This window comes from Leiobunum rupestre, chromosome 9 (genome assembly GCF_980474605.1).
Source record: "Leiobunum rupestre chromosome 9, qqLeiRupe1.1.hap1, whole genome shotgun sequence".
Taxonomy (NCBI): Eukaryota; Metazoa; Arthropoda; class Arachnida; order Opiliones; family Sclerosomatidae; genus Leiobunum; species Leiobunum rupestre.
In genome coordinates, this window is record NC_143392.1 from 14,360,406 (window position 1) to 14,474,778 (window position 114,373).

Consider the following 114,373-nt stretch of genomic DNA (forward strand, 5'->3'; position numbering starts at 1 on the left):
GCATTTCAGTTTCAGGTATATTGTTGAGATAAAAAGAATACTTTGAGTTTTCTCGCATTTCAGTTTCAGGTATATTGTTGAGATAAAAAGAATAATTTGTGTTTTCTCGCATTTCAGTTTCAGGTATATTGTTGAGATAAAAAGAATACTTTGTGTTTTCTCGCATTTCAGTTTCAGGTATATTGTTGAGATAAAAAGAATAATTTGTGTTTCCTCGCATTTCAGTTTCAGGTATATTGTTGAGATAAAAAGAATACTTTGTGTTTTCTCGCATTTCAGTTTCAGGTATATTGTTGAGATAAAAGAATACTTTGTGTTTTCTCGCATTTCAGTTTCAGGTATATTGTTGAGATAAAAAGAATAATTTGTGTTTTCTCGCATTTCAGTTTCAGGTATATTGTTGAGATAAAAAGAATACTTTGTGTTTTCTCGCATTTCAGTTTCAGGTATATTGTTGAGATAAAAAGAATACTTTGTGTTTTCTCGCATTTCAGTTTCAGGTATATTGTTAAGATAAAAAGAATACTTTGTGTTTTCTCGCATTTCAGTTTCAGGTATATTGTTGAGATAAAAAGAATACTTTGTGTTTTCTCGCATTTCAGTTTCAGGTATATTGTTGAGATAAAAAGAATACTTTGTGTTTTCTCGCATTTCAGTTTCAGGTATATTGTTGAGATAAAAAGAATACTTTGTGTTTTCTCGCATTTCAGTTTCAGGTATATTGTTGAGATAAAAGAATAATTTGTGTTTTCTCGCATTTCAGTTTCAGGTATATTGTTGAGATAAAAAGGAAACTTTGTGTTTTCTCGCATTTCAGTTTCAGGTATATTGTTGAGATAAAAAGAATACTTTGTGTTTTCTCGCATTTCAGTTTCAGGTATATTGTTGAGATAAAAAGAATACTTTGTGTTTTCTCGCATTTCAGTTTCAGGTATATTGTTGTGATAAAAAGAATACTTTGTGTTTTCTCGCATTTCAGTTTCAGGTATATTGTTAAGATAAAAAGAATACTTTGTGTTTTCTCGCATTTCAGTTTCAGGTATATTGTTGAGATAAAAAGAATACTTTGTGTTTTCTCGCATTTCAGTTTCAGGTATATTGTTGAGATAAAAAGAATACTTTGTGTTTTCTCGCATTTCAGTTTCAGGTATATTGTTGAGATAAAAAAAATACTTTGTGTTTTCTCGCATTTCAGTTTCAGGTATATTGTTGAGATAAAAGAATAATTTGTGTTTTATCGCATTTCAGTTTCAGGTATATTGTTGAGATAAAAAGGAAACTTTGTGTTTTCTCGCATTTCAGTTTCAGGTATATTGTTGAGATAAAAAGAATACTTTGTGTTTTCTCGCATTTCAGTTTCAGGTATATTGTTGAGATAAAAAGAATAATTTGTGTTTTCTCGCATTTCAGTTTCAGGTATATTGTTGAGATAAAAAGAATACTTTGTGTTTTCTCGCATTTCAGTTTCAGGTATATTGTTGAGATAAAAAGAATAATTTGTGTTTTCTCGCATTTCAGTTTCAGGTATATTGTTGAGATAAAAAGAATACTTTGTGTTTTCTCGCATTTCAGTTTCAGGTATATTGTTGAGATAAAAAGAATAATTTGTGTTTTCTCGCATTTCAGTTTCAGGTATATTGTTGAGATAAAAAGAATACTTTGTGTTTTCTCGCATTTCAGTTTCAGGTATATTGTTGAGATAAAAAGAATACTTTGTGTTTTCTCGCATTTCAGTTTCAGGTATATTGTTGAGATAAAAAGAATACTTTGTGTTTTCTCGCATTTCAGTTTCAGGTATATTGTTGAGATAAAAAGAATACTTTGTGTTTTCTCGCATTTCAGTTTCAGGTATATTGTTGAGATAAAAACAATAATTTGTGTTTTCTCGCATTTCAGTTTCAGGTATATTGTTGAGATAAAAAGAATACTTTGTGTTTTCTCGCATTTCAGTTTCAGGTATATTGTTGAGATAAAAAGTATACTTTGTGTTTTCTCGCATTTCAGTTTCAGGTATATTGTTGAGATAAAAAGAATACTTTGTGTTTTCTCGCATTTCAGTTTCAGGTATATTGTTGAGATAAAAAGAATAATTTGTGTTTTCTCGCATTTCAGTTTCAGGTTTATTGTTGAGATAAAAAGAATAGTTTGTGTTTTCTCGCATTTCAGTTTCAGGTATATTGTTGAGATAAAAAGAATACTTTGTGTTTTCTCGCATTTAAGTTTCAGGTATTTTGTTGAGATAAAAAGAATACTTTGTGTTTTCTCGCATTTAAGTTTCAGGTATATTGTTGAGATAAAAAGAATAATTTGTGTTTTCTCGCATTTCAGTTTCAGGTATATTGTTGAGATAAAAAGAATACTTTGTGTTTTCTCGCATTTCAGTTTCAGGTATATTGTTGAGATAAAAAGAATAAATTGTGTTTTCTCGCTTTTCAGTTTCAGGTATATTGTAGAGATAAAAAGAATACTTTGTGTTTTCTCGCATTTCAGTTTCAGGTATATTGTTGAGATAAAAAGAATAATTTGTGTTTTCTCGCATTTCAGTTTCAGGTATATTGTTGAGATAAAAAGAATACTTTGTGTTTTCTCGCATTTCAGTTTCAGGTATATTGTTGAGATAAAAAGAATACTTTGTGTTTTCTCGCATTTCAGTTTCAGGTATATTGTTGAGATAAAAAGAATACTTTGTGTTTTCTCGCATTTCAGTTTCAGGTATATTGTTGAGATAAAAAGAATACTTTGTGTTTTCTCGCATTTCAGTTTCAGGTATATTGTTGAGATAAAAAGAATACTTTGTGTTTTCTCGCATTTCAGTTTCAGGTATATTTTTGAGATAAAAAGAATAATTTGTGTTTTCTCGCATTTCAGTTTCAGGTATATTGTTGAGATAAAAAGAATACTTTGTGTTTTCTCGCATTTCAGTTTCAGGTATATTGTTGAGATAAAAAGAATACTTTGTGTTTTCTCGCATTTCAGTTTCAGGTATATTGTTGAGATAAAAAGAATAATTTGTGTTTTCTCGCATTTCAGTTTCAGGTATATTGTTGAGATAAAAAGAATACTTTGTGTTTTCTCGCATTTCAGTTTCAGGTATATTGTTGAGATAAAAATAATACTTTGTGTTTTCTCGCATTTCAGTTTCAGGTATATTGTTGAGATAAAAAGAATACTTTGTGTTTTCTCGCATTTCAGTTTCAGGTATATTGTTGAGATAAAAAGAATAATTTGTGTTTCCTCGCATTTCAGTTTCAGGTATATTGTTGAGATAAAAAGAATACTTTGTGTTTTCTCGCATTTCAGTTTCAGGTATATTGTTGAGATAAAAAGAATACTTTGTGTTTTCTCGCATTTCAGTTTCAGGTATATTGTTGAGATAAAAAGAATACTTTGTGTTTTCTCGCATTTCAGTTTCAGGTATATTGTTGAGATAAAAAGAATACTTTGTGTTTTCTCGCATTTCAGTTTCAGGTATATTGTTGAGATAAAAAGAATACTTTGTGTTTTCTCGCATTTCAGTTTCAGGTATATTGTTGAGATAAAAAGAATAATTTGTGTTTTCTCACATTTCAGTTTCAGGTATATTGTTGAGATAAAAAGAATACTTTGTGTTTTCTCGCATTTCAGTTTCAGGTATATTGTTGAGATAAAAAGAATAATTTGTGTTTTCTCGCATTTCAGTTTCAGGTATATTGTTGAGATAAAAAGAATACTTTGTGTTTTCTCGCATTTCAGTTTCAGGTATATTGTTGAGATAAAAAGAATACTTTGTGTTTTCTCGCAATTCAGTTTCAGGTATATTGTTGAGATAAAAAGAATACTTTGTGTTTTCTCGCATTTCAGTTTCAGGTATATTGTTGAGATAAAAAGAATACTTTGTGTTTTCTCGCATTTCAGTTTCAGGTATATTGTTGAGATAAAAAGAATAATTTGTGTTTTCTCGCATTTCAGTTTCAGGTATATTGTTGAGATAAAAAGAATACTTTGTGTTTTCTCGCATTTCAGTTTAAGGTATATTGTTGAGATAAAAAGGATACTTTGTGTTTTCTCGCATTTCAGTTTCAGGTATATTTTTGAGATAAAAAGAATAATTTGTGTTTTCTCGCATTTCAGTTTCAGGTATATTGTTGAGATAAAAAGAATACTTTGAGTTTTCTCGCATTTCAGTTTCAGGTATATTGTTGAGATAAAAAGAATAATTTGTGTTTTCTCGCATTTCAGTTTCAGGTATATTGTTGAGATAAAAAGAATACTTTGTGTTTTCTCGCATTTCAGTTTCAGGTATATTGTTGAGATAAAAAGAATAATTTGTGTTTCCTCGCATTTCAGTTTCAGGTATATTGTTGAGATAAAAAGAATACTTTGTGTTTTCTCGCATTTCAGTTTCAGGTATATTGTTGAGATAAAAAGAATACTTTGTGTTTTCTCGCATTTCAGTTTCAGGTATATTGTTGAGATAAAAAGAATACTTTGTGTTTTCTCGCATTTCAGTTTCAGGTATATTGTTGAGATAAAAAGAATACTTTGTGTTTTCTCGCATTTCAAATTCAGGTATATTGTTGAGATAAAAAGAATAATTTGTGTTTTCTCGCATTTCAGTTTCAGGTATATTGTTGAGATAAAAAGAATACTTTGTGTTTTCTCGCATTTCAGTTTCAGGTATATTGTTGAGATAAAAAGAATAATTTGTGTTTTCTCGCATTTCAGTTTCAGGTATATTGTTGAGATAAAAAGAATACTTTGTGTTTTCTCGCATTTCAGTTTCAGGTATATTGTTGAGATAAAAAGAATAATTTGTGTTTTCTCGCTTTTCAGTTTCAGGTATATTGTTGAGATAAAAAGAATACTTTGTGTTTTCTCGCATTTCAGTTTCAGGTATATTGTTGAGATAAAAAGAATACTTTGTGTTTTCTCGCATTTCAGTTTCAGGTATATTGTTGAGATAAAAAGAATACTTTGTGGTTTCTCGCATTTCAGTTTCAGGTATATTGTTGAGATAAAAAGAATACTTTGTGTTTTCTCGCATTTCAGTTTCAGGTATATTTTTGAGATAAAAAGAATAATTTGTGTTTTCTCGCATTTCAGTTTCAGGTATATTGTTGAGATAAAAAGAATACTTTGTGTTTTCTCGCATTTCAGTTTCAGGTATATTGTTGAGATAAAAAGAATACTTTGTGTTTTCTCGCATTTCAGTTTCAGGTATATTGTTGAGTTAAAAAGAATAATTTGTGTTTTCTCGCATTTCAGTTTCAGGTATATTGTTGAGATAAAAAGAATACTTTGTGTTTTCTCGCATTTCAGTTTCAGGTATATTGTTGAGATAAAAATAATACTTTGTGTTTTCTCGCATTTCAGTTTCAGGTATATTGTTGAGATAAAAAGAATACTTTGTGTTTTCTCGCATTTCAGTTTCAGGTATATTGTTGAGATAAAAAGAATAATTTGTGTTTCCTCGCATTTCAGTTTCAGGTATATTGTTGAGATAAAAAGAATACTTTGTGTTTTCTCGCATTTCAGTTTCAGGTATATTGTTGAGATAAAAAGAATACTTTGTGTTTTCTCGCATTTCAGTTTCAGGTATATTGTTGAGATAAAAAGAATACTTTGTGTTTTCTCGCATTTCAGTTTCAGGTATATTTTTGAGATAAAAAGAATAATTTGTGTTTTCTCGCATTTCAGTTTCAGGTATATTGTTGAGATAAAAAGAATACTTTGTGTTTTCTCGCATTTCAGTTTCAGGTATATTGTTGAGATAAAAAGAATACTTTGTGTTTTCTCGCATTTCAGTTTCAGGTATATTGTTGAGATAAAAAGAATAATTTGTGTTTTCTCGCATTTCAGTTTCAGGTATATTGTTGAGATAAAAAGAATACTTTGTGTTTTCTCGCATTTCAGTTTCAGGTATATTGTTGAGATAAAAATAATACTTTGTGTTTTCTCGCATTTCAGTTTCAGGTATATTGTTGAGATAAAAAGAATACTTTGTGTTTTCTCGCATTTCAGTTTCAGGTATATTGTTGAGATAAAAAGAATAATTTGTGTTTCCTCGCATTTCAGTTTCAGGTATATTGTTGAGATAAAAAGAATACTTTGTGTTTTCTCGCATTTCAGTTTCAGGTATATTGTTGAGATAAAAAGAATACTTTGTGTTTTAATATTTTGTAAATAAACTATTTTGTTTTAAATAAATTGTTTGCCTACCCTTATGAAAACTTTCTATGTTTTTCTATAGAACATTATAAAGTGCTTTAAGGGGTTGTAAAGTTTTCTAAGTCTAGTGAAAAATTCTAGAGAATTTCTATAGAATTTTTTAAAGACACTTCTTACTACACGTTTAGTAAAATATTTCTATAGATAACTTGAGAAAAATCTTAAGAAAATATTTTTAGGGCGTTAATTTTTTCTTTTGGTAGAAAAAAATAAGGTATTTCATAATTCACCTGAATTACGATTTTGTGTTATTTTTAATCTATTTCTAAATTTAGTTAGTCTATTATCTTTGAAATTTTTAATACATGTGTATGCCTAATTATGACCTTAAGTCTAGTTATACTGTTCGCCAATCGATACGTTTTTCGGTCATATTTGCTGCACACAATTGCGAATATTTGATAGAAATTGTCTAAAAATGCGAATTGATTGCATTGTTTTACAAGTTAGGTAAACAAAAAACGGTGAAAGATTTCTGAACGTTGCGCAGCTTTTCTAGTTAATTTCCTTCTAGAACACAATTTATGTCGCAAAGAAAGAGTTTATTTTCGAGTTTGACTTCCAAACACTTATTTACACGTTAATTTAAATTAAATATGACGTCCTCGGTCGTTTCTTCAAATTCCAGAATAAATGTACACTAATATTTCTAAAGATATTCTTTCGAAAAATGTAAGGGTATTTCTGGAGAAAATCTTTATAAAATTCTATAGGAAAACCCAATATTTTTCTTAAGAAAAAAGGGCCAATATTCCGAAATATTCTTTAGGATAATCTAAAGGAATTCTTTAAAAATGTACATTTAAATTTCCTTTAGAAAACCCCAGAAAATTTCATAAGGGATACTCCCTGCTTCGCCGTTGCGTTCGAACTCAGTGTTGCACCTTTTCAAATGAATAAATAGAAGCTATTTCCGTAAATCAGGGACAGTTATCATCAGCGACTGGACACAAACGCTTTCAACCTTAAATCTCCCGAACCACTATAGCCGGGGCCTTATGTCCATGCCTACCTTAATTAAGGAGATTCTTTTGATAAATTATTTAGACTCTTTTAAGAAATTATAAATTATTTAGATTCTTCTAAGAATTATAAATTATTTAGATTCTTCTAAGAAATTATAAATTATTTAGATTAGATTCTTATAAATTATAAATTATATAGATTAGATTCTTATAATAAATTATAAATTATTTAGATTCTTATAATAAATTATAAATTATTTAGATTCTTATAATAAATTATAAATTATTTCGATTCTTCTAAGAAATTATAATTTATTTAGATTCTTCAAAAAAATTATAAATTATTTAGATTCTTCTAAGATATTACAAATTATTTAGATTCTTCTAATAAATTATAAACTATTTAGATTCTTCTAAGAAACTATTTAGATTCTTCTAAGAAATTATTTAGATTCTTTTAAAAATTATATAGATTCTTCTAAGAAATTATTTAGATTCTTCTAAGAAATTATTTAGATTCTTCTAAGAAACTATTTAGATTCTTCTAAGAAATTATTTAGATTCTTCTAAGAAATGATTTAGATTCTTCTAAGAAAAGATTTAGATTATTTTAAGAAATTATTTAGATTCTTCTAAGAAATTATTTAGATTCTTCTAAGAAACTATTTAGATTCTTCTAAGAAATTATTTAGATTCTTCTAAGAAATTATTTAGATTCTTCTAAGAAATTATTTAGATTCTTCTAAGAAATTATTTAGATTCTTCTAAGAAATTATTTAGATTCTTCTAAGAAATTATTTAGATTCTTCTAAGAAATTATTTAGATTCGTCTAAGAAATTATTTAGATTCTTCTAAGAAATTATTTAGATTCTTCTAAGAAATTATGTAGATTCTTCTAAGAAATTATTTAGATTCTTTTAAGAAATTATTTAGATTCTTCTAAGAAATTATTTAGATTATTTTAAGAAATTATTTAGATTCTTCTAAGATATTATTTAGATTCTTCTAAGAAATTATTTAGATTCTTCTAAGAAATTATTTAGATTTTTCTAAGAAATTATTTAGATTATTCTAAGAAATTATTTAGATTCTTCTAAGAAATTATTAAGATTCTTCTAAGAAATTATTTAGATTCTTATAAGAAATTATTTAGATTCTTCTAAGAAATTATTTAGATTCTTATAAGAAATTATTTAGATTCTTATAAGAAATTATTTAGATTCTTCTAAGAAATTATTTAGATTCTTTTAAGAAATTATAAATTATTTAGATTCTTTTAAGAAATTATTTAGATTCTTCTAAGAAATGATTTAGATTCTTCTAAGAAATTATTTAGATTTTTCTAAGAAATTATTTAGATTCTTCTAAGAAATTATTTAGATTCATCTAAGAAATTATTTAGATTCTTCTAAGAAATTATTTAGATTCTTCTAAGAAATTATTTAGATTCTTCTAAGAAATTATTTAGATTCTTTTAAGAAATGATTTAGATTCTTTTAAGAAATTATTTAAATTCTTCTAAGAAATTATAAATTATTTAGATTCTTCTAAGAAATTATTTAGATTCTTCTAAGAAATTATTTAAATTCTTCTAAGAAATTATAAATTATTTAGATTCTTCTAAGAAATTATAAATTATTTAGATTCTTCTAAGAAATTATAAATTATTTAGATTCTTCTAAGAAATTATAAATTATTTAGATTCTTCTAAGAAATTATAAATTATTTAGATTCTTCTAAGAAACTATTTAGATTATTCTAAGAAATTATTAAGATTCTTCTAAGAAATTATTTAGATTCTTCTAAGAAATTATTTAGATTCTTCTAAGAAATTATTTAGATTTTCTAAGAAATTATTTAGATTCTTCTAAGAAATGATTTAGATTCTTCTAAGAAATGATTTAGATTCTTTTAAGAAATTATTTAGATTCTTATAAGAAATTATTTAGATTCTTATAAGAAATTATTTAGATTCTTCTAAGAAATTATTTAGATTCTTTTAAGAAATTATAAATTATTTAGATTCTTTTAAGAAATTATTTAGATTCTTCTAAGAAATGATTTAGATTCTTCTAAGAAATTATTTAGATTTTTCTAAGAAATTATTTAGATTCTTCTAAGAAATTATTTAGATTCATCTAAGAAATTATTTAGATTCTTCTAAGAAATTATTTAGATTCTTCTAAGAAATTATTTAGATTCTTCTAAGAAATTATTTAGATTCTTTTAAGAAATGATTTAGATTCTTTTAAGAAATTATTTAAATTCTTCTAAGAAATTATAAATTATTTAGATTCTTCTAAGAAATTATTTAGATTCTTCTAAGAAATTATTTAAATTCTTCTAAGAAATTATAAATTATTTAGATTCTTCTAAGAAATTATAAATTATTTAGATTCTTCTAAGAAATTATAAATTATTTAGATTCTTCTAAGAAATTATAAATTATTTAGATTCTTCTAAGAAATTATAAATTATTTAGATTCTTCTAAGAAACTATTTAGATTATTCTAAGAAATTATTAAGATTCTTCTAAGAAATTATTTAGATTCTTCTAAGAAATTATAAATTATTTAGATTCTTCTAAGAAATTATAAATTATTTAGATTCTTCTAAGAAACTATTTAGATTATTCTAAGAAATTATTAAGATTCTTCTAAGAAATTATTTAGATTCTTCTAAGAAATTATTTAGATTCTTCTAAGAAATTATTTAGATTTTCTAAGAAATTATTTAGATTCTTCTAAGAAATGATTTAGATTCTTCTAAGAAATGATTTAGATTCTTTTAAGAAATTATTTAGATTCTTCTAAGAAATTATTTAGCTTCTTCTAAGAAATTATTTAGATTCTTCTAAGAAATTATTTAGATTCTTCTAAGAAATGATTTAGATTCTTCTAAGAAATGATTTAGATTCTTCTAAGAAATTATTTAGATTCTTCTAAGAAATTATTTAGATTCTTCTAAGAAATTATTTAGATTTTTCTAAGAAATTATTTAAATTATTCTAAGAAATTATTTAGATTCTACTAAGAAATTATTTAGATTCTTCTAAGAAATTATTTAGATTCTTCTAAGAAATTATTTAGATTCTTTTAAGAAATTATAAATTATTTAGATTCTTCTAAGAATTATAAATTATTTAGATTCTTCTAAGAAATTATAAATTATTTAGATTCTTCTAAGAAATTATAAATTATTTAGATTCTTCTACGAAATTATAAATTATTTAGATTCTTCTAAGAAATTATAAATTATTTAGATTAGATTCTTATAATAAATTATAAATTATTTAGATTCTTCTAAGAAATTATAATTTATTTAGATTCTTCAAAGAAATTATAAATTATTTAGATTCTTCTAAGAAATTATAAATTATTTAGATTCTTCTAAGAAATTATAAATTATTTAGATTCTTCTAATAAATTATAAATTATTTAGATTTTTCTAAGAAACTATTTAGATTCTTCTAAGAAATTATTTAGATTCTTCTAAGAAATTATTTAGATTCTTCTAAGAAATTATTTAGATTCTTCTAAGAAATTATTTAGATTCTTCTAAGAAATTATTTAGATTCTTCTAAGAAATTATTTAGATTCTTCTAAGAAATTATTTAGATTCTTCTAAGAAATTATTTAGATTCTTCTAAGAAATTATTTAGATTCTTCTAAGAAATTATTTAGATTCTTCTAAGAAATTATTTAGATTCTTCTAAGAAATTATTTAGATTCTTCTAAGAAATTATTTAGATTCTTCTAAGAAATTATTTAGATTCTTCTAAGAAATTATTTAGATTCTTCTAAGAAATTATAAATTATTTAGATTCTTCTAAGAATTATAAATTATTTAGATTCTTCTAAGAAATTATAAATTATTTAGATTCTTCTAAGAAATTATAAATTATTTAGATTCTTCTACGAAATTATAAATTATTTAGATTCTTCTAAGAAATTATAAATTATTTAGATTAGATTCTTATAATAAATTATAAATTATTTAGATTCTTCTAAGAAATTATAATTTATTTAGATTCTTCAAAGAAATTATAAATTATTTAGATTCTTCTAAGAAATCATAAATTATTTAGATTCTTCTAAGAAATTATAAATTATTTAGATTCTTCTAATAAATTATAAATTATTTAGATTTTTCTAAGAAACTATTTAGATTCTTCTAAGAAATTATTTAGATTTTTCTAAGAAACTATTTAGATTCTTCTAAGAAATTATTTAGATTCTTCTAAGAAATTATTTAGATTCTTCTAAGAAATTATTTAGATTCTTCTAAGAAATTATTTAGATTCTTCTAAGAAATTATTTAGATTCTTCTAAGAAATTATTTAGATTCTTCTAAGAAATTATTTAGATTATTTTAAGAAATTATTTAGATTCTTCTAAGAAATTATTTAGATTCTTCTAAGAAACTATTTAGATTCTTCTTAGAAATTATTTAGATTCTTCTAAGAAATTATTTAGATTCTTCTAAGAAATTATTTAGATTCTTCTAAGAAATTATTTAGATTCTTCTAAGAAATTATTTAGATTCTTCTAAGAAATTATTTAGATTCTTCTAAGAAATTATTTAGATTCTTCTAAGAAATTATTTAGATTCTTCTAAGAAATTATTTAGATTCTTCTAAGAAATTATTTAGATTCTTCTAAGAAATTATTTAGATTCTTCTAAGAAATTATTTAGATTCTTCTAAGAAATTATAAATTATTTAGATTCTTCTAAGAATTATAAATTATTTAGATTCTTCTAAGAAATTATAAATTATTTAGATTCTTCTAAGAAATTATAAATTATTTAGATTCTTCTACGAAATTATAAATTATTTAGATTCTTCTAAGAAATTATAAATTATTTAGATTAGATTCTTATAATATATTATAAATTATTTAGATTCTTCTAAGAAATTATAATTTATTTAGATTCTTCAAAGAAATTATAAATTATTTAGATTCTTCTAAGAAATTATAAATTATTTAGATTCTTCTAATAAATTATAAATTATTTAGATTTTTCTAAGAAACTATTTAGATTCTTCTAAGAAATTATTTAGATTCTTCTAAGAAATTATTTAGATTCTTCTAAGAAATTATTTTGATTCTTCTAAGAAATTATTTAGATTCTTCTAAGAAATTATTTAGATTTTTCTAAGAAATTATTTAGATTCTTCTAAGAAATTATTTAGATTCTTCTAAGAAATTATTTAGATTCTTCTAAGAAATTATTTAGATTCTTCTAAGAAATTATTTAGATTCTTCTAAGAAATTATTTAGATTCTTCTAAGAAATTATTTAGATTCTTCTAAGAAATTATTTAGATTCTTCTAAGAAATTATTTAGATTCTTCTAAGAAATTATTTAGATTCTTCTAAGAAATTATTTAGATTCTTCTAAGAAATTATTTAGATTCTTCTAAGAAATTATAAATTATTTAGATTCTTCTAAGAATTATAAATTATTTAAATTCTTCTAAGAAATTATAAATTATTTAGATTCTTCTAAGAAATTATTTAGATTCTTCTAAGAAATTATAAATTATTTAGATTCTTCTAAGAATTATAAATTATTTAGATTCTTCTAAGAAATTATAAATTATTTAGATTCTTCTAAGAAATTATAAATTATTTAGATTCTTCTACGAAATTATAAATTATTTAGATTCTTCTAAGAAATTATAAATTATTTAGATTAGATTCTTATAATAAATTATAAATTATTTAGATTCTTTTAAGAAATTATAATTTATTTAGATTCTTCAAAGAAATTATAAATTATTTAGATTCTTCTAAGAAATTATAAATTATTTAGATTCTTCTAAGAAATTATAAATTATTTAGATTCTTCTACGAAATTATAAATTATTTAGATTCTTCTAAGAAATTATAAATTATTTAGATTAGATTCTTATAATAAATTTTAAATTATTTAGATTCTTCTAAGAAATTATAATTTATTTAGATTCTTCAAAGAAATTATAAATTATTTAGATTCTTCTAAGAAATTATAAATTATTTAGATTCTTCTAAGAAATTATAAATTATTTAGATTCTTCTAATAAATTATAAATTATTTAGATTTTTCTAAGAAACTATTTAGATTCTTCTAAGAAATTATTTAGATTCTTCTAAGAAATTATTTAGATTCTTCTAAGAAATTATTTAGATTCTTCTAAGAAATTATTTAGATTCTTCTAAGAAATTATTTAGATTCTTCTAAGAAATTATTTAGATTCTTCTAAGAAATTATTTAGATTCTTCTAAGAAATTATTTAGATTCTTCTAAGAAATTATTTAGATTCTTCTAAGAAATTATTTAGATTCTTCTAAGAAATTATTTAGATTCTTCTAAGAAATTATTTAGATTCTTCTAAGAAATTATTTAGATTCTTCTAAGAAATTATTTAGATTCTTCTAAGAAATTATTTAGATTCTTCTAAGAAATTATAAATTATTTAGATTCTTCTAAGAATTATAAATTATTTAGATTCTTCTAAGAAATTATAAATTATTTAGATTCTTCTAAGAAATTATAAATTATTTAGATTCTTCTACGAAATTATAAATTATTTAGATTCTTCTAAGAAATTATAAATTATTTAGATTAGATTCTTATAATAAATTATAAATTATTTAGATTCTTCTAAGAAATTATAATTTATTTAGATTCTTCAAAGAAATTATAAATTATTTAGATTCTTCTAAGAAATCATAAATTATTTAGATTCTTCTAAGAAATTATAAATTATTTAGATTCTTCTAATAAATTATAAATTATTTAGATTTTTCTAAGAAACTATTTAGATTCTTCTAAGAAATTATTTAGATTTTTCTAAGAAACTATTTAGATTCTTCTAAGAAATTATTTAGATTCTTCTAAGAAATTATTTAGATTCTTCTAAGAAATTATTTAGATTCTTCTAAGAAATTATTTAGATTCTTCTAAGAAATTATTTAGATTCTTCTAAGAAATTATTTAGATTCTTCTAAGAAATTATTTAGATTATTTTAAGAAATTATTTAGATTCTTCTAAGAAATTATTTAGATTCTTCTAAGAAACTATTTAGATTCTTCTTAGAAATTATTTAGATTCTTCTAAGAAATTATTTAGATTCTTCTAAGAAATTATTTAGATTCTTCTAAGAAATTATTTAGATTCTTCTAAGAAATTATTTAGATTCTTCTAAGAAATTATTTAGATTCTTCTAAGAAATTATTTAGATTCTTCTAAGAAATTATTTAGATTCTTCTAAGAAATTATTTAGATTCTTCTAAGAAATTATTTAGATTCTTCTAAGAAATTATTTAGATTCTTCTAAGAAATTATTTAGATTCTTCTAAGAAATTATAAATTATTTAGATTCTTCTAAGAATTATAAATTATTTAGATTCTTCTAAGAAATTATAAATTATTTAGATTCTTCTAAGAAATTATAAATTATTTAGATTCTTCTACGAAATTATAAATTATTTAGATTCTTCTAAGAAATTATAAATTATTTAGATTAGATTCTTATAATATATTATAAATTATTTAGATTCTTCTAAGAAATTATAATTTATTTAGATTCTTCAAAGAAATTATAAATTATTTAGATTCTTCTAAGAAATTATAAATTATTTAGATTCTTCTAATAAATTATAAATTATTTAGATTTTTCTAAGAAACTATTTAGATTCTTCTAAGAAATTATTTAGATTCTTCTAAGAAATTATTTAGATTCTTCTAAGAAATTATTTTGATTCTTCTAAGAAATTATTTAGATTCTTCTAAGAAATTATTTAGATTTTTCTAAGAAATTATTTAGATTCTTCTAAGAAATTATTTAGATTCTTCTAAGAAATTATTTAGATTCTTCTAAGAAATTATTTAGATTCTTCTAAGAAATTATTTAGATTCTTCTAAGAAATTATTTAGATTCTTCTAAGAAATTATTTAGATTCTTCTAAGAAATTATTTAGATTCTTCTAAGAAATTATTTAGATTCTTCTAAGAAATTATTTAGATTCTTCTAAGAAATTATTTTGATTCTTCTAAGAAATTATTTAGATTCTTCTAAGAAATTATAAATTATTTAGATTCTTCTAAGAATTATAAATTATTTAGATTCTTCTAAGAAATTATAAATTATTTAGATTCTTCTAAGAAATTATTTAGATTCTTCTAAGAAATTATAAATTATTTAGATTCTTCTAAGAATTATAAATTATTTAGATTCTTCTAAGAAATTATAAATTATTTAGATTCTTCTAAGAAATTATAAATTATTTAGATTCTTCTACGAAATTATAAATTATTTAGATTCTTCTAAGAAATTATAAATTATTTAGATTAGATTCTTATAATAAATTATAAATTATTTAGATTCTTTTAAGAAATTATAATTTATTTAGATTCTTCAAAGAAATTATAAATTATTTAGATTCTTCTAAGAAATTATAAATTATTTAGATTCTTCTAAGAAATTATAAATTATTTAGATTCTTCTAATAAATTATAAATTATTTAGATTTTTCTAAGAAACTATTTAGATTCTTCTAAGAAATTATTTAGATTCTTCTAAGAAATTATTTAGATTCTTCTAAGAAATTATTTAGATTCTTCTAAGAAATTATTTAGATTCTTCTAAGAAATTATTTAGATTCTTCTAAGAAATTATTTAGATTCTTCTAAGAAATTATTTAGATTATTTTAAGAAATTATTTAGATTCTTCTAAGAAATTATTTAGATTCTTCTAAGAAACTATTTAGATTCTTCTTAGAAATTATTTAGATTCTTCTAAGAAATTATTTAGATTCTTCTAAGAAATTATTTAGATTCTTCTAAGAAATTATTTAGATTCTTCTAAGAAATTATTTAGATTCTTCTAAGAAATTATTTAGATTCTTCTAAGAAATTATTTAGATTCTTCTAAGAAATTATTTAGATTCTTCTAAGAAATTATTTAGATTCTTTTAAGAAATTATTTAGATTCTTCTAAGAAATTATTTAGATTCTTCTAAGAAATTATTTAGATTCTTCTAAGAAATGATTTAGATTCTTTTAAGAAATTATTTAGATTCTTCTAAGAAATTATTTAGATTCTTCTAAGAAATTATTTAGATTCTTGTAAGAAATTCTAGCTTTGTAAAATTAAGTATAAATGCAAAATAATTTATGAACAGTTATTGTATGTATATAATACATTATTATAAACATTTTCCATTACTTATAATTTTACATAATGATAATTGTAAATTACCGCTTTCGATAGAAACTCCTTAAAGTTATTTATAGAAAAATATTCTGTTTCTGGCATAGAATTTTTAATAGAATTCTCTATTGGCTATAGAACCACTTTGATCCTCTATAGAACTCTATAGGATTTTATATAGAGTATCTTTAGAAATTTTTTGTAAGGGATAGTGGAAATGAATTTACTTCCCAATAATGAGCTGAACAATACTCGCGTAAAAGGTAGACGCACCGAAATGCTAGTCCATTTGTCCATTAGTAAATGATGATCTCGGATTTCACAACCCTCAAAATGGCTATCTTGAAAATATACAACTAGAAAATAACTAGTATAAACACGGTAATCTCGACCTTATGATTGGTCATCTCGACCTTCAAAAAGGCGATCTTTAAAATCAGTCATGTGCCAGTCTGTAGTAGTATCCTACCTTATTTCAATTAGCCTTGATTTGATTATAGTGAACGCGCTAAAAAAAACTTAAAATTTCAATTTTTGAACACGCTTATCATCACCAACCAACGTATAAGATTAATTTTTGGGTTGCTTTTCGGTCATTTCAACAGTGGCGGGGTCAGGGGATAGGCCCAGTTCCTTGAAATTTTAAAAGGTAAACTAAATCTGATCAAGGGGTCCCAAAAATTTAAAATAAACGTAACATTATTTAAGTATTACAGGGAGCGTAGAAGCTAAAATTATGGGTATAAATCACAAAATTTTGCTAGCTTCATGAAATGCACACATCCACAAGTGAAAAGGACGTTACAAGTAAAATGTACGTTACAAGTAAAAAGGACGTTACAAGAAAAAAGGGATGTTACAAGTAAAAGGGACGTTACAAGTAAAAGGGACGTTACAAGTAAAAAGGACGTTACAAGTAAAAGGGACGTTACAAGTAAAAGGGACGTTACAAGTAAAAGGGACGTTACAAGTAAAAAGGACGTTACAAGTAGAAAGGACGTTACAAGTAAAAAGGACATTACTAGTAAAAAGGACGTTACAAGTAAAAAGGACGTTACAAGTAAAAGGGACGTTACAAGTAAAAAGGACGTTACAAGTAAAAAGGACATTACTAGTAAAAAGGACCTTACAAGTAAAAAGGACGTTACAAGTAAAAATGACATTACTAGTAAAAAGGAACTTACAAGTAAAAAGGACGTTACAAGTAAAAATGACATTACAAGTAAAAAGGACGTTACAAGTAAAAAGGACATTACAAGTAAAAAGGACATTACTAGTAAAAAGGAACTTACAAGTAAAAAGGACGTTACAAGTAAAAGGAACGTTACAAGTAAAAGGGACGTTACAAGTAAAAGGGACGTTACAAGTAAAAAGGACGTTACAAGTAGAAAGGACGTTACAAGTAAAAAGGACCTTACAAGTAAAAAGGACGTTACAAGTAAAAGGGACGTTACAAGTAAAAAGGACGTTACAAGTAAAAAGGACATTACTAGTAAAAAGGACCTTACAAGTAAAAAGGACGTTACAAGTAAAAAGGACGTTACAAGTAAAAGGGACGTTACAAGTAAAAAGGACGTTACAAGTAAAAAGGACATTACTACTAAAAAGGACCTTACAAGTAAAAAGGACGTTACAAGTAAAAAGGACGTTACAAGTAAAAATTACATTACTAGTAAAAAGGAACTTACAAGTAAAAAGGACGTTACAAGTAAAAATGACATTACAAGTAAAAAGGACGTTACAAGTAAAAAGGACATTACAAGTAAAAAGGACATTACTAGTAAAAAGAAACTTAGAAGTAAAAAGGACGTTACAAGTAAAAGGGACGTTACAAGTAAAAGGGACGTTACAAGTAGAAAGGACGTTACAAGTAAAAAGGACCTTACAAGTAAAAAGGACGTTACAAGTAAAAGGGACGTTACAAGTAAAAAGGACGTTACAAGTAAAAAGGACATTACTAGTAAAAAGGACGTTACAAGTAAAAGGGACGTTACAAGTAAAAAGGACGTTACAAGTAAAAAGGACATTACTAGTAAAAAGGACCTTACAAGTAAAAAGGACGTTACAAGTAAAAGGACGTTACAAGTAAAAATGACATTACAAGTAAAAAGGACGTTACAAGTAAAAAGGACATTACAAGTAAAAAGGACATTACTAGTAAAAAGGAACTTACAAGTAAAAAGGACGTTACAAGTAAAAAGGACATTACAAGTAAAAGGGACGTTTGAAGTAAAAAGGACGTTACAAGTAAAAGGGACGTTACATGTAAAAGGGACGTTACAAGTTAAAAGGGCGTTACAAGTAAAAGGGACGTTACAAGTAAAAAGGACATTACAAGTAAAAGGGACGTTTGAAGTAAAAAGGACGTTACAAGTAAAAGGGACGTTACAAGTAAAAGGGACGTTACAAGTAAAAAGGACATTACTAGTAAAAAGGACCTTACAAGTAAAAAGGACGTTACAAGTAAAAGGGACGTTACAAGTAAAAAGGACGTTACAAGTAAAAAGGACATTACAAGTAAAAGGGACGTTTGAAGTAAAAAGGACCTTACAAGTAAAAAGGAATTTACAAGTAAAAAGGACGTTACAAGTAAAAATGACATTACAAGTAAAAATGACATTACAAGTAAAAAGGACGTTACAAGTAAAAAGGACATTACTAGTAAAAAGGAACTTACAAGTAAAAAGGACGTTACAAGTAAAAAGGACGTTACAAGTAAAAGGGATGTTACAAGTAAAAAGGACATTACAAGTAAAAGGGACGTTTGAAGTAAAAGGGACGTTACAAGTAAAAGGGACGTTACAAGTAAAAGGGACGTTACAAGTAAAAGGGACGTTACAAGTAAAAGGGACGTTACAAGTAAAAAGGACGTTACAAGTAGAAAGGACGTTACAAGTAAAAAGTACATTACTAGTAAAAAGGACCTTACAAGTAAAAAGGACGTTACAAGTAAAAGGGACGTTACAAGTAAAAGGGACGTTACAAGTAAAAAGGACGTTACAAGTAAAAAGGACATAACTAGTAAAAAGGACATAACTAGTAAAAAGGACCTTACAAGTAAAAAGAACGTTACACGTAAAAAGGACGTTACAAGTAAAAATGACATTACAAGTAAAAAGGACGTTACAAGTAAAAAGGACATTACAAGTAAAAAGGACATTACTAGTAAAAAGGAACTTACAAGTAAAAAGGACGTTACAAGTAAAAAGCACGTTACAAGTAAAAGGGACGTTACAAGTAAAAGGGACGTTACAAGTAAAAGGGACGTTACAAGTTAAAAGGGCGTTACAAGTAAAAGGGAAGTTGCAAGTAAAAGGGAAGTTGCAAGTATAAAGTGATGTTTCATGATTTCCCGGAAACAGGTTACATTATAAACTTTATTATAAACTTAGCAAAGGATCCAAAACCGGTCCACTGAACCGATCCACCGGAATGATCGTCCCATATATTCGAATAGCTTTTACTTCTGATATAACCTTTGTTAGCCTTCAATATGGAATGTCCTTGAATCGGGAAAACGTGCTCTTTCTGGAATTGTTCTCGATTCTCTCTTCAGAAGGCGGACAAGATTGCAGCCTCTTCAATCCAGCTGGAATAGCTGCGAGGCGATTCTTTTCTCTCTCGTCTCCTCCCTAGATGAAATTTGGATCCCGTTAGACGACACCCTCGCCGTTTCACCGTTCTCAATTTTGCCAGAGATCTAGAAGTCTTTCCCCAACCTTCTTTCTCGGAGAGCTTGCTTGCAGATTACTGGCGCAGATAAGCCAATTACAGCGTCGACACGCTGTTTCTCAGTAGCACTCGACCCTCTTCGTCGCATCCATCGATAAGCATCGTTTTTGAATTTTAATTAGAGACTATTAAGTAGACTCTCTGTGGCCCTCGATTAAGTCTCGTTTGTTACATATTCAACCATAGCTAATAGCGTGTGTGTAACGGATATTTTACGCAAATGAGCTACTCTCAAATTGATTTACAGCTTTCTTCACTCTCCACCTCTTGAAAAGGTACCGTTGCCTTTTCAATCCTCGCTCCAGATCTATCCACTTATCTAAAAGTACCCTTGCTCCAGAGCCTTATATCTTCATTTATAATCGGAAAATTTATTAATATTAATATTAATGTCATATTTATTAATATTATATTAAAATTTAAACCATCGTACTATCGATACAGTTATCAAGAAGTGGAAAGTCCACCACCCTCCTACGCATTGTAACCCGGCCACCTGAATTAACGGCTTTAAAAGTCGCATGATGACTTAACCCTAAGGTGGTGCCTTGGGTTTTAGCCTAGCTGATTATTATTATTATTATTATTATTATTATTATTATCACGGCTCAGAATTTACCACCTATATTTAAAATTTATAGATAAATAAATTTATTTATACTTATTTATCAATAAAAATTTCCCGTGGTTTTAGAAACTATTGGTATGATATATTTCACTCTGCACTATTTCTTTCTAAATGTCTTGTGAAAAGTCAAAGAGAGCTTGCGAAGGTATGGTTCAAGCGAATAACCTTAGCATTATAGAGATATCAATATTTAAGAGATTATATTATATACTTTTGGCTAGAGATCGGCGTTTGAATAAGAAATTATCCAATTATTATCCAATTATTTATTTTTATTCATAGCCGCAAATTATCAAAAAATATACGAAAAAAACTGATTATTTTTACATGTTAAATCGTTGTTTATTCGTATAAAATGTTCATAAAAAACAGTTAACCAAACTTTTTATGGTTAATCGAAATTTGGCCGGTTAATTTATTCGTTCCGCCGACCTCTACTTTTGGCTTGAGATATTATACTCTTCATTACATAGATTTTAAAATGTAGAAACCACTTATATTTGTACACACTCGGAATGTCTGAGGTTGGAAGAAGCGTAACGTGTATTTTAAAATTCAGTGGCTAATCACCGCCATGAAAAAATTTTAACTATATACGTTCACCTGGAAAATGAACATACCAGAAAATTGATTTAATAAACACCACTGAAGTTCTAGGGTTATTTAAAATGTCCTTCACGATACTGCATGAACTAGTTACCCGTGTACTCAGGTTTTGAACGATTACAAAAGAAGTAAATGAAGAATGAATCGATGCCGAGCGACAATTAACCTAAGCCACGCCCATTTCTGCCATCCGAGATACACACAGTACTAATAACAAAAATTAGCTAGCCTAATACCTAAGGCATCACCAAAGGCCTAAGTCAGCTAGCGATCTTTAATGTCATTAATCTAGATGGCTTAAACTGCGTAGGAGGGTGTTGATGCCACGACAGCCAACAGCTAAATAAATACATTCACTATTACAGTTAATCACTATAGAATGGGGCGAAAACTCGCAAACCTCAGGAGGATTCGTTCACTCACAATGTCAGTGCCACAAGGTGCGATTTAAAATTGACGGAGTGGCTAGCACTTTCAACTCGCAGCCAGAGGAGCCGGGGTCGATCCCAGCTTGTGGCACTGGGTAAAAACTCGGAACGACTCCTTCCACGTTGAGTTCGCAAGTTCTCTCCCCACTGGTTTAAGGCGTTTTCCCACGAGCTCTTCGGTTTCCCCTTTCCATAAAAACTTGTTGAGGTGGTATGAAGGGCTTGCCACCACCCTCCTACGCATTGTAACCCGGCCACCTTAATTAATTGTTTCAAACGTTGCAGGATGACTTACAAGGAGACATCCCGAAGTATAACCCACCGATTTTGTTCAAACTCGGGGGATTGGTAGACCTTCGTGGAACTTGAAAAATCCTAAAGGGAATTTATTCAATGGGCAACCGTTTTGCCATGGCAACGGAAAATGGTTTTGACAACAACAAATGGAAATTTTCCCATTGAAAATAACTTGGGATTCTGACCGATTCCTAGTGAAAAATTTTAACAAATTTCAAAATTTCGAAAATGCCAAAAATTTAAAAAATTTATAAAAATTAATAACAAAAACATCAAAATTGATCAACTTTTGATCAATTTGAGGTCAAAATGTTATTTTCAATGGGAAAATTTAATATTTTGTGTTGTCAAAAACATTTTTCGTTGCCATGGCAAAATGGTTGCCCATTGAATAAATTCCCTTTAGAATTTTTCATGATACACGAAGGTCTACCAATCCCCCGAGTTTGAACAAAATCGGTGGGTTACACTTCGGGATGTCTCCTTGTTAGGCCTAAGGTGGTGCCTTGGGTATTAGCCTAGCTGATTTTATTATAAGCAAAGTGATTGAAAGTGAGGTGACACTATAGCCTGGCACGAGTAAATTGTCCTTTGCAAAATGCAACAATGAATTCGTTCCATTATCCAGCTGACGTATTATGGCTTAGATCCTGGCCAAGCAACGGGCCAATTTCTGCAAATGGAAACAAAGCCCCTTTTACTCGACGCGACGATATTGCATTAAGGAGGTCTATCCTTGTCAAAACGTCTTTTGGACGACACATTAGCCACGTCTGACTCATTTCCCCCGTCAATGGCCGCCGCCCGCTGAATATATATTTCTGACTACGTTTAATACTTAACTCTGTCCCTGTATATTGATCGTTCGTGGCATGGTCGCTCCCCAGAGTCACCCGTTCTAACGGCTTAAAGGAGATGTCAGTAGGCAACGGCGGTGGGACGAGCTTTGCCCACTCGATCGGCACTCGCGTATCTTCGATGTACAGGTGCCAGAGTGACCATACTTTTATTTGTATCAGTCCGTATTAATGTTGACACAACTTTGGTGGTACCTTCTCTCGGTTACCTGACAACTACCCGTTCTTACTCCGGACCTAAACTTCACCCTGAATACCGCATTCGACTGAACTACGCGATCCGATACGATCTGTTTGCCGAAATACACGTATCCGTACTGGTCCGGGTCGAAATTGGCGGAAATGTGATCCCGCCAAATACCACCGATTGTATAAGCGTCAACTACGACTCGGACCATCGCGCTATTGGAAAAATGTTGTCTGGATATAGCTATGGAAACAGGAAATTTGCCTATATTTATCTAAATGATATCGGTATCGATTGGCTCGAGAAACGCGGGTGGTTTCCAACTCGAAGAGAGTTTTCGAGGTGGTACCCGTGGGTGGTATTTTAGGTTGGCTCCTTTTCAAATTGAAGGATGACACTTTCATCCGAGTGTTGATCCAGGGATTTCAAGAAATTTCCAAAATCAAATTGAAAATGGATACGTATAAGACCCCTATTATTTTCGTTCTTTTAAAGTGGTGTTCGATAAAACCCCTATTTATTTGTTTATATTCCTCGGGATTTTAGGAAAATATTGTGAAATGCAAATAATCATTATTTCTTATTTCATGGAAATATTTTAATACATTATTTTTAATATTTTTTTTACATAATTTCGGTATATTTGTTTTCGAAAAGTCTTTATTTTTTTAATTAATGTTTGGAAGCACAAAAGTTTTATTCATATTTTTCTTTTTTTGCCAAGTTAATTTTTATTTCATTCATTCAATAACAATTCTTGACTCGTTAAACTTATTTTTTTATAGAAATGGTTTAATTTGTGCACTCTACAATTTCAATCCTGCAGGCGTATTATTATCGATTATGGTAATTATTGTGGAATTTTTATATAATTCTTATAATTTTTTTATAAAAAAAATTATACTTTTGGCGCTGTTTCTACTTATTTGGAATTTTTGGAGGTTTTATTTAAGTACTTGATTTGACAGAGCGACCTAATGGAGAAAAATTAATTGTAATTAAATTCGTCTCCATTTTATAAATTTTTGATTATATCGTTAAATTTAATTGAAGATATTTTTCAAGTTTATGGAAAGAATTTATTAAATTTTCTTTCCGTTAGATGGCGCTGTAACGTGATAATGGCTCCATCTGGTTTTAGCCATGGCTTCTTACAATTTAAGGAAGGTAATATGGAACTAGTTTGATTATATTTTTGTATTTAATAAAACTGGGTGGGGCTTGATCTATTTGGCACTTTAAATTAACCGTGTGCGACTATGAATATACCTAAAGGACAAAACTGATGTTAATTGGTTGTTTTTGTTTATACAAAGATGATATTTGTTTAGGTCAAATTAGCAGTTAAAGCCGCTATGTCTACTTTTCTCATTTGTTTAAACTTTCGTTCTCAAAACTAAGTCGCGTTTTGTAGCCTTGCCAAGTCCGTAGAATTTTGTGTTTGTAAAGTAAAATATTTGAGGCATCGGTTAGCTTCGCGCGTCCTTTATCGGTAAACATGTATAAGTCACGGTGTTATTAGACCAGGTATCGCTGGTCACGCGACGCGGGCAGTTTCTTTTGGTCAGTGGCAACCGCAACTGGACGCCACCATGTCGTCGTACTGTTTCAAAATGACATTTCCTTGTTCGTCAAAGTACAGTAAACTGATGGAATACAGTTTGTTGGGGACGCAACACGGCGTGCCCACGTCCGGAGTCAGTTTCAACTCGTGGACTATGCTCTGTACCGTGGCGTGGTTGGTGGGCCATTGGTTCTGACCCAACGGGAAAGCGCACTCGCCTTTGCAGTAGAAAGCGTTGTAACCTTTGGGCGATATGATCCACGACGACCAGCCGATCTTCTCAAAGTCGACGTACAATTCGTGTCTCGTGCAACCCACCCCTTGTGGTTGCTGTTGAGTCTGGTTGCTCTTGCTGGGGATGTCTTTGGTTAGCTTGCTCAAGTAGTCCGATCTCCTGGTACGCGGTAAGTCGACGGTGTGGCCGCCTTTGTGGTCATCCTCGTCTCTGGAAGGCGGCGCTTCGATGGACTCCGCCGTCGCGAAACCAGCGTCCACGATGGCGATGGTCCCTGGAGAAGGTGGCGCGTCCACCGACAGCCCCACTGGCGTGGAAGAGCTCTTCTCTTTGGAGAGTTCCATTTGTTGATGTTGCTGTCCGTAGAACGATAAGTCGGGGTAGCCGTAGTCCCGGAAATCTGCTTGAATATCAAACCAAATCAAATTTTATTAGTATTACATATAGGGATTTGAGATTTGAACATCGGGGATAGGGGGCCAAGTCTTCGAGTGGCTTATAGCTCTCATTGTAAAAGGTTTTAACAATTAATTTTCCAAACGTAAAAAATCTTTCATCCCAGCATGTATCCCCTTTTATCCTGGCTTCTCTCAAAAAATAGCCAAAAATCTTAAATCAGTAGGACTCGATCCTATTTATCTGCCACCACCCAAATTGGCAGCTTTATTATGTAATAACAAAGAACCAACTGCCCTCCTCGACAAGGCCATAATTTATAAAATCTCCTGTGAATGGGGTGATTATTACATTGGGCAATGCCGTCGCCCATTTCATCAAAGGCTTAAAGAACACCAAAATATAAACAGCCGTACAATAATTATCCCCTTAGCGAACACCTTCGTGTTTTTGGCCATAATGCTAGGTGGGACTCAATAGACATACTAGCTCAACCAAAATTACATAAAACTCATTTTAATGCACATACGCGAATCTATCGAAATTTAAAAAAAATAATCTGCGCAATGTTTAAACCGTGACGATGGTCCCTTTAACTTATCCACGTTTTCTCCACTTTTTAAATGTTTTTATGGTCCTCACCCTCTCCCACACAACAAACCAATTCTTATTCTCGCAGAATCCCCCATTCCGCGTGCGAAGGAAGGAGCCCGTTGCTCATATAACCCTTCGACGGTCGACTCGCCTTCGGGAAAAAACGCTCGCGGCTATAGAACAGTAGCCACTATATGTATAAAGTGCATAAATGTTTTTTCGTCCCAAAGTTTTATCATTATACTGTCAGACTTGTAAAAATCCCGTACAGTTCCTCCGAAACGTCGGTTTTTTTAAATAAATAAATTGTGAATTTTAAAACCGTTTTAAGTGTCTTTTCATTTAATTAATTTTAAAATTGGTTTTTTATATATTTTTTAATAGTTTAAAAAACAAAAAAAAAACAAACAAAAAACACAGAATAACTACGATATGGCGGTTTTTAAATATAAATAATATAATAAGAGGTTAAGTTCTAAGCATATTCTAGCACCCACTTTTTAGAGATTTTTTTATTGACTGATTATAATTTTTGGATCAATATTTCAATTTGTTGGAAATTGAAGTAATTTATTGTATATCCATAAGTAACATAATAACAATTAGTATGTCAATTAGAGAAAATTATAAACTAACTGACTTTCAAAGCTATTGCGCTTACGACGTTAGTTCTTAGAACAGAGCCCCCTAGTGTCTAAATATACCCAAAGCGAAATATACTATTATCAAGCACGATAACATTCTACTCACAAGGAGAGTACCCGAGGTGTTTATTGCCGATTTTGTTCAATGTCGGCCGTAATGTAGACCTATATGAGATATGAAATTTCCCAAAAGGAGACGTTGCACTACCCATTCGATTTACCATGGCAAACCGAAAATGTTTTCGACCACTTTAAACAAAAATACGATTTTTTTCCTTATTTTACCCAAAGATGTTCCAATTTATGCAAACTTGATGAAATTTACCTGTATGTGGTCCAAATTACCCATTTCGTGATTTTAATTTTTTTTAAACATTTTCGTACGTCCCTATGAAACCAAGAAAATCCCATGCTTTTTTAAATGGAGATTTTTTTGTTTTAAGTGGTCAAAAACATTTTCGGTCGCCATGGCAAATCGAATGGGTAGTGCAACGCCTCCTTTTGGGAAATTTCATATCTCATATAGGTCTACATTACGTCCGACTTTGAACAAAATCGGAAATAAACACCTCGGGTACTCTCCTTGTCAGTGTACAATCTAGGATATTAAAAAGAAACTATTTTACGTGTATTACTATAAGCCTAATCATGTAAAATCCGTAGGGATATTTACTTAATATTAAAACATATTTTCTCCATGTAAATGGTTCCACTTTGAAAATTGTGTGAATTGAAATTTTAAGTGTAACCCAATGCAAAACATCATGATGAAAACCTTTCAAATTGGAACCATTTCTTTAAATCCATCGGTTTTCGAGATAAACTTTGAATCACTTTGAACCATGGGTTAAACATTCTAAAGACTCCTACAAGATGAGTATGTCTCGGAAATTTTGATACTCTAGCATGAGTACTTTTCGAGTGATTAGTTCTTCAACCTGGTCTCTGGTAGCTCATTTTCATCACGACCTAGTGGTTTTTGTCTAAAATCCTTGGACTTTTTATTGGTCAAATAATACGTTTATTCCCATTCGACCGAAATCCCATTCGACCGAAAGAATTTTAAAATGTAGCCCAATTGGCGGGGTGATTTGGTATTTTATTTATAAGGTATGTACTATCGAAGATCCATGTTTAGGTTAGGTTAGGTTAGGTTAGGTTAGGTTAGAGTTGGTTAAGTATAAATACCCTCCTTTATTAGCTATCCGCTCCATTGCAAACGACTTCAGTAACTAAATTGAAAACATAGCAAAAGCCAATTTATATAGCAGCGTTCGGTCGAATGGGACACATAAAAGCGTTCGGTCGAATGGGACACATAAAAACCGCACGTTTCGGCGGAATTCGGTCGAATGGGACACCTCAAAAACCGCCTTCGGTCGAATGGGATTTCGGTCGAATGGGACTAAAGCAAATAATATTCCCTAGACGTAATTTCCATAATGAAAATCATGCTCGTTTTTGTTGTTGACAAAATAAAGGGATAAAAATTTCAATTGAAAATTGAAATAATATAGGACATTGCATTCCACTCTCTCCGTCTAGGTATCGAGATAATCAACCCCATTTCACCCCCCCCCCCCAGCACGTGCCGTTTGTTAGAAAGCTTCTTCTTCTTTTGGGGGGCGGGGGGGGGGGCTGGAAAGAGTCGTTAGCATAACGTTCCTTCTGTTTACATGCAAAATATTCTATTGACATTCTCGGGAATAAATTGCCTGAAATTCGTATTTCTTTTCTTTTCATTCTGTCTGCTGCCTCCTATGCAGTGTCTCGCTCGGAAATCCATATTTTATTTTCACTCAAGGCTTACTTAAAATTAACTGAATATTTCTCGCTTTTCGTTCCAAGATTGGCAACGATTTCCACTCGATAATTGATACATTGGTCAATTTTACGTATAAACGCTAATTATCTGCTCGGTGAATCATTTAAATTTTAAATTATAGCTCTAACTTGGGTTATTATAGATAATATAATAAGTTGTAAAGAGGTTAAATAAGGATATGAAAACGTTTAATGTTATTTAATTTAATGTTGGATAAATAAATAACTGGATTCGTTTCTAGACGGTCTTAGAGCTTAGTTTAGAGCAGCCCTACTTGTAGCGCCACTCTGTTCGATATTGGAAAGATGTCCACTCAAATTTTAAACACGCGCGCAATATACACGATCGAAGTTCCTACTTATAAATAATATGATAATTTGGAGAATGCTGAACGTAATTTAATAATAGGCGTTTAAATGAATGCCGCCAGCAGTGCGTGCGAGTCACGGAATAAAATGGTCAAGTGTTTATGTTAGTTTTATTTCTAAGTCTAAAGTTGATAGCACGAGCGCTCTTTTTCTTTCAAGAGGCGCGTGTGAAATTGAACGAGCCATTCTACATGTATATTGAAATATTAAAGAGCTAGTTGCAAATTAACTTTTGGGTTTCAAACCTAAGTACTTTTTTATTTTTCTTATTAATCGAATGTTGGGCTTTCCCAAAATGTAACTCATTTTACATAAAATTACCGTTAAGTTAATTTAAATATATAATTAAATTTATACCCGGCGTCCCGGTGCCTCGCTGAAGCCATTTCTGAAAACGATAATTCTATGTATGATGGTTGTTTACGTCGAGGGGTCGGACATTTACGAAAATCCCGTACACTTTGTCTAAAATCGCATAATATTTTTACTCTCTCCATGGTAAATTAACATTGAAATCCCTTGAAAGGAGTTGTAGAGGGAGTATAATCTAGCGTTGTCGTCTGCTTATATAGAAAATTATTCTGCTTAAATTTCGTTCGACGAAAACCTGACGGGTTTTTGATGACTTAGGCCTGAGTATTAGCGTAGCTTATTATTATTGTTTATTATTATTAAATATGTTTTAATAATAGTTTTTTTAAATGTAGTAACTTTATCCAAACGCATTTAATTGCTACAATGTAGGAACTTTAGCAAATGTTATTTAAAATATTGGATTTTACTAGTTACAATGCACGAACCTTTCACGTTATTGCAATTTATTTGGTAAAATCTTGGGTAAAATGTTGGAACTTGATCCAAAATTATTGGATACTTAAAATACCCGTTCATTTTACAAATAATATACTAAATTTAAAAGGAGTCGAATGGTTAACATTGGAACCAATTTCATCCCCAAAAATTTAAATTTTGTCTTTTTTACGGTTTGCTTGTGATTTGGTTTAATTATTTTTATTGCCTCCCGAGCTAAGAAGTGCATGCGGTAATGCTGTTGTTTTTCTCGTTCCAAACGGTGCTATTCATAGCGATTTCGTTGCCAAGTATTTCGTTATTATTGCTTTCATCAAAGTCCAGATTTATTTATTTTCAGTACTCCTATCATTCAAGGTATTTTAAAAATTTAATTGTTATTTTAAACGGTTTTGGATACCAGTACATTTTGTTTAGGTTTGTCTTATTTGGGTATATAACAAGGCCTTTGATAATGAGACCCAAACGAAAGTGCATAGCTCCAGAATGTGAAAGTACCAGCCACGATACTAGTATCATATTTCACACTTTGCCTTCGAACGTATAAATTAGAGCTAAGTGATTGTCAAACATGGGCGGACCAACTTGCAAGGTTTTTGAGCGTTCATCCACTGTGTTCGCTTCATATCAATATTAACTGCTACGAACGTAGTTTTGGAACTTTGCTGGGAATTGATCCCAAAACCATTCCATCTTCAAATCGCTTAAAGAAGAATGCCATTCCTACTTTATTTGAGGCTAACGTAAGGAAGAGGAATCGTAGTTCAATTGTAACAGGGTTGGCAAAAAACCGGTTTTTTCTAGAAACATTCTCTGGTATGGTGTTTTGTGGGTTAAAACCGGGTTTTTTGGATTAATCCGGTTTTTTCCAAAAATTATAATATATGCGTTTTTTAACTTATTTCTAGCCCTTTTAAGCACGTAAAACTAGTGAATCGTCGTCTGCTTATAGTTCGTATCTGTAGACCGCCTGAGACAGACTTGGAATTAGCGGGAGTCTTGGGGCCAATGGCTCTTAATAAAAATAAGTGGGCTCTTAAAATAAATCATTCGAACGGGGGTTGCGGGCCACCGGGGCTCTCAATTTAATTAAAAAATATTTATTAAACATTTTACGGAAATTTCTGGAACATGATTTGTACCCTATACGAGAGCGGGATCTAGCGTTACAAATGACTATGTGTGATATTATAATATACTTGCTTGTTTTAAAGTTAATAAATGTTATGTAAGTAACGTAACCAATTTTTATTTTCCAATTTTCCGTACCTAATTTTAAATTTCTTCCCCTAATCCCCCCCCCCCCCCCCCGCTTGGGCCAGTGGCTCTCAATAAAAATAAACTTAAGGGGGGTCGGGAGCCCGCAGGGCCCCCGTAAAAAATATCACTATTTCCAAGTCTGGCCTGAGAGAACGTTTCGGGAATTTTCGCGCTCGTCTTACACTTGTTAGTTGAAACATATTTTGGGTTGAAATTATTAGTATGCCAGTGACATCATAATGCCTATTTTACGGAAATGATAAAGCAATTGCGCCCAGGGTATAACCCACCGAATAGAAAAGATTTGTTCGGGAAATTGTTGGATGAAGTGGCCGAAATTTTGGTAAAATCCGGATTTTTTTAAATGGTTTAAACTGGTTTTAACAGGGTGGAATAAACTGGACTGGTATCCACTTTGCCAACCCTGAATTGTAAGTGCATGGAAATTAGAAGTTAACCAACGTTGGTTAGCAGTATTATATTTATAGGATCAGGCCAACAATTTGGAAGAGCCATCTCCAAAAATTGCGGCTGTTTCAAAAGCCAGTAACGAAAAGCGTGGAGATTGAAACTCTGAGCGAAAAGAGAACTGTGAATGTTAAACAGCTCGTACTTTAAAATATAACGCTAGGCTAGGCTAGACTAATACCCAAGGCACCACCCTAGGCCTAAGTCATTGAGTAACTTTTAAAGCCTTTAATTCAGGTGGCCGGGTTACAATGCGTATAACGCTTTTATAATTATGTCTTAGATCTGTGTATTACTATTTCTAGGCAAATCACTGAACATGTTTTATTTAAAGGGGAACGGTCAGGCTTTAACCAATTAGAAAGCCCTATAGCCCATTAAAAACTAAAATTTATGTCGAAAACCGCATAAAAAAATATTGAGTGGTTAATTTTTAATAAAATAAAGAAATTTCGGGAAATCGAAAAGCGTGCGTCCGTGGCGACACCTGGTGAGAAGTCGGTGAGGCAGAAAAACAACGTAAAAGCGCGCGCTGCTGAAGACGCAAAAAATATGTTTTTCACGCGCGGCGCGTTCCAGTTATAAGAGACCTAAGCCTAAATTGCGCGATTTTAAAAGTTAGGATAGTTCGCAAACACCTGGCGTTATTTTTCGTTTCAACTTTTTGGGCCAAAAGCTATTTTTTCAAGACAAAAAAGGGTACGTGTTAGTATATTGAACGTCTTGTTAATCTTTTGATACGAAATAAGGCCATATTTGGAAAAGCTTAGCCGCTCCCCTTTAAGGGTCTATTATCAATATAATTTACCCGCAATTTAGGCCCAAACACGTTGCGGTATGTTAACCCGCAAAATAATTTTTTGAAATTAACTCTTCATGTCTTGTTCGACTTGTTCCTTAATATTTAAGCGTAAAAGTATCGCACATTTTTTTAATTCTGGGAGCTCGTGCGGGTGGCGGGGTGGTTAGCACTTTCGCCTCGCAGCAAGAGGAGCCGGGTTCGATCCCAGCTTGTGGCACTGGGTGAAAACTCGGAACAACTCCTTCTGCGTTGAGTTTGCAAGTTCTCTCCCCACTGGTTTAAGGGGTTTCCCCCGAGTGCTTCGGTTTCCCCTTCCATAAAAACTTGTCTAGGTTAACGGTAATAGTTAGTGTAGGGAGTTGTTGGCTCGAGCTCGTGGCATGCAGGGCTTGCCACCACCCTCCTACGCATTGTAACCCGGCCACCTGAATTAAGGGCTTCAAAAGTCACATGATGACTTAGGCCTAAGGTGGAGCCTTGGGTATTAGCCTAGCTGATTATTATTATTATTATTAATCGCTCGGGCCCGTTTACGCTAAAATATCAAAACGCGTGTGGAACGTTTAAACTAGGAGCAACAAACACAGCACCCCACACAAGGAGGACGCAACCCGTCCAAAGTCGTGCATTTCCTTGTGTACAGTTTTCATTGGTTAGACGCCGTCGGAAGGGGAAAATTCGGAAATTGTCTTCCCCCCCGCCCCTAAAACGTTCAGCGTAAAGGCTCGTCCAATGAAATTTGTACACAACTCTACGTTAGCGTGTTTAAAGGCTAGCTGCGTTCTCCTTGCGTTGGTTGCTCCTAGGTTTAAACAAGTTGAATAAGACATAAATAAATAATTTATGCTCGATTACAAAATACGTCTAAAGCTTGGTTTCCACTAGCGCGCGTCATAATGCCACAACGTTGGTGCGTCCCAAAGTTCGGTGACGCGCCGTTACGCGCGCTAGTGGAAACCAAGGCTTAGGATTTCTGTTTCGGTGGAAAAGCTTTGCGATTCTCACGGTAGAAGCGGTGGTGAGTGATCCCATTTGATAATGTGGTTTTGGTTCATGATTCTGGTCCAGTAGATTTATAAAAAGTAGTTTCATTTTCAGCCTTAAAAAACGTACTAATTAAATTCAAAATATTTAGCATTTTTTTCTATTTGAATGCGATTTAATTCAAATGTTTCTGTACATGATTCCGATTTAATCGAATATTAATACGTGGCGAACTTTTCTTTGGTGTAATTTAATTTCCGTTTGAGCAAATTTTTTTCGGGTCAACTGATTTTCCGAATATTACGAAAGAAACGAAAAATAATGGTCTTAATGGAAAAATCCATTTAATATTATTCAATTCCTTTTGGCGAAATACATGTCTCGAAAAATAGCGATTTTTTTATTTCAGACGCAATCTCTTTTATTTAAAATTCATATATCGATAAAAATTTGCATATTTAAGATAAACGGTACGTCATTTTCCCCTTTGTTACGCGCCCGTTATTTGTAAGTCAGGAAAGAAGGGCAGAAATTTAATATATAACATTGTTTGGTCGCTTCCTCCGTAGTATATATCGATTGAGTTTGATGGATAGCTCCTCGTATACACACACATACGTTTAAAAAAATATATCCGTAGTACGTTCATTCGTAAGCCAGTGTAGCGAGAGAATCAATTTATTAGCTTTCCACTGGCCGTAACATATAGCTCTCTTCAGTTTTGTATAACGAACTTCTTTCATGTCGAACTAGTAGTTTTTTCCTCAGCAGTTTCCCGAATCAATATATCGAGTTCATCATCTACTACTATACCGTACAGCTCCGCTGAATATTCTCGCTATTAAAAATGAGGGGGTATTTTCGCTTCTTTCTTTTACTAGTAGAGGGCACTCGCCGAGGGCGAGTTATTATTGTTCCAAAAGGGGGACCTTCTACAGCCCATTTCCTCCCACATTTAATCGCGGACACGTTCCACTTCGGTCTTCCAAAGAGAGAGAGAGAGAGAGCTGATTAATTCGGAAGCTCCCGAACGCGGCGAGATGAGAAGGACGCTGAGGATGAGATGATGATCATCCCTCGTCCGCCTCGTCATTTCTGCCTCCCGGATTTATGAGTGTTGGTAGGAGGGACATCAAAAAGGATGGGATCCGTTACGAAGAGTGACCCCCACTCTTTGACGTGAATGGACTATACGGTTACTATGGACGTTTTCTCCGCGCTTTAGTCGTTGTACAGGATCCGTTTCCACATGTTTGCGAAGGACGTTTATACGTTGAATTCGGTGTAGGACACGCGATATAAAAAATTTTTTACGGGTGTTTTTCAGCAGATATCGTCGGAATAAAAAGGGCTGTCTTACTTTAAGGACTGCTATATTTTAAATTTAAGACTTTTAATATTTAAAATTAATATCTTTTGAAAGTTGGCCTACTAATCACTTTATAAGGACTATCTAATTTTGGTTATAAAATAATTTCTTAAGAACGTTAAATACCTTTCTATAAAACTTTAGGAAAATTATTATATTTTGTAAGTTGGCATAGTAATCCCTTTATAAGGACTATTTAATTTTGGGTAGAAAACAATTTCTTAAGAAGTGTTTCTAAAGACCGTTAAATACCTTTTTTTATAAAACTTTAAGAAAATTATTATATTTTGTAAGTTGGCATAGTAATCACTTTATAAGGACTATTTAATTTTAGTTAGAAAACAATTTCTAAAAAACTGTTTTTTTAAGATATTTTAGAGCTCTGTAAGGTTTTTATTGGGCACTAAAAGTCTTTAAGGTACTCTATACATATTTCTTAAGAAAAACCTTGATAAAAAATCATTATAAATAGTTATACTAAATAATAAAAGTTTTCTTAAGTAAAAACCTATTTTAAAGGTATTCTTTAATCTTTATAAACTTTAGATATATTTTTTTATTACAGCTAAGTAACAACTATATATAATTTGTTATTGATTTTTTTATCAAACAGAACACAAGCGTTACTACGTTTAAGAGTGTATTAAATAATATTTTAGATTTTACCATAATTAACTCAATGTCATAAGAAGAAAATATTTTACTATATCCTTTCTTCACAGTGACGTCAAAAAGTTACGAAAAAGCGACACCTACGGTCAATTTTATTATTGAGAGCAATTTAAAGCAAAATTTAATATTAAAACTAACGCTTACTTTGCCATAATAATGACGAGTTAATGAATGTTTTTAACATGGTAAAATATTTAGATTTAATTAATTTGAGATTAAATAATTAAATTTGAGATTTAAATGCGGTTTACGTAGTTTTTCCACATGGACGTAAACATTCTGCATACATAGGATTTTGTAATTCACAGTTTTGCCAACAAATAGGGGGAAATCACCAAATCTTTTATACTTCCGGATTATGGAATTGCTAATAATAATAATAATAATAATCAGTTAAACTAATACCAAAAGTAACATAAGACCCAAAAGTGTGTCAGAACGGTATAGTAGTTAATGAGAGTTTGTCGCAAAGTAAAAAAGGGAAACGAAGGGGGTCGGAAAATACGTCATCAAAAAGGACCCGTGGACACTCGCTAAAACTTCGTAAACCCAAATCTAAATCTTCGGTCCGTTTTAATTTCTTTTCGAGCAGTGTCATTAACGACTGGAATTCGCTTCCTAGTGAGATCGTCACCGAAAAAAGTTATTCTTTATTCCGTTCAAAATTAATGGCCTTTTTGGGGTTCGAGAATTGACTGGGTGTTTTTTTTTGTTTTCTTTTATCTGTATTTTTTATTGTTTATGTTTTATAATTTTTCGCATTGTTTTGATATCTATGTATTCATATTTTATTATTAACCACCATATTTTACTTTTGTAATCTGTTTTTCTGCGTTCAAGTCAGCTTCATGGCTTTGCAGATATTGTTTTTTCATATAAATAAATAAATAAATAAATAAAAAAATAATAATAAAAAGCTTTTAATGGATATTCCAATTCAGATCAATAAAGCTCTGGTTTACAATGAAGTCCGTCACAATTAAATTAAATTAAATTACAAAAAAAGAATAAAACTAAAAACAAATGTTGCTAGTACTATTCCAACTAGTAGGTTATGTAGTCTATAGTGTTACTAGGTCTCACTAGAAATTTTAATAGGCGCGAAGGTACATCTGACACACTTTTGGGTCTTATGTTACTTTTGCTAATACTCATAGAACCACGCAACCCTTCATGTCACCTGAGCCAACAGCTACGGCTACTGATTTGTTTGTGGTGAAGAAACGTAGTAAGATTAAATGCATGGCTATGGCTACAATTCAATTTCATACTTATGAGAATTATTTTAGCTATGCTTATAGCACAATAACAGCAAGCAAATGAAAGTTATAAAATAATTAACATAAGGTTTCAAAGCTCTCTAAACTTCGTATTCGGGGCTGTACAAACTTTTACTGTACTGATTACAGATGTAGCATTACCAAAGTCTACAATCAGTTTCATATGCCCGTTTTCTAATATACCAAGTGGCTAGCCCCTCGGTATTTTCAAAAACGTAAATAGATGCTTGGTTTAACTTAACACAGGGATATACCACAGAATCAAAAACGAGGAAACTATTGCTATGAAACCTCTATTGGTGAAATCGGGTGGTCCCAAACGGAAATGACTAAAGCGCATGCGCGATAAATCAAGGGGAGATGTGGGGGAGAGGTAAACGTAGGCATGGCGATTCTCCATCAGAGCAATTGAAACTAAAAATGTTTAGCGATCATACATTTGAGTTGCTAGGTATTACACCATCAGAACCAAGCAATATAAGCAACCGAGTCAATGGTAAGAACTTAATTACTGAAATTTGTAGTCCGAGAGTATATTAATTAAGATTTTTCAAAATTATTTAGGTGAAAAGAATGTGGTGTCACTAAGCCTTGGCTCAAAATGTGAAGATGAGCTACTAGTTTGACACACATCTCGTGCATGCGCATTGGGGATTTCCCGTTTTCCTCTCATAGAGGGTTTACAACCATTTTTCTGCTACTTAATGGAGTTTTTAGCTGGAGCGGTATATCACTGTCAGGGTTGGCCGGCCCTCAAGGTGTCGGAGTGTGCAATAACTGGTGGCTTTACCGGTGGCGCACTGGGAGCTCCGTCCAAATGGTCCTATCTCCACCTCCGACTTCGGCCAGGTGTGGGCTGGATACTGGGCTTCGGCCCAGACTAACGGAGTGGGTCCAGGCAAACTGGCCGCCTCGGCGGATTGGGTAGCCTGCTGTGGGGCGGCGGGCCTCCATATGCGGGCACGGTGACCCTGTTTCCCGGCCTTTTGGAGTCCACCGGGATCTCCGGTGCCAGCTGTGCCGGGTTACTTGGGCCGCTGTGTGCTCGTCGTTCCCCTTTAGGAGCTCTTTCCGAAGGGTTTGGCTCCCTACCTTCCTAGGTAGGGTGTCGGCCGGCGTTGCCAGAGCATCCGCTCTCATTCCCACTGCTGTGTGCGAAGTGGCGAGCTGGTCGACCCATTGCTGCGCGTTCTGCTGGGTTGAGTGGCTTGCGTCGAAGGTGCGACCATCAGTAGTAGGGTTCTACTACCCATGCTGCTTTTGTCACCTGTCCGGGCTTGTGGACGCCGGCGTAGGGCATTCTGATGATAGACCTCCGGTGGTGTGGTTTGAATCTTACCGGTACACCGGGCTATAAATCTGACACATGTCAGGGTTGGCACAATTTTGCCAAGGGTGGAAAAAACCGCCGTTTTTTCTAGGAACTAGATTTTTCCGCGGATTTTTCCACCTATTGTTTTCCTGTTAAAACCGTGTGGAAAATCGTACTTCCATGGTTTTTTCCACCTCTAGTGACAAAATTCAATAAAAAATAAATAATAAAAGCAGTATATTCTTCTATTCTATTCACTTTTCTTCTGGCCTTTTTTCATCTCTCCTATTTGCAATGACCAAATTAGTCTCTTAATAGATATAGCAATGATTAATTTAGCATGAAAAGAGTTTTTTCCATTTTTCCGGTTTCAGGGTGACCAGACTTCCTATATTTCCCTATATTTTTAATGCCTTCCTATAATTTCCTTTATTCTAACCTATTTTCCTATAATTTCACGGTCTTTTGAAACTAAATAACTTTTTTGTACGTGTCATCATCTAGTGTAAATACTGCCATTTTCGAACAAAATCTTGAAATATACGAGCTTTGTAAATCCGCTAAGTGATCCAATAATGCAAGAAAGCAGTGTACAAAACATTATCAATATTCTAGGTGATTCGAGTCGAAGTATACCGATATGCAACAATTACCTTATTATTTTTCCCATATTTTTCTTAGCCTATTTAGTTTCCTATATTTTCCTAAAATTCGCCTTTTTAGTTTCCTATATTTTTCTATAATTCGCCCCTAAAATTCCTATTTTTCCTATCAAATTTTCAAAGCTTTTCCCTGGTCACCCTGCGGTTTTCACCAGTTTTTCCAACATGTCAAACCCGGCAAAAACCTGTTTTTGCCGGGTTTTTGCCAACCCTGTGTGATGTTTAATTAATCCAAGATAGATGGTTGAATTTCCCCCGGTACAAGTTGGGGGGAAGAAAAAACGTTACCGGAGTGCACTTCAATAGTCGTCTCAATAAACGCCGCTCTCCTTTCGCTTTGCCCATGACGTAGTCAATAATCTGAAATATTTTCGGTTGGGTGGTAACAGGGTTGCCAATTCAACCGGTAACCAACCAACTAAGCCAACTTCAATCCGCCTTGTAAAACAGATTTTGCGTTTCACTTTCACCAATCTTTCACAAAAGAGACAAGCCTTTACACACGTGTTAGTCCTGTCGAAGTAAACTTTTATATAACTTTTACCGCCTAAAATGTGGTCTTATTTTCGGCACCACTTCAAAACCAAGAGACAAGGACTAAATAAAACCTAGCTTTTCATTCTACGCTCTCCTTGGGGACTCGCTGATCTGCTTTTATTGAGACGCCTATTGGGTCGGATGATGTAAGATTTAGGGAACCAATGAGAAAGAGCTCCCTGTTAGAGCGTGAGGAGTATTGGGAGCAACTATAAAATTCGTCTCAACATATAGTCAGTAGAAATATATGCCTAAAATCTCTGGATAAAACCAACTTCAAACTAGAACAAATTGAGCTAGAAAAATACGTTTTTTTTCCTTTCTTATCAAATGTTCTTTACCGAGTTTCTTTGAAGTCGAAACTTAAGCATCGGCGACTTTAAAACCCGGCGTATTTGGCGAAAGATCGAACCGCCGCACGTACCTCACTTTTGGAAAGTTTAGAGTTGGAAGGCAAATCTTAAAAATCGATTTTTCATCGCCTAGTTACCGGGGAGCTAAATAAGACCGGGGGGGGAGTTACGCTAGCAATACGACCCCCCCTTACCTTCAATTTCGAACGTTTCTGTATACAAAAGGCGTATTCAGTAAGGTATTAGAAGGCTAGACTATTGTAAACAAGGCTTTTCAAAGGAAGAGGAGAGAAATTTACTCTTGGTAGCTCGCTCTCTTTCATTTATATAAATTAGGACGTTTACACTCTTCCTCGTTCCTATTCCTCCTACTCTCCGCTTAAGTTGACGCCGGCCGGCCTATCTGACGGGCGAACCGTGTTCGATTCCGATTGCTTAACTCGCAAACCGGACTGATTTAGGCCCCGACTTATTGGCCTGTGAAAGAGGGAGTGGAAGGGAGGGGAAACGATGCATATTCAATAGGATGCAAAACCCGAGGTGAATGCAGCCGAGAATTCGGGGTTTACCTTTTACGGGTTTCCTCATTTAAATATTATCGAAATTTAGAAGGCCGCGTTCGATCTATTCTAGTTTGGCGATACACCGAGGTATCGCGACTATCAACTAACTTCCATTGTTACGTAATTAATTATTACTCCCGAGAAGGACTTGTCGTTGGATCTTTTATGACTGGTTTTTTTAAATTTACGACCGCCTTTAGATTTCATTACAACGGCTTCTACACTTCTAAAATCATTCATTCTGAGAATATTTGGTATTCTGAATTCAAACGTACAATACGACTCTATTAAGTAATGATTTCATCCTGAGTCATTAAGATATGATTTCCCTGGTGGCGAAATGTAAACTTTAACTAAAATGTTGTACGGAAAATTGCAGTGTACATTAAATGTATATCTCTCATACCAGGGCCGTATTTAGAACATCTGTTGGTCCTTGAGCGCCCTGTAATTTTTAAGCTGCAAGGACCTGTACGAACGTGAAATTGTAGTAACCAACTTTCAAGAATCTGTATGAACACGCAAAGGAGTTTGTTGAAACGTGCAGGGTTCTGCAGGAATTGTCAGGGGTCTATACGAACGTGCCAAATTAAATCTCTATAAACACTGAAATGTTAAGCTGTAGGAACACGCAGGCGTCTGCAGGGACGTGTAAAGGTCTGTAGGAACACACAGGCGTCTGCAGGGACGTGCAAGGATCTGTAGAAACGCGCCAGCGTCTGCAGGGACGTGTAAGGATCTGTAGGAACACGCAGGCGTCTGCCGGGACGTGTAAGGATCTGTAGGAACACGCAGGCGTCTGCCGGGACGTGTAAGGATCTGTAGGAACACGCAGGCGTCTGCAGGGACGTGCAAAGGTCTGTAGGAACACACAGGCGTCTGCAGGGACGTGCAAGGATCTGTAGAAACGCACCAGCGTCTGCAGGGACGTGCAAGGGTCTATAGGAACACGCAAGCGTCTGCAGGGACGTGTAAAGGTCTGTAGGAAAACATCAAAGCGTTTGTTGGAACGTGCAGGGTTCTGTAGGAATTGTCAGGGGTCTGTACGAACGTGCATTTTCTAGATCTGTACAAAAATGGATAATTACATATGTAGGAAAGTGCAAGGGTCAATACGAACGTGACCGCCTTTACAAGAACCCATTTTGTTTTAAATTAACTCTCTGAAAACTGCTTCTAAGAAAAACTTACGGCTCATATATTACTAAAATATAGGTCATCCGATAAAATGCTTATATACTCTTTAGAATAACTTCATCAAAGCAACTCTTTAGAATTATTTCCTGTACAAAAATGGATAATTACATATGTAGGAAAGTGCAAGGGTCAATACGAACGTGACCGCCTTTACAAGAACCCATTTTGTTTTAAATTAACTCTCTGAAAACTGCTTCTAAGAAAAACTTACGGCTCATATATTACTAAAATATAGGTCATCCGATAAAATGCTTATATACTCTTTAGAATAACTTCATCAAAGCAACTCTTTAGAATTATTTCCTGTAAAGACGTTATTGAAGGTGAAATAACTTTAAAATACTTTAGAGCTCTTTAGATTTTAGACTGTTCCCTATTATTAAATTTTAACGAGATTTTTAAATCAAATTCACTATAGATTATATAAACCACGCATTTAATGCACTGAGACCCTGAACACCCCAAGGTCATGGTAGCGTCTCCAAATGTTACCCCATTGGCCCCTAGACACTGTCCAATATTGGCCTATCCAGTCGTTATGATTTTAACGACAGTTATATCTTTATAATAAATATACTTTCCGTTTCGTTAATTACGAAACATAGATGGCTCCGCGATGCAATGGGAATCCTTCCAAGCCGTCTATTTGACGCGGGGCCCCTTAATGGCGGCATTATCTTGGCAAGTACTCGGTTAGGTCACCGTTGATGACGTGTAATCAGTTTAAGATCTGCCCGGAACGGCTTCGGAGAGTCGCGCATTACACTAACGACCGTGTTAAAATTTCTCGATCAATAATAGACCAGAGCAGAGTGTCCTTAATTAAGGGGTTTGTTGCGCTCACTTTAGGAAGATATTTTAGCAGCAACTTTTAATCGCCCCCCCCCCCTTTGGGCACGCGGCCTTTTAATCTTCATCTCTCTGGGAAGGAGATAATTTGCGTTCCCCCGCCCCTACTAATTTGTTTTAGTTTCGACCAATTAGCGTGGCATTTTAAACGTTCCTCGAGCAGCGCGTATTTAGATGTTTAGCAAATTAATGAGGCGCGTTTAAATTAACCAGCCCTTTCTCAGGAAGGGGGGGGATATTCTGTGAGGGGGAAAGAGTAACTTGCCGATTTTGTTGATTGTCGAAGATTGCTTCGGGCGTCCATCGTCCGAGAAGACGACCAAGATGGGCTGCTTGTTGACGTGGTGTTGATGTCTCTTGGCGAACCTCAGGACCCCGTCTTCTACTGGCAGGCCCATCAGATTCTTCACCGATACCAACAGACCTATAATTAATAAGATAATTATTTAACTATATTATTTTATTTAGGTTTAAGTAATTCAAACCCAGTATGAACCAAGAGTCTAAAAACGTGGTTAAACAAAAACTAATCAAAGTAGGTTTGCCAATTTATGAGATCTAAACGTATTTGTAAGCTGATTCCTTGGCTTTTTTGCTCGACCACAGGGTTCATACAAACATGGAAATCAGTGAAAACCTGGAAATATCAGTGAAATTTATTTAAAGCAAAAAAGTCAGGGAAAATGAAATTTTCCTGAAAAATCAGGGAAATAATTATGATAACTCCAAATTATGCCCAATTTGTTTTAGTATTACTGAAATTATTACTTAATATTGAATTCATACGTTCAATCTTAACTATATTATATTAGAAAGTGTAACAGTAATGCTTTTAACATTTTAGAGACCCCTATTGTTTTAAAAAGTACACCTGGAAAATATTCAAAACTACTCTGGAAAACTTGGAAATATCAGGGAAAATGGTTTTTGAAATATTGTATGAACCTTGGACCAGCTTGCACGAATTTTTTATTTTTTTTTAAAGCCCACTGAGCTGCAGTAGCAAACAAGTTGGCAAGCTTGCCAAAATATACCTCTCCTCGGAAGAATTGTCCCTAGTGGTATTAATTTGTCGAGATGATCCTTAAAGATATATCTCCGCAATTCAGAGTTATTTACTAAAAACGTAATCCCGGTTCCATCCCACCCGGTATAAAATTTTAATTATAATTAAAATAAATGAGACGAAACAACCGATTTTAATTTATTCAAAATATTATAAATTAAGTAGTTACAACAGTGAGTTAGACGTACTAAAACAATGCACAATTGAATTTAACCCTTTTTACAGTACAAGTTTATCAGTTGAATATAATACGAAGCAAATTTTAATGAAAGAAATATCTACAGATGGTATTTGTATTTTTCTCGCTTACGAAATACTTGCCGCATCTTTAACGCTCATTTTATTTCAACACTCGTAGACTTCTAGTTGACGTTGTGACACATACCGCATGAAAAAGACCAATGTCGTCCAATTTCCAATATCATATAATGACTCGCACACCCAGGAAATCATTGACTGCGTTAGAAATCGTAGATATCCAAATATCCACACCAAATATATTTACAAGAAGCAAAAACCTTACCATCAACAAAGCACAGAGAGCCACTTGACTAACCGCCAGCTCTTAAAGCAATAAACGTTGAATTATCGCCTTTGCATTAACACAACTATATATAGGTTGTTAAGAATACCCGTAAATAAATAACAAAAAACTAACAAAGTGGACCACACACAGGGTCTACCCTTTAATTCTCTTATCTCGGCTGACTGCGCTAAAACAAGATTTGACCTTTAAAATTGCATACGTAAAAAATTTAGACTTTAAAAACCATTAATATACTCTTCCGCTAAGCTGAGTTTATAATTTTCAAAGAAGCGTAACTTCTATCGGTGGATCTGTGGTAGAACATTCGCCTGTCATGCAGAAGGGCTCGGGTTCGAAACATGGGCGGCGCTTTCGTTTTTAATCAACAGAGAATACGCTACATTAGAATTACTTCGATGCAATAATTTAAATGGAACACGAAATTTCGTTCTATTTAATAACAACCCAAAATTTAATACTCTGTTAATTTGTAATAAACGTTTCCGATAAAGCTGAAGGTAGAACGTCCGCCTGTCAAGCAGGAGGACTTGGGTTCAAATCCCGCCCGATGAGATCGCAAATTGGTACTAAGACGATTACCGTAAACAATTGGTGGAAGGAATTTATATGAAAATCCATTTCCAAAGATAAAATAGACCTCGTACCATAGATTCAAAATAAATGCCTCGCTCAATAATCTTTACCATAGTTACCATGATAACCATCTAAACATCCATGTTTAAATTGTTTTTAGTTATATTTTTTCCATGGATCAAAATAAAAATGTTATTGTTTATTTTTAAGGTTTTAATTAATTTTATATTATATGCATAATTTAATTCCATCATAAAAGACAATAAATGCTTTGATAAAATGAAATTATATTGAGTCCTTGTTTTAAAATGTTAAATTTTCAAACTATTTCTTATTAAATAATATTTTATAATATTTTATTTAATATTATATTATATTAAATTTATTTGTGGAATTACTTGCAGCTCAACAAGTGTTATTCTTTAATTATGTAATACCAGGAATAACCGCGTACGCCCGACTTATTATCTTGACTAAAAAACCAACGTATACATTTCGACAATTTCTAATAAATTTTAATCGAAAGATACTGTGTCATTTTTTTACCGTCAAACAAGTCCGTCGTGCAACGGCAATATCAAACGTCACGTTTAACTTTTTTGGGCAATATCTGAATTAGAAATTATTTTGAAAAACGTCCAAAATTAAGATACGGAAACTTAAAGGGTTACACTGACGATTTTAAAAATCTGGGTTAAAATCCAGTAATTCCTACTCTACCATTTATAATTTTCTCGTAGCTCAAGCGGAATCTAATTAATTTAAACGATGGTGCGGTGTGGCCCTTTAAGAAAACTATCGAAAGGAAGATATAAATCCATTAAAGATACAATTACGTAAGCTCGAATGCAAAACGTTTCCGAAAGATCCCGTAGGTGGCGCGGCTAAACGAATTAGTATCGCGATGGAACGTGCCGATAAAAGAAGTGATACGAACGGCGGTGATAATATTTTTATTAGCGAGATGTCAAACTAGAAAATTGCTCTTCGCCCGGAGTAATTAAAGAGTGAAGTTATGTGGGGGGAGCAACCCCACCCCAGCGCCTCTCTTTCGATTACTTCTGACGCGCGCGTCCCCTAGCGGAATTTGTCCGCGCAAATCGACCTTTTTTCCCCGCCCACTTCGTGGCGGTCCCGTATTATCGTAGATTCGTGGGTACCCCGAATTAATCCAATAACCTGATAGACTTCGACTGGCCGGTGCGGTTAACGCCTCTCCTGCCCCCTGGCGGTGGATTTAGGCAGTCAGAAGAGCGTCGAATAAATTGTTCATTTCTATCCGTGTCCCCTGATGAATGTTGACATTGTAAGGCGATATTGAATTACCCAACCAGTCAAGCGTCTCTCACTGTCTGTTCTCCTTTCTTCTCACCGACCGTTTTTTCTCCCCATTGACAATCGCGGAGCCATTTTATTCCCGATCTCCGTTCGTCTCTTCGGGATTTCGTGCTCCATTCAAGCCTACCCGTCCCCCGCCATTCCGGAACGCGTATACCTTCTATCGGTCTCGAAGTCTTTGTAGCCGATGATGGCGTCGGTGGTGAAAGTGTGGAGTGGCGATAGGTGGCCGCTTTCACGTCGTTTGACGGACAGCAGCGGCGCCCAGTTCGGACCGAGTCCGAGTTATCTCTTAAGTGTTTTTTGTTCGCTAATGGTCTGTTTAAACAGACATTGGCGGCGTATTCGCAAAAATGATGGAAGGGTTTGTTTCACAGTACGAATAGCTAAAAAGCTCAATGTCTTTTCACTGGATTATATCAGAAATATATAATTTATTTTTATCTATTGGAAAAGCATAAATCAACGTGCTTACAACTTAGAAGTCGGATTTTCGATATCGAAGTTTTTGGCAGGCCGGATTGGGCTTTTTTCATAAAACTGAAAAGTTTGGGTCGGGCATTTTTCATAAAACTGAAAAGGTCGGGTCGGGCTTTTTACATAAAACTGAAAAGGTCGGGTCGGGCTTTTTTCCTAAAACAGAAAAGGTTGGATCGGGCTTTTTACATAAAACTGAAAAGGTCGGGTCGGGCTTTTTACATAAAACTGAAAAGGTCGGGTTAGATTTTTTACATAAAACTGGAAAGGTTGGGTCGGGCTTTTTTCATAAAACTGAAAAGTTTGGGTCCGGCTTTTGATATATTAGTGATCGGGCCTTCAAGTTTCTATTTTATTTGCAACAGCAAATCTCTACATACAGAAAACGAATCATTATCACTTGTTAATCACTTTTCCCACGTTCACTAATTTTTGACCGTTTCTCAAAGAGCTCCAAGCGCCATCTACTGAAAAAAAATGAATCTGGGAAGCTGCTCTAGCATTTAGTACAAGGTAATACCATATGTAATATAATTCCTCATAAGTATGCCACTGTACCTTTATTCCATTAAAAAATCTTCACTAACGGTTTGTTTCACCACGAACCAGTAAAAAGGTTAGATTTAAACCTTTTGATTCATCCTAGTAATTTTGGGAGTCACACTATTGGCTACTTACATATGTATTTAAGCCAATGGAAAACCTCTAAATTGAGAAGGAATTTTTGGTGTCGGAATTTTAGTCAGTCCAATGTAGGTTTATTGAAATTTATAAACTCGCTCGGTTTATGCGGATGAAGTTAAATAATGAGTAGTTTAGAAAAATTAAAGGTTGGGGAAATGACCAATACGGTTCAGTGATCGCTTTCCGATAGTGGAACAAGTCGTCGAAGTGGGATATTCCACCAGCGTTATTAAAACCCATACAAAGCCTAGAAGAGTTAGCCCTAGGCTCCAAAGAATCTGCAAAGACTCCAACCTTGTAGATGCCCCGGAAAAGCTCAACCTGAATTTCAACTATTTTTTTTAATAAACCTGCTTCTTTTATTTGACAATGCAAATTTATTTTAGTACCTGAGTTTTCGAGAATTTCATTAATTTACAAATTACTTGCATTAACAGCACTATATATATTTTAGTGCATTTTAGATCATTTTAGCTCCTAAGCCTTGGTTCTTCAAACCGGTTTGTTTACTAACATAATGGCCGTCGGTTTATCAGACGTAGAGCTAATGGTGCGACGGCATAATCAGCATTTGAGATTCGATGACGTCAAATATTACGTAGGGTACGGATGACGCAATATCTGTGAAACAAACCGTTAGTGAAGAAATAGAGCTAGTGGCATACTTATAAGTAATTATGTTACATATGGTAATACTATAAACATAAAAAGTGCAAGTTTTTCGGGTCGGGCCGGGTTTCAATTTTATCGGGCTTCTTCGGGTCGGGTTTTCGAAATGAATAATTTTGGCGGGCCGGGTCGGGTCGGGTTTGGGAAATAAATAATTTTGGCGGACAGGGTCTGGTCTGGTCGGATCGGGTCGGGTTTCAATTTTGTATATTTTAATTGGGTCGGGTCGGGTTTGGGAAATAAATAATTTTGGCGGACAGGGTCGGGTCGGGTCGGGTCGGGTTTCAATTTTATATTTTTTAATTGGGTCGGGTCGGGTTTGGGAAATAAATAATTTTGGCGGACAGGGTCTGGTCGGGTCGGTTCGGGTCGGGTTTCAATTTTGTATTTTTTAATTGGGTCGGGTCAGGTTTGGGAAATAAATAATTTTGGCGGACAGGGTCTGGTCGGGTCGGTTCGGGTCGGGTTTCAATTTTGTATTTTTTAATTGGGTCGGGTCGGGTTTGGGAAATAAATAATTTGGCGGACAGGGTCTGGTCGGGTCGGGTCGGGTCGGGTTTCAATTTTGTTTTTTTTAATTGGGTCGGGTCGGGTTTGGGAAATAAATAATTTTGGCGGACAGGGTCTGGTCGGGTCGGGTCGGGTTTCAATTTTGTATATTTTAATTGGGTCGGGTGGGGTTTGGGAAATAAATAATTTTATCGAACATGGTCTGGTCTGGTCGGGTCGGGTCGGGTGGGGTTTGGGAAATAAATAATTTTGGCTGGTCGGGTCGGGTTTCAATTTTGTATTTTTTAATTGGGTCGGGTCGGGTCGGGTCGGGTCGGGTCGAGCTTTAATAATTATAATTATTGGAAGTCAATAGGTCTTTTTGGAAAGCAGCGGGAATTGAAAATAATATAAGTAGGGGATATAATATTATATTATATTATATTATATTATATTAATATTAATATTAATATTATTATTATATACCACTGGCATGAATGTATTCATTTCTATATTTATATTTATATTTTATAATAAAAACACAACGAAATGCTCTGGTATTAAATTAAAAGTTTATTGATTACAACACGACCCAAGTTTCGGTAACCTTCTTGGTACCGTTGTCATTTCTACCATAAACCACATCATTATCCTAGCTACAATCTGCGGCTAGGATTAACCCAATCAGATATGCAAATACCCGTTCCACTACAGAATCAGATGATAATAAAAAATAATGTTGTTACTATTTTGACTTATTTTTGTTCAATCGAAAAGATTATTTTAGAAATTTACGAAATTATATTAAAATAGACAAGTTTCGAGGCATTGTCCATCAAAATAATTTTTGATCGGCTTCGCGTGACTAACGTCATAATAACTAAGCCCCTCCCATTCCGCGACTGAATGAGGACAACATAAATCAGTAGATATATATATATATATATATATATATATATATATATCCATTTTCCGAAAGTGCAAGTCCTATTCGTTTTATAAGAAGTTAATTGAAATTTACCAAAGTTGGATTTTTCGTCCTTGAACCAGTCGAGCGCGGCGGGTTTGACGTAGAAGACCTCCCAGCCAATGGAATGGGCGCTGATTCGCCTGATATCCAATAGGCGGTTCCCTTCCTCGCTCATGCTATCCGGAGACATTATTTGGTATATCCGTACCTGAAAAGTAATAAAAAGAGTCGAAATGGGAAAATAGCCGAGGAATATCGGAAAGAATAGAAATAAACGTGATCCAAAGAACATAGTTTTTCGGGACATATTTTTCGCGATTTGGTAGCATTTGTCCGAATCAAGGGCAATTTGTCCGAATACTCATTTGTCTGACCTGTAAAAATATGGCTCAGATGGCCGAATTACGGTATCATTTGTCCGAAAATTATTTTGTATAATTTCTGGGCAATTTAACCGTTCTATCCGTTTGTCAAATGTCCGAAATGTCATTTGTCCCAACGTTATACATTGGCTTTAGTCAAATTCCAAAGAATCACATTTAACCGAATCCGTAAAAAATAGAGTCCCAAACGTGCGGTTTTTTTTAACTTCAATCTAACCTAAATTCCAATGAAAACAGACACCTTACCTAACCTAACCTAACCTAACCTAACGGAATCAAAGCCAACTCTGAATTAACACCAAATCCAGCCAATTGTTGGTTAAAATAAAACAATTTCGTGATGCAATTATAAACGAAACACTATTATTGCGATGGAAATTCGAACAAATGCTACTACTCGTTCAGACAAATGACACTCAAGGTCATTAAATTCGTACAAATGGAACCATTTCGGTTTTAGAGTTCGGACAAATGAGTATTCGGACAAACGCGACACTATTCGGACGAATGAAATTCGGCCAAATGCTACTACCCCATTTTTGGCTTAAGAGATTTACGAGTGTTCGGTCTAGTTTTGAAGATTCATACCTCTAATAGATGCGTTCTTGGGTCTGGATATCTGTCGACGATTCTGGGTCGAGGCTTCAGTTTGTATAAGTGGAATTCTGCCTCTAGAATCCGCTCTTTGGATGGTACGTCAGACGTTATGTTAAAGTAGAAACGCAACGGGTGGGACGTATCTGTTTCAGACAAAACATAAACAAAAATTGTTAAAGTATTTATCATATAAACCTTCGAAAGAAAAGATTATAACGAAAATTCACAATGGAAAATTACCTAAAGTAAATAACATTTTCAATACTTTGTGGATGTACTTCCATCATAATAAAAAGAAACGTATTCCATTAGCTTTTAAATTAGGTTTACTTTTATAGATCCATTCAACATAGAGGTCAAACAAAACTTTAGTAGTCTAAATAATGTATGTTGTACTGTTTCATTTCTATGCGGGTTGGAGAGAAGACGTGTTTTATATCTCCGCTATTGTGTATACAGGGTGTTTCAAATTCGTTCAATCGATGCTGCATTTCCGAATCACTCCTACTGCTCGTAGCAATTGTTTCGCGTAAGAGAAATCGCTGTCACCGGTTGGAGAAATACATTCGCGTGTTTCAACTCGCCCCCACCGTTTGTAGAAATTGTTTCTCGTGTTACAACTTGCCACCAACACTTGGAGCAATTTATGGTGTTCCAACTCGCCCTCCACCACTGGGAGCAATAGTGTTTGGTGCTCCAACTCGTCCCCCACCACTTGAAGCAATAGTTTCTCGTGTTCCATCTCACCAACACCGCTTGGAGCAATATTTTCTTGTGTTACAACTCACCACCACCACTTGGAGCAATAGTTTCGTGTTTCAACTTTCCCCACCACTTGGAGCAATAGTTTCGTGTTTCAACTTGCCCCCACCGTTTGTTGTAATAGTTTCCCATGTTACCACTCTCCACCACCGCTTGGAGCAATAGTTTATGCCGTTCCAACTCGCGCCCCACCACTTGGAGCAATAGTGTATAGTGTTCCAACTCTCCACCACCACTTAAATTGGAGCAATAGTTAATGCTGTTCCAACTCACCCCCACCACTTGGAGCAATAGTTTCGCGTGATCCTTTTCAGGGCGATAATAATTTCCCGAATTTTGGAAACATGTTCGATTTCACTTTCAATCGGGGCGAAATCAATAACGTCCGAAACGTATTTACTGCGAATCTCGAGCTTTCCTTCAACGCTTTACAAATAACCAATAAACGCTTCGATAAACCGAATTCAGCAATTCACTAGTAGCTATTAATACTCAGAGTCTGAACACGCAAGCTTCTAATTTATATGGTCCTTGCAGCTCGGGCTTAATGTTTTCTAAAGCAAACACACGACATCTGCTAGCTTCAACGCAAAAAAAATGGTTTAGGCCTAACAATTTTTTTTGCGTCGCAGTGGTTTTGCCCTTTTCTAAAATGAAACCAGGCTTAAGTAAAAAATTGCGTTTATAAACTGAATGTCGAACCTATTTAACTTGGTTTGACCGAAAACAATTTTGGTTATGAGGGAGGGGGAGACTAAAGAGAAATGGTTTTATTAACGTTTTTTATTTTGAAATTTAGTGGTGGAGAAATACAGGGTGTTTGAAAAGGTTATGCAAAAATTTGAAGGAGTTGTAGGGGGTGAGTTGAGAAGTATGCCTGTTTTTTCTCATCTTCTTACGATGAGTTATAAGAGCGCCAGAGAGCTTCAAAGTTTGTAAACTAAAACAGTATTTAAAGTCCCTGCTGCTTGGTTTTGAGCTTGTTGCAGCCTGGGCTAGTAGGCTACACTTTCAAGCTCTCTGGCGCTCTTTTAACTCATCGTAGGAAAAAAAACAGGCATTCTTCTCAACTCACCCCCTACAATTCCTTGAAAGTTTTGCATATCCTTTTGAAACACCCTTCATATTTTTCAAAGTTGAAATCCCTCCCTAAAAGATGTAGAAATTAAAATTCATTTACGTATTTAATAATAATTTAATAATAATAATTTTATTCATTAACCCTAATCTTGTTCGTACAAATATAAGGCTAATTCATTGTATGACTTTTAAGCCACAACACAATTCATACTTATCAACTTTACATTTACGTCAACATGTTCACAATTTATATAGTGCTTGTGGAAATATTGGAAACTTTTCAAATGTAAACAGAATGTCGTGTTTTTGCCAAGCCTTAATATGTCAAAAAAGCTACCTGCTTAAAAGGGATCGCTTGTTGCTGCCGTAAAGGTGAAACATTTCCATTATTTTAACAAAGCACTATGTGAACAGTGACTTGCAGGTCCTGGCTCTCGGAAGTATTACTTTTTGGCGATTTCCTGGGAGGAAGATTTATTGAAGCGTCTATTCAAAAACGTCGGAATACGTAAGCTTTAGGAAACCAATGAGATTCTGTTTCGATTTTTTTAGGGGGGAAGAAGCTTACTTTTCGAGCTTGAAGAGCAACGCTAGAAATCGTTTCAACAGACTCATTCTCCCTAAACAATACTAAGCACAAATATACTTGATTTTAACACACTGAAACTACTCTTAGAGAGCGAGAGCAACTCATTAATTAGTTTTTGCTTCAATTCGAAAATTATCGTTCAATCGAAACGAAGCCTACTTACCATATTTTAGGCTATTTTCTCGACTATTTAAACAGCGTACTATTTAATACAAGGTGTTTCAAAAGGTTATGCAAAAATTGAAGGAGTTGTAGGGGGTGAGTTGGAAGTATTCCTGTTTTTTGCCCATATTCCTACGATGAGTTAAAAAAGTCCCAGAAAGCTTCAAAGTGGGACTCTGGAAGGAGGCTGCAACAAGAGCAAAACCTAGCAGCAAGGACTTTAAATACTGTTTAAGTTACCTTTTTACGCTGGTTTCCTCGATTTGTTTACCAATCACACCTAGGAGCCACAAACACAAGGAGAACGCAGCTAGCCTTTAAACACGCTAAGGCAGTGTTGTGTACAAATTTCATTGGACGAGTCTTTACGCTGAACGTTTTACGGAAAGGGGGAAGACAATTTCCGTTTTTTCCCCTTCCGACGGCAGCAGGCGCTAAAGCGTCTAACCAATGAAAATTGTACACAAGAAAATCCACGACTTTTGACAGGTTGCGTTCTCTTTGTGTGGAATGCTGTTTGTTGCTCCTAGATCACACGAACCCAAACCTTAATGTTCGCATTTCCCCGCTGCTTGGTTTGGTGCTTGTTTCAGCCTACTTCCAGGGGCTAGTAGGCCACACTTTGAAGCTCTCTGGCGCTCTTTTCACTCATCGTAGGAAAATGGGGGAAAAAGGCATACTTCTCAACTCAACCCCAACAACTCCTTAACATTTTTGCATAACCTTTTGAAACACCCTGAATATCTGTATAATACGATGCTTAAATTATTGTACGTTCTAAAAATTATCAACATGTTCTCCCTAAATAAACAAATATTTGTCGAAGGTACTTAACAAGTTAGTTATCAATAACCACGTTAATATTCCCTGGTAACTCGGTAGTTATCGTTCCAATTTTAGTATTTGTAATCTAAATTCTACAAACTGCAAAAAACGACTATAAATATGGAAGTGGTTTATAATTACTACGTGTGATGGTTGGAAATAAAATTTTGAAACCAATAAAGAGTTTTTTTTCTAGGTTTGAAACACACGCCCCGATCGCGTGAACTATATCACCCTGTATATTTAGTTATAGTTTTTCCCCCTGTAAAGCCGTATCAGTTCCGTATACATAAATTTACGGAACGACCCAGCCTGGTCGTATCTGGGTCCAACTTTTAAAATAATTTCAGTGCGTGGAACAGGAGTTGGAAACCGCTATTCAGTTTAACTCTTGCTTTGGAAATTTGTTCTCGGAAAAGGCGAGCTATTAGCCACGCGGGCGACCATGTTTCAAGCTTCTCGCGTCTATATCTGAGTACCCTGTATTTTCCGTCTCATTAAATCTTACACGCTCTTTTTAAGATGAATATATTCCTTAATTATTTTCCAGTAGTCTTTACCCTCGTCCGTATAATTTTTAGCGCTACCAACTAAGCAAGGTGAACTTTTAATCTGGAGGGCTGCAGTCTCTAGGTTTGGGAAGCCCCATCTCTTTTTAAATGGGAATATTTTTACAAACTAAAAGTTCACGCTTGTTCCCCGTCATTTCCGAGCACGCGGAGTTCAACTTATATCCCCGCTTTCCCTTTAAATTGGGCTTTCCGCGATGCAGTGACCCATTTGCTTGAAAGCGTGTAGAAAGCTAAGGGAGGCTTCCTGCTCTAGTGTCAGTCGGACGCGTAGTTCGGCGATAGGAGACCTCCAAAACGCTATCTCTTCATAAATGAGGCTGTTAAATGTCCCTGTCCCTGGGGGACCTGGAAAATTAGTGTCCGTAAATGACAAGGACACGCGATGTCTCATTTTGCCTTCTCTGTGCTTCCATATAATTGCGGAGACGAACTCCTGGATAATAATAGACTTGTAATCGACGACTACAGTCTCCGTTGGCGCTGTTGAGTCTTTGGAACATTTCGGGTTTTTTTTAAATTGCACAACCTTTCAAAAAAGGCGTTGATTCGTCTCCGTTGTTACCTAAGTTTTAATGGAGTTAATTAAGTCATCATAGAGTTAACTTAGCTCACGTTAAATAAGCCCTAATGGAATTAACTACGCCACCATGGAGTTAGCTTACTTCATTTGTAATAAAATAAGTTATCATAGAGTTAGCATAGCTCAGGTTCAATTAAATAAGTCATCATGAAGTTAGCTTAGTTCAATTGTAGTGAAATAAGTTATAAAAATAATAATCAGCTAGGCTAATACCCAAGGCACCACCTTAGGCCCAAGTCATCTAGCGACTCTTAAAGTTTTTAGTTCAATACAATGCGTAGGAGGGTGGTAGCAAGCCCTTCATGCCACGCGAGCCAACAGCTCCCTACACTACAACTATAACCGTTAACCTCTAAATAAGTTATCATGAAGTTAGCTTAGTTCAATTGTAGCTAAATAAGTTATCATGAAGTTAGCTTAGTTCATTTGTAATTAAATAAGTCATCATGGAGGTAGCGTACGTAGCTCACCTGGAGTTATATAAGTTATTATGGAGTTAACTAAGTCCCTGGACTTAATCAAGTCTTCAAAGAATTAACTTAGTTAATGAGGAGCTAAATACGTTCGCATGGAACTAAGAACCCAAAGAAACAGTGAATCTAAAATGGCACATGTACCTTATACTAAAGCGAACTAATCTATATAAGACCGAAAACCGTTCCCGTAGAGTTAACCGACTTTGTTTAAACTCGGGGTTCTAGTAGACCTTCATGTAACTTCAAATTCCCCTTAGGAAAAATTTCAATGGGCTTCCGTTTTGCCATGGCAACCGAAATAATTTTTGACAACTCAGTTTGTAATTTTCTTTACGGGATTTAACATGGGAAAATCACTGATTTAAGGATAGAGGTCGGTAATGGTTAATCATTATCCATGATTAAATTGATTTTTTTTGGGAAAAAATTAAAAAAAAAACAAATTTACCGGTTAATATTTCGGAAAATTATTAAAAAATATGTATTATTCGTAAAATTTGAGCTTTTTATCGAAAAAAACGTCCTGTAAATAATTTTTAAGATTTCCAAATTATGGATTATTGGTCGAATTCGGGTCGTTTTGGGTAAATGCAAGTAATTTTAGGTAAATGCTACTCACATTTTGTAAAAACGAAAATGTTAAGGAAAATTTCGATAATTGTGATACATGCTAAATAAGGTAAGGTAAACATGCCGGGGGCAATGTATTTGGATATTTAGGTGAAATGAAATTGGGTAAATGTATGGAAATTTAAGGAAATGCAATTAAATTGGGGTAAATGTATAGAAATTTAAGGAAATGCAATTAAATTGGGGTAAATGTATAGAAATTTAAGGAAATGCAATTAAACTGGGGTAAATGTATAGAAGTTTAAGGAAATGCAATTAAATTGGGGTAAATGTATAGAAATTTAAGGAAATGCAATTAAATTGGGGTAAATTTATAGAAGTTTAAGGAAATGCAATTAAATTGGGGTAAATGTATAGAAATTTAAGGAAATGCAATTAAATTGGGGTAAATGTATAGAAATTTAAGGAAATGCAATTAAATTGGGGTAAATGTATAGAAATTTAAGGAAATGCAATTAAATTGGGGTAAATGTATAGAAATTTAAGGAAATGCAATTAAATTGGGGTAAATTTATAGAAATTTAAGGAAATGCAATTAAATTGGGGTAAATTTATAGAAATTTAAGGAAATGCAATTAAATTGGGGTAAATGTACAGAAATTTAAGGAAATGCAATTAAATTGGGGTAAATGTATAGAAATTTAAGGAAATGCAATTAAATTGGGGTAAATGTATAGAAATTTAAGGAAATGCAATTAAATTGGGGTAAATGTATAGAAATTTAAGGAAATGCAATTAAATTGGGGTAAATGTATAGAAATTTAAGGAAATGCAATTAAACTGGGGTAAATGTATAGAAGTTTAAGGAAATGCAATTAAATTGGGGTAAATGTATAGAAATTTAAGGAAATGCAATTAAATTGGGGTAAATTTATAGAAGTTTAAGGAAATGCAATTAAATTGGGGTAAATGTATAGAAATTTAAGGAAATGCAATTAAATTGGGGTAAATGTATAGAAATTTAAGGAAATGCAATTAAATTGGGGTAAATGTATAGAAATTTAAGGAAATGCAATTAAATTGGGGTAAATGTATAGAAATTTAAGGAAATGCAATTAAATTGGGGTAAATTTATAGAAATTTAAGGAAATGCAATTAAATTGGGGTAAATTTATAGAAATTTAAGGAAATGCAATTAAATTGGGGTAAATGTACAGAAATTTAAGGAAATGCAATTAAATTGGGGTAAATGTATAGAAATTTAAGGAAATGCAATTAAATTGGGGTAAATGTATAGAAATTTAAGGAAATGCAATTAAATTGGGGTAAATGTATAGAAATTTAAGGAAATGCAATTAAATTGGGGTAAATGTATAGAAATTTAAGGAAATGCAATTAAATTGGGGTAACTGTATAGAAGTTTAAGGAAATGCAATTAAATTGGGGTAAATGTATAGAAATTTAAGGAAATGCAATTAAATTGGGGTCAATGTATAGAAATTTAAGGAAATGCAATTAAATTGGGGTAAATGTATAGAAATTTAAGGAAATGCAATTAAATTGGGGTAAATGTATAGAAATTTAAGGAAATGCAATTAAATTGGGGTAAATGTATAGAAGTTTAAGGAAATGCAATTAAATTGGGGTAAATGTATAGAAATTTAAGGAAATGCAATTAAATTGGGGTAAATGTATAGAAATTTAAGGAAATGCAATTAAATTGGGGTAAATGTATAGAAATTTAAGGAAATGCAATTAAATTGGGGTAAATGTATAGAAATTTAAGGAAATGCAATTAAATTGGGGTAAATGTATAGAAATTTAAGGAAATGAAATTAAATTGGGGTAAATGTATAGAAATTTAAGGAAATGCAATTAAATTGGGGTAAATGTATAGAAATTTAAGGAAATGCAATTAAATTGGGGTAAATGTATAGAAATTTAAGGAAATGCAATTAAATTGGGGTAAATGTATAGAAATTTAAGGAAATGCAATTAAATTGGGGTAACTGTATAGAAGTTTAAGGAAATGCAATTAAATTGGGGTAAATGTATAGAAATTTAAGGAAATGCAATTAAATTGGGGTCAATGTATAGAAATTTAAGGAAATGCAATTAAATTGGGGTAAATGTATAGAAATTTAAGGAAATGCAATTAAATTGGGGTAAATGTATAGAAATTTAAGGAAATGCAATTAAATTGGGGTAAATGTATAGAAGTTTAAGGAAATGCAATTAAATTGGGGTAAATGTATAGAAATTTAAGGAAATGCAATTAAATTGGGGTAAATGTATAGAAATTTAAGGAAATGCAATTAAATTGGGGTAAATGTATAGAAATTTAAGGAAATGCAATTAAATTGGGGTAAATGTATAGAAATTTAAGGAAATGCAATTAAATTGGGGTAAATGTATAGAAATTTAAGGAAATGAAATTAAATTGGGGTAAATGTATAGAAATTTAAGGAAATGAAATTAAATTGGGGTAAATGTATAGAAAATTAAGGAAATGCAATTAAATTGGGGTAAATGTATAGAAATTTAAGGAAATGCAATTAAATTGGGGTAAATGTATAGAAATTTAAGGAAATGCAATTAAATTGGGGTAAATGTATAGAAATTTAAGGAAATGCAATTAAATTGGGGTAAATGTATAGAAATTTAAGGAAATGCAATTAAAGTGGGGTAAATGTATAGAAGTTTAAGGAAATGCAATTAAATTGGGGTAAATGTATAGAAATTTAAGGAAATACAATTAAATTGGGGTAAATGTATAGAAATTTAAGGAAATGCAATTAAATTGGGGTAAATGTATAGAAATTTATGGAAATGCAATGAAATTAAAAAAAATGCAAATAAGTTAAGAGGTTAACGGTAATAGTCTACAATATTGTTTCATAAGTTTGTCACTTTGGGGAATATTTTACTGAGAGCTAGTAACTAAGTGACGTCATCACAAGAAGATAATCTCCCTCTAGCGAGGCGCTGTTAAAGGCGACGTGTGCAAGCGGACGCAAAACGACGATGAAGCCCGTAATGCTGTCTGTCTTCTGAATAGCTCTCAGTAAAACTTTTGCATGTGAAGAATAGGAAGTGTCAGACTTATATGTAACAATATTATACACTTATGGTGCAGGGAACTGTTGGCTCGCGTGGCATGAAGGGCTTTCCACCATCCTCCTACGCATTGTAACTTGGCCACCTGTTTAAAGGCATTAGAAGTCGCTAGATCACTTGGGCCTAAGGTGGTGCCTTGGGTATTAGCCTAGCTGATTATTATTATTATTATTATTATCGCTATTATTATTATTATTATTTATCGAATATTTACATACTAACTTTATAAAAAGTCATAGATATAACTATATTACTTTACTAGGAGAATTGCAAATTGATCAATTATCTGTAACCCGGGAAAAATCCGAACTAATCTTTTTATATAAATTGTTAAAAAATCAGATTCCTAGCGAGGACTTACTTTCCAAAATAAACTTAGTTGTCCCTAACTATTATACAAGGCACCCCGAATTGTTCAAAATTTCTAAAAGTCTTTTAAACCCCATTAACCGGATTTTAAAAACTGCAAACAAATATACTGAAGTAGTCGATTTATTTAGCTGTAAATTATCTGAACTTCAAACTTTACCGGCTCTTAATACGTAGGAGCCCTGAAAACTGTTCTCAATTAAAACTATATTATGCTTTTCACCTTTCGGTCATTTTTAAACACTTTGCACATATAATTTTTATGCAATGTGTGTCAACTAGCTGACGCTGTAATAGTGTTGTTTTGATACACAATAAACCAGTTTCCATTTCCATTTCCATTAAATACCATTAAATTTGGGTAAATTAAAAAAAAATTACGTAAATGCGAATAAATTGGAATAATTCGATTTTATTTGGTTAATTCTAATATATTGGGTTAATTCGAATAAATTTGGGTTAATTCGAATAAATTACGTTAAAGGGAATATAGCCTGCAAAGCAATCTTTATGGAAGACCCCTTCAATTTTTCAAATTTCCTTGTACAGTGGTGCCAAACAACGAATAAATTTGGTAAAATAGTAAAATTTTGGTAAATTTATATAAAATTCGCTAAATATAAAGAAATTCGCTAAATATAGGGAAACTTGGGTAAATATAGGGAAATTTGGGTAAATATAAAGAAACTTGGGTAATTTCGAATAAATATGAGGAAAATGTACGTCGTTTTGTGTAAATGCGAGTAAATTTGGGTGAGTGCGAAGAAAACCAGCAATAATTTATCATTGGTTTCGAAATGAGGGTCAAAAATTGGCCATGAACTAGTGAGCGTATTTAAGGGTCTTTAAAAGTTAAAACCCCTGAACCGAGTAATTTGGTCAGCGTACGTTTCTAACCCATTACCCCAACCCCCAGAAACCATTAAAAACCCTTCCCTAAGTAAAATCCTGGATACACCCTTTATCTGGGTTTTCTAAAAATACCATTTTAATGGAACTCCGATTATATAGATCTGGCGACTCCAGTTGTGAGGTTCTTTCACGAGTTGCAATCTCACAAAATTAAGGAAAATCAGCCATCTTGGAAAATGGAGGTAGAAATTAACTTAAACGTCAATAAACCACGATGTTATCCAGATATATTTCCGTGTTATAGCTTAAACTATATAGCTTTTTGGTTTTTGAATAAATAATTTGTGAATTAGAAATTACAAGCTAAAACAAACATACATTCAATTCACTTCATTCACCAAAATGAATTCAGAATAACCTAGATTTATTTGGTTCAATGAATTTGAAATCATATGACGCAACCATTGAAACTATTTTAAGAAGCGTTAATGTGATCAGCAAAAATTTTTCTGCCTTAAATATTTTTTTATTTAAGTTAATTACGCAAAGAACTCTGCCCTCCTACTCTATTTAACCCGACCACCCGTGCGATGGTTTAAGCCTAATTGATTATTTAAATCCTTAACAAATTCCAATTTACTTTCATTTACTCACGAATTTCTGTACTAAAAATACTAGAAATTACCAACCTTATCTTTGAAATACCAAAATGCCCGTGTCTTTGCCAATTTATTCGCATTTACACAAATTTATTCGCACTTACCCAAGTTTATTCGCATTTACCCAAGTTTATTCGCATTTACCCAAATTTATTCGCATTTACCCAAATTAATTCGAATTTACCCAAGTTTATTCGCATTTACCCAATTTTATTCGCATTTACCCAAGTTTATTCGCATTTACCCATCCCATTTACCCAAATTCATTCGCATTTACACAAATTTAATATGTTAAGATGGTATTTTTAGAAAACCTAGATAAAGGGCGTATCCAGGATTTTACTTCAGGAAGAGTTTTCAATGGTTTCTGGGGGTTGGGGTAATGGGGTTGAAACGCACTTTGACCAAATTACTCGGTTCAGAGGTTTTAACTTTTAAAGACCCTTAAATACGCACACTACTTCATAACCAATTTTCTGGCCTCATTTTCAAACCTATGATCAAGTATTCCTGGTTTGCTTCGCACTCACGCAAATCTATTCGTATTTACCGAAATTTCAATTCTTTTACCCAAAATTACTCGCATTTACACAAATTTACCTAGATTTTCCCATATTTATTCGCAATAATCCAAGTTTCCCTATATTTAGCCAAATTTCCCCTTATTTACCCAAGTTTTCCTATATTTAGCCAAATTTAAATACATTTCCTATTTTTCGCACCAACCCAATTTATTCGAGTTAACCCAATTCAATATATTCGAACTAACCCAATTTATTCGCATTTAAACAATTTTGTTCACATTTACCCAAATTTAATTTCATTTCCTAAAATTTCCCTGAATTTATTCAATTTTACCTACCCTTACAAATTTCCCTATACTTTCCCAAACGTATTCGCACTAACCCAATTTATTTACATTAACTCAGTGTTTTTCGCATTTACCCAAATCTATTCGCATTTACCCAAATTTAATTGCATTTCCTTAAATTTCCCTACATTTACCCAATTTTTTGCGTCTACCCAATTTTAATTATGATTTCATAGAATCAACTAAAATTTCATCCGTTTAAAAATTAAAACATTTCAAAATTTCAAAAACGTTAAAAAAAATTTAAATTGATTTTAAAAATTAAATTTAATCAAGTTTAAACGCAATTTGGTCAATTGGGGGACCCTTAAAATCCTTCAAATTCCCATGTTATTTTCAATGGAAATAATTCCAAATCATGTTGTCAAAAACGATTTCGGTTGCCATGGCAAAACGAAAGCCCGTCGCAACTTTTCCCTTACAGGTTTTTCAAGTTACATGGAGGTGTACATTATACCCGACTTTGAACAAAATCGGTGGCTATCACCTCGGGTCGTCTCCTTATTAGTTCATTTAGAGTTAAATACGTTAACATGGAGTGAACTAACAAGGAGTGTACCCAAGGTGTTTATTGCCGATTTAGTTCAAAGTCGGCCGTAATGTAGACCTATATGAGATATGAAATTTCCCAAAAGGAGACGTTGCACTACCTATTCGATTTGCCATGGCAACCGAAAATGTTTTTGACCACTTACAACCAAAATAAGATTTTTTTTCCTTATTTTACCCAAAATTTGTTACAAATTTACCCTAAAAATGTTTCAATTTTCCCAAACTTGATGAAATTTACCTAAATGTGGTCCAAATTACACATTTCGTGATTTTCAAAATTTTTCAAAATTTTCGTAGCTAGGACCCTGTGATAGCGAAAAAATCCCATGCTTTTTTAGTTTAAAGTGGTCAAAAACATTTTCGATTGCCATGGCAAATCGAATGGGTAGTGAGTGCAACGTCTCATTTTGGGAAATTTCATATTTCATATAGGTCTACATTACGGCCGACTTTGAACAAAATCGGCAATAAACACCTCGGGTACTCTCCTTGTAAGTTCCCATTGAACCATCATGTCTAAAAAAGGCTTTCCAATAAAGTGAACTAATCTCTTAAAGGCGGAAATCCTTTCCCATAGAGTTAGATTATCTTAAAAACGGAAATCCCTTGGAAGTATCCATCGCGTGATAGCATAGCTCACGTTTGGCTCACTTAAAGTGGCTTATCTCCAGAAATGGGTCACCGGGAGGCGGGGGAAAGATTTTGATTGCTTTCAGGCTTTCACGACGCTCTCAACTATTTATTTTTGTTTTCCACTACCTTAGACGGAATGGTCGGCCCCTGTAGATCTTTTGGCCTTGAAGGTGGTACGCCTTGAACGTGGGCGGACGTTTACCTAGTCTCGCGTAGCAGGTGTCTCTAACGATTGATTCTAAAATGTTTTCTAATATCCAGATAGAAGAAAGATTTAAAACAAATTATGTCCTATTTTTATGAAACAGCCGAAATGTTACGTTTATCGTCTGCTACCAATTAATTTTGACTTAATGCGAAAATTTATCAGAATGTGGAAGATTTTTAACTCCGACTAAGCTGAAGATGGCGCTGCAAAACATTAGTAGTTTTCCCGCTTCTATTTAATAACGGCGCGCTCTAGTGGAAACCTAGCATAACACCGAGCGTGCGTCGCGCGCCGTTATTAAATAGAAGCGGGAAAGTCTTCCTAGTGCTGTGTAGCGCCATCTTCAGCATAATCGGTAAAAGAAACATTCTTATTAAATTTATTTCCAAAAAACTTTTAATTTAACTCCGACTAAGCTGAAGATGGCGCTGCAAAACATTAGTAGTTTTCCCGCTTCTATTTAATAACGGCGCGCGACGCATGCTTGGTGGCAGTCACCGTGGCACGTTTCAATTAACACCTTATGCATCGCGACGCGCTCTAGTGGAAACAAAGCATAACACCGAGGGTGCGTCGCGCGCCGTTATTAAATAGAAGCGGGAAAGTCTTCCTAGTGCTGTGTAGCGCCATCTTCAGCATAATCGGTATAAATAACATTCTTATTAAATTTATTTCCAAAGAAACTTTTAATTTTGGTATTCTGAATCGCGACTCTAAAATACATAAATAAATAGCTCTTGAAATGGTCGAGGATTGTTGGAAAAAGCTAGTTTATTTTCCGCGAAAAAGCACTATGCAAAACCACGTATTTCCTCTAAAGTAGCCTTCATCTACGATGCAAATGATATTACATTCTCGAGGGCATCTCGGCAATTCCTAATGAACTATTACTAAAATTCCCGCCAAGCGTGTTAAATTGCAAAAGAGGTTTCTGGTGATGTCGACTGCGCGCGTTGTCTTTTGGCATTCAACGGTGACCGCGTCGCCACCGACAGAATTTTTGACATCTGTTGTAATTAATGAAATTTAATCAAAGCTCCTGCCTGCAGTCGGAGATGTAGGCGTAATAAGTGCAATTCAGTCTTAAGCGAGCCGATCCCGCGAATCTCATGCTGGTGGCAAAGTGTATTTCGGAGCCGCGGGCATCTTCCATAACCCTTTTAGATTGAAGAATGTTTCGCAAAAATGCCAAGTATTTCGTCTCCGTATATTATATACGCAATGTGTTAATGGGAAAATTGGCCACCCAGTATGGTCTCGTTGAAACGTGTCTTTTATTCGACGGAACTTTTTGCATTTTGCTCGATTGTATCGACTGCGGGAAAACGGTTTTTTACATTTATCGCGATAATGGGCGGGGTGCAGATTGATATCTTATTATCTTATTTTCGGTTAGGGAATAAATGGAAAAGGTAATTTTAATTTCGGGAGTGGTTGGGAATGGATTTTGCCTCTACTTGGAATCGGGAATGGAAATTTCGGGAGTGGTTGGGAATGAATTTTTCCTCTACTTTGAATCGGGAGTGATAATTTTGGGAGTGGTTGGGAATGGATTTTGCCTCTACTTGGAATCTGGAATGGAAATTTCGGGAGTGGTTGGGAATGGATTTTGCCTCTACTTTGAAGCGGGAATGGAAATTTCGGGGTGGTTGGGAATGGATTTTGCCTTTACTTTGAATCGGGAATGGAAATTTTGGGAGTGGTTGGGAATGTATTTGGCCTCTACTTTGAATCGGGAATTGAACAAGTTCTGGAATAGTCGGGAATTAATTTGTCCTCTACTTTGAATCGGTAATGGTCGGAAATTAAAAAGTCGCTTGATGACTTAGACCTAAGGGGGTGCCTTGGGTATTAGCCTAGCTGATTATTGTTGTTATTGTTGTTATTACAAAATGCATGTCAAATGGAATGGGAATGGTTGGAAACCAAATATTTAAACCTAAATGAGGTGGGTATGGATTTTTTCATACCGGTTCCTCAATTTTTACGTGGGATTCGCTTATTTGCATATTTTTATTAAATCCACAATTCAATTTACATTTTCTCTCATTCCACAGAAAAACTCCAGGCACGCGTTTTTACTGAATAATTTACGTTACAACAGTCGCTATACAACATTTTTCGGAGCAATATAAACCCTCGTACGATAAAAAAAAACGCAACTGTTCTTTCCCATAGAAGACTATATAAATGTACTATTTTATTGCATTTTTGAAGATTATCGACTAGCAATCACGTCCTATGTGCCTATTCTAATCTCGTGGGCCAACAAATCGATTGACGGGCCACCGTTTAAGATAACTGCCAAAATAGAACTATAAAACGTAATGACTCTCGGTAAATACTTCTTCCTAAAAGAACTCTTTTTCGTCTTCGAACAATGTCCTTTTTTCGTGTCCATTCGAAATGAGATGGTAATGTAAAACTACTTTCAAGAAAAACCTTTTCTTTTTCGCCGAAGGATTCCGACGAAAATCGCTTGTCCGTTTCCACCTCGCTTCTCAATTGTTCTAGCAAATTGTTTCTCCAGTCATTTTTATTTTCGGCAAAATAAATTGTCTCGAGGGTCGAGCGGTTGCCTCTGTTTCAACCGAGAGCCAGTTCTGTCGCATATTTTATACGCGCGTCAATTTGCGAATAGCGAGGGGGGTCGTATCGGCGCTCGGGGCCAGGAAAGGTAAAAGTGTGGTCTAGCTTGATTTGCCTTGCAGATGAGGACGGCCGCGTAACATCACTTTATAAATGGCGTCTCTGTCTCGTAATATCCGACGCGTTTACTGACAGTTATATTCCCAGCATTCTTCTGGCTTGGCGCGCCGCGTATTTTGGGTAGATTCGTGACTGAATACGGCCTATTATTGAGGTTGGGAGGCTCGTTCGCATTAGGCCAAGTAGGCGCAGGGTCTATAGGGCCTTGCTTTGACTAATTACGCGTCAGCTTACCCTAAAACGTACAAACGCTTATCCGTCTGCTGGAGACAAAAATGCGTCACTCTCTCTCTACTGATTTTGCAACTATCGTATTTAGATTTTTTTGGAGTCTGTTATTTTTAAATTGAATTGATAATTTAGAGATATCTATAAAGGCTGAAAGGCTGACGTTATTTTTCAACTTGCCTGCTCTTTGTGTGCGTCTAATTTAAGAGACATAAAATAATGGGTTTTCTCTAAAGTACGACCTCTTTTAGAATTTTCAAATTTGGTAGCAGTTGTTCAGCCTCGCTTGGGGAACCATCATTAATTTGAAGAGGGCCTTCCTTGGTCCCTTAAAATCGATTTGTGGGCCCTCAAGTATTAATAAAAGTAGGCTAAAGCTTGAGTAGCCTACACCTACGGTTGCGATACCTGTGCCTATTTTAGTAACGTCACTGGATTAATTAGTCCAAGGGCCTACGTACTTAGGGACCCTACGAATCGTACAAAACCACATTTTCTACTTTAAACGGCGATGGAACACTCAAAAGCAATTTAATAAATAAACTATTAAGTTTATAAATAAATGAATAATTATGCAAATTACTAATTCAGGAAGCAAGCAATTTACTTATTTGGTATGTTAGGAAGTTTAGTAATATACTAATGTCAATATGAAATCCTTAAGTAAGTAATTTATTAATATTTTTTAAATGAAATATTTTAGAAAAATTAGTTATTTACTAATTTTACAAATTATGTAAATTTGGCTAATTAGTAAACTAGTAAAAACGTAAACCTGAATTAAAGGCATAATAAAATCACTAGATAACTTTGGGTATTAGCCTAGCTGATTATTATTATTATTACCTAAGAAATTCTTAAAATTGTTGTTTTTGAAAACTAACCGTTTTTTTCTCGCAATTTTTGTGTCTACCAAAATATATTTTCAATTTGTAATAGACCCATTTTTGGTCAAAATTGTTAACTATATTATTAGGTCTACTGGAGTATCATTCAACGGTATTTCGTCAGTGTTTTGGCGCCAATTTTGCCCGTGGCAAATTGGTAGTAAAAGAAATAGCGTCTCTCACCCAAACATTATTTTTTTCACTTTTTTCGAAGACACTTCGGGAGACCTTTAATAATACACTCGTGCCGGCAATTAGAACGACCGAGACGAGATCTACCTACAGCCATCGCGGTCATTACCAGAATATCACCTCTTCCCCCTTTACCGGCCCCCCTTCTTGATTATATATAACGATATTATGTACGATTGTAAAAAAAAAATTGAAGCATGAAATATTATTCAAATAAAGGTGGTAATAATAAGGATTACTTAATATCATATACTTTGAAAATAAATTCCTCAATAAGGGTCTACAGGCGTTGTTTTAAAAGCTTTCGAATTCTCCGGAAATTCCACAAAGCACTTTACAGGGGCTTTCTACATAAGAGGCTTTAGGAGTAGGTAATTTATTATAGCAAAAGTAATATAATACTCGTAAGTATGACACATCCATCCTACCAAAAAAAATTTTAGTAACAGTTTGTTTCAACAATGACCATTTAAATCATAACGTAGCTAACCTTCTGTGAGTAGTGCTATAATCTCTAACCCAGACTTATTAAGAATTAAAAACGTTTTTAAGAGTAAAAATAACGCATAATAATTAATTATTGAATCAGAACATAAAACTGATTCCTAGTAGCGGTAATTTTTCAAAGTATAAAAGTAGGTAGGGACTAGTTTGAATTATTGAATCAGAAAATAAAACTCACTCCTAGTAGCGGTAATTTTGCAAAGTATAAAAGTAGGTAGGGACTAGTTTGAATTATTGAATCAGAAAATAAAACTGACTCCTAGTAGCGGTAGTTTTGCTAAGAATGAAAGTAGGTAGTGACTAGTTTGAATTATTGAATCAGACCATAAAACTGACTCCTAGTAGTGGTAATTTTGCAATAAAAATTAAGTAGGTAGTGACTAGATTGAATTATTGAATCAGACCATAAAACTGACTCCTAGTAGCGGTAGTTTTGCAAAGAATAAAAGTAGGTAGTGACATAAAACTCACTCCTAGTAGCGGTAATTTTGCAAAGTATAAAAGTAGGTAGGGACTAGTTTGAATTATTGAATCAGAAAATAAAACTGACTCCTAGTAGCGGTAGTTTTGCTAAGAATGAAAGTAGGTAGTGACTAGTTTGAATTATTGAATCAGACCATAAAACTGACTCCTAGTAGTGGTAATTTTGCAATAAAAATTAAGTAGGTAGTGACTAGATTGAATTATTGAATCAGACCATAAAACTGACTCCTAGTAGCGGTAGTTTTGCAAAGAATAAAAGTAGGTAGTGACATAAAACTGACTCCTAGTAGCGGTATTTTTAAAAATAAAATGGAAGTAGGTAGTGACTAGTTTGTAAATTTGCGACTACACAATGTTTTAGGACAGACTGTCATTAACCAATGCCGTTTCGCGTCATACTTATCCGTTACTTACGAACGTAGATAGAATCTTGACAGCGGCCAAAGCAATAGAGAGACAGTAGGAGGTTTAACAAAAGGAGCAATTTGCGCGAAAGGGTGATTTAACGAAGTGTATTAGGCTTGAATATTTTAAAAGAAGGCCATTGTGAAATATCTCGGCGGACGGGGTGAAAGTGGCTGTTATGATTACAGCGGCATAATAGTGGGATTTGGGGGGCCCAATTGCCCAATGAAGCCACTTAAGCCGCGGCTATTAAAGGGAGGAGAGGGGCTACCTTAATGGGGCTGGCCTCCCTAAACGCCACTATCCAGGCTGCAGCGCCCAAATAAAGTCCCCGATCGCCATTAAATTTGCAGGCCCGATCACGCCCTTCACCCACTCCTCCCGCCATCTAGTGAGCGAGTGGCTCGGATCAAAACCAATTAAGGAGAGCGGTTGAATCTCTACGCTTTATAGAGAACGGAAAGACACTGCTATCCGGTTTACCTCCGATTTGCTGCGGAATTTCAAAGATTATTATCGGAGGCTGACATTCGAGGGGTTAGATAGACTGTACTGCGATTACGCGTACTCAACACTGTTAAAGGTACAGACTTTAAAGAGTACGAGTACTTACAAGGAGACGACCCGAGGTGTAACGCACCGATTTGGTTCAAACTCGGGAGTTTGGTAGACCTTCATGTAACTTGAAACACCCTAAAGGGAAATGTCTCCATAGGCAACCGTTTTGCCATGGCAACCAAAAATGGTTTTGACAATACAAAATGGAAATTTTCCTATTGAATATAACATGGGAATCTGACCAAATATAAGGGTACCCATGTAAAGATTTTAATCAACTTCGAACTTTTTCATTATTTTCTTATTTATATTTTCTATTTTTAGCATTTTCAAAAATTAAAAAATTTTTACAGGGGGTACCCTTAATATTGGTCAGATTCCCATGTTATTTTCTATGGGAAAATGTCCATTTTGTGTTGTAAAAAACATTTTTGGTTGCCATGGCAAAACGGTTGCCTATGGAGACATTTCCCTTTAGGATGTTTCAAGTTACATTAAGGTCTACCAAACCCCCGAGTTTGAACAAAATCGGTGTGTTACACCTCGGGTCGTCTCCTTGTTAGTGTTCGGCATTCGATTAATTTTTATCCATGAATAAAATAAGCTAGGCGATATTTAAATAATATTTATTTAAATAACCAATAGTTGAATAAAAATTGTAAAATGTTCAAATAATCGAAAGTGAATCAGGCTATTATTTAAATAAAACAAACAATTATTTAAATAAATGGCACTTTTATTGAAATAAATGCTTGGTTGCTTAAAAACATAATTAAATAAGTTAAAATGATATTCTTTTTACCAACGTTTTTTAAATAAATCGCAAAATTTGTGGATAATGAATAAACAATTCCGAACACTACGAGTACTCTCATTAGTACAGTCAAAGGTAAGGGCTTGTACACCGATTACGCGAATAAAATAATGATAATAATAATCAGCTAGGCTAATACTAAAGGCACCAACTTAGGCCTAAGTCATCGAGCGACTTTTAAAGCCTTTAATTAGCCATTAGTTCAGGTGGCCGGGTTACAATGCGTAGGAGGGTGGTGGCAAGCCCTGCAAGCCACGCGAGCGAACAGCTCCCTACACTAACTATTACCGTTAACCTCAACTGACTAGCCCCTCGCTGACATGTCCCTTATTGGTCGAACCTAGACTATACTAGCTAGAAGCAACAAACACAGCACCCCACACAAGGAGAACGCAACCCGTCAAAAGTCGTGCATTTTCTCGCGTACAGTTTTCATTGGTTAGACGATTTAGCATCTGCTGCCGTTGGAAGGGGAAAATTCGGAAATTGTCTTCCCCCTTTTCGTAAAACGTTCAGCGTAAAGGCTCGTCCAATTAAATTTGTACACAACACTGCGTTGGCCTGTTTAAAGGCTAGCTGCGTTCTCCTTGTGTTTGTTGCTTCTAGACACTAGAAACTTTTATAAATATTTTATTCTGGCGCGATCACTAAAGTAAGATTTCTCCAAAATAAAGTGGAAATATAAGAAATACTAGAAGCCTTTAATATCTCTTACGAGAGACGAGAGAAGCATCCAAATGAAACGTGTACCTCCACAGGCTCGAAGTAGTACTTTTCCTAACCATGTAAAATAACCATTTTCCCGATGTAATAGTTTTAGATAGAGGTCGGGGATGGTTAACTTTTATTCAATAGATAAAGCTCTAAAAATTATTCGTAAAAAGATTTGATCAAGTAATTTATATTTCTGTATTATCTAGGGTTGTTAATTTTTCCGGAAAAAAAAATGCGGAAAATTTTCCGAATTGCGGAAAATTTTCCGCAAATCGGAAAAAAAAATTAAACATAAATTACTTTTCAAGGGTTTTTAATGTTTTAAACTTTTTATCGATTTAAAATGACTAATATCAGTAAACATACTACAAAACATTAATAGTGTTACATTGTTAACCAGTTTAAACTAGTCTATAGGTTTAGTTTTACTTTTAGATTAGAAAAAATGAGGTGAAAATGCCGCTTTATTTAAATTTGCAAACAATATATTAGACGAATCATGGAATGAAAACGTTTTTAATATTTTTCGGAAAAATACGGAAAATTTTCCGGAAAAAAAGGCCTCGGTAATTTTCCGAGCGGGAAATTTTCCGCGGAAACTTTTTCGACTTACAACACTACACTATTATCCGATTAATTTTTGGAAAATTTTGTAAAATTAATCGGAAAAACGACGTTTTTTCGATAAAAAGCTCAATTTTTACGAATAATACACGTTTTTTAATCATTTTCCGAAATATTAACCGGTAAATTTCTTGGTTTACATTTTTTTTCCGGAAAAGAATCAATTTAATCATGGATAATGATTAACCGTCCCCGACCTCTAGTTTTAGAAACTCACTGCATGATCATTTTTTTGTAAATTTAATAATAAGCTTAGATTGTTTGACCTTCGCCAAAAAATTAGATTGGTTCGTTCTTTAAGAGCAGAGCGGCTCGTAGCGCCACTGTGGCCGATATTGGAAAAATTTACATATAAATATTTAAAAGGCCGGAAATTTACGCGAACGACTTTTGTCATTTGGGCGGAAAGTTTGGTGATTCTCCCGGTAGGAGCGCTGGCTAGGGTGTTTCATTTTGTGAGGCAAAAAAATAAGATGTAAAATATTTGCAGGCTTTGCTTATGCCCCTAGTCTTAGTGATGTAAAAGATATATATGCCAAATTTCAAGAAGATTGGATAATATTTAGAGGTTGCACACTTTGATCAGTTTTATAAAAGTAGACAAAAAATACGATTTTTCAATGTTAATTACTTTTATAGGGAAAACTAGAAATCACAAACTTAAAAAAATATTAAAACTAGACACTAAGATTAATAGATAGTATGATAGGCAAAACATGTGTTATATTAATCAAAGTTAATATGAACCAGTGGCGTAGCGTTCATTTATTCCACCCGGGGCCAACCCTAAATTCGCCGGCCGCTTTCTTTGCAACTACATGTCGGCAAAAATCGGTAAACATTCTGTGATACTCTGTTGATCCGTTAATTGCCCAAACGATTTAAGTCGTTTAAAAATTAAAATTTTATTCTGCGTGGTTTTTTGCAACGCGAACTCTTTAATGTAATGGTCAATAGTAATTTGTACCTCTTGTTCTAAGCTGGCCGGGGCCTTGACCCCTATTGCCCTATTTCCACCCCACGCTACGCCACTGCGAACCACCGATGGAATAAAATTTGGTATAACAAGACGTCAAATTATAAAAAGTCCATCAAAAAAGAGGACAAGAAAGCTAAACCCTAACAAATTTGGAAACATTAAAAAACTATGAGACATACTCGGGCCGATAGGTCTGCAAGCAAAAATCAAAAGCGCGATCACATAGGCCTTCAAGTGAAAAACTATAAAAAAAATACTTAAAAAGCCAGAAAATTCAACAGTAGACCGGCTTCGCCCTAGTTGGGGCTCATCAGTGCTGTGTATCTGGTGAGTGACTTACGAACCGATCTTGAAGTTAGGCCTAACATTAAACAAATTTCAAAACACGCACCGAAGCAACAGATAGTCGAAAGGGGGGGTGTAGATGAGAATATATGATAGTAAAAGTGAATACTAACCACCGATGGACTGATATTTATTTAATATTAGGCTTAGCTTCAAGATCGGGATGTAAGTCGCTCTCAAGATACCTATACAGTACTGATGATGAGCCCCAACTAGTGATAAAAGTGATCAATGTGTGCAACCCCTAAATATTATCCAATCTTCTTGAAATTTGGCGTATATATCTTTTACATCACTGAGACTTGGGGCGTAAGCAAAGTCATGGGTCGGGTCCAGTAATTTAGTTGTCTAAGGTTTGACTAAGATCAAAGTGTGATATCTTTTCATATCAACAAAATTGATGTATGAAATTAGCTGTAAGTTTTGTCGTTTGGATATTATCTTTTCGCATCATATGTTAAAACACGTCTACCATTAAAATTGGATGGATCTTTGCGATGCGTACCGAAAATCGGGGATTCCAAAATTAAAGGCTGATCATACCTGGGATGAGTAACGAACATGAAGCCATTTGCATGTTTAATTAGTTCAATAGAAACTATGTAATCAAAACGCTATGCTGTAACACTTTAATCAACGGTAGTCCCAGACGCTGATACATTTTAAACGGCGGCTGTGATCCGGTAAACTTTTTTCTTCGTAAGCGGCGTGAATAGAGGTCGGGGATGGTTAACTTTTATTCAATAGATAAAGCTCTCAAAATTATTCGTAAAACGTTTTGATCAAGTAATTTGTATTTCTGTATTATCCGATTAATTTTTTGGTAAATTTGTAAAATTAATCGAAAAAACGACGTTTTTTTCGATAAAAAGCTCAACTTTTACGAATAATACATATTTTTTAATAATTTTCCGAAATATTAACCGGTAAATTTGTTTGTTTTTTTCATTTTTTCCCAAAAAAAATCAATTTAATCATGGATAATGATTAACCGTTACCGACCTCTAGGCGTTAAACCAAAACTTTAAATTTAATTTTCAATTCCGTTTACAAAAGATACATTTTACGAAAACAACGCCTATCATACTTGAAAATATTAATAGTGGTCGTAATTTCTAGTGAAATTAAATCGAAAATATTCGCATTTTTAGTAGAACAACTTTTGGTTTTTCATGAAGTATATCGGCGGCGCGCCGTACAAAATATAACGGCGGCGGGTTAAGGGCTGGTTTTATCTAGGGCAAAACATTTCCATTATCTTACGCGATAGTGGAAACTAAGCCTTAAGACTGGTTTTCACTAATAGGGTGTATTCTCGTGACATCATCATCGCTGTAGTGGAAGGCTAGTGTCATCCCCCTTTCCCCCATAAATATCTACCTTAGAGCAATGGCTGCCATCTTCTCGTGAATACCACCTATACCAAAACGGTGTATCAGCATCGACGCAAAAAATTCCCGTTAGGCCTAATGTTTGATTTCCACATTTTTCTTTACGCGCTAATTATAAACCTTTCTGCTTCCGAAAGTTAAGTTAAACATACTAATGGAAACCAAGTGGCTATAGTTTCCACTGGCTCGTGATACATCAGTTCGCTTATCTTTGGAACGTACACACATTTTTACGAGTGTAAAGGAAAACACATAAGGACGCATCGAGGGGCTAACTACTTCCTTAAATGATGTATGTTATTTCAAATTAAAACGGTCTAACTTAACCATATACTTAAATTATGTACACCGATTACAGCTAGTACAGCCTTTGGTAGTGCCTAGGAGTAGTAAGTCTGTAATCGATTATGTAATAACTTTAGTCGAGTCAAAGCTACGTTCTTGTAAACCGATTACGGATAGTGGTCTGCCCCAGCAAGTTTTTCTGGTGGTGCGAAATCTCGTTGCGAGGTCAGGCGTTTCGGTCTTTCGGTCAAAAGTTATTGTTCCCGTCGTCGCGATCCCGTTTTGGCGCCCCCACCTATGACGGCACCCGGTGCGATCGCACCGTTCGCACCGCCCTAGGGCCGGCCCCTCGTGACGAATGCGTGTGGAAAATAAGCCTAATAAAACTTTGCAGGCATTTTGACTCTAATGAAAACCAAGCGTGGATGAAAAATGAAAAGTTAGTAAGCGCTAACGTGAATTTTGAACTATTTCTAGCTCACGCCAAATTTTTACACGCTAAAATCTTCCATGAAAACCAGTTCTTAGGCCTAACGGAAGTTCCGTAATGAAAACTAGCCGATAAGTCGACTTTTTCGGCAAAGCTTTAATCAACGATGAACAAACGCTCAGTGGCGTAGCTGATGGTCCGCAGGGCCCGTGGTGCGGGGGGGGGGGGCTAGAGTTTCGGGGGGCCCCGCTAACCAAAAAAAAATGAGTTCTCAGCTACGCCACTGCAAACGCTATACTATTTCAAATTAAAATAGGCTTAATAGACTCGTGACATGGTTTACAATATTTAAGCTTTTAGAGGTATATTTTATGTTTTATCAAGGACGTATATTATTGGTGATTAAGACGAGCATATTCATTAGCGTTGGTCGAAGAGGGAATTTTAATAAGCTTTTAGTGTGTTTCGTTGTTTGGAGGCGGTTCACTTTGATGATGGTCGACCTTAAACGACGTATGGAAACACTTAGATTAGCCAGTTTTTTTTGCCTGTTTTGAATAAATCTATATTGTCGCGGTGAAACCCGAAGCGATCGCAACAACTTTACCGTTTACGGTCCAGAACTAGCACTGTCGTTTGGGGAGGGGGTAGCAAGAAATGACGGTGGTTTGGGGGGCCCACATTAAATCATTATTCTATAGCCAACAAGTAGCAAATCGAACTACTGGATCAAAATGACCAATCACATATAGGGCTATAGGTCCGTAACGAGGCTTTATGAGGGCTTGGGCCCGTAACTAGTCTAAATGATGACTAGGACCCCTTGCTAAGTCAAATTGTGGTTAGGCCGTTTGCGAGGATAGATACTGGTCAAGACCCGTACATAAGTGTTATGGTGTCTAGGGCCCATTTTGAGGATATATTATGTCTAGGGCCCATAACTAGACCATATGATAGCTAGGGCCCGTAAAGAGGCTAGATGATGGCTACTCTAGTTACAGGCCCTAGTCATCATCTAGCCTAGTTACGAGCCCTAGTCATCATACACTCTTAAAAACGTTGGGTTTAATGATTTTGGTTATTTCATTTTTAACTACTTTTTGAGTCAAAAATAACCCAAATGTAGTTGAAAATCTTGAAACGCAAAATTTGGGTTAAACTAAATTAGGTTGTTTTTAATATAATACAATAGCAACACCCAAAATTGGGTCATACTATCAAATTTAAAGACTATATGATGAATAGGGCCCGTAACTAGACAATATGATGAGCCCGTTGATTAGCCAGATATTTGGCTATGACCGTTTGCGAGGTTAATTAATAAGGCATACACATGTATTAAAAATTTCAAAGATAATAGACTAACTAAATTTAGAAATAGATTAAAAATAACACAAAATCGTAATTCAGGTGAATTATGAAATACCTTATTTTTTTCTACCAAAAGAAAAAATTAACGCCCTAAAAATATTTTCTAAAGATTTTTCTCAAGTTATCTATAGAAATATTTTAATAAACGTGTAGTAAGAAGTGTCTTTAAAAAATTCTATAGAAATTCTCTAGAATTTTTCACTAGACTTAGAAAACTTTACAACCCCTTAAAGCACTTTATAATGTTCTATAGAAAAACATAGAAAGTTTTCATAAGGGTATAGGGCCCGTACCGCTAACTATATGATGTCTAAAGGGAGGACAGATTATTTCTAGGGTCGTAACGAGGCTAAGTGATGTTAGGACCTGTTACTAGGGTCTTATGGAGGGTAGATGATCTCTCGTGTGCGTAAAGAGTAACGTGCTTGAACACAACTCCGTCGTTTAAACCTAGGAGCAACAAACACAAGGTGAACGCAGCTAGCCTTTGAACACGCTTACGAAGGGTTGTGTACGAATTTCATTGGACGAGCCTTTACGCTGACTAGAGGTCGGTAACGGTTAATCATTATCCATGATTAAATTGATTTTTTTTGGGAAAAAATGAAAAAAAAAACAAATTTACCGGTTAATATTTCGGAAAATTATTAAAAAATATGTATTATTCGTAAAATTTGAGCTTTTTATCGAAAAAAACGTCGTTTTTTCGATTAATTTTACAAATTTACCAAAAAATTAATCGGATAATACAGAAATACAAATTACTTGATCAAAACGTTTTACGAATAGTTTTGAGAGCTTTATCTATTGAATAAAAGTTAACCATCCCCGACCTCTAACGCTGACCGTTTTATGGGCGGTGGGGAAGACAATTTCCGAATTTTCCCCTTCCGACGGCAGCAGGCACTCAAGCCGCTAACCAATGAAAATTGTACGCAAGAAAATGCACGACTTTTGACGGGTTGCGTTCTCCTTGTGTGGGGGGCTGTGTTTGTTGCTCCTAGGTTTAACGGACAATTTGCGACAAACCAGAAAAATAAAAGCGTTTTTATTCTGGGAAATTTTAATTTCAGGGAATCCTTATTTGTTCAAGGCAGCCACTAATCCAGATATCTATCAATTTTCCAGGAAATGGTTAATGCAATTTAAAACAGGCTTGGGTTTTAAAATTTTAAAAGCTTTCTCTAGTACGTTTTAGAATAAATCCATAATGACTTTATACATATCGATTGACTGGAATTGGACGAAGATATGTCTAGAAAAATGTATAGTTTCAAATGCTGTGTATTATTTTCATTCCACGCCGGGCCGTTCATAGGGGGAGGGCAAAATCCCAGGGCCCGGCGAAAAAGGGCCCGGTAATTTCAGTTAGAAGGGCCCACAATGACATAATTTGCCCCGGGGCCCGAAATATCTCGGCACGGCCCTGATTAAACGGCTTAAAACTACTTTTACCCTTAAAACAGAGTGTTTCCTACCGTAGCAGCAATGTTTTTTTTTTCGTATCGATTAGTCGTATCTATTCCCTCGAGACAAAATCATTTTATAGTAAATATTTTGAGCAACGTTATATAGTAGAAAGCATTGAAATTTTTACGTTTCTGTATAGTTTAAAATTCGATTTGATAATATCGAGAATGATACAATTCTTAGCCTCTCTTTTAATTCACCTGATGTTCTTCCAATACCCTCCTCCCTTTGAAGTGCTATCTAATCGGCTACGTATATCATTGGTTCCTTCAAAATGACGTGTTCCAACGCTATTGAATCACACGCCCCTAGTCCGTGGTACCCGCTAAGTATAAATAAATACTATCTTGATAATAATAACAACGAAATGTCAGTCAATAAAATACTACTTTTCAAAAATGTTTTGAATTTTGCAATCGAAGCCGGGGAAAAAACGCCATTAGAATATTAACTTTGAAGTTGAAAACGTTGCTTCATATAGCGTTGACATCGTCGCTAAGAAATATAACGCACTTTCAATTGAAAATATTGACCGCTTTAAAAAAAAACGATCAGTTGTCCGGCGAGAATTTACTCCAAGCGTATACTCAGGGTACAACGATCAAATCCAAATCGATTTATCTATCAGTTACCTACCTGTACTGTAATTCGAGTTTGAGCCTGCCGTGATATTTATTAACACGCGTACTCGTACTAAATATAGAGTTATAACAGAAGTATATAACATCTACCTTACGAGTGCCGTATCCAACTTGACAATAAAATATACTATTTCGAAAGTTCAAATACCAGGCCTCGGTTCAAATTTTGTGGCTGATGAAGGTCAAGGCGATGGGCCCCTATAGTACCGCGCCCTTAAAAAGCGTGTGTGTGTGGGGGGGATTTTTGGGTAGGGCCCCGATGATTTGGCCCCACCTCTGCATGGCCCTGTTGCCTACTGCACTACTGGAGCAAAAAACAGTTATTAAAGCTCTAAATATTTAACTTTTATTACTCCGACTAAAACCTCACAGGCCCTGGGCCCCGTTAATAACGTAATTCTGGGCCCCAAGAAAGCCGATTTTATTGAAGAAGGAAACTTGATTTAATAGTATAACTTTTAACCAATAAAAATAACTTATTTAAAAGTCATAATTTTAGAAATTAAACTATATCTTTAATTTCGGAAACTTATATACTATTATAAAATTTGAAAAAACGCGAATAGAGCTATGCATACTAATCTCGTAAAAGAGATTTTATAATCTTCTGGTATCATTGCGTCTATTAAATTTTTATATGTAGAGTTGGGGGGATACATCCTGATGGGGGATTATATCTTTGGCACCTAAATATCTATCACCCGTTGCATGATAGAGTGTTTTAGGGTGGGCCTGGGGTGGTAGTCGTTTGACCGCGTGCAATGATAATCATAAGGTTCTTTGAGAATGGCCCGGGAAAAACTGTATAGAGAATACGTATTTTAATATCACGTGGGTAATTAAATACTATTTGTGGAAAATGTCATTCAAATTTGTATTTAAATTCGCAGACTTTCTTAAATTAAATAACTACCAGCTTCTTTCGTGTACTATCACGATAAATATATTCTAGTATTTATGTATCTGAAAGATTTTATCGGCGCTGACACGCGGATCATTAATAAAGCTCCCACTTTATTAGTTCTGAAGTTTTTGAAGTTATAAATCCATGTAGTTTTCCAATATCCGATATTTCAAGTGTATTTTTTGAGAAGCGTGTTACTCGGACTTTTGTAGTCAGTTTTTCTCCTCCGGAATGTATAAATTTGTAATGCGCGATTGATTTATTACGCTGGGGTTTTTATCTGCCCGATAACATTCTTAGCGTATAAATAATACAATCTCTTTCGACGCGCCGGTAAGGTTTCATAAAGTTTCTTTCGGTCGTGGAACCTTAAAAGATTCTAGTAGAAATTGGGAGCTATCTTTGACACGTAAGTGAATATTCTACAAAAATATTTTTTTCAAAATAATACTTTAACTAATTTACACGAAGTTTTTTAAATTATCATATAACTAACGATTTTGGAAATCTTGCTTTTAAGAAAATTGGCATTATAACTGGATTTCTATCTGTTTTAATTGAAAATTATTGGTGCCATATTGGAAGCATCGTTTATGTCTTTCGTTTAGGTGCAAAGAAGAGTGCTTAAGAGATATTTTTGAACATTAAAATTGACGTTATGACTGGATATCTTACCGTTTTAATTTAAAATTATTGGTGCCATATTGGAAGCATCGTTAATGTTTTTCGTTTGGGTGCAAAGAAGAATGCTTAAGAGATATTTTTGAACATTAAAAATAAAGTTATAACTGGATATCTTACTCTTATAATTTAAAATTATTGGTGCCATATTGGAAGCAGCGTTTATGTCTTTCGTTTTTGTGCAAAGAAGAATGCTTAAGAGACACTTTTTGAACATTAAAATTGACGATATAACTGGATATCTTACTGTTATAATTTAAAATTATTGGTGCCATATTGGAAGCATCGTTAATGTTTTTCGCTTGGGTGCAAAGAAGAATGCTTAAGAGATATTTTTGAACATTAAAATTGACGTTATAACTGGATATCTTACTATTATAATTTAAAAATATTGGTGCCATATTGGAAGCAGTGTTAATGTCTTTCGTTTGGGTGCAAAGAAGAGTGCTTAAGAGACACTTTTTAACATTAAAATTGACGTTATATCTGGATACCTTTCTGTTATAATTTAAAATTATTGGTGCCATATTGGAAGCAGCGTTAATGTCTTTTGTTTTGGTGCTTACGATATATTTTTGAACATTAAAATTAACGTTATTACTGGATATCTTTCTGTGATAATCTAATTTTATTGGTGTCTTTGAATGCAGTGTTGACAGGGCCGTGTAGATACATTTTGAGCCCCGGGCCAAATTATCTCGTCGCGGGCCCTTTGAACTGAAATTTCCAAGGGAGGGGTGCTGGTAAAGGGCAAGGTGATGGGTCCGTTTAATACGTAAAAAGCGTGTTTGTGAGTATTTTGCCAGTCGGATCTCGGTGATTTTGGCATACCATCCCACCTCCCCTCCCTTTGCACGATGTCTTTAGTTTGCTTCAGAATTCAAACAGTTGAACATTGCTTAAGAAACAAATATATACTAAAATCACAACTTTTCAGGTTGCTAACTTGGTGGAAATCCGAATCGTTCTTAGTCAGCAATAGGGAATATTTAACTAACCTTCAAGGGTATTTCCGGTAATGAAAGAGTGTCTTACCTTTATCGGGGAAGCTCCTAACTATGTTGGCGTAATAAGGATTGACGGTGTGGGTGATCCCGCCGCTGTCGGCGATGGCGTTGTACAAATCTAACATGTACTGCGGTGGCGTATAGTGTCTCTCCCGATGGCCCGGGTGGTTCAAACCGAACACTTTGAGCAATCTCCCCATGGCTTCTTGGCTCATTTCGGCGTCTTGGTTGGAGGGCGAGTGGTCATCTCTGCGGACACCTTCGTAGCGCGTCCTCGCGGCGGGTCCGTAGACGGTGGTGGCGAATGCCGCGCTGGCGACCACCGCGACCAGCAAGAGCAGGCCGTTCCCGCTCATGAGCGCGGCCGGCGTAAGCGGGACTCCGCTGCGGAGCGTGTACGGACGTTCCTGGTCGCTCCCAAGAGTCAGGAGCGTCTTCCCGCGCCGACGACTGACAGCGACTAAATGGTCTCGGCACGCAGTCAGCCGGCGATGATACCCCGGGCCCCCCTCTGTCCCGCGCGCTTCGGATGATATCAGCGATCGATCCGACCGAGATGAGACTGAGAGAAAAGAGTGCCGACTCCGCTTATACCCTCCGACCTCCTCAATCTCTCTCCACGCGAGAATGTAGACGAGAACTCGCCACCGTTCCTGACCAGATGAATCGCGCTCGCTCTGTTCTGGCGTCGGCAATCCGCTTAACACCTGCTACCACCACTCGCATCGTCTCCCTCGGCCACTCTCCTCGCCGCCTCTCTCGCTTCTGCCGCTGGGTGGAGCCACTGATTAGACGCTTCGTTCACGCGGCCGGACCCGTTTCAATTCGATCATCAGCATTCCTAGTCTTACCTTCTAAGTTACCGGTGGAGCGCGTTTCTTTACCATTATTTAGACGTTTTCCTCTTCGGCTCGTTTCGTATATTGTAGTACCGGCTACGAAAACCAAAAGCGTTGTTATAAACATAGGAGGTGATAGGATACCGACATTTTATTTATTGCTCGCTGCAATTTTAAGCGGTAACCTAATATGTTGGTAGAAAATATAGGACGATTTTGTAATCAAGCGACAGTAGAAGACTATTCCTACTCGCGAGGTGGGCTAAGTAGGCTACAAATTTGAAAAATGCTACAGCCTATTTATCAATTTTAAACTTTTCGTTTTTTCAACATTTTATTTCAATTTTGAAAAAAATTGCTGGATAAGAAATATTTTATAATATTTTGTTAAAATAACCAATTTTTTGTAAATTATAATTGATATTTTCTCCGAGTTTTTGGAAATTTTAAGAATATTTTTAGGCTACAAATTTGAAAAACGCTATAGCCTACTTGTCAACTTTAAACTTTTAATTTTTTCAACATTTTATTTCAATTTTGAAAAAATTTCTGTATAAGGAATATTTTGTTAAAATGAACAATATTTTGTAAATGAATATTGATATTTTCTCCGAGTTTTTAAAATTTTAAGAATATTTTTAAATATCCATTCGCAGTTGACCCTTATACCTCACATGAAATGTTGTCTGTTTAAGTCCTTTTTCATTTCCTAATAATTTAAGACCAAAAGTAAATGAGCCACAGTTTTGCCAACACTGGAAAAAGTTGTTGGAAACAGCTCCACCCTTGTTCCCATGGCTACGCCCTTAACCACAATTATTACAATTAATTCATGTTTACACCAAAACTTCACCAATTTACACTAAATTTCTAGTGTCTTTTCTACGTCTTGTTTCGAAATTTAAAAACATTATGTGTAAAATTAACACAGTTAAAGCCGTACACATAGTTGAGACCAAAATATTTCAAATCACTTTGAAAAAGTGTAAGAAGTATCAGGCCCGTAGCCAGAAAAAAATTCGTTAAGGGCCAGTAGCTCTTTGTGAGGGGGCACATTATTTTCGTTTACCTAATTTCGAAAATTAACAAGTGGCGCCGTGAAATGTTTTGGTGTTCAACATAAAAAAAACCTTGCTTTCTCGAGCAGACCATTCTACAACTTGTATTTTATTAAGAAAAAGTTAGCTATAAATAACGATCTAAATCTGAGACAAAGACAAGTAGTCCAAAAGGAAAATTTCAACGAAAAGAAGTTTAAAAAACTAATAAAGATGAAGGGGCAGATAATATTATTGGAGGTGGAATGGATTAAATTGAGGGGGCAGGTGGGGAAAATAAAAATTTCATTTGAGGGGGCAACATTTATTTTTGAGGGGGCATCGCCCCCGAATGCCCCCCGTGGCTACGGGCCTGAGAAGTATATTCAACTAGTAAATAATTAATTAATAATAAACTTAATTTTACTTCAAAATCGAAATATAATGAAATATTTATGTTTTTTCTCGGCGAAAGACGGAGCATACCAGAAAACCACATCGAGCCGAAACTAATTTATCGCCGTTCGATGAATTGGAATCTTCTATTATCGCGGTTTGAATGAGAACAGATGTTGGCTTTGTTCTCGTCGTAGGCCCGCGTTTTCAAAGGGATTCCCTGCCAAGAAGAAGCGAGAGGGGAGCCAGGGGGAGGAGAACAGGTGCCGCCCCACCCACGGCCACCTCTCTTGTCCGCAAATTGCGATCGAATATTAATTTTACGGGCAATTAATTAAAACGTGAAGATGGTATTGATTTCTCTGCCCCCTTCCCACTGTCTGCTCTGTCTGCTCTGTCTCTCACTGTACCCTAATGGTATTTGCTTTCCTCAGGCCTTCCAACTCTCAACTCTGTCTTTTTGTACTTGCTAAATTTACCCCCCCCCCCCCCTTTGACTAAATAATCGAGGATAGCAGATCCCGGGGCCCTATCAGACCCGAAAAGAGTTGTTTTAATTACGTTGCAGGATGATAGATAAAATATATATGGTATGCGGGTCCATTAAGTAAAAAATATTACTAATAATAAATAATATATAATAATACGTTTAAAATTTAAAAAGGCAGTTTTTGGAAATGTTCACCTAAGACTAATTAAAATAAATTAATGATATGATATAGTCTATATTGTAATATATAGTATAATAATTAAAAACTTTAAAAAAGAACGCTTTAAAAAATTCGCCGTAATAAAACAATGTAGAATTACTCAACATTAAATTATTATTTGGAATTTGATTATATAATATTTAATATATAATAAATAATTCTAATATATAATAAATAATTCTAATATTTAATAAATAATCATAATATATAATAAATAATTCTAATATATAACAAATAATCATAATATATAATAAATAATTCTAATATATAATAAATAATTCTAATATATATTAAATAATTCTAATATATAATAAATAATTCTAATATATAATAAATAATTCTAATATATAATAAATAATGTTAATATATTATATTATAAATAATTATAATATATAAATAATTTTAATATATTATATTATAAATAATTAGAATATATAATAAATAACTATAATATGTAATAAATAATTATAAATATATAATAAATAACTATAATATGTAATAAATAATTATAATATATAATAAATATCCATAATATGTAATAAATAATTATAATATGTAACATATAATATGTAATAAATAATAAATAATTATAATATGTAACATATAATATGTAATAAATAATTAATATATAAAATATAATGTGTAATAAATGATTATAACATATAACATATAATATGTAATAAATAATTACAATATATAACATATATGTAATAAATAATTACAATATATAACATATAATATGAAATAAATAATTATAATATATAACATATAACATATAATATGTAATAAATAATTATAATATATAACATATAACATATAATATATCATAAAATAGAAAAATGAAATTAAATCTTTTCAAAAATAAAAAATATAGCGTTACCAAAACAATATGGAATTACAGAGCCAGTACATAAAATTTATTACTTCAAATTTGATGTCTATTTCATATTTTTGAAAATATCTATCTCAGCCCATAAGTGACACAATAGGAATAAAAATGACAATGAAAATATTGGGCTGAACACCAGTTGCATCCCATCTTCGGATGTCCCAGGTAACGTCTTTTGATAGACTGTTCAGACGATGCTTATAAAAGAAAGTTTCCGCCAAAATAAATCTGAAAAATAAACTAGATTAAACTATAAGCATCATCTGAAAAGGGTATCAGAAATAACCTTTGTTTTTCATTTCGACAAAAGCTTAGCGAATAATTAAACTGCGTTCAAAACTAAGAAATAACACTTACTTTGTTTGAATAATGTTAAATGAATTAATAATAAATGAAAATTAATTAATAACATAAAATTAATTTTTATAATTTCCAATTTGAATTCTAATCACTTTTCTAGATCGTATTTGAAGACAATATAAAATTATTGCTTAACAGTGACGAGTACGTTGTCTGATTTAAAATGAATTTGACTTAAATCATTGATTTAAATTAAGTATTTTTTAAAAATCATTGATTTAAATCGCGATTGAAATCAAGTATTTTTTTAAAAACCATTGATTTAAATCGCGATTGAAATCAAGTGTTTTTTTAAAAATCATTGATTTAAATCGCGATTGAAATCAAGTGTTTTTTTAAAAATCATTGATTTAAATCGCGATTGAAATCAAGTATTTTTTTAAAAACCATTGATTTAAATCATTTATTATACTTCAATGTGCTTATGGAAATGTTTGAACGTAAACTCTCTAGCAATGACAATTGAAATCATACTTCATTAAATTTATTTTTAATTAATAATTAAATTTAATGAGTAGAATAATTTAAATACAAATGTGATCAAATTTGAAATCATTTCGCGGAAGATACCGCCAGAGCCAGACCATTTGAAACCGTAGGCGTGCGTGTTTTATTTTCGCGGCGAAGAAATTCTTCACCCTCGAAAGAAAAAGAATACATCCCTTTTGAAAACTGGCTACAATATTTCTTACTATTATTATTCATATGATTTTTTCCGCGTTAACACCCTTGGTAATAATAAGATGGTATAGAGACAGCTTTCTGGAGGGAGCACATTCTCCGCGGACTGGTTTGTTAGACGGAGATTCGTTAGAACAACAAGTATTTTGCGCCGGTAAAAACCCGAGTCTCTCTTCGCTTTTTTAGAGCGGTTATTTTTTTGCAGGTTTTCGGTGGCTCTCGCTGGGACTAACGCGGATGCGGCCCACACAGGCTTAAGGTCACCGCAGTCTGGAATGTCAAAAAATACAGAATGACGGCAACTGTCCAACACATGCGCCGCGGGAAGCTGGCCCGGCGAGGAGGGTTCCGACTGAGCCCCTCCGACCCTCGCCTTTACAACTTGGTCTCGACACCCAAAATAGACCAATTTCACTTTACCAAGTTTCTGCGGTTGGCTCATTCATAGAAAGTTCGTCATTCTCACATAATATATACAGTCATATTCTTATTTTTATTTTAAGTTTATATTAAATATTCAAATGATGTGTATTTATTTTGGTGGTAACGTAAGTTAATTAATATAAGTAAGTGCGACACTAAACGATTTCTGTTAATAATGGTCAAAATTATTATAAAGTTAGTGTGATGGCGATAATTTCGTTAAGGTCATAATTTCGAAATAACTACCCGCAGAAATGGTATGCTGGTAAGAGTAAATTTTATGTTCCTATTAAATAAATTATCATTACTTTGACAAAGTAAACATTATTTATACTATTCAGTGATTTCAGTCTCACGTGGCACGACGTCATCCATGCATTTTCGCATAGAGAAAAAACCCGCACAAAATGGCGGCCATAGCCAAAGCTACGAAGTTAAATTACTCTATTGAAAACTTGTGTTCAAATTTTCCATAAGCCTTGGTTGATCTGAGTTCCAGTTACATGGCACTTTCAAAATATATTAACAAAGCTCTAAGGGGTTAGCACTTTCGCCTCGCAGCAAGTGGAGCCGGGTTCGATCCCAGCCTGTGGCACTGGGTGTTAACTCGTTGAGTTTGCAAGGTCTCTCCCCACTGGTTAATGGGGTTTTCCCTCGAGTTTTTTGATTTCCCCTTCTTTAAAACGCTTGTTGTGGTTAACGGTAATTAAGTGTAAAGAGCTGTTGGCTCGCGTGGCATAAAAGGTTTGTCAACACCCTCCTTACGCGTTGTAGTCCAGCCAACGTAATTAAAGCAGCGTTCAGACTATGTGAAAATATGACGTTAGCATCGGTCGTGTCGTTTCGGTTATGTTGGTCGCGTCGGTTCGTTCATTTCACTGTTCAGAAAGGAACCAACCTTGCACGGAGATTAACATAAAAAGTGATTGTTCATCCAATCAGAGCTCAGTAATAACGGCGGAAAAATTGAAATAATTTTTTATCCACCTCTGATTGGTTATAGTATTTCGATGGTTCTAAAGGTCGCCACTACCTAGAGTCAGCGCTGATGAGGCATAAGACTATATGCCTGCTATGAACTTTTTGAGCGGAACGAAATGAAAAAATGTAAACGACACGCGCGAAAATTTAAAGTCTCTGTTGAGAAGTCTGAACGGTGTAAAGGCCCAAACACACATAGGGTTCGCAAGGGATTTCGCCTGCGAATTTTCGCGCACGCGCCCATGCGCCATGACTTCCATTCTATTTAAGTCATGCGACGCGACGCGATTTGACAGCGAAATTTCGCGCGCGAAGGCTATGTGTGCATCCGCCTTAAGAAATCGAAAGAACCGACACGATCGACGCAAACGTAATATTTTCACATAGTCTGAACGCAGCTTACAGGCAATAAAAGTCGCTAGATGACTTGGGCCTAGGATGGTGCTAAGAGTGCATTATAAATCATTTATTAATAAGCCTAGTTTATTAATAAATGATTTATAATGCCATTGGTGAAACAGACTATCATTAAAAAATTAGTATTAGAATAACAGTGTCATACTTTTATCCAATTACGTTACTTTTTAAATAAGGCGTTGTTCTAAACACAAGCGCGCTTATTATCATAGGATGAGAAGCTTTGATGGATTTAATCTAAAATGAAGGTTGCTTTTGCCCTTGGCCCAACGAAAGCGAAGTACTCTGATCTCGAGTTGAGAGCACTTGAAAATAAACCAGTGTCGTCGAATTTGTTGGTCGGAGTTGAGGGTATGTAAAGAGAGAGAGAGATATGTCGTCCATGTCAGTGAAGCGTGGTCAGATCCGCGGGACTGTGTAAATCGAGATCACTCGATCGTCCTCCGAATAGCGCGGAGCAGGGACTCTGAAGAGGGCCCGACCGACTCTCGGCGGCGGCGGTTTCTTTACAAAAAGGAGGAACGATTTATAAGCGACGTTGGGGACACTTTAGACACTCGGCCTATACCTCAGGCCACCATCGACGCTAGAGTGTCTGGAAAGCCCGGGCCCTTCGCCAATTCCTACTTTACCCCCACCCACGGCTCGAAAGGGAGTAACGAAGTCGGGGTGTAGTCGGAAGGATGCCCTTATTGAAAGGAGGGTCGGCCACGAAGTCGAGATGAAATCGGGGGGACTCTCGGTCGAGGACACTCCGCGTGAGGGTGGCTGACTCGTGATCTATGGCCGTGAAGAAGCCAGTGGGGCGAGACACTGCAGCTAGACACGGCCGAGATATATTTATATACGCACATATGAAAGGAGAAATCGAGGGAACCGGTCTTCGGAAATACTTATACCAGAAGTTTATCATAAGAAAGAAGTAGACGCCAGTTTTTCTTACATTTTTCTCAAAATTATCTTATCTCTTTCGTAGACCCGAGTAGAACCTAGCGCCGCCGATCCAACGCCGCTGTCGCCGATATTTTCTCTGCCGCCGAACCTCCTCCTTCAAGTCATTTAATTTTCAGCGTGCCGCCGACGCCGCCAATATATTTTGATCCCGCCCCCGTATTTTTTGAGCTTTTCTAATTAACTTTATTTTTTTTCCTTAAAAAAAACATTTTGGAAATGGTTTTTACAAATTTTCAAAAGGGGGATAAACTTTTGGCCTTTCGCGCCACCGCCGCCGATAATTTTTAAAAAATTGGCGTGCCACGCCGCCGCCGAAGGATTTTCGTGAAATCGGCGCTATGCTCTAGACCCGAGGCACTGTGCCTAATGGGCCTTAAGGTTTAAATGAAACACGTAATTTCACAGGTAAGATGATTCAGTTTGCGATAAAAGCTACTTTCCAAATAAACTGCAAATGTGTACAACTTATCATAGCTCACAATTTACCGCTAGTAATAATTGTACCACTTGTAAAATGTACAAATTACAATGCATATTTTCCAACGTTAAATAGTTTAAAAAAATAGTATATGATGTATTTCACCCAGCAATATTTTTATTCCAAATAATATTTTGAAATGTCAAAGAGAGCCCGTGAAGATACATGTTTCAAGAAAATATCGTAATCAGGATAGGAAGATGCGTACTTCTCTACTATCTACTTCTGCTTTTACCAATTGGCGGCGTTCTTTACGTATATTATGGGTGGTGGGGGGGGGATTAGAACACGGGGATTCTCGACGACGACGATTTCGTCTTGTAAACAAGTAAGTCTGATATTTATGGGTGACAACTTTTAGATAGAACGGCGATCTACGAGAATGGTAGGCAAGCCCGTCAGGAATTCGACGCTTCTAAGGAAAACATAAATTCATTCAGAATCTAAAAGGAGGCGCGGTTTGTTTGGTGCTTTTTATTTGATTTGTAGGTCTCTTAAACTTTGACAAAAACCGGCGGTTTAAAGTTTTAGACATTGACTAATATTTGGTCGTTAAGGAATAAGAATAAATCAATAAAATCATTGAAGCCTATCAATAAAGCATTTATTTATACAGGGTGTTTCGAAAGGTTATGCAAAAAATTTAAGGAGTTGTAGGGGTGAGCAGGGCCGTGCAGAGGGGGGGCAGGGGGGCCAAATCCATAGGGCCCGGCGGAAAAGGGCCCACGAGGGACCGATAGGGGGCCCCGGCGACGTAGGGGCCCACATAAAAACCTCAAGGGGGGGGGTGCAATACAGACGCATTGAGAAAAAATTACAGAGACTTACGAAAATATTTTAGGGCTCGAGGGGGAGGGGGGTTGCAAATCAAAGGGCCAGCGACGATCAATTTTGGCCCGGGCCTCAGCAAAGCTCTGCACGGCCCTGGGGGTGAGTTAAGAAGTATTCCGGTTTTTCCCCATTTTCCAACGATGAGATAAAAGAGCGCCGGAAAGCTACAAAGTGTGGCCTACTAACCCCTGGAAGTAGGCTGCAACAAACGCAAAACTAAGCAGCAGGGAACCGCGAACATTTAGGTTTGGGTTTGTGTGATACGTACAAAAGGACTTTGTAAACAAATCGAGGTAGCCAGCGTAAAAAAAAGTAAATTTAAGTAGTATTTAAAGTCTCTAGTGCTCGGCAGTCGATTAAATTTTATCCATGAATAAAATAAGCTCAGCTATATTTAAATAATATTTATTTAAATAACCAATAGTTGAATAAAAATTGTAAAATGTTTAAATAATCGAAAGTGAATAAGCCTATTATTAAATAAAACAAACAATTATTTAAATAAATACCACTTTTATTCAAATAAATGCTTGGTTGCGTAAAAAAACATAATTAAATAAGTTAAAATGATTTTCTTTTTACCAACTTTTTTTTAAATAAATCGGAAAATTTGTGGATAATGAATAAACAATTCCGAGCACTAAAAGTCTCTGCGGCTTGGTTTTATTTTAATGATGGACGTAACAAGAAATGTTGTTCAGCTGATGCGAAAATATACTACACTTTGATCTTAGCCGAGCGATGTCAACAAACGAGGAAAAAGATAATTATTTAATTTTCAATAATTTTTTATCTATTTTGTCGAAACTAAAATACTTTAGAAGTACTGTTCTACACATAATTGCTATAAAAAGTGTGTTACATAATGGCATAAAAACTTACACAGCAAAGAAAGGCAGATAAATTATTAAATTTAAACCAATGAAGCGAAGAAAAATCAGAAAACAGTAGTCCTATTTACCGTGGCCCAAATTAGTTTAGTAGGTCAAACCCTGTAAATTAACTTCACCCTGAACACCGGTGCGCTGCAGTTCGAATACTTCTAAAGGCGCTTCGTAGCCAAAGCCCTATAGATTTAGATAGTTTGGTTGGACAGCTTCGACCCAATTTTTCATAGAAAACAATCGTGGAAAATAGGTGATACTTGTATAGAAAAAAAAACCGTGGAAAATAGATGGTACTTGTATCTGGCACAATCCGGTACTTGGATACTTTGTAGCGTTTATATTTGTGAAACGAACAGTTTATTTCGCACCTGTTAATTATTTGGTGAGTTCTTTGAAGCCATTTTCTTGGCGTACATTTTTTATTTAGTGGACGAAGAAAGTTTCCGCTGACCTATGGAATAAACTTCTCGTGGGTTATAAAAGAAGCCTTGTGGGAAAAGAGCGCACTGTCCGACACCTGCTCGCTTCTCGGCCAGACCTTCGGAAAAGAGGAAACACTCCTTTTGATATACCCCCCCATTCTCTTTCGCGGCAAGTCGATTTGCACCAAAAGCAAATAACTGGATGGAAACTCTCTCACCCTGCGAAGCCGTGAAACTCGAAATCTTTCTTAGCCAATAGAAAAAGAAACGACCTACACTTACCCGTTGTATTTTTTCTTTTTCTTTTCAACCCAGCGCCATCTATGAACGCGCTAGAATTATACTCTGATAAAAGAATATTTCATAAATGTAGTTTTGCTTAAACCATTGCTAAAAGAAAGATACTGGTTCTCTGTTAATAGAGAGGGCATCGTTGCTTCGTCGCTGTCTGTGCTAAAAATAAATTAGGAATTAAGTCAATATTAAAAACCAATTATGAATGTTAATATTAAAAATAAATTAGGAATTAAGTCAATATTATAAACCAATTATGAATGTTAATATTAAAAATAAATTAGGAATTAAGTCAATATTAAAAACCAATTATGAATGTTAATATTAAAAATAAATTAGGAATTAAGTCAATATTAAAAACCAATTATGAATGTTAATATTAAAAATAAATTAGGAATTAAGTCAATATTATAAACCAATTATGAATGTTAATATTAAAAATAAATTAGGAATTAAGTCAATATTAAAAACCAATTATGAATGTTAATATTAAAAATAAATTAGGAATTAAGTCAATATTAAAAACCAATTATGAATGTTAATATTAAAAATAAATTAGGAATTAAGTCAATATTAAAAACCAATTATGAATGTTAATATTAAAAATAAATTAGGAATTAAGTCAATATTAAAAACCAATTATGAATGTTAATATTAAAAATAAATTAGGAATTAAGTCAATATTAAAAACCAATTATGAATGTTAATATTAAAAATAAATTAGGAATTAAGTCAATATTAAAAACCAATTATGAATGTTAATATTAAAAATAAATTAGGAATTAAGTCAATATTAAAAACCAATTATGAATGTTAATATTAAAAATAAATTAGGAATTAAGTCAATATTAAAAACCAATTATGAATGTTAATATTAAAAATAAATTAGGAATTAAGTCAATATTAAAAACCAATTATGAATGTTAATATTAAAAATAAATTAGGAATTAAGTCAATATTAAAAACCAATTATTAATGTTAATATTAAAAATAAATTAGGAATTAAGTCAATATTAAAAACCAATTATTAATGTTAATATTAAAAATAAATTATGAATGAAGTGAATATTAAAAATAAATTATGAATGAAGTGAATATTAAAAATAAATTATGAATGAAGTGAATATTAAAAATAAATTAAGAGTGAAGTGAATATTGAAAATAAATTATGAATGAAGTGAATATTAAAAATAAATTAAGAGTGAAGTTATTATTAATTTAAAATTTAGAAATAAATTAAAATTAACTATAAATTCAGAAATAAAATAATATTAAATTAAAATTTGGAACTAAATTAAAATTCAGAAATAAAATAATATTAAATTAAAATTTAGAAATAAATTAACATTAAAATTAATTAAAAATCAAGTTAATATTAAAATAAAAAAATAAGATAAAGTAAAATAAACAATGAAGTTAATATTAAATTAAATTAAATTAAAATAAAATAAAATAAAATAAAATAAGTAATGAAGTTAATATTAAATTAAACTTAAGAATGAAGTTAATATTATATTAAACTCAAGAATTAAGTTAATAGTAAATTAAATTTAAGAATGAAGTTGATATTAAATTAAATTTAGGAATCAAATTACTTCTAAAGTAAACCGAACAATTTAATAAATTCTTGATTAAAATTAAGAATCAAACTAATATTAAATTAAAATTAAAAATCAAACTAATATTAAATTAAAATTGAGAATCAAACTAATATTAAATTAAAAATAAGAATCAAACTAATATTAAATTAAAAATAAGAATCAGTATAATATTAAATTAAAAATAAGAATCAATCTAATATTAAATCAAAATTAATAATCAAACTAATATTAAATTAAAAATAAGAATCAAACTAATATTAAATTAAAAATAAGAATCAGTATAATATTAAATTAAAAATAAGAATCAATCTAATATTAAATTAAAATTAAGAATCAAACTAATATTAAATTAAAATTAAGAATCAAACTTATATTAAATTAAAAATAAGAATCAAATTAATATTATATTAAAAATAAGAATCAAAATAATATTAAATTAAAAATAAGAATCAAACTAATATTAAATTAAGAATGAAACTAGTTTCAAATTAAGAATGAAACTAGTTTTAATATTAAGAATGAAACTAGTTTTAATATTAAAAATGAAACTAATTTTCAAATTAAGAATGAAACTAGTTTTAATATTAAGAATGAAACTAATTTTAAAATGAAGAATGAAACTAATTTTAAAATTAAGAATGAAATGAATTTTAAAATTAAGAATGAAACTAATTTTAAAATGAAGAATGAAACTAATTTTAAAATTAAGAATGAAATGAATTTTAAAATTAAGAATGAAATGAATTTTGAAATGAAGAATGAAACTAGTTTTAATATTACGAATGAAACTAATTTTAAAATGAAGAATGAAACTAATTTTAAAATTAAGAATGAAACTAATTTTAAAATTAAGAATGAAATGAATTTTAAAATTAAGAATGAAATGAATTTTGAAATGAAGAATGAAACTAGTTTTAATATTAAGAATGAAACGAATTTTAAAATTAAGAATTAAACTAATTTTAAAATTAAGAATTAAACTAATTTTAAAATTAAGAATTAAACTAATTTTAAAATTAAGAATGAAATGAATTTTAAAATTAAGAATGAAACTAATATTAAAACAATATTAAATAATATTCAAATATTATTACTACGCTTTGGCCGCGTTCGGTTTCCCGAATGTAGATGGCAACTGAAGCGTTGAACTACATTTCGCCTTTTGGCAGCTTGTTTCGTCAAACGTTTTTTCGCGCACTCGGAGGCGGTCGGGCCAATAATAGACTAGTTCAGTCCGCCCAAGAAAACGAGTACAATAAACGTGCGAAGAAAACAGTCTGCGAACGATAATACTACATTCTACAATCCTCCACGTGGTCCCTACGCGTTTCCTAGCGAAGGCTGAACCTATTCTCAGTAACTATTGATTTAGTTTTTCATCATCGGCGGGTATGTATTTTTTATCCCTTTTTGTGGAAGAATTGATCTTGCAAAAAATTGTGTCGCTGGATTTCAGATTAATTTGCCTTTTTTTATTTCATAGATTTCTTGAGGTTGATTTTTCGATTAGGATTGATATTTCTTATGCGCTCTATTTTCGCTATGGGAACCAGAAAGCAGAGACGTAACCAGAAAGGCACAGGGGGCACGTGACTCCCCCCGAAAAGTACCATTAATCCTGCCTAAAAATCAGTATGCATTTTAAGATAAAGCAGACCTTCAAATATTTATCTCTAATATTTACATATAATAAAAAATAACTACTAAAAACAGGACAATCTTGACCTTGAAAACGGAGATCATGACCTTATAAATCGGAGGTTTGAGCTCCCCTGCTATGGATGAACCCACACAAACGAGCTAAGTCATGTAAATTGCATACAGCTTTTGCAATTTTTGTGAAGCCAAAGTTTAATTAAAATATATACATTATATGGCGCTACCTATCGCGTAAAGACGGAACTAAATTGCCTCGGGGAAACGTGCGGCATCCAATGAAAATTTAGATAAATTTGAAAACGTTTTACTAAATAATTAAAAGAATGTATTTATTTATACTAGAGCTCGGGGAAACGGATAAATTAACCGTCAAAATTTTGATTAATCATGAACAATTCGGTTAACTGTTTATTTATGGATATTATTCACGACTGTTATACGATTTATTATGCAACAAATAAGTTTTCATTCGGACAAATTTCAGATATGGATATAAAAGGAATGAACCGAAAATTTCTTATCCAAACGCCGAGCTCTAACTTATACTTAGGGATAATTACAACATGTATGAGTATCATTTGTTTTATTACGCAGAAATTAATAAAATTCTCCTGTAAATGTCTCTTCTCTGTTACCTAGGTGCCACAAACCCAAGGAGAGCGCAGCTAGCATTTAAACACGCTAACGCAGTGTTGTGTACAAATTTCATTGGACGAGCCTTTACGCTGAACGTTTTACGGAAAGGGGGAAGACAATATCTGAATTTTCCCCCTCCGACGGCAGCAGGCGGTAAAGCGTATAACGAATGAAAACTGTTCACAAGAAAATGCACGACTTTTGACGGGTTGCGTTCTCCTTGTATGGGGTGCTGTGTTTGTTGCTCCTAGCTGCTACAAACTGGGAATTTAAAAAGGGGGAAGATAAAGGGTTGTTCGTTACGTGTTCCTTGCTGCCAGCGCCCTCTAATTGAATTTAAGTCAAAAATGTTCAGCTTAATTTTCCGTAATTTTCATTGACTCGATAAATACATCTGCCTTCCTCATTTTGTTAGGCCCGAATCGGATTGAATTTTATACTTTAAAGTTGATTAAAATTTATTTACGAGTTATTTTACGTGTATTGGGTTAAATATAGAGATGAATATTTTCAATGTGAGAGGCGGTTTGTTGCGTGAAGAGCTGTCGGAATAGAACTCATCGTCATAGGAATTTTACTGAAAGCAAAGTAAGCTTTCACAAGTTTCCAAGCGATAATGGGTTAAGAATGGAATGGATAAAATTAAAACTTTATCAAACCAAGTTTTAATTAATAATTATTATTACATACTTTTTCGTGGTCGTTGAAGACTCCATTATTTACAACTTGACAAGACCGGAAAACCGTCTGCTATAAACTACAGATTTGTAAGAGTTCGATGCACCATTACGGATTTTTTTTCAATTTAGGCCAATCGCGCCTTAAAAAGGTGGCCGTCTTTTAAACCTCCATGTTTAAACCAAGGAATACTTCTGCACATTATTCCATACTAGAGTGACTAGTGTTGTTTATTTTCCGGAAAAATAAAATACGGAAACATTTTCAGAAACGTTTCCGCAAATCGGAAAAATTAAAAATTGAAACATAAATTACATTTTAAGGGTGTTTAATGTTTTTAACTTCTTATCGATATAAAATGTCTAATATCAGTAAAAATACTATATAAAACATTAATAGCGTTACATTATTAATCAGTTTAAACTGGTCTACAGGCTTAGTTTTACTTTCAGATTCGAAGAAATAAGGTAAAAAGCCGCTATTTTTAAATTTGCAAACAATATATTAGACTAATCGTGGAATGAAAACGTTTTTTATTTTTTTCGGAAAAATACGGAAACCTTTCCGGAAAAGGGGCCTCGGTCAAATTTTCCGACTTACACCACTAGAAAAATCCTATAACCTTGGGCAGGAACAGGGGCGGACCGTTAACTTTGGGGGCCCTAGACTAACACTGTTTGGGGCTTACCCAATTTGGGGTTAGTTGTAGAAACTCATTCGCCATTTTGTCCAAAATATATTTTTACCCCTTTTTAATTTTTTTATTTAAATTGTATGTTTTTTATTTCTTACCGCGAAGGGGCTCTTTGATTGAACGGGGCCCTGGGCTACAGCCCATAAAGACCATGCCTAAATCCGCCCCTGGGCAGGAATCGAAGCTACAACCTTTAGTAGTGGCTGAGATACCGGGGAAAGGAGCTTACTTTTCGAGCTAAAAATTAACATAGTGTCAACATATTCATTATCGCTAACAGTCAAAATTTTGGCCACACAAATTTCTGCTGCGCTGATTTTTTGCTGGCACCTTAATTTAGTCATAATATGCAGGGTTTTCAAAAGGTGGTGGAAATATTTTAAGGAGTTGTAGGGGGTGAATTGAGAAATATGCCTGTTTTTTTTTTCCACTTTCCTACGATGAGTTAAAAGAGCGCCAGTGAGCTTCAAAAAGTGGCCTACTAGCCCCTGGAAATTAACAGGCTGCAACAAGCGCCAAACCAAGCAACAGGGACTTTAAATACTGTTTAAGTTTAGTTTTTTTACGCTGGTTACCTCGATTTGTTTACAAAGTCCTTTTGCACCTATCACACAAACCCAAACCTTAATGTTTGCTTTTCCCTGCTGCTTGGTTTTGTGCTTGTTTCAGCCTACTTCCAGGGGCTAGTAGGCGCTCTTTTGACTCATCGTATGAAAATGGGGAAAAAACAGTCATACTTATCTCACCCTTAACTCCTTGAAGTTTTTGCAAAACCTTTTGAAACACCCTGTATTTAATGTCGAAAGTCTCCCTCATTTAGGAAATAGAAGCACAAATATGAGATTGGGCTAATATCTCCGTTTGAATTGTATTTACGACTATAAACCTTAATACGAAATTTAGGGCCCGACTATTTTCTACAAAAACGGTTCTATGAAATATTTCGGTACAAGCCATCTTTTTGGCGTAATCGCAGTTTAAACGTTGTACCCGAAACGCGTTTTACAATTTGGCCACCGCTCTCCTTTGCATTCGCGTGAATATACGTCGCGTTTTTATCCAAGTAGCCGCTTTTAAATTGTAAAACTCGGCTAGATATTGTTGTTTCTGTAAGAAAACGCTTGAAAAGGAAGCTACTGTGACGGTTAAGCGTTGATTGAATAGAGGTCGGGGATGGTTAACTTTTATTCAATAGATAAAGCTCTCAAAATTATTCGTAAAACGTTTTGATCAAGTAATTTGTATTTCTGTATTAGCCGATTAATTTTTTGGTAAATTTGTAAAATTAATCGAAAAAACGACGTTTTTTTCGATAAAAAGCTCAAATTTTACGAATAATACATATTTTTTAATAATTTTCCGAAATATTAACCGGTAAATTTGTTTTTTTTTCATTTTTTCCCAAAAAAAATCAATTTAATCATGGATAATGATTAACCGTTACCGACCTCTATGATTGAATATTGATATAAGCTAGCAGTAGTGGAGCTAAGGTTTTTTTCTCAGGTGGGCTAATTATTTTGTGGCCTTACAACTTAAGTGAACCCTTATAACGTATACATCTCTCAAAGTTTGAAAATTGAACTCAAAGTATAAATTGCACTCTTCTCTTTTTTACCAAACTCGCCAAGAAAACAACAAAGAATTGTATCTCAACCTATTAGATAAATCTCCTTTTATAGAGAGCAAGGCTAAATTTGTTAATCGATTTTAAGGCAGTTTTATTGTTGCGGCTCTCGTCGCGTTTACTGGAGCCCCTACTGACCTTGTATCCCACCTGGAGGGGACACGTGTATGCCCGGGGTATTTCCCTAAATTCCCTTAAGCCCCTTTCTTTTCTTTCTAATGTCCATTCAACTTTCTCTCAATTTCGGCCCCCCTCCTCTATCTGTTTATGGTCTACTATCTTCTTGAGTAAACGAATTGATTTTGAAAAACGTTTATTGGCAATAAAATAAATTTTAGAGATAAAGAAAATTATTAAATTTAAATATGATACTCTCATTTTAATATAATATTTGCATCGTTTGCTTATATTTTGATCAGATTATTTAATAAAAAACGTTCTTATGACTTTTTAATTTGTCTGTAGCCGTTACGCCACCTAGACTCGTTTCGTTCGCGAATAGTATTTTTCACAACAATAGGTAAAAACACTAAACTTAAAGGGGAACGGCCAAGCTTTTCCAAATATGGCCTTATTTCCGTATCAATAGATTAACAAGACGTTCAATATACTAACACGTACCTTTTTTTGTCTTGAAAAAATAGCTTTTGGCCAAAAAAATTTAAACGAAAAATAACGCCAATTATTTGGGTTTGAATTTTCGCCGCCATCTTAGGGGCTGCCGCCAGCGCCCCTAACCCCGTATGAGCGATTTGCGAACTAGCGTAACTTTTGAAATCGCTCAATTTAGGCTTAGGTCTCTTATAACTGGAAAGCGCCGCGTGTGCAAATTAAAAAATAAAAACTAAAACCTTTCGCATCTACAGCAGCGCGAGCTTTTTTTTATCAATTTTAATCGAGCCGGGAGTGTCTGTCCGAATTCTCACCAGGTGTCGCGGCGGACGCGCGCTTTTCGATTTCCCGAAATTTCTTTATTTCATTAAAAATTAATCACTCAATATTTTTTGATGCGTTTTCGCCGTAAGTTTTAGTTTTTAATGGGCTATAGGGCTATCTAACTGGTTAAAGCTTGACCGTTCTCCTTTAATAATGTTTAGTACGAACGCCTCGCGAATTTAAATCAGTGGCGTAATACAAGTTGGTTAATTTGTTGATAAACTCGATTAGGGGTGTCCACGTTTTCCTCTGAGGACTGAATTCCCGTCTTTAACCTTAGATCGTCCCATTACTGTGGAAAAAAGAGAAAATAACTGGGGAAAAGTTTAGTTAGAAGTTCATTTATTAGGCAGTAGGACCAATTGCGCGGATCAAAGGGAAAAAGGGGCCGGTATTTTTTTTTTGTTCTCCTTGTTCGGAGTTCGGCGTCTTGCCTACTTACGGGGGTAAGGAGAGGAGGAGATGCGATGTAAGCGTGGAGAAAATGCCGAATCAGCCGCCTTGTTAGCTCCGAACTAACTGCGAATAACCGGAGTGTCTTTCCCTGTATAAGCCAAGATGCCAAAAAGAAGAGTAGGAGACTCGCCTCCCTCCGCCGTCTAAAATCGATCCCATCCGGATCCAGAAGGAACCCCGCCACAGCGGAGAGTTGTTCAACAAGCCCCAAGATGCGTCCTCCTTTTATCGCGCTGAGGTGATTTAACAGGTGATGTGGGGTACACCCGCCCCTCCTTCTCCTCATCCGCGTCCTCAGTCTGCGATAAAGAAAAACCGATGGAACACACTGATTCGCAACAAGAATCAACAAGTCGACCGTGAGTCCTAATACTAGTTTCTCTCTCCGGGTTACGTTTTTTCGTCGGTATTAGGTTTTTGGGTGGTCGGTGTTACCATAAGTAACATAATACCTTTAAGTATGTCACTTACCATTGTTTTAATACTAGTTTGATTAACGAACCCGTTTTTCGATATTGAAACTCTCGCCCTGGTCTTACTTGAACCTGCGAAACGAATTGGGTGGTATTTTGGGTATTAGCGGAGGGACAGATCAATAAGCTTTAGATTAAATTATTAAAAATTTAATCGTTATTAAATCATTTTAATCACGATTTAACCAATTTAATCGCGATTAAATCATTTTAATCGCGATTTAATAAATTTAATCACCATTTAATAATTTTAATCACGATTTAATAAATTTAATCACGATTTAATCAGTTTAATCACGATTCAATCAGTTTAATCACGATTCAATCAGTTTAATCACGATTCAATCAGTTTAATCACGATTTAATCAATCTAATCACGATTTAATCAATTTAATCTGGTAACCACCCTGTAAAGGCTTTGCCTCCGTGGTTGCCTGCATTGGTTTTTCTTTGCGAAATAAATATTATTATTATTTAATCAATTTAATCGAGATTTAATCATTATAATAATTTTAATCGAGATTTAATCATTATAATAATTTTAATCGAGATTTAATCATTATAATAATTTTAATCGAGATTTAATCATTATAATAATTTTAATCGAGATTTAATCATTATAATAATTTTAATCGATATTTAATGCTTTCAATCACGATATAATAATTTCAATCGTGATTAATCATTTGAGGGTTACCTAATAGTGATCTGCCCTTCGGTATTATCCTAGCTGTTAATTATTATTATTTTCGTGCTTGGTAGTAGTATATTTAGACACTAGGGGGATCTGTGATGAGAACTAAACTTTGATTGCGCAATAACTCCGAAAATCAGTTTAGTGATATTTTTTAATAAACTGGATTTAAAACAATTTAAATTGGATTTCAAAGTCTGTTAAATTTGCTTACTTAAACATTGATCTAACCAGTTTCGATGCTAAGTAGCTACAGTTGTTTTTAATAAATTTACAAATTTAAGTAACTTTGTATGATCAACTTAAAGCTAGTGGCGGTTTCAAAGAAAACCCCTTGAATGCTCCTCCGTATTACACCCAAAGGAGCCGGTAAAGTATCGCCCCCTATCGTAGATACATCGCGAAATATTTTAAAATTATCGGCGATGATTTCCCAGTTTACTTGGAAAATAAATTATTCGTAACATTTAAAAAATACTACTACAATCTCTGTTGATACACTTTTCATAATTTACTTATTTTTGTAGAATAAAATTTTTTTTATTATAATTTACGATTAAAATTTGCGTTAAGCCTCGGTCATAGGATGACGAACGTGTCAAATTTGAAAGACCAGGACCCGAATATGGCAGTTATTAAGTCCCCGTTCGTAAGCTTTGGAAATGTCAACTAATCGAACTTAATACACTAGGTTGAAAGATCTGCCGAAAACGACATCGATTGTACTATCCGGAGCAGACACTTTAAAAAAGCATATTGGACTTAAAAATAGGCATTACCTTAAGCCATTGTTTGTTTAATGTAAATAATGTTTAAGACCTTTTTGGGTTTTCGAACGTTTCCCCACTGTGTCCGTGTGAATTTCTGGTTTTAACAGACAGGTTAAGTAACCTCTCGACTCCATTCCTACGAGTTTATTATTTACCAATAATTAATGTTAATTGTTAATTATCCGATAACATTCCCGATCATGGAGCCTAGCGCGTGACAGCCACAAACGTGGTGCCATCTCTAGATCTTTTACCGCTGAATTGTGGTTCGGCAACACTTCTAGAGATGGCAGTAGCGTTATTACTAAAATTGTATCTGCTATGATAAGAATTTACGGTAAATAAATAAATTAGGATCAACCTAGGGTGGGATAGGTTTATTAGCGGATTGTACGGTCGGCTACACGTCTGATGAATTCATAAGTTTCGCGTCTGTGCCTCGATAGCGGTATAACTTAGTCGAGGCCCAAGCTAACCTAATTATGATACCCAACTCGGCGAGAATTACCGTGACAAAACCCAATCACTGTCTCCCATTTCTTGTCGTATAACCCCGAGATACCCTTGATTTCGGTTCTTTCGCTTCCTCGAGCGGCTCACTATCATTTCCTAAAAGAAGTTTTATCTTGACGTAACTTTTCTTTAGCGTTCCCGCTTTGAAATTAAATTTTGTGAAAGGTTGAAAAAAGCGAAAACTTTCCATTATTTTAGGGACATTTTCCTTTGTTTGGCATAAATGAGAAAAGCCCGTCAAAAGGCCCTATCTGATTTTTACATCACGGATTCATTTTCCCTGCCTTTTTATTATCTTTGCTATCTCTCCCTCTTCGATAGACCAAAGAAAGGAAGTCACCCGTGGACTGTCTGTCGCGGTTCAAAAGATGGGTTCTACCTGAAGTACATAATATACTCCTATAGAAGTATCCCTCTAGGACAAGGGTAGGACAAGGGTAGGACAAGGGTAGGACAAGGGGTGCCCAAGCGGGTGATTTCAACCTTCAAAATATTGCTCTAAATAATATACAAAATTTTATAGTAAAAAATAACTGGTATAAACATGGCGATATCGACCTTGAGAATAGTCATCTTGACCTTCATAATACTGATGTAAAAAATACAAAATTTTGTAATAATAAATACCTGGTATAAACATGGCGATCTCGACCTTGAGAATTTTCATCTTGACCTTCAAAAAGGCCTTCTTTAGAATCAGAAAACTGGTCACCTTTGTTCTAGGATGTACAAAAATTGAACATGACCCGATTTTACTAGCCAAACCGCGGATGCATACGTCACGTCATGGTGGCTCACAGTTTTAGTCTTTTATTACTCCGCTTGACCTATAAAGGTTTCCGTTCAGGAATCCATACCTCCACTTGGAATGCTTATCCTGCCGTATCGCGTATGGTAAGATCACTCTGACGGCCTTGGCCCCACCTAAGAGATAAAAAATCCATTCTGCGCGCTCTCCCCTCTCACGTTGTTGTTCATTAAGTTAACATAGTGACGTCAAAAAAAACCGTCAGCCACATCGAGACGAAAAAGGCCCCGATAAGCATTCGAAGTAGAGGTATGAATTCCGGCTCCGCTAGACGTAATAAGATGAAATAATAAACAGCCTTAAGTTTACAAACCAGGTAACTCGACTTATGCAAATTTGCATTTTATGCCTATAACGTTAATTGATATGGAATTTCAACCTTCGTTCAGGGCTGCCACAGTGGTTTTTCACAATCAAATTCCCTGACTTTTCCAGGTTTTCCCTGACTTATTTGGTGTCATTTTTTAATTTTTTAACCTATAATTTAGTAACCAAAATGAAATTCCCTGACATTTCCCTGATTTTTAGACTATTATTTAAAATTCCCTGACTTTTCCCTGACATTTAGATCCATATTCAAATTTCCTAACTTTTCCAGTAATTCCCTAGATTTTCAGGTACTGTGGCAACCCTGTAGTTTATACGAGACGATCCGCGGGCATCGAAATTGCCCTGGCAAGAGAGGGGGGAAGGGAAAACGTTACCGTCGTAAGCTTCAAGGCTGGTTTTCACTAGGGCAAAAACGCCACGACGGTGAACGTCGACGCGAAAATTTCCCGTTAGGCCTAGTGCAATATTTTTGCGTCGACTGTCACCGATGTGGCGTTTTTGATCTAGTGTAAACCAGCCTTCAATCTCGTCAGTTTTAGGGAAACAATGAGATATGGGACTGATTTGATTGGTTTTAGTCTCACAAGGAGACTACTCGAGGTGGTTATCACCGATTTTGTTGAAACTCAGGGGTTAGGTAGACCTTAAGGTAGTATGAAAATCGCCAAAGGGAAAAGTTGCAATGGGCTTTAGTTTTCCCATGGCAACCGAAAATGTTTTTGATCTCTCAAAACAAAAAATCCCCATTTAAAAAAGCGTGGGATTTTCTCAGTTTCACAGGGTACTTACTTACTTAAAAAATTTGAAAAAATTTTATTTTCAAAACATACCCAAAAAGATTAATTTGACCTATTTTGGGTAAAATTGATCAATGATTTTGGCTAAAGTTGATAAATTTTGGTTAAATTTTTACAAAATTTGGGTAACCTAGAAAATCCCATGCTTTTTTAAATGGAGAGGTCAAAAACATTTTGGGTTGCCATAGGAAAACTAAAGCCCATTGCAACTTTTCCCTTTGCGAATTTTCATACTAAAATAAGGTCTACCTAACCCCCTTGTCAGTATAGTCATACTCCCTAAGTATGAATAAATTCATTCTGGTTTATACTAAAAACCTTAAAAATAGCTAATACTCCTGCGTTCTCAATTTTTACCACTTTCAAAAAGGCACTCTGTCTGTACTTCTATTTTTTTAATATTTAAATAACTGTTTTCTCAAATTGAACTTTTTAAGATATCTGGTTTTGGAACTAAGATAACGATTTATTTATAAACCATTTTTTTATTGCGAAATAGCTTTAGCAATTCACCATATACTAGAGAGGTTAAGCAGAACGCTCTAGAAATTTGAACGACAACGTCGAGAGTCACGTGATCATCAGGAATATAAGAATTTTTCTGTTCGAGAGATAGTTATGGTAGGTGGTTTCTTTTCAAGCAACGTCATTTTTAGCAATCGTAAATGCTGGTTTAAATTGAAATAGTCCTAAGACTTGTATAAATTAGGCGAAATCGGAGACACATTCAAAATAAAGCGAGGTACACGAAAATAAATGTTTGTTTTTAGACAATGCTCACAGCCATACTTAAGGCGCGTTTCATTTTTAGTTAAAAACGTTTTTATTTTCGTCTTGATTTCTAAAATGTGTTAAAATTATTTTGTAAACTGTATGTGTTTTCTTTAGCAGTCAAAGTGAAATCACGCTTAACTGATTTAAAGAATTTAATTTCACGAACTTCTCTACTACATTTCACCCGAGTGAAGGATTACCCAATAGATTCGCCTGGAAGCCTCAAGCAAATAGTTCAGGAAGATGGATACTTCTCACTAGGGGTATCTTATATACTTCTGGCTCTACGCAATGACTCTCTTTTTGCGGATGCGTGCGGATCTAAAGAGATAGAGAGCGAAGCTATTAGGGAAAGTTTCACTCGGGGGCATTTGACTTTTTCCATTATAAAGTGGCTCTCCACTGTTAACTTAGAGCTGGGATAGCCAGCCACGGGCCCGCGGGCCAATGGCGACTCGCCGCGTAGTTTTATTTGGCCAGAGTTTCCAAAAAATAATTGAAATAAACCGCCATTTGCCCATTTTGTGTCACAATGTGTACAGATAGGGGCCAACATAAGTCCATAATTGTGTTACATAAGTCCATAATTATGTTACATAAGTCCATAATTGTGTTACATAAGTCCATAATTGTGTTACATAAGTCCATAATTGTGTTACATAAGTCCATAATTATGTTACATAAGTCTATAATTATGTTACATAAGTCTATAATTATGTTACATAAGTCTATAATTATGTTACATAAGTCTATAATTATGTTACATAAGTCTATAATTATGTTACATAAGTCTATAATTATGTTACATAAGTCTATAATTATGTTACATAAGTCTATAATTATGTTACATAAGTCTATAATTATGTTACATAAGTCTATAATTGTGTTACATAAGTCTATAATTGTGTTACATAAGTCCATAATTGTGTTACATAAGTCCATAATTGTGTTACATAAGTCTATAATTATGTTACATAAGTCTATAATTATGTTACATAAGTCTATAATTATGTTACATAAGTCTATAATTATGTTACATAAGTCTATAATTATGTTACATAAGTCTATAATTATGTTACATAAGTCTATAATTATGTTACATAAGTCTATAATTATGTTACATAAGTCTCTAATTATGTTACATAAGTCTATAATTATGTTACATAAGTCTATAATTATGTTACATAAGTCTATAATTATGTTACATAAGTCTATAATTATGTTACATAGGTCTCAATTATGGGACATAAGTCTATAATTATGTTACATAAGTATAATTATGTTGCATACGTCTATAATTATGTTACATAAGTATAATTATGTTACATACGTCTATAATTATGTTACATACGTCTATAATTATGTTACATAAGTGTGTCAGTTAGTCGGAATAATTACTGATAGAGTGACGTGGAATTGACGTCATACACAAATGATTTGCGCCTCTAGCGATAAAAATATGCAAATAAGAACTTTTCACACGGTAATCCTAAGCCTCGGCATAGCTCGTTGTACGAAATCACCCCGATGCAAAGAACACTTTTTAAACCTACTGATTTATTAATAATAATGCCGAGATTACATAAACGTGCGATTTGATGATTGTTTAGGAGCAAAATACTAAAAATACGATATAATGAAGCTTAAAAAATAATCTACATTAAATATTGAATCACTTTGAAATTTACGCAATAGACATTTCTAAAATGGATTAACATAACGCGTAGGAACCTTTAGGAATTCAACAGAAAATTGTCGAAATTCGAAATTCCCGCCGCCGATTTACCGGAAATTAGTGCTAGTATTTTTCCGCCAAATGTACTAGATATTTCGACTTTCTTAACCTGCAACTGACAAGGAGACATCCCGAAAAGTAACCCACCAATTTGGTTCAAACTCGGGGGATTGGTAGACCTTCATGTATCATGAAAAATCCTAAAGGGAATTTATTCAATGGGCAACCGTTTTGCCATGGCAACGAAAAATGTTTTTGACAACACAAAATATTAAATTTTCCCATTGAAAATAACATGGGATTTTGACATCAAATTGATCAAAAGTTGATCAATTTTGATGTTTTTTCGTCAATTTTTATCTGTTTTTTCTATTTTTGGCATTTTCCAAATTTTTAAATTTGTTACAATTTTTCAAAGGGGGGGTACTAGGAATCGGTCAGAATCACATGTTATTTTCTATGGGAAAATTTCCACATATTGTTGTCAAAAACATTTTTCGTTGCCATGGCAAAACGGTTGCCCATTGAATAAATTACCTTTAGGATTTTTCAAGTTACATGAAGGTCTACTAATCCCCCGAGTTTAAACCAAATCGGTGGGTTACACTTCGGGATGTCTCCTTGTGAGTATATAAACATGGCGAGCTTGATCTTGAGAATGGTCATCTCGACCTTCAAAATATTGATCTGGAAAAAATACCATTTTCTCCCTGGGGTCATCAATGTAAAATTCTTCATACTCGATCCCTTTAAGAATGGCAAATAATAAGTTTTAAGTTCGCATCCCTGAAGACTGTTTCAGATTCTGGATTGAGTCCACCTTCCCAAAAAGGTTGGTCACCCCTGACCTAGAGGGAGCGGGCGATATAACCGCGGTCGGCCCCTGATACTCCCACGTTCCCCAAAGTCATTCGACGCTCTTTAACGATTGTCGCAAAAATGGGAAGGAGACAAGGATGGCCCCCCTCCCTCCGACTGTACTCTTCTTTTCCCGGAGCACTGTCTCTCTGTCTGTCGAGTTTGGTTTTGCCATATCCCCGGTCTCTCGTTTATAACGGAAGGTAATCGAAAGGGAATAGAGCTGGAGAAGACTTTGATAGGAATTTCCCCGGGACCTGTCACGGACAGAGCCGCGCTGTAAAAGAAACGAACGAAGAATGGCCGAAATTGTCTTTCCGGAGTCAAACAGCCGCAGGGAGTGACTCTCGACTCGGCCAAATGACTCGGCTAAGGGTGTCCTTATTCTCTGACAACCATCCGGACCGATCCCAAAAGAAACAATGCTCGCGACTTTTATTTTTCGCTCAGGATTTGTATCTTCCGATTTCCGTGGACAGGCATCCGTAACGATCAAACCTACTCTCATACTCTTTCATACACTTATAATTATTTGGCGTCAAAGTGTGTCAGTTGCCAGAAATCTTTCGTAATAAGTTGTTTCTGGGTTTTTCGGAGTTTTTTACTTTAAAACCTTGAGCAAACTCAACTGCGAGACTCATTCGCTCATTATGTCATCATTGCTATACATTTGTAGTCTTTTTTCTGTGAACGTATCTATAGATCAAGTGGTATAAATCCTAAAGGTAATGGGCCAATTGCGCAGTTCCCATTTCCGCAAATGCAATTTCGCGGTTTTCCATTTGCGCAGTATCCCATTTCCGCAGTTTTCCATTAGCGGGTTTTTCATTTGCGCTTTTTCCGTAAGCGCAGTTTTCCACTTGCGCAGATATTTTCCATTTGCGCGGTTTATCATTTGCGCAGGTTTTTCATTTGCGCGGTTTTTCATTTGCGCAGGTTTGTCATTTGCGTGGTTTTCCACTTGCGCAGATATTTTCCATTTGCGCGGTTTATCATTTGCGCAGGTTTTTCATTTGCGCGGTTTTTCATTTGCGCAGGTTTGTCATTTGCGTGGTTTTCCACTTGCGCAGATTTTCCATTTGCGCGGTTTCCCAATGGGGCTGTTTTCCATTTGCGCGGTTTCCCAATGGGGCTGTTTTCCATTTGCGCAGGTTTTTCTATTCCGCGGCTTTTCACGACCTGAATATTCTATATTAAGCAATTTTCCTTGAAATAAGATTTTTTCAGGTAGTTTATTTTTAACGTAACCTTGTTTACCATCCAACTGTGCGGCTGGTGTAATTTTTAATTACCGGTCGCGCTGTCCATACCAATAATTTAAAGTTGTTTGAATTTGACATATCGGTTGTTGAATTATTTTGTTGGGAATAAATCTGCGGTCGACAAGCGAATCGTAGCTGCTCAGCCTTTAGGCTAAAAGAAATGTAGTATCTGAAACACTGGGGACAGTATATTGGCTGCTATTTAAATTTAGTGCTTTCCACCAAAAATGCACCTTTTTAATTACACTGCACGTTTCCTAGGGGTCAGAAAGAATATTTTTTAACGGTTAGGTTAGCCGGGCGCGCCGCAGGCGCGTAGGCACCGTTTTCATATAGGAGGTGTGCTACGACAGAGGCCATTCTAACGAAATATCTTGATATTGGCCTCTCACATAGGACGTAACTGTCATATGACAGAGGCCATTCCTACGAAATACAGGATGCTTACTGTCCTATATTGGAGGCCATTTCAACGAAATAGTTTTTATATAGAGGTAGTTATATCAAGGATAGCGCGCAACGGTTAGGTAAGCCGGGCGCGCCGCAGGCACGTAAGCACCGTTTTCATATAGGTGATCTAATAAGAATGATACAAAAATTAATAAATTTGTTATAAAATACGAAGAAGTATCGTTTTTATTGTGCCGCCTACAATTGTTTAAGAGGTATGGCCATCATTAAAATCGTCCTTAAAGCTGGAACTGTCAGTAAACAGTTACTACACTATGATCTTAGCCTAAAGGCCGAGAAGCTTCGCGTCGCTGTTGGACTATATATATTTTCCCAAGAGACTAATTCAACGAATGCTATTTTAACTAAGAAAAACCTAATTTTTTTTGGTATTTACAGCCCAACCGGACATTAAACAAACACGAGCAGCGCAGCTGGATGGTAAACAAGGTAATGTTAAAATTTACCTGCCAGAAATAACCCTTTTTCTAGGAAAAAGGATTAATAGTGAATATTTAAGTCATAAAAATCCCCACAAACGGGAAAACCGTTCAAATAACAAATCTGCGCAAACGGGAAACTGCGCAAACGAGAAAACCGCGCAAGCGGGAAACTGCGCAATCGGGAAAAAGCGCGCAAATGGTAAATTGTGCAAATGACAAACTGCGCAAATGGGGAGCTGCGCAAATAGCAATTCCGCAAATGGGAAACGCGCAATTGGGAACGTGCGCAAACGAAAACTGCGGAAGTGGGAAGTGCGCAAATGAAAACTGCGCAAGTGGACCCAAACCATCCTAAATACTTGAATATACCGTTTGTGTGAACAAGTAAAATATCAATTAGTATTATTTGCAAAGGAGTCAAATTGTATTACCAATTAAATTGTAATAACGTAACCAACATTTCAGAATTTAAAAGTTCAGCTAAGCAACTAGTCTTTAAAAGTTTAGCTAAGCAACTAGTCCTTGAAAGTTCACTTAAGCAACTAGTCTTTAAAAGTTTAGCAAAACAACTATTCCATAAAATTTCAGCTAAGCAACTAGTCTTTAAAAGTTTAGCTTAGAAATCAGCCTTTAAAGCTCAGCTCAGCAACTAGCCTTTAAACGTTTAGCCAAGAAACCAGCCTTTAACGCTCATCTTAGCAACTAGTCTTTAAAAGTTTAGCTAAGCAACTATTCCATAAAATTTCAGCTAAGCAACTAGTCTTTAAAAGTTTAGCTTAGAAATCAGCCTTTAAAGCTCAGCTAAGCAGCTAGTCTTTAAACGTTTAACCAAGAAACCAGCCTTTAAAGCTCAGCTAAGCAACTAGTCTTTAAAAGTTTAGCTAAGCAACTAGTCTTTAAAAGTTTAGCTAAGCAACTAGTCTTTAAACGTTTAGCTAAGCAACTAGTCCTTAAAAGTTTACCTAAGCAACTAGTCTTTAAAAGTTTAGCTAAGAAACCAGCCTTTAAAGCTCAGCTAAGCAACTAGTCTTTAAACGTTTAGCCAAGAAACCAGCCTTTAACGCTCATCTTAGCAACTAGTCTTTAAAAGTTTAGCTAAGCAACTATTCCATAAAATTTCAGCTAAGCAACTAGTCTTTAAAAGTTTAGCTTAGAAATCAGCCTTTAAAGCTCAGCTAAGCAGCTAGTCTTTAAACGTTTAACCAAGAAACCAGCCTTTAAAGCTCAGCTAAGCAACTAGTCTTTAAAAGTTTAGCTAAGCAACTAGTCTTTAAAAGTTTAGCTAAGCAACTAGTCTTTAAACGTTTAGCTAAGCAACTAGTCCTTAAACGTTTACCTAAGCAACTAGGCTTTAAAAGTTTAGCTAAGAAACCAGCCTTTAAAGCTCAGCTAAGCAACTAGTCTTTAAACGTTTAGCCAAGAAACCAGCCTTTAACGCTCATCTTAGCAACTAGTCTTTAAAAGTTTAGCTAAGCAACTATTCCATAAAATTTCAGCTAAGCAACTAGTCTTTAAAATCTTAGCTTAGAAATCAGCCTTTAAAGCTCAGCTAAGCAGCTAGTCTTTAAACGTTTAACCAAGAAACCAGCCTTTAAAGCTCAGCTAAGCAACTAGTCTTTAAAAGTTTAGCTAAGCAACTAGTCTTTAAAAGTTTAGCTAAGCAACTAGTCTTTAAACGTTTAGCTAAGCAACTAGTCCTTAAAAGTTTACCTAAGCAACTAGTCTTTAAAAGTTTAGCTAAGAAACCAGCCTTTAAAGCTCAGCTAAGCAACTAGTCTTTAAACGTTTGGCCAAGAAACCAGCCTTTAACGCTCATCTTAGCAACTAGTCTTTAAAATCTTAGCTTAGAAATCAGCCTTTAAAGCTCAGCTAAGCAGGTAGTCTTTAAACGTTTAACCAAGAAACCAGCCTTTAAAGCTCAGCTAAGCAACTAGTTTTTAAAAGTTCAGCTAAGCAACTAGTCCTTAAAAGATCAGCTAAGCTACTAGTCTTTAAAAGTTTAGCTAAGCAACTAGTCTTTAAAGGTTTAGTTAAGCAACTACTGTAGTCCTTAAAAGCTCATCTAAGCAACTAGTCCTTAAAAATTCAGCTAAGCAACTAGTCTTTAAAAGCTCAGCTAAGTACCTCAACCATCGATATAATACCATCCGCTTCTACATCAGAAAGATCACGACAGCCCGGGTTTAAAGGATTTTACAACTAAGGATTAACGATTGAACAGAAAACTGATAATTTTTCTACGTAAATTAAAACAATTATTTTCAAGCGCTAGCTTGAATGTAAAGTCAATAAGTTGTGAAATAATTTTGGATCAGATAATATTGATCAGTTACTTAGATGCCGACCACTTTAGCTAGTTGGTTCGGGTATTTATTTCGAGTATAATTAATTTTCTATTTAACTTTATAACGCTGTCTGAGTCACATATCACTAAACCGGAACTTTTGTATTGGAACTATAATAGCATGCTAATAAATGCATATTATTATTATCAACGATTGAAATTATCTCCCCACTGGCTAAAGGGGTTTTCCCTCGAGTTATTCAGTTTCCCTTTTCCATAAAAACGCTATATTGTACTAGTTGTAAATATTGTGTGAATTATCCTTAGTATAATGACTCCCCGCATTTTACTTTGATGGAACATTTTACTGACAAATTTCTAGAATACCAAGTATTTTTGGTGGACTTAATAGGTTGCTATAGTGAGTTGCAGGCTAAGAAAGACAAAATATATAGTACAATCGGCGCAAGGATGCCTCAGATCGTTTCCGGTCATTCCACCGCGCGAAATTTGAATTTGGCCATTTTACGGTCAAATTCGAATTTTGCTCTTTTTGTCGTCTTTTAGCGCCATCTAGAGACCGAAATTGGAATATTTATTTTTCAATTTCATAATTGTGGTGGCGAGCAAATTTAAAAGATAAGGCATTCCTATCATTCTTAAATTTAAAATAGTATGTATAATTATTTATTTTTGTAAATTTATTTCTACGTCTTACCAGTTAAATCAGCAGTTTCTTTTAAAATAGCTACCACGCTTTCTTGGGGGTAACGTTGTCTTAATGAGCTATAGACGTTTAAAATTATATTTTTCTCTTTACTTGTTAACAATAAACCTTTATCATGCTTTTTATAGTAACCTCTTGGGCTATTTAAAATATTTGGAGCTTCAATTATCGAACCTTCTTTAGCTGTATTCAGTAATTAAATTCGTGACAACATGAAATTAAAAAATAGATTCCAATTTCGGTTCCTAGATGGCGCGAAAAAACGATGAAACTCATGAAATTTGAAATTGACCGTGGTCAAATTTAAATTACGGTCGACTGGCCGGAAATGATCTGAGGCATCCTTGCGCCAACTGTACTATATATTTTGTCTTTCTTAGCCTGCAACTCACTATAATAGGTTTAATTTAGGAGCAACAAACACAATTAAGGAGAACGCAGCTAGCCTTAAAACACGCTAAGGCAGTGTTTTGTACAAATTTGATTGGACGAACTTTTACGCTGCACGTTTTACGGGCAGGGGGGAAGAAAATTTCAGAATTTTTCCCTTCCGACGGCAGCAGGCGCTAAAGCGTATAACCAATGAAAATTGTACACGACTTTTGACGGGTTGCGTTCTCCTTGTGTGGGGGACTGTGTTTTTTGCTCCTAGGTTTAATCAAAAATGAAAGTATTTATATTTAGTGAGAATGACAATGTCGAGAAGATTACCGGACATCATGGTCGAAATATCCCCCCTGACACGAGAAGGGGGAAGTAAAAACGTCACGGCTGTATGCTTCAATCGCTGATTTCATGTTTTTAGGGGGAGAGAAGCTTACTCTTCGAGCATTATATGTAGGTGGCACTATTATTTATTGGTTTCACGTCACGTCTACTTCACTCCACGCAAAGGTAGTTGCATAAGTAACATAATAACCTTAAGTATGACATTATTTTTTTCTAAATAGAGCTACTCGGTAGCGGCGCCATGAACTAATCTAACCCACCTTCCGTTAACATGATATTCCGGGAATTTGGCACGCGATTTTGAGTAGTCGTTTTACCAGGAGACATGGTTTTACTGATTTATCTTTGGTGAAGAAAGGATTTAGTAAGTAAAAATGCATGAGCAAGGCTACAAGCGTCATACTTAGAGGTATTATGTTACTTATGGTAGTAGTCATTATTTCGTCTAGCTGGCACACTTATGGAATATAAATGTATACTTATGCTACTACTAAACACCTAAAGGAATTTCTGGACATTACTGATCATGAATTCTTAATTAGTTAGTTCATTTCGGACAAACGTGTGGTGGCTACAGTTGAAAGGACCTATTAAAGGGAATATAGCCTTAGCAGAGAAGGTCAAGCTTCCGTCAATACTCACTAGTGGCGTGACAATCTAGAACGTAATAGAAAATTTTAATTTATCATCCTGATACGCGATGTATGGTAATTTCGTTAAGACTTGGATAAGAGAAGGTGCTCTGCTCGAAGGCTTTGTATTTTCTGCCACAGACTGTCGCGCCACTTATGCTGCTAGTGAAGCCGCTAACTTAGTTGGTTTATGGCCTAACTTTTGAAAATAAATCAAATAATTTAACTTTCTTTTCTCCAGTAATTAATTTAATTACCGTGAGCAGAAGTTTAAAACACATTTCTTTTAAGAGGTCATAAAAATAACGCTCCTGGCAATTTTCTCCTGGATCAATTTTTCCTCAAAAACGCGGAAGCATGCAACGCATCAGGGCTGAAACTTTTCTGCCCCACAAGATTATAATAAACCTTTTGGATTGAAGTGTGGAAGTTTAGTGGAATCGTGTATAGTACTAACAAGGACTCAAGGAGACGACCCGAGGTGTAACCCACCGATTTTGCTTAAACTCGGTGAATTAGTAGACCTTAACGTAACTTCAAAATTACCAAAGGGAAAAGTTACGCTGGGCTTTCGTTTTGCCATGGCAACCGAAAAGGTTTTGTACAACACCAAATCCAAATTTCTCTATGTGATTTAACACGGGAAAATCACATATTTCATGCAAAAACAAAGAAATTTCAAAAAATTAAAATTTAAAAAAATATGTAAATTGGGAAAATTTTAGTATTTTTGGGTAAGAGAGACTATTTTTGGGGGAATTGGTACGTCGTTGGGTAAAAGCGAGCGAGGTAGGGTAAATTGAGGTAAGTTAAAATTTAATTAGATAAATTCATCTAAATTGGACCGAATAGAGAAACTAAGCCTAAATATTAAAAATTTGAAAACGAGTTGCATAGCAACGGGAAACTAAGCCTAAATATTAAAAATTTGAAAACGAGTTGCATAGCAACGGAAAGCCGAATAGGGGGAGAGTGGTGGTTCCTTTTAACTAATCTCCACCACTCTCCCCCTATTCGGCTTTCCGTTGCTATGCAACTCGTTTTTAAGTTTTTACCTCTCCGAA

The 114,373-nt window shown here is 34.0% G+C and overlaps 1 protein-coding gene across 1 annotated transcript; it reads right to left on the reverse strand.

Annotated features, from left to right (window-relative positions):
• Positions 1-23,771: 23,771 nt before the first annotated feature.
• On the reverse strand, positions 23,772-80,813 carry LOC149926620 (bone morphogenetic protein 4-like). Its single transcript, XM_090158173.1, has 5 exons — positions 80,173-80,813; positions 49,637-49,788; positions 48,717-48,873; positions 42,118-42,276; positions 23,772-25,307 (listed from the first exon to the last, which is right to left on the reverse strand). Exons 1-5 carry the CDS (start codon positions 80,498-80,500, stop codon positions 24,673-24,675), a joined length of 1,431 nt encoding a protein of 476 aa, XP_090014299.1. The 5' UTR covers positions 80,501-80,813; the 3' UTR covers positions 23,772-24,672.
• Positions 80,814-114,373: the final 33,560 nt, after the last annotated feature.

Coding starts and splice junctions, on each gene's coding strand:
- LOC149926620 (XM_090158173.1), bottom strand. CDS start 80,500: ATGAGCGGGAACGGCCTGCTCTTGCTGGTCGCGGTGGTCGCCAGCGCG. Junction 42,277..48,716: donor GGACGAAAAATCCAACTTTG/GTAAATTTCAAT, acceptor TATTAATTATAG/GTCTGTTGGTATCGGTGAAG. Junction 25,308..42,117: donor TTCGACAATCAACAAAATCG/GCAAGTTACTCT, acceptor ATATTCAAGCAG/ATTTCCGGGACTACGGCTAC.